The sequence below is a fragment of the Acipenser ruthenus genome, chromosome 1, assembly GCF_902713425.1.
Source record: "Acipenser ruthenus chromosome 1, fAciRut3.2 maternal haplotype, whole genome shotgun sequence".
Classification (NCBI taxonomy): domain Eukaryota; kingdom Metazoa; phylum Chordata; class Actinopteri; order Acipenseriformes; family Acipenseridae; genus Acipenser; species Acipenser ruthenus.
Genome location: NC_081189.1, coordinates 23,402,506 through 23,546,684, shown reverse-complemented (window position 1 = coordinate 23,546,684; position 144,179 = coordinate 23,402,506). Strand labels below are relative to the sequence as shown.

Sequence of the window (144,179 nt, the reverse complement as noted above, 5' to 3'; positions counted from 1 at the left end):
GGGGGGGGGGGATTTGCATGAGACCTCTACAAGCCAGTCACTGATGTCCGCGTAGGAGATCGTCTCATCCACCCTTCAACGGGAGAGTATAATGGGTTGTGGAGGACAAGAAGTGCTTCTTCTATCTGCCGGTAATTAGTTTCCCCTCATTTATAATTAATGTTATTTAAACTGCCCTGTTTTTCCAACCAGTGAAAAAAGGAAGACCAACACCTCTGTCACACCGACAGCATAGAAGAGAAGAACAAAGGCAGAATGAGGCGACAGGTCAACAACAGGACAATGATGTCAGGCCAGCACAGTTATCCTGTCCATCAGTGCCACCAAGTACTACAAATTGCTGGTGACAGCTCCTCGACGCCGCATCATTCTGCAAAAGTTTCACCATTAATTTTGAGGGGAAATATGGCTCTTCTGAATAGAAAAAACTAAGAAGTAGTTGTTCTGTGCATTGAATGATTCAGGCAATTGCTTGCATCCTCGATGACGAAGGTTCAGATATCGAACACGTAGAGTTCGGCAGTTTCGGATCAGATGATACAGACTCAGCAGTCTGACTGATTACGCTTTCCTGTTACGCTACAATCCATACTTTGGATATTTAAAATAGACACTGCAAGCTTGTAACTCAGGCACCATGTTTTTGTATTAAACATTTTATGTTCAATGCAAAACATTTTATGTTCAACAGCAGTGACCTTTAATGCAACAGACAATGCGTTATATCTTCCCGTATCTATTTCCTGATCTGCCTGCAGTAACTGGCAGATATCCGCTATAATTTGCTTGTTAGTCAGAGACGATGTCTGCATTCGCTGTCTGATAGGCGTAAAAAAAGACACAGGTGGGAAAACTCTATTTTGCTATCTCCTCTCCCTTCGATGCAGGAATGCTGATGCATATCCCATTCTCTCTAAAAGCAAACAAACACAAAATTAACAAATATTCGATTTATAAAATATAAATATAGATATGTATATGTATATATACACTTACGTTTTGTTGTTACGTTCCTCTTCTCTTGTTTCTCCATGTTTCACTTTCTTCTACTGCCTGCATCGATGATTGCGCTCTGAATAAGTCTGCCTGAGATGTCTCTTTCAAAATGCAAACGCAGCACCCAGCACCGGCTTTGCACCACATGAAAATCACTTCATAAAGAAATGAAATGACAGCCTCAAAAGTTATGCCGACCACTGGCGCTAGCCCTAAAACAGTGCAAAGCATGGCTCAAAAATCGCATTCCAGCACAAAAAAGGTTTGCGCTGACTTTGAGCCCAAACGGCCTTTGCGCTAGAGCCACTGCTTTGTGCCATCATGAAAGATGTATATGAATGCAGTATGTTGTATGACCAGTGTGTGTAATATAAGCACGCAAGGAGATTTTGGTTACCTATCCTTTATTCTGAGTAAGTTATAAATCAAAATTAAATTGTACCAGCATGATACTATAATTCTGCCCTTTTAATTCTATCATGCCAAAAATAGCCTTTGAATATGGGTTTGATGTGGGTTTTCAATGTGTTTAGAATTTGCAGTGAGCATTTTTATGGGATGTGGAGCAGACCATACTCTATGCATGTGAGAGAGATTTTGACAGAAGATGACTGTAATGAAAAACAATAATTTACCCTCATTTTAGAATAATACTGGATGCATTTTTGCAAATTAAATATTAACATTTAGATTTCCCATTTGGCTTTTTCACTTGGTTTCAGTATATTATTCTCTTTATCATGATTCAGATTAGGCACTATAGTTATGTTTGAAGTTGATATACTGGTTGCTCATTCCAAAAATTGCTTTTGTAGGTGCTTGGGTTATGATCTTAAGCTTGGTTGGGCCTGACTATTTATTTATTTATGTATTTATTTATTTAATAATGTATTGCTTCATCTGTATTTAATTAAAACTTTTCAGTGGTAATACAGAAACTGCAGCTACCATTGGGTTCTGTTCAGTACAGTTAGATGTTCTACAGCAGCAGATAGTGAGCTATTTAACTAGATATACATTGAAGAATGCTTTGTTAAAGTCTGCATCAGACTATAGACATCTGTTATGGTAAACCTTCTGTTTAATTTGTAAGCAGATAAGGTGGTGTGCTGAAAACTACACTGTATTTATTAGAAGGAGCAGCCCTTTGATGATTAGTGTTAGGAAGGTATTCAATTATTTCCTGATTTACACTTTCCTCTTCTAATTACCAGCTGAGTACATAAACATGCAGGGCCCGGAGTTTGCCTCAACTCTGGAGACAAAACCACGCGCACACACACGTACACCCCATACGCACTTTGCAGCTACAACACACTTGATGTTTTCCCACCCATATGAGGAAGCTGGGTAGGCAGTAAGACAGCTGCAATTGCAAGCCCAAACCTGCCAGGAGTCTGTTAAAACAGACTTGAAATCATTGAAGTTCGACATGAGCCAGAAACAAATGCATTTTGCATTCAAGATACTCTTGGCCACCTCAGTTTCATTTGGTGACCTGCGCTTTATGTAAACATTTCCTTTGAAAACCTGTTCATAAATACTGTTTCCGTCTCAATGAACTGATGGTTTCCTTCTCCTCAGTACAATATAAAGATATTTAGTAATAATTTATGTTAAGTATTTATATCTAACAGCGGCCAAAACCATAAAGATAATTGCTACTGTGACTTTTCCTAAGCTGAAGGCAAGGACACTTATGAAAGATGATATTCAAAGCTGAAGTTTTAGTCACCAAAAAAACAACCTAAAGAAGAGTCTTTTTGTATCTGCTATTTGTTAGTTTGATTAAATGTTCTTTCTAAACCAATGTCCCTAGCCTAGGAAGTGAAATATCTGAAGAACACTGTTTACACAACCTCTATAATTCAATTACATGATTTCAGCACCTGTTGCTTGTGGGTTATTTCAGTAATGTGGATAAGCATTAAAGTGATTGCGATTTAATGGAAGATGCTAGGTAGTTCTTTGTTGGATTGTGTTCAGACTATTCCCAGGTGAATCTGAACTTGTGAACTTCTCCAAAGACAAGACTACGTAGATCAGTGGTGGCCAATACACCAAACACTGCGATCCATTATGGCGATCCACCAGTAAGCTATGACCAACAACTATTAGTGGGATTTAATATAATAGTGTCCAATATGTAAGAGAGCAATAATAAAACAAATCAACCACAACAGCAAAAACGTAACAAATGCGCAATCAAAGCATTTTTAATATTAAGCATAGGTAGTTATAAAACAGAAACTTTTTTTCATTTGAGTCTTGAAACATGGTGTAAAAGTAAGTAAAAAAAATGTAGGCGCACACTAAAAAATTTAGGGGCACACCCGCACACACACACACGCACACGCACGCACACACAAACACACACACACACACACACAATTTTGCTCAAATTTATTGTTGAATATCTACAATTTTTTTTTTTTCCTTCCATTCTTACATAACACTTGTGCATCAACAAAATTACAATGGACACATTTTTTTTTCAACTTAAATGATTTTTAAGTGCCTGGTAGCATCTTCCTTAGAATGTGCTACTTGCCTGTTTATGGTTGGTAGCGGGATGGTCTGGCTAACGTTTCTGGATGTATGCCTCTCCGCACATTATGTGCTGTTTTGAAGCACTGTGTTTTTATATATTCATGTTTGAACTTCTGGTTCCCAGTTAAGACGCAGACATATCTGAATATTGTTCATTGCGGTTTTCTTTTGAAACCTCTCCAATCACATGAAAATAATTTGTTATTTTCCTCATCTTGGTTTTAAAACTATCTGGAAACGAGTAGCCATCGCACTGATAAATCAGTGTAATTGGCAGGGTATGGGATTTGTAGTTTTTAATGTCCGATTAACAGTGGGCAGTGGACACCAATAAACTACATTCTCAGAGTACATTACTATTGAGCTATGAGAGTTCAGATCTGACTGTGAGGTTTATTTATATATTTATTTTTTGTTACTTTCAGCTGGAAAAAAAAAAATCACATTTATTTTTTTATAGTCAACCTTTACGAATTTCTAGTCGCACACATGCGCCTAAATTAAAATGTACGTTCGCATAAGCATTTTTTAAATCTCATATGCAGAACTAACTGTCGGGATATTTTCGTCTGTGCTACTGGATGACACAGAAGGCTCTCCCCATCAAATCAGTTATAACAAAAACAGTTGTACAGTATGCTTATATGTTAGTGCTTGTTCTGATTTGTCTCGAGATCCACCAAAAAACTTTTGCGATCCACTTATTGGCCAGCACTGACTTAGATCAATCCTCCTACAGAGAGATGTTGTCTCTGACTTTTGACATACTGTAGGTCCTCCAGTCTACCTAATACTAATACAGTGTTTGATGACCAAGATGTTAACCAAAAGTTTATGCTTTTCCTCATATTTTCCTCATTATTTTTAGTCTTAAACATTACAAAACAAGATTAATCAATAAATAGATTATTTGAATAAACAAATCCATACATCTGTAACCTAAATATCTCCTTAACAAGTCACATCAATGAAAGTGAACCACAAGCCCCTGTTTTGTTCTAAGCACAAAGTATTTTTCTTCTGTTTTATTATTGTTGTTTGTGGCTTGAAGCTACAGTGGGCTATTAAACTGTAACAGGCAGGACATGTAATGGGTTTTTACAAGGCCCAGCCCAGGGGTTTTTTAAACAGTCTGAGTTGACAGCTGTGTTATTCACAGCAACGTCATCAAAGGAATGAACACATCAAACATTTTCCATCTATTACCATTTTGACATTTGGCAATTTTCGTTCATAAAAGTCTTTAAACAAGAATAGCCAGCAGTGTTCACAGGCAGATGCATGACAAGGCAGATGCATGAAAGGCCACATTTAATAGCAATAGTTTGATGTAAAGATTTTATATATATATATATATATATATATATATCTCTGGAAAAAATTAAGAGACCACTGCAAAATTATCAGTTTCTCTGGTTCTACTATTTATAGGTATGTGTTTGGGTAAAATGAACATTTTTGTTTTATTCTATAAACTACTGACAACATTTCTCCCAAATTCCAAATAAAAATATTGTCATTTAGAGCATTTATTTGCAGAAAATGACAACTGGTCAAAATAACAAAAAAGATGCAGTGTTGTCAGACCTCGAATAATGCAAAGAAAATAAGTTCATATTCATTCAGAACATATATATGTATTATTGTTATTTTTAAAAAATGTTTTAAAAGAAAATAATTTGGGAGGCTAGAGATCAGCAGCCAGTATTGGAGACAGGAGGGGTGTTTTTTTTAAATGGTGTCTCATCAGTGTTTAAGAAGTTATGGTTTGGTTTAGAAGGATATATTTGATTGAAGTATTTTATTTACAATGAGATATTCCAAGAGCACTTTAATGTGCACAAGGCTGAAGCCCAAGCCCCAAACATAATGAATTTGTAAGTATTAGACATTTGGTTTTTAGGCATGTGATGTGGTTCACGTGAATGACCCTCTTAGTATCATTTGCTTTCAATTTTTTTTATGTTTATAGATGAAACAATGACACATAACAATTCAATGATTCAAATAGAATGATTCAGAACCCACATAAAGATAAATATTCTGAAAATGTACCCTGTATAAACAACCCCCTTTAAGCAATGGGTTGGATTTTCATAGCACTTAATGATGCTTAAATTTAGCTCAGAATATTCTGGGTCAGGTTTAAAGACTCTACTCCAGTGAAAAGTTGCATTATTTCTTTTAAAATAAACCTGTACAATGTTACATACTGTGTTTTTATTTTAAAAAAAATGCACTGCTGAAAAAGGCTTAGCAATTCTGTAAAAGCAAAATGAAGGTAGAAGCTGAGGGGCAAAATACTAAAAAAAAGCATCCATGCTGGAGTAGGTATGACGATGAATAAAAAAATACATTAAAACAGCAATCCAATTGAGCATTGTACAACACTGGTTCTCATGCTAAGTTAGGGTTGTTTTTTTTTGTTTTGTTTTCATAAAATTAATACTCTACTGTACATGTTCCAATTATACTGTGATAAAAAAAAAACACTCCAAGAAATATGTTATTAGGAGGTGCATATTGTTACTTTGCTTAAACGCATTAAGAATCCTAACTAATAAGCTACCAGTTAGTCCAATGTCAACTTTGCATTCAATCTGTATACTGTTTATTGACTGGGATTATTAAAGAAAAACGTACAAAGAAAAGTACAAAGACTCGAATGGAGAGAAATAGAAGCCAGCTGTCTGTCTTAATTAATTTAATGATAACCAGGGATTCTCCTGCTGCACGTTAATGGAAAACTTAAGTGGTTAAGTCTGAATTGCAACTGGAATAGCTTGGGTGTCCTAATTACCATACCATACTGAATACAAAAAATAATAGAAAATAAAATATATAAGAAGCATTCTGGAGAGGAATTTATCTGAGTCTGTTTATAACAATCATGTATTTAGTTCTAGTTAATAATACTTCAATGTCATGCTTAGATGTTTACTTCTGTGTAAATTATTAATTTTTTTTGGTTATTGTGATAATTTCTATCATTTAATTCAATTAAAGTGTGCAGCTCAACACACATTTAGCTGTCCACATTTTAACTGTATTTTCGTTTAAATGTATTTTCACGATCAAGCTCGAGTCTTAACATTGAAGACTTGATACCATTCGCTAAAAGGCTCCTTTTGAGCTCAATTATAGTCTGGGTTTTCAAGCTTGAATTAAAAAACAGACTGACCTTACACTCCTCTTTCCACTGAAGCGTTTTAAACTATGTGGATCAGAACATCTGAAGAATTGATTCTAGCACGTCTGACTCCATTCTGATTACTTTTCTTACTGTAGCCCATAAATTTGACCGATATCACAAACTGTTTCTTCCTCATTACATTTCACAGACAAGCAGAGGTGAATTAAATGTATGCTATTAAATAAAAATCTATTGATTTGTCCACCAAATATGTGATTTATTATTTAAACTTCATAGAGAATTTATTTTAGACACCTTGCTTATGTCTAATCTACAGTGCCCTGCCATATTAAAATGAGCACCCCCAAAAATATTGTGAGCTCAAAAGTGCGATATTTCACTTTTACACAAGGTTGAGTAACTGCATTCTGACTGTTGGCGACGTGCAAGGCACATTGCCAGAGATCTTGGACTTTTGAATGGCTGTGCATAATATTACTGTGACATACCATTGACAGTCACAAACCATGCGCAACAAGCACTTGCTCACTAGGTCCATTCCCACTCACAACATTTCCTCGTGGACATCGCCAGCTCCACAAACATGAGGCTTATAGGAGGCTGTGTGGTCCAGTGGTTAAAGCAAAGGGCTTGTAACCAGGAGGTCCCTGGTTCATATCCCACCTCAGCCACTGACTCATTGTGTGACACTGAGCAAGTCCCTTAACCTCCTTGTGCTCCGTCTTTCAGGTGAGATGTAATTGTAAGTGACTTTGCAGCTGATGCATAGTTCACACACCCTAGTCTCAGTAAGTCGCCTTGGATAAAGGCGTCTGCTAAATAATAAACAAATAAACAAATGAGCCAATGTACAGGCTCAATGGGTTCTGCATCAGCTAGGCTACAATGTGCGAGTGGACTGACAGAAACCCCTGCTCACCCATGCAAATGGGCAGCGAAGAAAGCACTGGGCCCAGTAGATGTTAAACAGAACTCTACAGTTTTGAAGGACCGTTCTGATCTCAGATGAGTGTCACTTTAGCCGAGCTGCACAGTTTATAGAGCTTCAGGTTCGAATTTAGGATGCAAGCTCCATAGAAGTCTTATTTACAGACAGTGCAAAAGCTCAAAAAATTTGTATGAGCTCCAAAGGGCTTGTCTGAGGCTGTTCGAATTCCAGACGGTCGTGTTTCCTGCAGCTCTACACACAACAGGTGACTTTCCCAATAAAAACACAGAAATATGAAGTAACTTTTATAAAAACAGACCTATACCTATTTTGTTCTAACTCTGATTTAACACAGGTGTAGTCTACTACATACCTCTGTACTGGAAACTAGTACATTTGCCAATTTTTTATGAGGCAAAAACTGGGACAGATGTTGGTTCAAAACCAATTGTAGTGGCTATATTTTTAGTGGAATTTGTGCAACTTTCATGGAAGTCTGCGTGAGAATTTGTGAGTAACTTCTACATAGTTGTAAGCCCGTATGGAAGCCTGTATGCTAATATTGCAACCATGCTGGAATAAATACATGTTAATAACTATAAACAAGAAATGAATCACATTTCTGAGGCACATACTGTGCATGAGTCATTGTTGTTTCAATGCTCAGTCAGTAGATCATATTTTTGTATTTGCCAGATACACCCCCAGATATATTGGATGGTATGATACATTTCTGACTATACTTCACATAGCTTTGATGGGTTTATGCACAGCTTCATAATACTATTATCTTTGAAAGCAAGAGCTGGGAGGCTGGTATTGCTTTAAGAGGTTATTATTTTGCTATGTTACATACATGCCATTGTGTTAAGTGATTTTCCACTCCCTCGTTCAAATAATTAATTGACTTGGGAATTCCATTATTACCTCGTAACATGCCACAACAATGCTATTGTTGCTTAAATATATGCTACAAATATTTATTCAGCATTCTACATGTGGTCTTCAAAATGTGTAAAATGATGAAAACCAGAAACACCAGCTCTCATGGTTACCAAGGACACAAACACACACACACACACACACTTGCGTTTCTATATTTGTGGGGACTTCTCATTGACTCGTACTATATTTTTATTTACTATTTCGGAACTCCACACAGGGTGAAAATCGACAACAAACTATATTTTGTCACTTTCTTTTTTTTTTTTTGAAGGCATATTTAGTTCTTAAAAAGGTGTTTTAAAAAATGGGGACATCCCCACAGCATCGTTTTTTCAGGAGTTACTGTTTTTGTGGGGACATTTTGTGAAATTCTGACTGCACATTAATAGTAATACCTGCCCCCACCCCCCCCGCACACACACAAATAATTTGTAAACCAAGATAAGTGACAAACTGGTAATATGGTGTAGCTTTTTATAACAACCAGGGTTGTTAAAAGTATGTGCATGTGCGCACTGAGGGGCAAGACAAATAACAAAGGCAGACACACAGAAGGATTATAAGAATATCGAACTTTGTGAGATACACAGTAAACAAATGCAGATGTTGGGACCTTGATGCGAGGCAGATGGGGAAATGCTTTGCATAGCTTGACGCTTCTTATGAAGAATGCCAGGCTCAAGTGACAGATGGCAGGGATCATTTTAGAAAGCATACCCTTGTTTTAAGTTTATCTAAAACCAACTTTAAAGATCACATTAACTTTTTATCTAGCAACCTGGAAAAGCAAACGCAGAGCAAGACCGGTATTTATTTTTGATAAAAAAAGAATTAAAAAAATGTTGTTGAGAATGGGTAGTTCAGTTTATATAACTCAGTCCCTTTATTTGTGTGGTTTATGATATGGTCATTTAGTTTATGCAACTCAGTCACTTTATTATTATTATGTGAAATGGAATCAGATTTGTGTTTGTATTGCTATGAACATTATTTGTTAAAGAAAAGCTCTTCATGTCTCGCTGGTTATGTGGACATTGTGAGTTAGCTATTTTTGTTTATCAAGATGTTTATCCATAGCTCAGTGAAAATCATATCTAGTTTTAACAACAGGAAGACTGGTACAGACTGTAACAGTAGTCTAGAAACACAGAACATTTTAAGATCTGATTATCCATTGTCAATGTTGCAAAATCAAGCAGGATAGTTAGATATGATCTCCCTTTCCTAAAACCATGCTGACTGTCTCCCAGGATAGTGTTACCATATAGGTAATATTCCATTTTGGACCTTATTATAGTTTACATAAGTTTACATATAATAGAAGTCAGGCTTATTGGTCTGTAGTTACCTGGTTCGGTTTTGTCTCCCTTTTTGTGGATCGGTATTACATTTGTAATTCTCCAGTCTGTCGGTACAACCCCTGTGTCAAGAGACTTGCATGATCTTGGTTAGCGGTTTGTAAATAACTTCTTTCATTTCTTTGAGTACAATTGGAAGGATCTCATCCGGCCCATTGGGGATTTGTTTATTTTAAGACTCCTAGTCCCTTTAACACTTCTGCCTCTGAAAAGTAATCATTTAATATATTTGCTATTTTTTTTTCTTCATCTATGATTTTGCCATTTGTATCTCTTAGACATTTTACCTTGAATGTTCTCCTGCTGTTATAATATTGGAAAAACATTTTGGAATTGGTTTTAGCCTCCTTAGCAATGTTCAATTCTATCTCTCTCTTGGCCTTTCTAACTTCCTTTTTGACTTGCGTTTGCAGTTCCATGTACTCTTTCTGTGTACTTTGTTTTTGGTCCCTTTTAAACGCTCTGTAAAGTGCCTTTTTTCACTGAATATTTTTTTTTAATTGATCTATTAAACCATTTTGGCCATTTTGTTTTAGATTTAGATTTGTCTACTTTTGGGATGTAATTGTTTTGCGCCTCTAGTACTACATTTTTAAAAAAACAGCCATCCTTTTTCTGTGGATGTTTTCTCTATTTTACTCCAATCTACTTCTGTTAGTCTCCGTTTCATACCTTCATAGTTTGCTTTTCTAAAATTGTAAACCTTAGCTTTAGTCATTACTTTTTGGGTTTTAAAAATCACTTCAAATGAGACCAAGTTGAGGTCTGAGTTTGCCAATGGTCCTCTGACCTCTATTTTAGTTATTCTGTCTTTGTTATTTGAAAAGACTAAACCAAGGCATGCCTCCCCTCTTGCCAGGGAATTAAGAGGTTGTAAATCTTTCAAATATGCCTGTTTGATTGGAACTATTGACTACCCGTTTATTCCCTGAAGGCATGCAGTATACTGTTTCAGCCCAAACATTGATTTATGTTCTCTTCTTTTCCTTTTTGAGTTTGTAGTTTGACTCTTGTTTTTGAATAAAACAATGAAGCCGCTGCAACAATGACTTTTTAAAAAGTGAATAGTCCCTTTAAAACAAAAAAAAACTGTCACATGAAATAAAAATAAAATAAAAAGTAATATGCTAAAACAATATGCTAAGACATGTAAAAGCAATGCAGCAATTTAAATATGATTAGATTTCAGGAAGTGCGCCATTGTTGTTTAGTAGATTACTAGACTAATATGTGACATTTGATGACATTTATTACTCTCCCAGAGTTTTTATTTTATTTTATTGACAAAAAATTATTTTTCATTAAACTTGGGATATGTGCCGCACTTTCCAAATAATCTAAAGTTTTTTCCAGAGGGACCAATGCATTGAGACATCTAAGTAAACTGCCTGTCGTGCCAATAGTCTATAACTTGCAGTACTCCTGGATTCTTCCTATGATTCCATTTATCTTGCAGTGGGTAATGCTTATTCTGGCTCCACATAAGAAAATTCCTGCGTCTTTCTGGGGGCCGGCAAAGCCCTCATAATGATGCACAGCAGTAGGCCTCAATTAGCAGACAGGCCACAAAGCAACATAATAAACAAGTAGGAAACATAAATCAATGATGGCCTTGAGGCACAAACCGACAGTTAATGAAAAGGGGGTTGCTAACAATACAGTGGTTTCTATTCACAATGCCCCAGTTTCTTCTAACCCAGTAAAAGTGCAGTAAAGGTGCATTGGAGGAAACAACAGCTTAAGGTGCCATTTAAATCCAAATTAAGAGCAGCACTTTCCATTATAACCATGTTCTAAGTGCAATTATAGTATCTGCTGTTGGTTTTGCCACTTGACTGCAACTTCATTTATAGTAGATACCCTTGAAGCTTAAGAATATTTAGAAAACTCTCCATTCCTCTAATTGGAAGCAACCTAATATGAATGAGTACAAAAAGACATGGAAACAGATCAAAATGTCTTCATGCACAAATACAAGTTTTCTGTTGCTTAATTACTGATTGCTAAACGTTATGAATCCCTTTCAATAAAAAAATTGTGTAATACCAAACATGGGACCAAACTGCCTGTAACACCCAGTACAATTAGTATGTCCCATATGCCACAAAGCAGGAGCTTATGGAAAACATTACTTGTGGAACACTGATTGATCACATATGTGGAATCACTAGAAAGATTTTAAGTTATTGGCAAACCCCTTAGTTTCCCACAGTAAAAGCATAGCAAAGTGTAAAGCCCAGAGCAGTACTGTAAAGAATATTAAAAATCATGGCAAAACATGGTGGACTATGGTAAATTCATAATAATAATAACTTTAATTTAAATATAGCACCATTCACACCGGTGTCCCAACGTGCTACTCACAATCAAAATGTCCAAGATACAAATTCATTCATCAGCAGCAGTGTGTGGAGTAGTGGTTAGGGCTCTGGACTCTTGACCGGAGGGTCGTGGGTTCAATCCTCGGTGGGGACACTGCTGCTGTACCCTTGAGCAAGGTACTTTACCTAGATTGCTCCAGTAAAAACCCAACTGTATAAATGGGTAATTGTATGTAAAAATAATGTGATCTCTTGTAACAATTGTAAGTCGCCCTGGATAAGGGCGTCTGCTAAGAAATAAATAATAATAATAATAATAATTCATAAACATTGTAAACGTAAATACAAACAAGATAAAAGCAGAATTTTCCAAATACATTGATAAACAGTATAAGCATTAAAAGAAGATAACAAAAGTTCCTAGTTCAAAACCTAGGAAGTCTATGAAGAGAAGACAGTCGAAAAGAGGTGCGTTTTGAGAGAAGTTTCAAACTGAGAAACTGAAATAACATTTCAAATGCAACAGGGCAGAGTTCCATAAGGAAGGGGCAATGCAACTAAAGCTACGCCCACCAAGAGTAATAAGCTTTGGTGAAATGCATTTCAGAAGTCCAGAATTGGAAGACCTAAGCTATCTCCCAGGGATGTATGGGCTAAGAAGGTCCATGATGTAAGAAGAACCCTGACCATGTACAGACTTGTATGTCAACAGCAGAATCTTGAAAGTGACACAGGAACAGACAGGTACCCAATGCAAATGCGCAAGAACAGGAGTCGTGTTCAGTCCGTCTGGTGCCCGTCAAGATTCTAGCTGCTGCATTTTGTACCAACTATTGATTGAGAGAGCAGGAAGACCAGCAAATGCAATAATCTAAGGAAAAAGTGACAAAGGCATGAACAAGGATCTCAGCATCCTTGGAAGACAGGAAAGGACCATGGGGAACAGCAAAGGAAAACTGCAAAATTACCATGCAACACTACTGTGGTCAACTTTTATTAGGGACACTTGTTACCATTTGTCATCTTTAGACTAATTTAATAGTAATATCAGTGTGGAAGCCTTTTCAATTTACAAATGGAAGGTAGTAGACAGCGTTGTGAGAAGACATCATATGACTCGTTTATTATAACGCTAATTTCAAACCTTATCTACAGTATGTTGTATGTTTTTCCCTTGTAACTTCAATGGATTGAAATCATGATTGATGTACTGTAGGACAAATGAAAAATAAAAAATATATATATTATCAATGATAAGGATAGTAATTCAGTCAGGAAAACTCATGCGATAGAGAACAATATTTATTAAAGCTTAGACAACAAATACAATGTTATACATATTTTCATTACATCTGTGACCTTTGGCCTCAGCCTTTGAGGTACCCCTACCCATAATTTAGTTTGCTGATAGTAGAGAGGCTGACTGTAAGGAAGCCATGGGCAGGGGGGCAGGATAGCTGCCCTCTCTCTTAGACAAAAACTGGAGGCGGAGGAGGAGGAGGAGGTGGTGAAATATTACATAGAGTGGGGACGAATGGATTTAGGTAATATATAAAGCCCTTTATAGCTGATCATTGGACGTGTTGTTTATCAAATGACGAATTAAACACTAGCTATTTGACTGGCAAATGTTCTAGTAATGAGGGTGCCTAATATGCTTGATGTTTACGATTTTGCTAAATTGATATTAGCAAGATAGTAATACAATATGTGTATGAAGTCTTCTAATAATGTTATATGATATCTACATTAAATGGTTTATTATACCTAAAATTAAACTCAGCTACTTTCAATTGAGGGATCATATCTCAAAATCAGGGTCAAGGATAAATTGGCAAAGAAAATGTGAGTAGCCAACAGCTTTGGTAGGATGGGTCAAATGGGTTAGGAGCATGGGGACTGCATGAAAAGTTTTTGCAAATGTCAGCTTCAGTACAGTATTAAGTTAAGCAAGTTTAGCCTGCTAAAACTACCGTTGGAGAAAGTAAACAAATTGTACCAATGGGATTTGCTTTATGGTGAAGTACAGAAATACAAACTACAGAAGAAAGTACATTTTAGGTTAACATGGGAATTGATTGCTGGAGATCGCAGAAAATGTATAAAATGACTTAGTTGGCCCCTGGGATTCCTAACACTTTTACAAACTCACAAACCGGAAAGCAGATCAGCACAAAATAAAATTGAAGTGAGTTACCCTAACTAATAAAGAGCAAGATTGGAATGCTGTCCTCTATTTACTGGAGCCCTCTAGACCTCGGGAATCACTGGCTAAACCAGCTACACTGCAGGGAAGTGCAATGTGTAGGTTCTTTAATAGCAAAGATATTATGTGTATGTCAAATACAAAATGTTTGTCCCTCCTTCAGTTATGACTACATAGTTTAGAAAGGATCAGCTTTGCAGCCACCCTTACAGTTCCTCTAATCAAAAAATCAGTAGAAGTTATAGGGAGAGTTGAAATATTGATTTGCAGTTACACACCTGCAGTAAAACATATGAATTTAATTTATATACTCTGAACGACAGGCTGTTTACCTACAAGTCTCAATGCATTGGTCCCTCTGAAAAAAAAGGCTTGACTAAGTTTCATGCAATGGTCATGTCCACATCTGCTTGGTAACTGTAGACTAGACAGTGACAAACTATGACTGAATATGCGAGTGGTAAAAAAAAAATACAACCTTCCAAAATGAATACAAGTTGAACTACCAAATGGAATTGTTTGTTGAGGCGGCTAATGAAAAACAGCAGGCAAAGACAGTCCAGTGATTTGACAAGGACAGAATCAAATCTGTTAAAGTGTAGGACCATTGAAAATGTGATCTTGGCAAAATGGCCTAACGACCAAAAACACCCTGTTTGTCGCCTATAAGCCCTAAGTGAAAGCCATAACTAAGCGAAATAAAAAAATAACACACACTGAAACAGAGCTAACACTAATGGAACAGATCAGTTATGAAGATAGTCAGCTGTAGTCAGCTACAGCCTGTCAAAGGAAATGGTTCCCCATGTTGAAAATACCTCCAGGATTTGCTTGACCACTCATTCCTCCCCCTCTTATTACATGCCAAAACCACAATGATTATCACCTAAACCATATGTACATACATACATACATACATCTGCAGTGACCCCCAACTGTTCGAGATGAACACCATGAAAGTAATACAGTTAAAATTTCCCCAAGAACTATGAAAGCATACAACTGAGCACTTTCATTTAACATCAGTTGTATCACCCTCCATTGCAGTGGGTTAAAGCAAAAATAATACTTGGTAGGATCGAACATGCACTAAACAATCCCAATATAAAATCTTGGGTTTTAGTTGTATTTTTTATTTTACAAAACATAAATAAATTTTTAAAAGGCTGCACATTGTCAATAAAGAAAAATGTGGTCTTCCATGTTTTTCTTTAAGACACAAAGGTGTACGGTCATCACATTTTTCAGAGGCAGCAAGGGCGCATACACTTGCAAGGTGAGCCATACCCTAACCCTAATCCTAACCTCTGGATTCAGGGTCTCCGGGTCTCCAGGCTCTGTCAACAATCTCTGGGAGGGTTCCAATTTAACCACAGTCCCTCCCTACTAGCTCTTTCATTGGCTGCTTAAAAAAATGGAGATTGATAGGTGGAACCATTCCAGTTCATAAGAGCAATAATTTTCTTTTAATGGCCACTTGAAACATCCAATGATAGCAGGAATCTCTATTAAACCGTCCATTCAGAGAAGAGGGATGCAGCTGTGGGACTGAGCGGAGGTGTCAATGTTTGAAAGCTGTTACATTTAAATGTGAGTTTTAAAAAAAATACATTTACTTAACCATTTTACTTAAAATAATATATTTTTTGCTCTCAGTTATATCCTTATATAATTACCATTGTGCCGTCAAGCTAATGCCTGTCAAACAGTAATAAAGTGACAAAGTGTTTCGGTTTTTGCTTTTGACTCTCCAGGGCAGCAATATGGCAGGATATTGAAATACACAGAGAATGTGCGATTATTTGTTAAAAATCTAAATTACTAGCAACCCGGACTCCTATTTAAACATTCAGAAACTATTGTTGTGGTCTCTGACACTGTCAAAGGAGGAGGGCGGGGGATAGACAGCGACTTAGATGATGACCCCTAATTTTGGTGCGTACCAAGCCATTTCTGCTGGTATTTACGTGAGAACCTAATGTTAAAAGTTATGTGAACCCCTGATTATATATAAATATGTGCCCTATTGGATCTGTGTTCCTCCGACTAAACATACAAATTCATGAATTTATAGAAAGTCATTTATTAACAGGGTACTGAAAAAAGGATGAACTGTTTCCAACATTCTATAGGCTGCAATGATGACATGAAGGATTGGAAAATGTCAGCAAAAGTGAAATGATACATGTGACCTGATCTTGAGGAAATGGATTTCAGTGAAAAGGGCTACTATCTGCACTTCCCTGAGAGGAAATTACATTTCCTACCTGTCACAGCAGAGCACCCACTTATTTCACTCATGTGTTTAAATTTGTAATCATTCAGAAGCAGCCGCTTGATAAGAGGTCAATTACCCGATGCTGAGGTCATCATGAAGACCTACATTTTACAGTGTGAAGCCGCCTATCCAGGGATACAAACTCATATTCAACACTGGAGACATAAGGACCTGTCCACACTACATAACCAATCTCGAGATCTGTACTCAAAAACGTTTGAATTAATCCAGCTCAAAGCGTCCACACTAAAGTAGCGTTTCATGCTTACAAACACTACTATTAAAATAGTTTGGTTACAGATCCTAGCAGCGCAATGGACTGTGGGACTTAATATATAGTGCTAAATGTCTAAACTTAAAGATCCAGGATCATAATTTAAACTTCATAGTGTAATTTTACCTTGTCTGAAAACGTTTCTGTTCTGCATTTTGCCGTCTCGTTTTTCAGAGAGACCCGTTGCCTAGTTGGGTTACCTGAGCAAATACTTTGTGCATTTTCGATTTACATCCCCGAAATGAAATTTCAGCCATTAAAGTGCAACTTGAAATAGCACTGAATTGTTTTCAAAAGACTTATTACAGTACGTTTACTGTAAATAAAAAATGAATGAATAAATTGCCTAAGCAAAATGCCAGAATGGCAGTTTGGAATGAAAAGGCTTCTGGTAAGGAAAAGGGCACGAAATGACAACCGAACACTGGATCTGACCCCCGCTCACGATCAGAGCAGTCTTTAATTTACTATATAAAATTATCGTTGCAGTGTTTTTTTTAATTAAAATTATATTTTAATGGTGTCTATAATACAAACATGAAACCTGTCTAAACTTTTATCGTGGTGCACAGACAGAAAACAATGAAGACGCTAATTCCGGGACTGCAGCCCAAAATGTAAACATACCACCAAGCAGTTAATAATGCCAAAAAAGTACTGAAAGTTATTTCAAGTGATCCAGGAAGACTGAAAACAGCGATGTAAGGTCCAATATGTCTTGGGTATTGCTATAACTTATATGGACATGATACTGGCTCTTTAATAAGTAATGACAAACCTTTCGACTAAAGAGCTTTCTCAAGAAATGCTATATACTGATGTGGCAAGAGCGAAAATGTGTTAGCTTGTCCTTCCTCCCACAGAGAAGTGACATAATTTCCATTCTTGCATGTTATGATTGTACAAGTAATCTACAGTTGGAATACAGAAACATAGAGGTCCAGTATTCTAAGTGCTGTTTTGGATGAAAATAAATATCTGCATTGTTTTATCAGCAGTAATAAAAGGCAGTTGCTTTTCTTTTTGTGATACTGATAGCGCTTCATGGAGACTTGCTATACTGTAGAAGTAGATCTGTCTGAATCTCCAAAATATGAATTGATTGTTTAAAGCGTTGGTTGAGTTCAATTTAAAGCTCCTTCTTAACGATGTTCAATGTAAAGCTCCTTCTTAACGATGTTCAATGTAAAGCTCCTTCTTAACGATGTTCAATGTAAAGCTCCTTCTAAACGATGTTCAATGTAAAGCTCCTTCTTAACGATGTTCAATGTAAAGCTCCTTCTTAACGATGTTCAATGTAAAGCTCCTTCTTAACGATGGTCAATGTAAAGCTCCTTCTTAACGATGTTCAATGTAAAGCTCCTTCTTAATGGTGTATTATTGGAAACAACAGCAAAAGGGGCTCCTGTTTAGAGATTTTAGACATCTGTATAAAGTTGCAGATCAGCAAGAAACCATTCACTGGAAAATATATGATGGAACTTTTGTAAGACTGTCAAATCCATCATAACAATGTATTCTGTAATGTGTTCTCAATAGTATGGGGGACACTGTTAAAGCTTAACCTTAATGTATCTGTGAAACCAAAATAGCTAGATCTTTAAAAAAACAAAAACAAAGAGTATTTCCCTGGTCAGCAGACTATAATTAAAGGGCCCTGCAGCTATACGGTCTCAACATGCCTATCATTTAGAAAAGCCACAGTTTGAACCACTGTATGACCATGAAAAGAAAGCACCTCACTGTTCACTACAAACTTAATTGCTTAAAATGAAGGCATTAAGTCATGCTAAGTAAGATAAGAATAAGTAAGAGTACAACATCTACGGTATACATTTACATTCCTTATCTCATGAATTCATTTCTTGCCTTGATTATTTTTCTAATCCCTTATGAAAAAATCTACCAAATATATAACAGTCTTATAATTATTTTATCTTTATAAGACTGTTATATATTAAAGTTAATTGTGGTAGATAAAATGAATGGACAATATGGATCAGACAATAATTAATATTAAGTACTGTGCTCAGCTAGATGTACCAATTATTGTATTTTTCTGTAAAGTAACTGCACTATATCATGACTTGGTCTTCACTATTAAACCTTGCAACACATCAATTTCAGTCAAAAAAACCATTTTTCTTACCTATTGGCTCCACCCGGTGGTCATTATATAAATTGTAATTGCACAAGATTATTTAAAGAGTTGCATTTGTCCATATAATCCGCACTTGTGTATCAATTCAACTGAAACTCAGATAAAAGTAGAAGATTGTTCTCAATTCATAGACCTTGTATGCAGTTGTACGCAGGCATGTATATCCAGTCCCTTTGGTTCCAGTTAATTCAGGTTTCACTTTATATTTATTTCAGTCAGGACAATCTTGCGTTAAATAACCACCTTTATATAGAATACAAAGGGGTAGATGTACTAAGATGGGCCAGTCACAGCGCAAACAATCTGCAATTTGCAATTTGCAATTTTCGTTGCGACAGTTTGCAAAGTCTACATTTTGTTGTATGAACTAAGAGAACATATGTTAATGAAAAGAGCTGCAATATACTAATTTAAATATTTTGTTTCATCTTCTTAGTGAGATTTCTAGCATTATACACTGCAAGAGTCCTGCAGCATTGTTCACATAAGTAGTGGGAGTTGAGTTGTGGTTTGCTGTAGCAGAAGGTGCCCTACATTATGTAAAAATACAAATTTGTACAGTACGATTGTAACGGGGTCAAAGTGACCCGTTATTTCACATTTTTATTTTGCACTTTTTATTTATTATTTGTATATTTTGATTTGTGCATGTTTTCTTTGATCGTGCACTTTCATTGATTTTGTAGCACTTTATTGTTCCTTCCCCACTCAGCTAATAAATTAATTACCCGGCAATTGAAACTAACTATATTATTTTTTATGTATTGATTGATACAGAACACCTCAAGAAGGCAATATTTTCACTTGTCAGGTGCTAATGTTTGAATTCAGTCCAAATGTAAGATCTATTTGGCAACAGGTATTTAAACTCAGCAAGCTAGTTCCTGCCTGCTGGGATGTTTTAGTAGAAACGCTTCATTGTAATACCCAAAACTATTCTGAGCCTTTGGGTTAGGTTAGGATTTACCTATCTTGGCTTATATTTGAGCTCATTTATGTAGTGTATTATATTTAGAGCTTCCTGAAAAAATAAAATATAATTTTGCGGTGTTGATATTCTGTAGAAGCTTCAGGAAATAATTCAAACATAATACACTCAAAAATGATGAATACATCATAAATAAAACATTGGAAATCACACAAAACACTAAACGAATGCATACATTATTGAGAACATATATGGTCATCAAAAATGAAATCAAATAATCAAAGAACCTTTAGTGCTTATCTGGAATGCAAATGAATTAAAAACAACTATTAATAATAATAATAATAATAATAATAATAATAATAATAATAATAATACACTGATATTCGCTATCAGCCCCTGCATTCTATTATGTGATCATTTTGACTATTAAAGATTGTCATGTGGCTATCATACTCCTTTCCCACACACTGCAGATACATTCTTCTGTTATTTATTCCTAAATATTCACCAAGACCCTGCTTGGCAGGTTTATTATATCCACAGTAATGCTTATAATTTGCTATAATACACAGTTCCCACTTTGCTGAACAGTAAAGCAGCTGGGATGCATTTTCCTCAGGAATTCAGGCCTCTATTTAAAGAAACTTTTCCAGATGAGAGTCACTGTCTGTGCAGCCAGCGACCTGTATTTACAAGGCCCACTTTCCAGGCCGACAGTAAATCACCTGTTTCACGGCTGTGCTCGCTGGTTTTGTTCCTTTTTGGTTCTGCACAGATACAGACATGTCTGCATACAAAAAATAGAGACATTTATTTGATTGTATTTTGTGACGCAATACACTGCTAGGCAACATAAGCATAAATTGTTGCAAACATTTTTGAAAAGGACCTTTAGCGGAGACATTCAGTGTCTGTGTCAGCCTGCTGCTACTTATTGTGACCCCTGTCGAGGGGGACGAAGTCTATAACCGCTTGTGCAAATGAAATTGGCTCTTCTGTACAGTGGTTTATTTTGAGCATTGTTTTATTTGCTATGTGCACTTTATCTCTTTCATTCTGTTCAATAATATATTTGAATATTAACTCAACTCCTACTAGAACTACTTCTGGGGAATTAGTAGATCGAGCCCAGGGAATAAGTTGATCGGATATATTAACTAAAAATAAATCATTTAAAATGAACTCTGTAAGTGTCATTTATATGTCTGTTTGTTTAACAAACGTTATAGCAACTCGAAATGTTTGTGTTACATATTTAACGTGTAAGCAGTACTGTAAGGACAGGTATGCGAGAGATTATCAAAGTTAAAAGCACGATTTTCAGTCATGGACAAAATTGAGCTCCATGCTGCGGTTACTAACTTAGGCCATGATGCACAGCAATTATTTATTATGTGCTTTCATTTATTTTTACAGACAGTACTCATTTTATTTTCCAACCTAGGTACATAGGCTACATGCTCCTATTCAAACAAAAGAAAACTAAACGTGTTTACTAATTTAGCTATCATGATGTGTAAAACCTTTTAATATACAGTAAATAAATCTTTGCGATCACACATCAACTACATCTGATTAACAACAACATTTTTACAGGCAGAAAAAAGCTGACAAACGTTTAACACTAGGCCTAGTATAAAGAGAGACGTAAGTTACAGTATAACTGAATACTTTGCATGGCACATATCTTTTACAGACCGAAAATAAATAAACAAACAAGAAAGTGATGTGTGAACACATTACCATACGATCTGGCATATCAAATGACCAGATAGAAAATGTTGATTCATGTAGTTAACCTCCCTTTTAATCAAAGTGCTACTGTGCCGTCCTTTTGCTTTACTGCGCTTGTGCAATCCACTTTTTCCCCATCTACTAATTCCCTACGACACCGGGTATCTGAGGTGATCCTCAAGTGCACCTATTCAGCCAGTGCATTTTTTGTAGCATCCTGGTAACCTACCAGTGTCATTTGCTGAGGTCCCTTTCTAAGAGCCACAGGCCCTCACCACAACAGTTGGATGAGCTGTGCCTAGTCAACATGAAACTGCTCCGCAAAATGGGCAGGCTGTGGGTAGGAACCTGGCTGCGGTAGCAGCTGCACGTAGGCAGCTTTGGCCATCCCAGGCACGCGTGCCTGACGGGGACAAGGCACCGCTGTTTGAGACCACCAGGGCATTTGGGTACTTACTACCGTTCAAACTGGCTACTCACAGCATTCAAGCACAGTCCCCCTCCCTTTCAGGGCGTGACTACAACACATTGAATATCAAAGGCCTCCTATCTAGTGTGCTTGGACTCCAGGGCCATGCTGCCGGCCGGCAGAGTGCAGAGAATAGCCGCCTGTTTGGAGCTCTTTCAACTCAAGAGTGCTCACGGTAGTGACGTACCAGAAACTTCTGGGCTTGATGGCAGCTACTTCAAGACCTCTCCATTGGGTCTCCTGCACATGCGCCCTCTACAGTCCTGGTTTAATCGAGCTCTGGGTCTGGCCCCTGAACGGCTGGATTTGAGCCGTCTGGAGCTTTCTAATAGGGTAATTGAAACCCTAAGTAACTGCTATGTAAATACACAGTAATTAAGAGACACTTAATGTAAAGGAGGTGGAGGTTGGGACAATTTCAATAGTCTAGTGTATATAAAATAAGATTATGTAAGGAATTATTTTGTTAGCTCTTTGTCCTTTAAACAGGCTTGTTTGTTGTCTTGCTGCAATAAAGCATGGCGTGCTAATCAGTTATGTTTATCAGCAAACAACATTTGGTCTTTGTCCACTGTAAGGAGTACAATTTTAGAACTAAAACAGTCTTTAGTTATTTTAGTTTAAATGGGGCTTCTTTTTAGCATATACATGGACACAAATTACCAATTTTCAGGTCCTGGGAAGATTTTATCAACTCAAAACTTTTAAATTGTAGCTCATTTCTGAATTACACACCACATGAATTACAAACATAATGAAAAGCAAATGTTCAACTGTCTCAAAACTACAAAAAAATAAAAAGTCAGTTTTACATGAATAAATGATCTATGATAAACATTTAGTTACTTTGCAAGTCTGAACCCAACCATACACATTTTTTATAAATTACATATTGTGCTTGATTTCCTCGATATTCATATCTAAACACATTAATCACCCCCCCCCCCCCCCCCAAAAAAAAAAAATAAAAACCACTATTGCTCTCTGATTGCAATTGGTTACTGTCAGAGGGTGGAGGGGTTGCATCTGGAAGTTGTAGTTATAGAATTATAAACTGCCACAGAAACCTGAGATGGAATTGTTTTCCAGTAACTCACTGAAGAGCCCCATCTATTATTTTTTATAATACATGGATACCCTTGTGATGCTAATATTAAAAAAAGACGAGGTTCAGCAGTACAGTTCATTTATTTTTTTTAAATCATAGTGTTTCAGTGCTGTACAGGTGTTCTATGTAGTTATCCATTTCTCCAGTTTCTGCGAGATATGAATGTACTAGCTTTACTTTTGGTTTTTATGTATTGTCATTTTGTTGATCATTAATGAACATTTTTGTACTGTGGCTTCATAGCACAGGGATTTGTTTCTATTACATGCTAGGGTCCTGAGGTTACTGTAGCATGTGATGACGTGAGTTCAATCAGAAGGCAGGGAAAGAAAAGGAATAAGTTCCTTTTGAATATAAATACAGTTATAGTCCGACTCCGTCAGTCCCAGTCAAGCTGGAACAACTAAGTGAGAAATAAGTTTAACTTGAGCCACACACAGGTTCTTTGTATTTGGAAGGATTGGTGAGGAGGTTGCACACACAGACTAAAAAGAATACAAAACACACTGTGATCAATTAAATGACAATATTTATTGATACAGAATAAAAGCAATAAAACGAATCAATAAATTATAGCACGTAGTTTGTCGTGCACGAGCACACTCTGTAGTTAGACAGCCCCTCTCCCCCTACGAGGAGCTGTACGAAACACGCACCCCAAGACACCAAGCAAACAATTTTGTTTATAATTAGCAGCACCTACCAATGTTAAGCCCAGTTAAAATACTAAAGGAGTTAAACAATAAAATACTAAAATTCACACAATAGGAGGCCCCTCTAAAAACCCAGTCCTTTAAAATGATAAAATCTTTAACTACAAGCAGGAAAAGTATCAAAATCTAAAATTATGAAACCTTTTGTTCAACAAAACGAAACAGCAGCGATTAGCTCTATATACTTAGCCAGGTAGATATGTAACTGGAACTTCCCCCGTCTCTCAGTCTGTTCAAACTCGGCAACCACTTCAGTGAGTCCCATATTCAGCCAGTCCCATATTCAGCCAGAGTAGGGTGTCCAAGGAAAACCACACAAGCACGGTCCTGCTAATGTAATCCTTTGCCAATGCAACAAGTCGGCACGTCCATCAAACCCAGCCGGAGTATGCAGTTTAACCTGGAGATAATCCGCTTCAGCAAGCGTCCTTCGTAAACTCGGCAAAGACCGGGTAAAGTGTCCAAAGAAGGTGCGGCAATGTCCTTGTCAAATCAAATACTCAATATCAGTGAAATATGCTTAAGAAATGCTTGTCTGATGCAAAGTTTCATAAAAACAATGCTCTAAAACCTGCACTCGGTTTCATTTTAAAACAACACCTTCCCTCCCTTTATGTGCTTGTACTGGAGCCCCACCACGTCTCTCTATGTTTGCCTCTATTGAATCATTAAATGCAGGTGTTGTTGATTTCTCTGCCTAGTTAATGTGGCACCCTGTTAGTAAAGTAAGTGTTTGGCAACATTCCACCTGTGAATATAAATCAAATTCTGAATAAACAATTATGTGAAAAATAATGCAAAATAAACCACAAAACACATCTATAAAATGTGAAATAAAAGTGCATTGAACAAGTTAGTAATATATCATAAGAAGCTGCTAGCCTATGAGGCGTTGAGCCTCTTTTTTCCACTTCACTTTTGTTTGACACTTTGAATTACAGTATTGCCCTGGTTGTTTGTCTGTGTGTGAGCATTTAATTGTAGAAATGGCTTTTGGCTAAGACAAGACTGCCAGGGACAGACAACAGAAAAGGGAAGATTGACCCAGGCCTTTTAAGGAGCAGGGCTCAGGACAAAGAGATTAAATAAAATAAAATTGGTGTGCAATATCAGGATGGTTAAAGAAAATCTTGAATCAAAGAGTTATACAGAACAGCTGCCAGATTAAAAAATCTGAATGTCATTTTGGTTCTTCATTAACTGAGTTAAAATATTGTGGCATGGTCAGCACTACAAACCATTTCTTCAGGTAGTTTGCGCATTGTGTTTGGTCTTTTTACGTTTATTAAAATTGGTCCATATTTTTTTTCCGCCTTTCTTTGTAAAACATCTGCATTTGCCTTGTGTCATATAACAGTACAAAAACAAAGGCAGTATTATTTTATGAAAGGAATCCCTCTGTCGTTTTTTTAATGATTTGGAAGGACTGTCACACTAAAATAAAGAAAACTTCTTCAAGACATCAGACTGTGTGTATTTACTTAATCTGTTTAAGATCAACTGCCCTTCACTGTTACAGACTTTGGCAAATGTTACAGAGGCTAATAAATCATGGCTACCTCCTTTTTTATTCACCCCCAGCACCAAGGGACTATTCTCGTATGGCAAACCTTCTAAAACAGGGCACCTTTACTTGAATGTGGATGCAAATTAAGTAATGATTGTGATTTACAGGACTTCTTTGCCAAACAGTATATAATTATGTTCAATTGCAAGGGTGACTTGCCTAAAACAGAGCACCCTCATAACAAGGTAAATAATTATCTTAAGTGTAATAACACTTAAAATTGTGAGCCAGACATTGCCACAAGCAATATGTAACTGTTTAAAACAGCTGGCACTTGTAGCAGAAACTTGACAACCCTTGAGTTATTGTTACAAGGATTCTATTATACAGTACCGAGGGCTACTTGGAGATACCAAATTCTGAAATCCACTTTTGTCCAGTAGTTAATTTGTTCAGTCAGTTGTATATACTATATGTTAATATAGATATATTGTAGATATATAAATAAGAGCTCTAACCATTGCTTGGGAAACAGGAAATGCAAGCCTTATGGGAGGAGTTGCAGATCATATTTTTCCTGGGGCATATTGACATTGAGATTTAGTATGGAGTGGGTAGCTTTTATCGGAAAATTTAGGCATTTTGTTCAAAAGAGTTTCTCTTTGACTAATCTTTGTCTGGCAAAAAAGGTGTTTTTTTTCTGGAAAGACACTGTGAGAGAGAACGAGTGAATCCAAGTCATAAATCTCCTTCCCGATCTGTGAGGGCGTTGTATAACAGGAACAGTGTGTCCCGGAATGGGTGGGTTGGCAATTCATTCCAGGGAAAGTCAGAAGTTGGCCATCCAAAAGGGGAGCGGAGTCACAATGCCAGAAGTCATCGCCTTAATGCGGTTTGTGATGTGTCAATCGCGGATTGGAGGAGGAGCCATTGCACTTGCTACCGAAGGGGGGCGTGACGAAGGGTGTATCAGGGGATGCGGTGAAGCAATCTTTTCCTTTTCTAACCATAAGTGTTTTCTGGTTGTTTTTGTCTGTCTATTAATAATTGTATTTGTCATTGTTAGACAGCTAAACTATCCGAGAGCTGTCGCTAAAAGCCAGCTCCAACCCCGGACCACACTGCACTGCTGTTTCACCATTAGAAGCATAAATCACCACTTGCACTAGGAGCACTCACTTTGGGAATTGTGATTGTGTTTGTGTTTAAAGTGCGTGTTATCATTATAAGTATTATTTCATGACTGAACCCCGTGGATTTTAACTGTGCAATACCATTGTGGGTATTGCCAGTTATTATTATTTATTGTTGCAAACAAGCAACTCAGCCAAAATAAAGAGCTGTTGGACCGTGAACTGTGTTGTGTCAATCATTGCTGTGCACTGCATCACCTCTACACCTGCGCACTGCAAACCACAAACCACTTAGAGAAATGAAAATAGGAGGGTTTAACAGAAGCAAATTGTTAAAAACTGTGGTTCATGTAAGGAGAAGCAGGAATATTATCAAGCACCTATCTTTTCCTTGGGCCTGTCACGCAATTATGTGTGAACAAGCGTTGACTGTACAGTTCCATAGAATATCTGCATGTTTTACTGAAGACACCCCCTGGCTCCCCTATATTATTATTATTATTATTATTATTATTATTATTATTATTATTATTATTATTATTATACGATATTAGTACGATTTGAGTGGAAGGATAAGAGGGAGACAGGATGGTAGTTCTGGAGGGAGGTGGGGTTGATGGTGGGTTTTCTGAGGAGGGGGGATAGAGGCTTGTTTGAAGGCAGAGGGAAAGGAGCCAGAGAGGAGAGAAGGGAGGAGATGAAGGGGGGTAGAGCAGGAGCAGCAGCTTGAAAGAGGTGAGTGGAGAGGGGGTCTAGGGCACAAGTGGTGGGTTTGTGGCCCTGGAGGAGGGAGGAGAGGTCAGAGTCTGGGAGGGGAGAGACGAGGAGAAGGAGGGTGAGTTAGTAGGGGAGATAGAGGGTGTTGGGGTTGGAGCAGGAGGGGGTGGGGGGAGGGAGAAGAGTTAAAGAGTTTGCGGAGATCAGAGATTTTAGAGGAGAAGAAAGAGGCAAAGTCATCAGAGGAGATAGAGGAGGGAGGAGGAGGGGGCAAGGGTTGAGGAGGGAGGAGAAGGTAGAAAATAATTTCCGGGGGTTGTTAGTGGAGGATTGGATAATAGATTGGAAATAGGAGCGTTTAGCAGAGGAGAGAGTAGAGGAGAAGGAGGAGAGGAGGGAGCGGTAGAGGTCTAGGGCAGCAGGGAGTTTGGTTCTCTTCCATTTCTTTTCAGCAGAACACAGTTTGGTTCTTGCTGAGCAGAGTGCAGAGGAGAGCCAGGGTTGGGGATGGGAGAGGCGGGCAGGTCGGGAGGTGAGGGGACAGAGGGAGTCGAGGGAGGAGGTGAGGGAGGAGAAGAGGGTAGAGGTAGCATAGTCTACATAGAGTTGGGGGAAGGAGTCGATAGGGAGGTGAGAGAAAGCGGTGGAGGCAAGGACAGAAGGGAAGAGAAAGCAGAGGTTACGGCGGACAGTGGGAGTAGGTGGAGTAGGGAGAGAGGGAAGAGACAGAGAAAAAGAAATGAAATAGTGATCAGAGAGGTCCAGAGGGGTGACAGGGTGGAGGGGCAGCAGGCCCTGGAGAAGGTGAGGTCCAGTTGATGGCCAGCTTTGTAGGTAGGAAGGGATGGAGAGAGAGAGAAGTTGAAGGAGTGAAGGAGAGGAAGGAATCCGGCAGAGTGTGTGGGGTTGGAGAGAAGGATATTGAAATCACCCAACAGGACAGTTGGGGAAGACAGAGAGGGGAGGGAGGAGAGGAGATAGTCGAGTTCATCGAGAAAGTGAGTGAGAGGTTCAGGGGGACGGTACAGTACAATTAGCAGGAGATGACAGGGAGAGGTTAGATGGACAGCGTGAAATTCAAAGGTGTTAACAGAGAGTGAGGAGAGGTCAGAGGGGAGAAGAGAAGACCAGTCCCACCTCCCCATCCAGTGAGACACGGAGTAAGGGACAGGACGTAGAGAGAGGACAGGGCAGCAGGAGTTACAGTGTTATCAGGAGAGAGCCAGGTTTCAGTGAGAGCAAGTAAATCGAGAGAGAGGTGGGAGGCAAAGGCAGAGATGAAATCAGCTTTGGAATGTATAGGAATAGTACTTTGTTTCTACCTGACTAGAAGAAAAGGTGATGATAAATACAGGATGGAAGGCAGGATTGTAAACATTGCTACCAAGCTTTGGCAGAGAAAATAGTTACACAAAGTTGTTTATAATTTTGAAAAAGTACTAGTTATTTCAAGTGAACTGGGATAGGACATTAACAGCAAGATTGAATTAATGTCCTATATATTGTTTTAACTCACATAACTATTACTGGCTCTATAAGTGGAATTTCTAACTGTGGATTCCTTGGTTAAAAGTAAAAAATGTTCTACATCCTTTCAAGATCTGTTGACCACAAATCCATAAGGATAATTAAAGCCCTTGATATTATAATAAACTAAAAGTGTTAATCATGAAAGACACTCGTTCTTAGTAATGAAGAGAATTCCAGCAGACACTATGTCATGGCTAGGATCAAGGTGCATTGCCATCATATAACTTTACAAGACACTGTGTATTGTCCTTCTATTTTTCCTGCTGACATGTGGCTTTCAAAAGAATTCAAGCTATGTTCTGTTTCTCTACACTGACTGACTGACCTGGTTCTGTACACTGGAGAAGTCTGAATTTCAAGTGTTTGCACAAGCAGTTCAGGCAAAGCTCACATTAGCCTTATAATAGTTTCACCCAGGACCACTGACCTTCTGAACAGCTGAGTTCAAGTGATGTATGGTATAGTTTGCTTAGCCTCTGTCTGTGTACGTTTCTGGGTATGGTCCGACCGTTCCCGACAGGAACACAATATAACACTACAATAAACTGTCCTCAAAATAGCATGGAGACAAAAAATAATGAGAATGGATAGCAAATGCAAACACTATTTGTAATACTTCTCTGGGTAGTAAAATGACATCACTAATGCCAATGGTTTGAACTAGATAGAGTTAAAATTACAAATATTTTTTATTTTTATTTTTTATTTTTTATTTAATACCCACTAATATGTATACGCATTAATTTGTTGTTTGTGGAAATGTGCTTTAAGCGATGGAAATAATTTGGGAAGACTGACATTCTTCAACTTTAACATAGAGGGTGCTTGGGAATCCACAGACCGGAGGTAATAGATCACAGGTGTTATCCTTTTTAAAACATCATTCTTTTGAGTAGCTCCAAATAATTTGGGAAGACTGACATTCTTCAACTTTAACACAGAGGGTGCTTGGGAATCCACAGACCGGAGGTAATAGATCACAGGTGTTATCCTTTTTAAAACATCATTATTTTGAGTAGCTCCAAATGGTATACAAACTGAATATTTAATTAAAAAATGTTGTTTAATAAATTGCTTGGTTCCAGGGATCGACAGGACAATGACAAACTTTGTAAGCCTTTAGAAAATGCAGTAAGCTTAATGAAAGCATGATAAAGCACAGGTAAGCATTGTAAAGTCCAGAGAGGTATAATATGGTGCTGAAAGGCGCTATATAAAATAAAGATTGATTGATTGAATCACCTGTGGCTGAATAACAGAAAATAAGACTGATACAATTGTATTGACATACAGATACAGATTTATTAGTGTTGCCATATATATGCATTTACCTCTGTTGATTAGTAGTGGTTAATAGAATAGCAAAAAATGATTACATGTATTGAGGGAGAAGACAGGAAGCCGTATACAGAACCAATATATATATATATAGTTATATAGTGCACTCTAGTGGAACAAAAGGCACATTAATTTATTCTCATGCCGTGTTTAAGAATTGACCTGAATAATCCCCTTCCCTCCAATGAAAACATTGGGGGGGATATGCTTTGATTTGGAACAGAGATTAAACATAGTTTGAACGACAACATTCAAGGTTATTTACCATAGATTGATCAATATGAGGCCACTAATCAGGTTAAAGGAAATCTCTGATCCATTCTCCAATTACAGTTATCATTGGTTGAACTAGCTGCCAGTGTCATGTCTACCAAATTTGAAAGATTGATTGAAAGATGACTGTACCAATCAAAGTGGTAAACCTTTGTGTAGCAAATGTAAGATGAATCACGAATGTATCTACTCTCTTAGAAAAGAAAAAAAGTACAGTATAGATCATATACATGTGCTTTTATTAAATACATTTGATGGTGGCATTTTGAAGTGATTTCTATATTATAATAAACTAAAAGTGTTAACCATGAAAGTCTTTGTTAGTAATGAATGTAATTCCTGCACACACTATGTACTAGCTAGGATCAAGGTGCATTGCCATCGTATAACATACAAGACACTATATATGCCCTTCTATTCTTCCTCCTGACATTTGGCTTTCAAAAGAATTCAAGCTATGTTCTGTTTCTCCACAATGACTGACTGACCTGGTTCTGTACACTGGAGCAGTCTGACATTCAAGTGTTTGCACAAGCAGTTCAGGAAAAGCTCACGCCCAGGACCGCTGACCTTCTGAAAGCTGTTCAGTGATGTATGGCATAGATTGTTTAGTCTGTCTGTGTACGTTTCTGGTTATGGCCCCTCCCGACAACAAACTCCTCAAAATAGCGTGGAGACAAAAATAATGATAACAGATAGCAAATGCAAACATTATTTGTGTCCGTAGCCACTGGTACATATGACCTTACTGTGTTTACATTGGAAATTCCCACCCCATACGGAAGCAAGCAGCTTGAACTGACTAGAGACAATGTTGACGGTTATCAACTTGATGAAATGGTGTACACTACACACGTGAATCACTTTAACAATTATCATCAGGCGACAAGACACTTTCGCAGCATCAGTAATGTTAATAAGTGGTTCAATAAATCATCTTTGTGGGATTTCCACTTGTACGATCAGCAACTCTGGAAGAACAGAGCCCAGTAGAATATGTTTTCTCCAGGATCTGTACTGGCACAAAACCCAATCAGCATCTCTACTGATTGGAAAAGATTGTTCATTGGGTAGAATGCTTGAAAAAACAATAATATAAAAAGTGTTTCTCACGGTTTGTTTTTGAAATCAGAGGCAACATGTGTATTCCAGAGGAAGTTCATTCATATTGTTTTTTTATAGTTTTTATAACACAAAGCTACTCCGTTATTTAACACGTTTTTTTGTATCTCTGATTTAGCGAGAAAGAGAAAATGTTCACATAGTCTCAAATCTTGACTTTACCAACTGCACTAGCAGAATAGGAGCTACTGGATGTGTAGGTTTCTTAAAACAGGTTTGCGATTGTATTTATAGTACAGAAGGCTGCTACACATTGGAATGGTTGTTACTACTACAACTGTAACAGCTGTCAGAGATCACACCTCATCAGCTGTCAGAGATCACACCTCATCAGCTGTCAGAGATCACACCTCATCAGCTGTCAGAGATCACACCTCATCAGCTGTCAGAGATCACACCTCAGAATAGGATGGCCCCTTTCAACCCAAAAATCATGCTGTCATCTCACTGTGGAGGCTCATTAATGATAAAATATTGTTACATTTTTGTATAAACCTACTTTTGATTTAGGAATATCCTTATACCTAATGTATAAATATTGAGTTGAGATCAACTGTAGTTTAATGATAATCCACCTCTAAATCTGTTTTAAATTTCTGGAGCAATACATAGGCTTTACCTTTAGGTGGCGCTGTATGTACATAAGATATTGATCTGCAAACAAAGATTGTGTTTTTTTTTATATATATATATATTTTGTATAACTGCTGATGTAATTTGAGTTTTTAAAATATGATGTGCTAAACGTTGAAGTTGTTAGAGATGACAGAGGAAGGTGCATAAAGGCCAGAAAAGATAAGTGATCAAATGTGTACAAAGTATTGTGAATGTGGAATCGATAAATTTATCCACAATAAATAAAAGATGAATTACGTTCTTAATGTAAATGTCTGCTATTCATAAGTCAGAATATGTGTCTCAAACACAACCTTATACAATATCTGGAATGCTACTATAATATAACATTGGCCTCTCTTATTGTTTTCAAATCCAAGCTAGGAGAGACTGGCCGTCTCGTGTCCCAGGTCACTTAATTGAACGTATTCTTTGGTTATGCTGGTGATTAGGAGCAGACTGAAAAGAAACTGCCAAGAAATGTTTTCCGAGAAGGAGACGTGTTACAACACAGAGGATTTAATGATGGTTGATTTTGGCTATTTCTGTGACAGAATGGGTTACACTTTGAGGTAAAGTACATAAGGGTAGATTCAGTCTAAAAAAGTATTCATGTTACGTGCTGTTTCCCTGTTTTAGGACACTTCCCAAACACATCATTGTGTAGGCAAAATATTCAAAAACTTGTAAAATTCTATAAAACAAATATAAAGTGTGACTAATGTCATAACAGAAAAGGTAGGCCTACACAACAGGCTCGACAGACTGGGTATAAATCTGGTCTTCACAGTTCTTTTTATGTGGTCTGAATGCATATTAATTCAACTTCTCACTGTGGTTCCAGATGGAATGGGGAAAACATGTTTCAGCAACTGAAGTGGCTGATACAATTGGAAGTCTGGAATTTATACAAGAAGCTCCTCGCTCCTCGCTCCTCGCTCCTCGCTCCTCAAACAAATCTCTTTTGTTCCCTTTTATACCTTGTGGCTAAGGGCTTGATTGATTCAATCAATCATCCAATCACCACCTGGCCACATTCCACACTTTTCCATTCACTCTCAATCAAACAATTAATCATTCAATCTAATAATTCAAACCATGTGGCTGTGCAAACGGTGGCCATCTTGGTTACAGGCCGCCAGCCACCAAACTCTCACTCACAGACACACAGACACACACACACAGACACACACACACACACGTGCACCCCCCCCCTGTGCAGAGCCTATGCTCTGTCACATAGGTCAACTGCAATATTACTTTTTTCCAATACGCCATATACAGCATTAAAACCATTTGAAATAAAAAATAACTGGAACATTTAGTTATAGTCTCGGAATTATATTAGTGATATAAAAGTTATACGTTGAAGTTAAAATGTAGAATTGTCGCTTCAAAATAAACATTGATTAATCCCCTTTGTTTCTGTACTAAACTTTTTTTTTACTTTTACAGTGAGTGAAACTTTTAAGTACAAGAAAGTGCCCTGGTGAATGAAGGTTTTAATCCTACTGCTATTTCTGATTCAAATGTGCTATGTGGATTCCTCTGATAAAGCATACAAGCCATTGCCAAACACAATCTTTACAAACATTATTCATGGAAAGTTAGTTCTGAGTGTTTTTGAACATTGTTATATATTGAAATTTGAATTGATGAAAAAAAATTAATGGGTGAAATGGTGATGCCAAACAGGTATTTCCTTTTTATATATATTTGTATCACATACAAGTACAGCATGTTGCTAATCACTGAAATATCTGGGCACTTGTAGCAGTATTTTGGGAACATGTTATTCTCATGAAAAAGTAAATGATGTTCTACTAAAGCTAATATATATATATATATATATATATATATATATATATATATATATATATATATATATATATATATATATATATATAAACTGTAAGCAATCAGTTCAGCTGCACAATCAGTTTGCCTGTGATAGCACACTGGATAATAGTTTGTATCTTTGTATGGAAAGAAAGGCAGTTGGTTACATGGGGCTGTAGCAATACTCAAGTTAATGTGGGACATTTGGATAACAATACAAAGTTGCAATACACAGGAACATAATGGTAAGCTGAGGCCGATTTTCTGTTGCTTTGGTGGATCAGCCTCCTCTTCATCCTCCAAAACCTGGCAGCAAGCCTCGTTCCCATGTCCTACCACTGCTAAAAACTTAGCTAAATCACTCTACATCTTCAGCACTGGCAACCCATGTGCTGTCAATCCCAATTAGAGTGTAACTTAAAGTCACTGTCTTTTAATTTATCATTACCAAATAGAGCACTGGACTCTATTATGTGGTCAGTCTTTCTTTTTGAATAGACTATCCAATGTTCAGTTTCATCAAAGTCAAAGTAGAGGTTTCTGAAGATACGCCCTTCATTATCGAAATCAGTCGTTGACCATATTTGATACAAAAGCAGTTCATCATGATATAGAGATATATGAGCCTCATGTCCATACCAATTTATTATACATTATCTCTGTCATAGGGGAATATAAATAATATATTCATGGGGTATTATAGTCTGTTGAGAAAATTGGAAGAAATATTCACTCAGCAGCATCAAATACAAAAAAAAGTGATTCAACTATAGACCTCTCAAGACTTGTTGTATAAACAGTATTCCCCCACAGAAGATAATAACAAACTGAGGCCTTGCAGTCAGGTACAATGTCCTTGGGGGTCATTTATGCTTGCAAAATAAATCCATCAGGCTACAAAATACATTTGAAAATAAACTTTATTTAGTACGTAATAATTATAATAATAAAAAAAATAGTAACACATTACAGTACTTAGAATCTACATTTTATAAAATATTCTACATATTTTATAACATTAAAAAAATCATGCATTTTTTGAAATCTAAAAAACCTGAAATATAAAATAAGACAATAAAAACATTAATTCAATGCAATGTTGCGATATACAAAATATTGTTTTGTTAAAAAAAAAAGAAAATGTAGGTAATAAGACCCAACCCATACCAAGTACAATATAAAAACTCCAGACAACAATGGTACAAAATAATTTTTGTGTTCAATTGTGAGAGTTTAATATAATCTTTGCGGTATTCATCAAACAATTAAAAGCTGTTAATAACTAATATGGACATTACGGTCGTACTTATCAGACCTCATGAAATAAAATAATGTCTTTGCACAGCCTTTGCCTTTAATCTGCAGGTTCCCTGGTTCTAGTAGAACCCCCCATTAGAGAAATATCTCCTGTGTTATTTTTGAAGAACACTGTAGCTATAGTACCATCTAGTGGTTGTTTTATTATACAGTCAACAATTAAACAGCCTTTGAATTGATTTTATTTTTTTCAGAATACATATAACAATTTTCATAAGAAACATTTACTAAACCCAAATCTTTCATTTTTACAGAAATTTCAGTTTATAGAAATCAAAACCGTTTTTAAAATACCATAAAAAGTGTTTATTGTTAACCATGTTTTCAAATATGAACCCATATACCAAGTTGAAAGCCTGGAGTGCAATGCTATCATCACAAAATATATAAAGCGGGGGTTACTTCATTCCCCAAACGCGGTTTCCTTTGAGCTTAAACCCTTGAGCACCCATTGTTTTCACCATAAAAAGGAAAAGCTGAAACATGGACCTTCCATACCGTAGAAGTCAAGGTTGAAACATGGACCTTCCATACCGTAGAAGTCAAGGTTGAAACATGGACCTTCCATACCGTAGAAGTCAAGGTTGCTTGCGGGCTTGATTTGCCATGGCAAAATACTTTTTAAAATGTTATTTTATTACAAATCAACACTAAACAAAATATATGGCAATACTACTTTATTCATTCAATTGTGTAAGTAGCATAATATTTTAAGACATTGGAAAAATCAGTGGTGGGAGGGGGGCCCTTTGGAGAGCATGGTCGCTTATTAACCCTTGGCCAGTAACTGCACACTAATATGGATATGGGCGGACAGTCGAGTCTGGGTGCAATATCAAGCATATATGGTATTATTAGTTCTTAAAATAGAATGCAGTTTGTAACATCTAGTACTTTTAACAATTTTAGTATTTTAATATACTTATAACAATCATGTTAACTGCCTAACACTTTCTTGCTGAGAACTGCACTTTTTTTTACATGTAATGTCGTAAAACTTTCATCTGTTCTTTGTTAAGTAGTTACTGACTGCCGGCCAAGTCAAGATAGGCCAAAACATATTACATGTTTGTATTGGAGACGGGAGAGATCAGGAATATTTGTGGGAATGTGAATCAGGAGAAATAGTTGAAAGGACAGCGCAACCCGCTGCCACTGGTTCCTTCGCCAGAATAAATGCCTAAGACAAAAAGTAAGGCAGAGACACAGACCTGGAGGACAAAACACAGAGCTGGCCAATCTTTTCCAAAACAACCTACTGTTGAAGGACAGCTGCCTGTGCTCCCACTAGAATCTGGGGTAAAATCCACTTTCAGTGTTACACCTGCTGCTTAGGTATTTGAATGCATTTATATAGAGACTCAGATGAACTTTCATTGCTTCTTTCTACACCTTTGGTACCTATTCTAATATTAAAAGGTAGAGGCATCCCATTCCTGGAATCATAATCGTACAAGTTTATTGGTATTCTTAAAAAAGAAAAAGACTATTCGATTGATATAAACGGTGGCGGATTTAACTACCGCCATCTTTTAAATCATTAAAATAGGATCCTCCCAGATCTTTTACATATTTTTACTGACATAAAAACACTAAGGAAACTCAATAGCAGTATTAAGAGCCACCATTGTTTAGATCAATTGCATAGACTCAATTGTCTGATTGGCCATTGTAGCTATGTAAAAGTACATGCATGTGGGAGTTTGCCTTGAAAAGATACAGGACCATACCAGCGACCTGTTGTGAGACATAGTAGATTGGCAGAATGTGGATTCTAGTAATATTTGAGTGTGCTACACAAATCATCAGGCAACTCATTAAGGGAAGTCTGTGAACACAGACAATCCTGGGTTTAAGGCTATATAGATTAAATACATGACACTTTTATATATATATATATACAGTGCCTTGCGAAAGTATTCGGCCCCCTTGAACTTTGCGACCTTTTGCCACATTTCAGGCTTCAAACATAAAGATATGAAACTGTAATTTTTTGTGAAGAATCAACAACAAGTGGGACACAATCATGAAGTGGAACGAAATTTATTGGATATTTCAAACTTTTTTAACAAATAAAAAACTGAAAAATTGGGCGTGCAAAATTATTCAGCCCCCTTAAGTTAATACTTTGTAGCGCCACCTTTTGCTGCGATTACAGCTGTAAGTCGCTTGGGGTATGTCTCTATCAGTTTTGCACATCGAGAGACTGAAATTTTTGCCCATTCCTCCTTGCAAAACAGCTCGAGCTCAGTGAGGTTGGATGGAGAGCATTTGTGAACAGCAGTTTTCAGTTCTTTCTACAGATTCTCGATTGGATTCAGGTCTGGACTTTGACTTGGCCATTCTAACACCTGGATATGTTTATTTGTGAACCATTCCATTGTAGATTTTGCTTTATGTTTTGGATCATTGTCTTGTTGGAAGACAAATCTCCGTCCCAGTCTCAGGTCTTTTGCAGACTCCATCAGGTTTTCTTCCAGAATGGTCCTGTATTTGGCTCCATCCATCTTCCCATCAATTTTAACCATCTTCCCTGTCCCTGCTGAAGAAAAGCAGGCCCAAACCATGATGCTGCCACCACCATGTTTGACAGTGGGGATGGTGTGTTCAGGGTGATGAGCTGTGTTGCTTTTACGCCAAACATAACGTTTTGCATTGTTGCCAAAAAGTTCGATTTTGGTTTCATCTGACCAGAGCACCTTCTTCCACATGTTTGGTGTGTCTCCCAGGTGGCTTGTGGCAAACTGTAAACGACACTTTTTATGGATATCTTTAAGAAATGGCTTTCTTCTTGCCACTCTTCCATAAAGGCCAGATTTGTGCAGTATACGACTGATTGTTGTCCTATGGACAGAGTCTCCCACCTCAGCTATAGATCTCTGCAGTTCATCCAGAGTGATCATGGGCCTCTTGGCTGCATCTCTGATCAGTCTTCTCCTTGTATGAGCTGAAAGTTTAGAGGGACGGCCAGGTCTTGGTAGATTTGCAGTGGTCTGATACTCCTTCCATTTCAATATTATCGCTTGCACAGTGCTCCTTGGGATGTTTAAAGCTTGGGAAATCTTTTTGTATCCAAATCCGGCTTTAAACTTCTCCACAACAGTATCTCGGACCTGCCTGGTGTGTTCCTTGTTCTTCATGATGCTCTCTGCGCTTTAAACGGACCTCTGAGACTATCACAGTGCAGGTGCATTTATACGGAGACTTGATTACACACAGGTGGATTCTATTTATCATCATTAGTCATTTAGGTCAACATTGGATCATTCAGAGATCCTCACTGAACTTCTGGAGAGAGTTTGCTGCACTGAAAGTAAAGGGGCTGAATAATTTTGCACGCCCAATTTTTCAGTTTTTTATTTGTTAAAAAAGTTTGAAATATCCAATAAATTTCGTTCCACTTCATGATTGTGTCCCACTTGTTGTTGATTCTTCACAAACAATTACAGTTTCATATCTTTATGTTTGAAGCCTGAAATGTGGCAAAAGGTCGCAAAGTTCAAGGGGGCCGAATACTTTCGCAAGGCACTGTATATATATATATATATATATATATATATATATATATATATATATATATATATATATAAGTCAACTTGTAAGAATGCCTCACAGTCTTATTTGGCCAGACACAATGTCATCAAAGAGATTTTTGGTGAGGGGGACGTAGGTTTTTTCAGACTCATCCAAGAAGTACAGAGCCTCGCTGACAGCTGAAGGACTGAAGCCCTCCTCCACCAATCTCCCTTTTTGCTGCTTAAAGGTTTCAGTCACATCCAGGGAGGCCTGAAACAGAAACATATTTGATGAAAATAACAGTCTGATTGCTATTCAGTCAACTTACAGGCAGACAACCCCTTCCTTTTTTTTGTTAGCTTGTTTTTGATCAATTATATCCCATTTTTTTTCTAGACAATTTGAAATACCTGGCTTCAAATGTCGCCTCACCACTGCCATCCACTTACCAAATGTTACTGCACTCTCTGTAGGTTCCCAGCCAATAACAGAAACAGTGCGATTCAAACCATTCAAACCATGCTGGTGTAACTCACCCGGAACTCCAAAACAGAAGTGCTTTTACTAGGAGAGCCACTGGGGATCCCCTGACAAATCATTATAATATGGATGTCAAAATGGAATATGGATGTCAAAATGGAAAATGGAACAATATTGGGTCAATGTACAGTATAAAAACAAAGTCTATTAGTATACTGAATTAAAATATGTATCAGCTTTGAACAAAATGGGGTCTATTCAATTTATCTTAAAAGGGGCAATTTTAAAAACTCTTTAATCGAATAATGAATTTAAAACTTTTTGCTTTTTGCTAACTCTATATTTACACTTCCCTAACCCTAATTAAAATCCAAGTTTGTTGTGTTGCACTAGCAGTACTTTGTTTCCTTACCTGGACTCTTACAAATCGAGGCCAGGAATATGCAGGCAAATGTTCTGCTAGATGACTGTAAAGCCGCCTTCCATCCAGTTTGTGTTCTGGTTTGAGAACAACAGCTACCATCCCCGCCTTTCCTTCATGTCCTGAAAAAAACAATTAGTCGATTAATAATATTAGGGTACCACTGAACTCGTGAGACGGATTACTCATTAGAATCCTTAGCAATTATCTAGTCAGGGATACCAAGATATTTAGTGAGCAAGTAGTCTGAGTGAAGTTTTCTGGCAATAACTCCCCATCCCCAGCTGCACTGCTTTCCTAGTAAAAGGAGAACATTCTACTTGTCAGATGTCTTGCTCATTAAAATATTTAGCATATTTTTAAAGGAGATGATCTACTCAGGGATACCAAGATATTTAGTAAGTAAAGGGTCTAGTCTTGCTGTAAATCATTTGTATATATATATATATATATATATATATATATATATATATATATATATATATATATATATATATATATATATATAAAATCAAGCTCTTAGTTATTTGGTGAGTCTATTCAAACATAACATCCAAAATAAACGTAATGCATATCATTACCCGGTACAGAAACTCCATATACATTCACTTCCTGAAGAAATTCCAGGTCACCAAGAATATCAGCCACTTCTGTTGTTGCAACATTTTCCCCTTTCCATCTGGAAACAAGATGTTCAGTTACTAAGAATGCTATTTTCTTTTATCAGTTATTAATTGTAGACAAAAGCTAATGCTTTGTACTGAAAAATGAACATACTGTTCTGTACATCAATAACATTTTTTCACAAAACTTCTTACACAACATTATCCTGGCCACCCTCTTGTCCACCTTACAAATATAGTATAAGCAATTCAGCTGTGACAAACAATGTTAAAATACAGACTATTTAATACACTGATATTGTGAAACACTATCCTCACACTATGTCACACCTAGCACCGTATCAAAATGTGATTTAACTCTTCTTTTTACAGTGTTAATATAGTTTAAACAACAAAACAGAAAGTCCAACACACATCTGTATGTAATTATTTAAATGTGTCTCCCTCCCTAGTGTTAAATGTCTACTCTAGGCATGTTTGGGTATTGACAAAATAAACTGCTCTGCCCACAGTTCATCTCAAGGGTGTACAGTTGCCAGCAACTTATGGTCAAAAAAACCTGAACTTCCAAATTGTAGTGACAGCATGCTCTACCTAACAGCATGGGAACATAAAGAAAGACTCACACCAGGACCCCGGACACTAATGGACAAGTCTTTGACAATGAGTTCTGACCGGGTCCCAGACCTTGAAAGATATCTCTTGTAATTTGATCTTCTTGATATGCAAACTGCATCCCAGCAAACCCTGTTCGGAATGCTCTCTATTATCAGATTTGAAGTAGCTCAGTGTTCATCCAAGTTCTTTGCAGAAAGCAGCTACTCTCATTCGACTCTGCTGATTTCAGATGACAGGCAGCTCCTAAACCCAAAACGGTTTTTGTTTTTTTATGAATGGAAGCAGCTTTACATTTGACTGGATCTCGTCAGAGCGCCAGAAAACCCACCACCCTCTTCTGCAGCAATCGGCAAGTATAAATGAAAGGACAAGGGAACGATTGATTCTTTCAAGCCCTATAACTGATGGGAATTTTCACGATGTCAAGCAGCGTACACTGTGATGAGCAATGGGTTTAGCAGTCGCATTAGTCCCCTTGTCATTGAGATTCAATTGTCATGGCTGCATGGTGGTGTGTTACTACAAGCTGAACTGAGCTAAGTACTCATTCTCAGTGCCTGCTTGACTTGACTTCAGGATGACAAGTCCAGTACAGCTGACATGTATTTTTGGTGGTAAAAGCTTCTTGGGGTTTGGCATCTGCCACCAAAATCCACATATTCCAACAAGCTCATTTGTATTTATTTTTTCAATTAAAATAGTACATTACCTAAACGTATCCCCTGTTCTGTCCCGGAAGTACACAAAGTCGTCATGATCTTGCATCATGAAGTCACCAGTGTTAAAAAACACATCTCCCTTCTCAAAGACATTCCTCATTAGCTTCTTCTCAGACAGCTCCTTATTTCCAGCATATCCTAGGAACGGGTTCATCGAAGTTACAGGGACTATCAATAGACCAGTTTCACCTGCAAATAAAGAAGAAGGAACATTTTCATAATGCTGTACTTTGGGGCCCATTTATTTGTTAAAAGAAGGGTATGGTTTTCTATTTGACATGTTGCTATGCTTTGTCTGTGTATTTTCTTTAACTTAAGGTGGGACTAGGATAGGGTTAAAACAAGAGTTTCTATGACCTTCCACAAGACAAAGGAAAGTTTGTGAAAAGTTACTGAGAAGGAGATAGCCAGCAGCTGCAGACACAGAAATATGTAACCATTTACAATCAATCTTGTGTAAGATTTAAATTCACAAAGCTGTTTTGTACTTTTAATTAACATACATGCATGTGAGAATTGGACAGTTTTCTAATGATGAACTGTAAAAAAATGACCATAATAATAATAATAATAATAATAATAATAATAATAATAATAATAATTTGTTGCAAAAAATAAGTCTATATACATAACATGTAAACAAAGAAAAATGCTTTCCAGTTCCATGAATTGACTGACATGAAGTGTACCATAACAATGTATTTTAGGATGCAACATTACTAGTATTTGTTGAACCCAAATGACACACCAAAAAACTTGCACTCTAAACAACATCAGTTTCTTCGCTCCTGTTCATTAGAACTGGTAGTGCTCAATCCTGAAGATTAAAACATAGCGAGGCAAAGATCGGCATGCAGCTGTCGACACCACCAACAAGGCACGAAACCCCGGATGAGAACTCGAAGCATATACGGGAGCTACTGTAAATCAAAGTCAGTATTAGGTCTATGTAATGGGCAGTGTTGCGTGATTCACTGCCGTTGTGGATTGTCCTGTCCTGTGCCTTCGGCGAGATGAGATGAGATGAGGTTAAAAGCTTTAAAACCACAAATACATTTTGCATTGCAGCCTCTGCTGCCCTGTTACATCGAGAAATTAAAAAAACGCTATCCCTCTTCTTTAATTATATGATCCGGTACCTTTTCGTTTACAACTTAACCTCTGTGTGTGTGAGTGTGTATATATATATATATTGTAGCGATCTCGGTTCCCGCAGGCAGGTGCATCACACAGGGCGAGGAAATCCACACACACAGGCAGAGGGCGGGCGTGAACCCGGGTCCTCTCGCACTGAAGCATAGCGCCGATACCGCTGTACAAAAGAGCCGGCTCCTTTGCAAGGAGCGTATATCGGGCTTATGTCTCTGTGTGTGATTACGTCACCTACCAGCCCTACTGCTGCCTTCCTCTGTGCACGCTACAATATATATATATATAAACAAAAAGTGCACCACAATGCTTGTTATTAGAGGTGCAAACCAATATAAGGCAATTTATATATTTTAGAAAGTCTCAATAAAGATCCAAATGCTTTTATCACTGTTGGCAAAGGCTTGTAGCTTGACAGTAGACCTTGTAGAGACGTCTTGGTTGCACACTCATCATATAACTTATTTATAAGAACATGACCACTACAAATTTATTATTAAAACTTATTTCATTTTATTGTTAAAAACAAAAGCAGCACGCAAACAGATAGCTGTACATCACAACGCGTTTGGACACACTCGTGTCTTCATCAGGTGGATAGTGTTTGCTATTTAGAAACAACCCCCCATTTATATGCATGATCTTTCTTAATTAAATGATTATTCAATTAGTAGATTAAATTAAACAATCATTAAAAAGTTGTATACATAAATAACAATGCATTGTTCAGCTTTCATATCAAAACGTGAGTAATTACTAATAATTTAAACTCACATTCGTTTAATAATAAACATTTATGTTATGTCCCTGAATGACTAAAAAAAATTGAGATAAATGCTAATTTATTCTTGAAATGTATTTTTGTTTACGACTGTAAGTCGCCCTGGATAAGGGCGTCTGCTAAGAAATAATAATAATAATAATAATAATAATAATAATAATAATAATAATAATAATTGATAAAAGGACGACTCATTATTTACCAATGTAGCTTATGATATACTGAAATCTGTTAAGATGTCAGTATATCATCAACTCCATTGGTCTGTGTGAGGGCTGGCATTTAGTGTTTCAACCAATTAGCACTAAGCACTGCAATGTGAGGGCGGGTGCTTATTGTTTCAACCTATCAGCACCAAGCATTGCCCTGCTGTAGTGAGTGTTTACTTTTCAAAAGTCTTGTAGCAGTTGGTTTCACTGAGATGATAACTGAGCTCAGCAATGTCTGATGACGAAACGTGAAAAACATTATCTAGCATCCAGCACTACATTTAAAACAAAGTCGAGCAAGGAATATTTTAACTGTTGACATATATATGTCAATATATCTATCAACAAACAAGCCATATTCTAACAATTTGTACATATTACTGTTTGTGCTTGTTTAGCACTTCCCTTTAATAAGCTGCATGTTGGAATTATAGGTACTGTACAGCACTGTGCAGATATGCCACTGGAACCGGTTCTGCCATTTGGTGCTACTTGTGTTAATACATAACAAATGCTCAGTTAGTGAATATTCAATATTTTATGCTGAAACACCTGTCCAATTTTGTGGGTTTACTATTACAAAAACAGTAACTTGAAAAAGATTGAACGGTAAAAATGAGGTTTACCTGAGCTTCTTAGCAACAACAACAACAAAAAAGTCCTTATTAAACAAAGTTAGGTGCCCCTGGTCTGGAGGCAAAGTTGAAATAATGTTTTTTTTGTTTGTTTTTTTTTAACATTAGTAAAATGGCATGACCACAGTGCATTCCATAGCATAAAGGGCCATGGAACGAGACAGCGCAGTATTTTCAGGTTTCTCTCTTTATTTAACTCCTATTTTTTGAAAATATGTTGATGTTAAAAAATGAGCAACACAAAAATAACCCTACTTGATGGTGTTCTTGTTTTGGTAAATGATGAGGCGATAATAAAACACAAGAAAATACTCCATTCAAAGTTTGTTACTGTTGATAATAGATGCTTTCTTTCTTACCTTTTTTGATTTTCACACAGTATCCCTGATCAGATCTGACTGGTTCTGCCTTTTGAAGATCATACTTCACAAAATCAAAGGGGGAAATGCACTGAAACAGAAAATACACAGCCTTTTAATTAGAAATCTAAGATGCCAGCCAAAATAGCATTACATTCTCATTGACAGCCAGCAGGAATTATGTTTACTGTAGGCTATTTAAATATTTTAACATAGGTAGGTATACTCTAGTCTATGGTCTGATAGGAGCTCTTATAAAAGATTGTAGCCTCCCTCTTCCTCGAGTCATGATAAAAGATTCAGTGTCATTTACCAACATGCTTGCCTAATGAAGTACTGAATTAATTATACACAGTATAAGCCACATCATTGTGCAGATGTGGATACATATTTATTTATTTTTTCTATTTATTTGACAGGGACATTGTACCATTTTTAACAAAAATATATGATGCACTGTACCCAAATATAGCTAAAAGCTCATTTTCATTAGTAGTCCCTGGGCAGGTGAGAACAAAGATAAGCAAATCAACAATCAGTTGCAGAATATACAACAATGCAACCCTCCCAATCAATGAATACATGTTTGTTTTGATTTTAACCATACTTTAAGTTTATATGAATGGCTGAACATTTGGAAACTACAACACAGGCAGATCAGCAACCATATTTTCATGTAGTGTTTGTATACTGCCATTCGTTAGGCCTCCTACATATATAGTTCTACCACAGCCAGTGACCAGCACAAAACTGAAGACCTCCACTTTACCTTGTTGAAGAAACCTGCACGCCCAATTGGACCAGTTTTGTCAGTGTAGTTCATGAAACCGATGCTTGCTTCTGTTAAACCATAAGACTCAACAACTTTAATTTTTCCAAAGCGATCATGAAAATCCTTCCAAACATCCGGCCTTAAGCCACTTCCTGCAGCAATGCGCACCTTGTGATCCATTTCCCCTGCAACCTTTGAGAAAAGACAAGCCCTTACTCAGAGGTTCAGTGGTTTTGTTCTTTCACCAACCTAATTCATCATAGAACAGGCACATTTTCTAAGAAATTAATCATACAGTTAAAGAAATACATATTTAACAAGATCATACCTTTGGCTGATTCACCAGATACCGGCAAAGTTCCCCAATATACTGGAAAACTGTGACGTTATGCTTGCGACAGTCATTCCAGAATTGACTTGCTGAGAATTTCTTCTTTAAGACACATGCGGCGCCTTAAAACAATTACATAAAATATAAGACAATTACAGGCACTGTCACTTTTATGTAGTTAATTAACCAGCTCCACTTTGATGCTCACCATATACAGTACAAATGTTTTCATCTTAATATAACATACTGTAATGTAATGGACATTTTCTACGTCCAAATCTACGTTAATTATAATTGTAATTTAAAGATGTTCTTATTTTTAAGATGCTTATAAATAAATACATTTAAAAAAATAAAGAAATAATAAAAAACAAATACTAAGAAATGTTTCTTTTCCATGGAAGTTTAACGTGGATGCTGTATCAGGGAAATATCCACAACATACCAGTGTGTTCCTGTGCACATAATAGTATATTTTCCCCAGTCAACTCATAAAGCATTAACATAGTGGAAAATTCACAAGCCTGCAACATAGTTACTGGCACACAAATTCTTTATGATAGAGACTTAATAATGATCTACTCTTTATCAGGGATACACCAACCCCATTTAATTACAATTGTCTTTTTGAATACGGAAGCATAAAACAGCCTAACTTGTTTGAAACAAATAAATACAGAAATAACCTTGTACCTAGTTCAATGCACCCCCCAATTCCTAACAGGGAAGCCGACATATGATAAAGAGGAAGAGTGACATAGATAATGTCATCAGAAGTAGCTCCACACATCTGGAAGAAACATAAGCACATCACAGCTTTGAGATGGCTTATACGAGCTGCTTTCGGAAGACCTATAAAACAATAAGAAAATATTTAACAACAAAAAAGCATTCCATTTACATTAAGAATACATTCTGAAAACAATGACACATTTAACAGCATGATAACAAATGGTATTTCATTTCATTCTAACCAAATAATTCCATACATTTTCAGTGTTCTTTTTTTTTTTTGAAGGCAGCAGGCCTCACAGATACACATCTCCCACAGTGAGCGATCAGAACACAAAGTGAAGTACTTCACTTTACCTTGTTGAAGAAATCTGCACAGCTACTGGACCTATCTTGCCCATTTATCAGTACATACATAGTAGTAATACTATAGGAATACGACTACATCCCTATAGGATTTTTACTGTAAGATTCCTATAGTATGTCCCAATTAACTATAAGATTCCTATAGGATCTTTACTATAAGATTCCTATAGGATTTTTACTATAAGATTCCAATAGGATTTTTTACTATAAGATTCCTATAGTATGTCCCAATTAACTATACGATTCCTATAGGATTTTTACTATAAGATTCCTATAATAATCCTATAGGAATTCTATAATATTCCTATAAGAATTCTATAGTATTTTTCTATAGTATGTCCCAATTAACTATAGAATTTTACAATAAGATTCCTATAGTAATACTATAGAATTATTTTCATAAGGGATTAGCTACATATGTCTTAAATGTGCAGTTTTTAAAGCATGACTTCTGGTACTACACTAGGGAAAAGAAAATGATCAGTTTGACTGCCTTCCAGTATGCCTGTCACTGCTTTACTTCCTTGGTGACTTCATGCCAGCATTGTCTTCTGGGTCAAAGTTTGTTACTGACTGAAAGCATGCAATCAATAGAGGAAGCAAACAGAGATTCATTTAACCGAGTAGTAGTGCCAGATATTTAAAGTGAAGATAAAGTTGTTGTTTTTTTTAAACATGTGTTTCTTTCAAAACTGCGCATTTGAAACCTACAGTATATAATGAATGGATGTGCATGGTGGATAACATTTATGGAAATACTTTGTTACTTTATAGAGCAGTGGATTTCAACCTCTACCAATGTGAGGACCACCTTGTTATTCCAGCATGGAACCATAAACAAACTATACTGGTACTGATAAATATAAGATAACTATGGCTATATTCACAAATCATTTACCACTGTGCTGCATTCATATATTTTTATTTTCTAAAATGAAAGGCTTAAAATAAATAACTAGGGAGCTTAATTAAAGAGTTCTAACACTGACCTTTGTTGTTTCTGACTTGTTCTGTAAGTGTTTTATATATAAAAAAATGTTTTAAATAATGCTTCAAAAGCATGGTGTTGTGAATATAGCCATTAGGCTCATAATAAGTTAGGAGCAACAACACATTGTAATTTCACATAATGGCAGCATGTGCTTACAGAACTTCTTTCTTTAAGTGCAGTGCAATAAACCTGGTTACACTAAATGACTGGTTACACTAATGCCCTGATACTACAGACCTACAAAAAAGAGGCCATGATATGGTTAAAATCAAAACCAGATGTGTCTTTAAGGGTCTTCTGAACAATCACTCAGTAATTGTTTAACATTGAATGAACAGTCACCAGTGCTACGCAGCTACACATGTTCAGTGCAGTTTGGTGACCCAGTTAATTTTGTTTTCACTGTATAGACATATTCACTAGCAAAAAAGACCCCTGTATATCAGTACTAAATCTTTCATCCAAAATGTAGAGCTTAAACAGCAGACCCATGCAGTGAATCCTGTTAGTGCACTGGGAATTAAGTGAGCTGCAACTTCTGACCTGAACAGGAGTTGAGTTGTACAGCAAGGCTCCAAAGTATGCAAAGATTGTTTTGCTTTTCTCTCTGGTGGTAAGACTATAAAATTGAGCAATAGCTGTTCTAGTGAAAGAGGTCTTGTGTATGGAAATAGTTCTGAAGTACTCTACAGAGGCTGCATAAGCAAGCATAGTATATACAACAGGATATCTAAACACCGGAATTGATCATTCATTGCTTCTACCCAACACAGCTTTAATAAATTAACCTTGTCTGAAAAATTCAGCTGCCATAGCAAGTGGAAAAGTAGGTCATACATTTTTCCCCCCATTTTCTTTTTCCACAACTTAAATACACTTGTGAGCATGTCATACTAAACTTCAAGCGGTTCATAAGGAATTTATTTTGTGGCGCTCTCCCTAACCACATCCATTTGCTGAATGCAGAGTGTATCCCTACATCTTGTTTCAGAAATGACACATTGCCAGTATACTGGCATAAGATTTATCCTCTGTTACTGTCTGTCTGCCACTAACATTCAATGCAATGAGGCCCATTACCTTCTTTAGAGCATGAGCTGCAGTTTCGCCTCTTAAACTAGCCAAATAATTAGAAGAAGAAGAAGAAGAAGAATGAAAGCCAAAATCACACATATCAGCAGGCAGCACAGGTGGGCCAAACCCCAGATGAAAGCAGAGGAGTGCTTTACTGATCTGGGGTGTGTTCGCAAACTTGCTCTCAGACCATCAGATGGCACTCTAATCATTCTGCTCCACCACTTTCTGGTCTTTCGTAAACTTCTCCCAGCTCAGCCTTTGAGTCTTGAGAGCACACTGACTGCTCCAGCTCCTAACGTAGATTTTCAGAGCAGTTAAATATGGAAACAGTGACTGGGTGAGGTGGGTGCAGTGTGGGGTTACCTTGGGAAATGTAATGTTTAGATCTGACTCTAAATGCCCGCCACCCCTAGTTCATATACTTGAACAGAAATCCACACTCTGGAACGTTCTGACAGAGCATGCCCAGACAGAGTCAGCGGGAGTTTACGAATACAACCTTGAGAACACAAACACAATACCTTGAAAGCAAATTAAGGGTGTATTCCTATGATTTATGACATTACAATAAAAAGGTGGACTCTCAAACACATCTAACTGATAACATTTCTGCTCTGAAGTGCAAAATCAATACATACACAACAACAGTATACAAGTTTATAGAGTCCTTCATTTACAGGCATCAAGAGACAGAATTTGGAGTTTCAAAACTGCATGGAGACCCGGAAAATGTTTCTTATATAGGTCAAATGCAATTTTTCTACCCAGCTCTACTCATAAAACAGCAATTAAGCACTCTTTTTTATAAAAGATTTCTAAGATAAACTGAATTTCAATAACTGTGGTGCTTTTAAAAGCCATTTTACAACTGGGCAGGGTAAAACCTCAAGTCTAGCCTGAGGGTATCCTACTTATTTTTTAATTTTTTTTTTTTTTTTTTTTTTAAAGGAACCAAAGGCTTTGCATTAAACTCCCCATAATTCTCACCACTACATTTTTTAAACCCAAATTAATGTTGGGATTTGTTTTTTTTCTTAAATATTCTTCTGAGTGACTTCAAGAACTGTAATCTGATGTTTACCCCCCCCCCCCCCCCCCCAAGGGAATACGGTTCTATTTCTGAAATGGTATGTGGCAGAGTAACAATTTCTCAAAGTACATTTTCTGATCACTTGACACAGAAAAGATAAGTTCTAAACACAACAAACTGAATTAGACACAATTAGAGCTTCTGGTAAGCCAAATGAAGCTTTACCCATTTAGCTTATCAGAGGTCTGAGCAGCAAAGTGGTGAGCAATGAAAATACGGTTTACAGCTATGCGGCCCCTACAGCCAATCATATTAGCTCTACAAGTCACAAAGCATCCTCAATCAAGGGTGAGTTTCAAAACCTGAAAAAGCCAAAGCGCCTACTCATAACACAGCAACCAATTTCAGTAACACAGTCAATTATTGGGGTCTATTGTCATTGGTTTAGAGATATTGTGTGAGGTGCCCTTTGAACAAAAACTAGAGATACATTGAATTATTTCATATTTCCAATACCCGGAAATTGAAATGGTCTTCAACATGCAATTAAGATTATCTATTAACACACAAATAATACCAACTTATATAACTATAGCTTCTGAATAAATTCTTTATTCATCAGTAATTTGTGCCAGAACAAGTATTATATTGAGCTGAAATTGTATAAAATTGTAACACTGATCTGTATTGTTTTTTGTAGATCTTTGGCCAGAGAGGAAATAACACATTTGGAAATGCAACAAAATCATATAAAGTTTTTTTTTTTAATCTATCTTTAACTGTTTAGCATTACATGTATAGATTGATGGGGTGTCTATTGTAAAATGAACTTTCACTATAATCTTCTAAGCTTTTCAGGATGGAGTATTAGTTTTTAGTATTTTGACTGGCCAACATATTTTTTAATCATGCAGAATTTGGAGGGGAAAAAAGTGGAGTTAAACGTATTTCCATTTACGAACCGAATAATTATAAAACCTGTTAGAAATGTCATAAATTTGGAAACATCGGGCAAGGTAAAACAGACAGTAAAAGATACAAAATGAAATACCTGTAGTTCCAGAAGTAAAGATATAAAGGAAGGTTGACATAATGTTGGTTTGAGAGCTAACATCCAATGGTACTGGATCATCTGATGCATGTTCTAGCTTGTCAAGAATTGTATTAACTCCTTGGAAAGTAGAGCTTTTTTCCATCAACCAAATGTTGATCCCATTATTCTGCAGTGTTAGCAGTACATCTTCTAGTGAACTGATCAAATCTGTAAAGAAAAGGAGCATTGTATTTTATTTATTTATTTATTTTGCATGCATATCCTGGCATTCTCAATATGTTAGAAAATAATTGCTTCTACTTTCACAAATATTTTGCCATGGTTCAATAAGAACTGTGAGAATGAACTATTGACATTTCCCAATCTAATAAGTACCTATCACACTGTAACCACTTACCAAATCCATCCGTTTTGAGTTTCTGAATGTGAAAGGCTCCACATAGATGTAAATTGAAGCCATTAGTGACATGCCAAGCAAGTGGTGGCTTAAATGACAAAAGTGAGTCAAGGTATCAAAACCCTCAACAATATTTCTATCTTTTGATTTCAAATACTTTTTTTGAAAAGTTGAAAATGAGGCATAGGGACTAAAAAACCTACTAGTACTGAATTTTAGGATTTAGGATCCATTTGGAAAAGCATATGCCAGAAGAAAGTGTTTCATTTAACACCATTTGTAGCTTAGCAGCTTGGCTATTGCTAAAAAAAAAAAATCTCAATGGTTCTAGCAGCTCAGAATAGACCCAATCCACAGTATGACTAAGAACCAACAAGATTGATTTAAAACTGCTGAATTAAGGCCCGCGACGGGAGCAACACCACTCCCCAGGGAAGCTTGGCCTTAAATTAAAACTCTATTGTACCACCCTAACCAGTCCTTTAGCCTATTGTTTTGCAATGAACTAATTAATGACTTATTTTGCAAAGTGATTCATTGTCAATTAACACAAACCACAGGAGCATCTTGAAAGCTTCTACTTCCATGCACTTGTGCATTCTGTTAACCTGACCCGAAACTGTCCCCTGTGTAAGCGACGGTAATTTATCATTTTGAACTAGGAGGGCACTGGACTAAAACCATCAGATATACAGCTATGGCCAAGTTTTGCATAACCCTATATAATTAACTAATGTTGCTTCATAAAGTCGAATTAAACCTGCTAAATAGTGTTACGTTAACGTATTGGATTACATACCGCTTTGTAGTTTTCCCTATACGACTACTTATTCGAAATCTAAAATTAAATACTGTACTACTACTAGTATGGCTTCCGGTAGACTTTTGCGATATCATTTTGTAGGTTTTATTATTATTATTATTATTATTATTATTATTATTATTATTATTATTATTATATGGTGTTAAATACATTCCTAAAGTATGTTCATATATATATATATATATATATATATATATATATATATATATATATATATATATATATATATATATATATATATATATATATATATATTTATATAATGATGTCTCAGTTCTAAAATGATAGGTGATGCAAAATGTTTGGCCATAGCTGAAGAGTGAAAAGCCTGTCAATGGTTAATTATCTTTTATTTACTGCATCCTGTTCCCAAGTGCCACAGTAAATTCGTGGGGTCTACGTGGGATGATCGTCAAAGACAGAAAAACACCATTCAATTAAAAACCGTCTTTCAATTATAATTATAATATTGTAATGCACATGAACATATGGAAACACGGTTTATAGGACACCACTCCCGTATGAGAGTATGCACTTTCTTTTTTTAAATGCTATTCTTCCAATGAAATGGTACAACAAGCTTCGACGAGTCAGTCGGAATTATCAAATAAGTGTGCATACTGCCTCTGTCAGAAACGCTGTAAACGTAACACACTTTTGTAAAGATGCTTTGAGTGTAACACAATGGAATGGTGCCAAACATTCCTTGTTCATTTGTTTCTGAAAACCTGACTGTTCATGTTAAGCTACGAGTCCCGACAGAACAGTGTCACTAAATGATCGGTTTGGCAAAATGTGTTCATCCCTATTGCGTAAACGAATCACAACGTTTGATAAACTAAAAATGAATCGGTATACAATACCTGCACCCACGACGAGGGCTGTAGCCCCGCAGCTGTTGAAACAATGTAGCAGAGACTTGGATTTGATGTTAAAGTTGAGAAGCGCCACTTCACAGCCTAGTTTACTGAGTCCGAACCAGACAGAAATAAAATCTGGTTCATTGCTCATCAGCAGAGCCACGATGTCCCCTTTCTTCAAAGAACCCTGCTGAAGAAATACCTGAGCCACCTTATTGCTCCTTTTGTCCATATCTTGGTAGGTGTAAACATCGCTTTCATGGATTATGAAGGGCTTGTTAGGAATCTTCTTTGCCTGTTGTACAAAGCAGTCCAGTAAAGTTATGACTCCGTGTCTCATCCTTAACTTCATCATTCGTTTGACTCTTTGAAGCTTCATGTAATAAATCAAATCATCCCAAAAGTATGGATAAAAAAGCTTCTGTACGGTCAAAACGGCAGCAAGTCCAGCGGCTGCGGCAGTAATGAAAGAGAACAGCATAATTGCATGGAGGAAACAGTATTCAATTGCCACGAATGAAAAGAAAGTTTTGACAAAGTTGAAAGACTCTCGGTCTTACTTTTAAATGCCTGTCGGGAACTGCGCATGCTCGGAATGAACTTCGCTCAAAGCGCATACCGCACATTTGTATTCATTCAAAGGATGCAACCACATTACCACAATAACTGGGATACACAGCTGAAAATAAAACATTTATCAAACTTTAAACCATGTAGACATTGTCAGATTATCATTCCAATTATTTAAATACAATTTACATTAAGGAATACAAAATGTACTGTTTAAAATAAAAATTAACACTTAGGCACTTTCACTTTGTATCCGCACGGCCAGCCCAGATACCTCAATAGTGCGAGCCCTAACAGTACAACGAGATACCTATATATGTACTCAAGAAAATATAATGACAATACAACAATAAAACAAATCCAAACCGTTACTCTATCTATCTATCTATCTATCTATCTATCTATCTATCTATCTATCTATATCTATCTATCTATCTATCTATCTATCTATCTATCTATCTATCTATCTATCTATCTATCTATCTATCTTGTGGTCCAGTGGTTAAAGAAAAGGGCTTGTAACCAGAAAAATTGCCCTCTACCGGACTGTTTAATAGATTTTCCTATGAAATATACCCCCCTCTCCCCACTATGAAAATGATTCCCTCTGTTATAATGCGGATTAATTATGTATTAAACTGTATTGGGTCTTAACAAGCACTGTAGATAACTAAGACAGCGAACGTTTCTACATTCTTCATCTTGTAACACTACAGAAGACGGTTGAAACATGTTGAAACATTTGTTACCAGACTGCTTTGCTTCCATTAATTCCAGACGTCCCATTTTGGACGGGACAGTGCCACTTTTGCTACACTGGTTTCAGTGTCCCTATAACCTTTCTTGGGACGCTCATTTTGTCCCGTCTTTTTCCCAGAGCATTCTCGCTCTTAACAGAAATTACAGAATATTGTATTTTCATACAGGCTGCTGTTTCTACCATATCTAACTTATTACAGTATAACACTTGATGCATTAAAAACGGCTGTACAGCGCGTGCAAATCTGGAGAATTACTGAACAGTCAACGTTCATATGTTCATATTTGTAAAAAAGAATTGCGGGCGGGTTTATCCACTGACTGCTGCTAAAACGAACTGGTGGCTATCCTCTCGTCTGAATCATCACTCTGGCTGTGTGAAGAGGTTAGACTACTGTTTAACAATAACGGCGCATATAGGTACTATTGTATTGTGTTGTAATTATTCTCTTCATCCATGATATTTATATATCTGCGTGCAAACGACTTTGGTTCGTGTGTAGCTATAGGCGACAATTGCGGAAATCAACGCTGTCATGTCATATTACCTTGACATAGCTTGTCGGGGTTTGAAACATTTTTACGGTTGAAACATTTTTACGGTTGAAACATTTGTTACCAGACTACTTAGTTTCCATTATACATGCTTTTATGAAGTGCTTATGTCCTGGAAAGAAAGTAATGCAGCAGTGTCTGTCAATACTTTAAGCATTTTGCCCTTGCCTTAGGCTCATAACAAGTATCTGGGGTAGAAATTAGTTATTGCTAGACAGGTATTTCCATTAAGATGTTTGATTGACTTCGCAAGATAAACTAGTTGCCAGGATAGATAAAATGATTATAATCCGTGGTTTAGAAAATACATGTGAGCAGATTTCTCAAGTACAGTACAAAATCATAAAAGCAAGGTTAACCAGATTAACAGACTCCTATAAAATTCACACACCTTGTCAGGATAGTATGGCTTTATCTGTGCTTTACCATGCTTTGCTTTGCTATATCATGCCACAGTGAACTTTTTAAGGATAAGATCTTACAGCACACTGTAAAATCAAACTTTTTGCTGCATTACTTTCTTTGCTGCATTTGAGTAACATGAGGTGTTTAAATAAACTGTGACTTACTCGTTATTATATATCTTCCGGGTTAACTGTTAGATTTTATTTAGCTTAACAAGACTAAGACTAAAGTAATAGTCTGGTTTCACAGACCCTCATTAGCACTGTGACCTGGTAGTCTAGGAGTTGTGCTATTCAGGATATGTAGATTCACTTTTAAAGGAGGGCTAAACAATGCTTTAAAGTCAATTTCTTACTTCTTATTAGTTTCATTAACATTACTTTGACATTGTTATATATATATATATATATATATATATATATATATATATATATATATATATATATATATATATATATATATATTTGCACTTATATATAAGAGCCAACTATAGAACTGGATACTCTATTGTATTCACTACAATTGTATGGGTTTCCCAGGAGGAAATGGTCCAGCTACATTGTCCCCGGACAGAGCTAGGGCTTAACCACAGGCTGACCCTGATCAGATTTCTTTCAGATAGTGTATTTCCTGTTGAAAGAAAGGAGAATGCTTTTACCTTCCTATTTCTCTTCAATACCCAATTGGAGGGCATCTGAGAGAGGACTGGAGTTCCTGTGTGATGTAACGGTTTACCTCTAGGCTCCCACCCAGCTCCTCTCCCTGCTGTCCCTCATTATCCTGACCTCTAACCGTTAAATGGGGAGGCGGGGGTCATATTTTCCCATGCTGGTATCACTCTTAACATCAACAGCAATGCAAACTGAAAGAATATTCACAGCATCGACTGATCAAGTATAATAAAATCTATTGAAATTAAGGAAATATATTAGATTTGGGGCTTAATGGACAAATCACTAGGTTATATATAGTGTTAAGGAAGGCTAAACAATGCTTTAAAGTCAATTTCTTTCTTCTTATTAGATTCATTAGAATTACTTTGGCATTGTTTTTTAAAATATGTATTTGCACTTCTATTAGCTACATAGTTCTCAAATATGCATTTTTTTTTAAAGAAGCACATGTTGTAGCAAACACGTATGTTCATTCTTTCAAAGCTGCACAGTTGAGATCGGTATAATGAATGGGTGTGCATGGTGGAGAACATTCATGGAGTTGTTGTGTTACTTTAAATCAGGATGTGCAAATAAAAATAAAACTACACTGTGGATAAATTGCAGCATAATGATATCTTTGCTGTAGGTTATATGGTTTGACTCAATCATTCAAGTGTGTTTGTACAGCAACACATTAAGTGATTAGGTACAACCACTTTTATTAGAATTTGTATTGTGGTGTTCTGCATTGTGTGACTTGTAGCCCATTGTCCACCTACAGCGGTCAACATACTATTATTCTTAACAGTCGTTCCTTGAGATGTTTTGTAAAAAGCAGACCTCTGTTTAGTGTCAAATCCAAAAGACAGATCATTTATCTCCCCTTACCTCCAAATGTCATGAAGGGACATTGTTCAAGTCTTTTCTTCTACCAAGAGTTTAGCTGGGATTTCAAATGCTGTGCTGTGCTGTTTTTTTAAAGGACATGCTGAGAATTTAGGGAAGTGGAGAACCGCTTGTGTAACCAAGTAAAGTTAATCAATTTGGTTAACCTCCCAGCCCCTGTCTTTCATGTGGTGAAAACTGTACCCATTTACACTCAATAGATGTACTATATAGGCTGACACTTCCTGTCATTTGTTACTTTTGATAATTAACTATTTAACTCTTAAAGAATACCTTTTGATAGGTGTTGTTTGTTCCCGTTCATGCATTCTGCTGTCTTTGATGGCCATATTAAACAGTAATACAATACCCCTTGTACTGTAGGTGTCAGTTATAAGGTCCTTTATAATCCAGTGGCAGTGCTAAAACCTTGCTGCCCATCATTTGGTGCACTACAGTTGGTCCACTATTTTTTCAAACAAGCGCTGGCAATTGACTATAAATACCTAGTATTATTCATTCATTCATTCAGTTATCAGTTATATATTAAATGTCCCGTCATGTATATATACTTATTGTTTGGATTGTAAACTTTGCTCTTTAAAAACTAAAATACTAAATTAAGCTTTCTATAGTTATTTTATTTTCTAAATCACATATTTACTGTATAATATTACATTGCTAAATTACAATTATATGATTTATAGAATTGAAATTCAGAATTTTTTTGCAGAGATTTTTGCAACTACTGTAGTATATTTAAGGTAAAATTAGTCCTCTGAACAATAAATGGTTGGTATTTATTTTGTAAATATACAGGTTAGAAAATCTGTGATCATGTTCATTGTAATCAATCAACTGTTTTAGGGTTTTCATATGAAAAAAGTGATTGAGAAACAATGAACAAAGTTGAAAAGTAGTGAGGAGTACTGAGAGTGATCATGTAACACCTGTCTACTTGCATGCATCATAGTAACCCTAGACCCCAAGCTTATTTTATTGATTATTATTATTATTTATTTCTTATCCAGGGCGACTTACAATTGTTACAAGATATCACATTATACATTACTTCACATTATACAGATATCACATTATTTTACATACAATTACCCATTTTTACAGTTCTGTTTTTACTGGAGCAATCTAGGTAAAGTACCTTGCTCAAGGGTACAACAGCAGTGTCCCCCACTAGGGATTGAACCCACAACCCTCCAGTCAAGAGTCCAGAGCCCTAACCACTACTCCACACTGCTTCACAAGCCACTTAAAATGTGTAATACCGGTTAAAAAGGGATGCAGAGCAATAATAATCATTTGGAAAGTTCGAATATTTAGGGTTCATTGCTGAAAATAGATATGTTTGATGTTCTAAATATACTGCTTAGGCATTTGCAGTATAAGGTACAATATGGTAACTTTGTTGTATTATTTTCATTTTTTCTTAGAGAAGGTATTATTTAGAGTTCCCTAAGCTTACAATTGATTGTAGGTAGTATTGTGTGAGAATCTTGGATGCACTCTATTGACTTATTTGTTAGTTGAGAATAAAAAAGCCTGTCATTCGAACATGGTGAATGGGCCTCTTCTTTCACGCAGGGCAGTTTGTAAAAGACATCACTGTTTTCATTTGCGTGTTTATCCGCTGCACGACACTTGTAATCATCACCATTTTAACTTGGGAATGTACGTCGTATTCCACAAACTAAATTAAGACACGCAATTGAAGTCTTATGAATGATCGACAAAATGCATGGAACAAATACTTTGAATAGCATTGCATCTCTGACCCTTTGAGGTGACATAATACAACATATAACCTGGCAAGATGGATGTGTACATTGCTTTACAGCTACACCTAAACATGATCAAAGTTTAACCTATGATTCTAAAGCGTGAGGTTTAGCAATTATTATAAAATGGGTTGGGAGGTATATGCGTCCTGATTGGCTGATAGGCATTACAAGCCATTGAATTATTACAGTACAACCAACGTGTAAAAACAGGTCCCAGCAACTAAAATACTTTTTACAGATATTATTGCGCCGAGCATTTAAGAACGTTTATTTATTTATTTATTTTTAATTGGCCGCCATTCCCCCCCCCCCCCCCCCCAGACTTCCATGTAAATTTTAACTTGTTTGGTGACATCAATGTCCACACATTATTATAAGATTCAGACTGCAACAGTTCGGTAACGGGACCGAACGTAATAATTGAAAAAAATAATAATAAAGGTCAGGAAAGAAATTAAACCGTGAGTACTACAAGACACCTATCTCTCAGTGCTGCTGAAATTAATACAATTGAAGCCAATAAAGAAGAGGGGAATACTAAAAAAGTAACCGCTTGGGCTGTGTCACAGTTTTTAATGATTGTTCAGCACAAACAAAAAATGGACTGGAAAACTGCACCTAAGACTGAAAAACACAATTTAAAGAAGTTTCTTTGCTTAAGTGATAACATCAGCTGGCACACAGTATTCTGTTAGCAGCTACACACGCTCGCGAGCTGGCCTGAACCGTTTTTTAAATTCTCCCACAGTGGGACGATCTATAAACCTCATTTCAGATACCCACTTTAACAGCAAACAGCGTCTTCATTTCTATCCTGAAAACTTACACGCGAAAAAGACAAGTCACAACATCACCCTGCTGTATCTCAAACAGACTTAAACAAACTTAAATCAGCGGTACTCAGCACACAGATATCTCCCAACCCATTTTATAAGGTAGTTTAAGAAGCTATTGGGCACCACCAGCTGAAAAAGAAAGAAAGTCTTGGAGTTACATCCTCTCTGGAGTACCGTCGTCAACCTACTCAACAAACAGTGCCACCTACTGCACAATGAGTGCGCAACTTCATAATACGTCATCGCTGAATACATCACACCCTTATCACATGACAAGTGAAAAATAAGGCTGGAATCAATTTCGCTTTGCTCTGCTTGTGTTGTCAAACAAAAATGTGTAATGCTTCAAGAATGTAAAGTACATTTTAAAAATACCATTACTATTATATGTATGGTTATTATTATTATTTAGCCGACGCCTTATCCAAGGCGACTTACAAGTGTAAAGGGTAATACAAGTTTTGAAAAGATTTGAAAAGTAGAATCCAGATTCATACTCTATGAATGCAGAATACGTTGGTTGGTTGAATAAAAGATCTCCCAATTAATTTCAAGACTTTCACCACAGCAATTTGTTTGACTTAACACTATTAATCAGTTTGTTGATATGGATTGGGGGGTCCACCTGTTTGAACACAAATATAGCCATTCAGATAGTCTATAAACACCAAATGAAACAATGTAACTTATTAAAGGAAACACTTTATTACACACATTAACTCAAAGAAATAAGTGACTGAACAAAGACAACAGGAATAAAAAATGTTAACAGAGGAAAACCAAAATAACAACAAACAAGAAATATAACAGGACAGTAATAAAGATTTAATTAGGGGGGCCAAGCAACAACAACAATATATATATTTTAACATGGGCAACATCCAGTCAGCAATCACATTTGACAAAAAATAATGTTGATAGTCACCCATCATAATAACCCAACCATCCCCCGAGCCACCCACACACCAGAATGCTACTAAATCAGACAAAAATAAATAATAATGAAAACAGAGAGATATGTTATTATATAATATTAATAAAACAAAATTAACTAATTGAAAAAATTGAAATATAGAAAAACAGAGAAAAAAATAAAAATAAAAGATATTACAACAATTCTAAGGCAGAGGTTGCAATTGCATATCATTGAAGTAGGAAAGAAAGGGTCCCAGAGAGATCTGAATCTTGGGGCGCAGACTACCCTTATGGCTTATAACTAGGGCCCTGCGTTTTACGTGACCTGCTTTCTTAGACTGCACTTTTCTTTTATTGCCAATTGTTTTCTCTCAATTTGAAATGGCCAATTATTATTTGAAGCTCAGCTCACCGCTACCACCCCTGCGCTAACTCGGGAGGGCGAAGACGAACACACGCTGTCGTCTGAAGCGTGTGCCGTCAACCGACCACTTTTTTTCACACTGCGCACTTACCATGCAGCCACCCAAGAGCTACAGGGTCGGAGGCCAACGCAGGGGCAGCTTACAGGCAAGCCCGCAGGCGCCCGGCCAGACTACAGGGGTCGCTGGTGCGCGGTGAGCCGAGGACACCCTGGCCGACCTGACTGTCCCTCCACCCGGTGCAAAGCTGGGCCAATTGTGCGCCGCCCCCTGGGAGCTCCCGTCCACGGTCGGCTGTGGAATAGCCTGGACTCGAACTCGGGACGTCCAGCCTATAGAGTGCATCCTGCACTCCACGCGGCGCACCTTTACTGGATGCGCCACTCGGGAACCCGAGGCTGCATTTTATTCCTCCCACTGCAAGGTGGTCAAGTAGTCTGCTTAATTAATATTTATTAATAATCTTATTGATTAATAATCTCCCGATTCCTTTAATCATCTCAATTAGTCATTCTATTAATGCGCATTGGCGCGTTGATTAGGCAGCAGCAGCAGCTACGGACATTTATTTAGTCATGCATCCCTTTATTACTAATACATCTTATTCTATATTATTTCTTAGAATGTGTAAATAAATAATTGGAATGTTTCAGTTTACTAGTAGGAACACATCATTTGTCAACAAAATATTAAAAAAATTAAACAGCACTGATTCCTGGAACAATTTATATAAAATACTGAAATCATAACATCAATGCTGTAACATATATATTACAAATATAACATAATAATAATAATAATAATAATAATAATAATAATAATAATAATAATAATAATAATAATAATAATAATAATTGCATTCTTAAATTACTATGTGTGCAACTGTTGTGATATGCGGGGAGGGGATTCACATTACAAGATATTTAAAGTATTCTCATTATTATAAGTGGCTAAAATAATGACTGATACAAGTTTTTTGCACACAAGCAAACCACTAAATATATAAGGGCATATACACACAGAAATATACATGCATACACATGTAAACACATTATATGGTGCAGGTACTATTGTACATAGACCTATAATTACAAACATCCAATGTATAATACTTTTCATGACTAGGGATGGTAAGCTAGAGATTCTCCAACACCCAGCTCTTCAGAGCTGAGCTAGACTTCCAGTTTTGTAGGATTACCTTCTTTAGAATGAGTAATGCAATCCAACCCAGGGGTGTGGAAAGGCTGGGGCCCTGCATGTGGAAAGAGTGTGTTTTTTGTATTTTGTTTCTTTTTTAAAAGTATGTATTACCTATTGCAGTGGTGGGGTTAGAAACCTCTCCCTGGGAGATGTGGTATGTGGCCAGGTGATAACTGATTTCTTGATTATCTGGTCACATGTTATAAAAATGACCTAGAAAGCTAACTCCTTTTTACAAGCCAGGCAGTACATATATGTGTGAGACACATTTGCTGTGAATCTGTACGGCTGTGTATGTTATTATTATTATTATTATTATTATTATTATTATTATTATTATTATTATTATTATTATTATTATTAATTTCTTAGCAGACACCCTTATCCTGGGTGACTTACAATTGCTACAAGATATCACATTATTTTTACATATAATTACATTATTTTTTATCTACAATTACCCATTTATACAGTTGGATTTTTACTAGAGCAGTCTAGGTAAAGTACCTTATTCAAAGGTACAGCAGTGTCCCCCACCTGGGATTGAACCCACGGCCCTCCGGTCAAGAGTCCAGAGCCCAAACCACTACTCCACACTGCAAAGCATGGAAAAGTATACTGGGATCGTTAGCACTGGAAAGAATAGGGAAGTAACTTCGCGGGTTTCGATGCCACAATCAGAAAGTTATGATTTGTTCCTGATTGGTCAACTTGTATTTTCACGTTGCTTTTGAACAGTGCTTTGTTTTGAATTGTTTGTGTTGAACCCCGCACTAGAAAATAATGTATGGTGTCATGAAAATATGCAGTGTGTGGTATACATTATAGGTACCCGTAGCTGTTATTCTATGTGTAACAGTAAAATATGTAGAAAATCCGTATTCTTGCATAAGAATATTTGCACGAATTGCAGCAAGCACGCGCAAGACACTCCTACTTTCTGTGTGGATATATAGCCTATTCGTTCCCCATGACGCCACATGACACAATACTTGCTGCCTTTTCAAGCTTCGTCTAGCAGATATATTGAGCGGTCGTTTAACTTTATTAAATTTTATAAACTGCTATTGTTTTGTCTTTTCTGATTCAATGTTAATTGAAACGTTTCTGTGAGAGTCTACCGCCCTGTGCTAGCCTATGTGGACAGTGTTGTTTTGTAAGTTGTGCGGCAGCAGCAATGTTTTCGGCTTGGATAACGGCGCTGATAGCTGGGGTCTCAACCCTTGTTATACAGAAGCTCTTCTTTCCTTACTTTTGGATAGACCTGAAATACCTTACCAAGGTCATCAGCTACGGGATAAAGATCGAAATATACAAGAAGACTGCGAAAGTTGTGACCGTGCTGGACAGGTTTATGCAACAAGCCCAGAAAATCCCCAATAAGCCCTTTATCATCTACGAGGACAACGCATTCACGTACCAAGATGTGGATAAAAGAAGCAATCAAGTGGCTCAAGTATTCTTTAAGCAGGGCGTCTTGAAAAAGGGGGACACGGTTGCCCTGCTGATGAGCAATGAACCCGATTTTATTAACGTTTGGTTCGGACTCTGCAAGCTGGGCTGTGCTGTAGCTTTTCTCAACTTCAATATCAAATCCAGGTCCTTGCTGCATTGTTTCAACAGTTGCGGAGCCAAAACCCTTGTTGTGGGTTCAGGTAAACTTTAACTTAATGTTTATAAATGCGATAATACTAGCGTTTAAAGTATTTATTTGTTTAACTATTATATTCATATGCAAAAAAAAAATGTAATAGGAAACGACCCAGAGCAGCGCTTTCTGACAGTCATTTAATCAGCCTTTATCATGGCAGCGCATGCGCTTCTTTGAATGACTCGTAACTTAGAGTTTGTAAAGAAAGGACACGACTTATTGATCGCGCTCCACCCTCCTTGTGCAACCGCTGAGGCACAATAAGTGTCTGAAGTCTGTAGTAAACGGTGTGTCTCATTAAAAAATTAAAAAAACGGATTTATTTGTGGAAACCAACATTTTTTTAACTAAACACTCCCCCCCCCCCTTTTTTTTTTTTTGGGGGGGGGGGGGGGGGGTTACTTTACACCTCAAATGTTCTCACCGACATTGGTCTCTTGGTCTACAAACATTTCAAAGTGTCATTTTATATACTTTAACCTTTTTTTTTTTTCCTGATGACAAAACCATTCTTCAGAGAACAAAACAATCCAAGTATGAAATTATTTTATTAATCTTTTCTTTATTTATAGTAGCCTTCTTAATGTTGTCCCTTGACTTTAGGACTAAAATGTCCTCACTGACATTTGCCATAATTTTGCCATGTTGTTTATATAATAATAATAATAATAAGAAGAAGAATAGTAATAATAAATCGACATACACTGTTTTATAAGAAATCTGCTTTTTAATATGCATAATGTCCAACTAACATGTTTCTAGTTGCATATTATTTGCTTAATTCTATCTCTTAATTTGATACTCTATAAAAAATAAAAACTCTATTTAAGTAGCTGCAAAATAGCTAAACAAGCAGCTGGTTTCACAGACACTGATTAGCACTAATCTTGGATTACCTAATGTTATTTAAGGTAAGGTAATCCAAGATTTACCACCTATACTGTAAGTGAAACCAGCTATACTGTAAGTGTTTGGTTTGTATTTTTACACTGTAATTTGTTGTTGTAGCACATTGTGGCAATTGATTAATGAATTAATACATTACTAATACAGCAGTGATTTGATTCTTCAAAACCTGTTTATCTGACACTCGTATAGTAGAATATCAAATGCAATCAGATAATATGAAACACCTGAACTAAGCTTGAGTTGTTTGGTCAAGTTGCAAGGACCTTTGGTGTGTGGCCCTGCTGAAAACCCATTGCAGAGAACAAAATGTAATGAGGAAGACCAAGCTGAAAGCATTATTTTTGTCTGACAGATATGACAGACACATTGGAGGACATTCTTCCGAATCTGCATGAAGATAACATTAGTGTTTGGATAATGGCTAGTGAGTCCCATCAGCCTGGAATAAACACAATTCTCGACAAGCTGGAAGATGCCCCAGATGAACCTGTACCTGCACATCTTCGGGCTACTGATTCTGTGAAGACACCAACTCTCTATATCTTTACCTCAGGAACCACAGGTAAGTAACAGTACCTTCCTCAATATCTTGAAGTATTGTTTTTGCTGAATTGTGCAGCCAAGGCAGGAACTGTCTGGTCTGTCCAAACCATCTATCCTGTTTTTTTCACTACGCTTTTCCTGGTTAAATCTTATAACTATTGTCTACCTGTTTCAAACACTAAAGTCATTGCACTGAATTGTTTCTTCAAGTCAAAGCTCAGCCAAGTACTCACTGTGATGGTGGGCTTGGAATTAGTGGATGAAAACGAGAGTCCCATTGCATGGCAGTTTCTATTATATTTCCTACATTCATTTCTTCATCATTCAATATTAATGCCAACTACCGATGAAACAAGAGATAGGGGAAGTTTGGAAATGTGCTGATAGCAATTTCTTCACCAGGTCTTCCGAAAGCAGCTGTTATTTCCCAACTTCAGTCCTTGAAAGGTGCTGCTGGGCTTTGGGCATACGGTGCCACTGCAGATGACATTGTGTATGTCACATTGCCTCTATATCACAGTGCTGCCTCACTACTTGGAGTTGGTGGATGCATTGAACTGGGTATGGTTAAATCATTGTAAATACAAATCCTCAACGTGAAGTTCAATATAGTAACACTATTACTGTTTTTTTTGTTATTATTATTATTATTATTATTATTTAACCAAAGTTAAGCAGTTTATATGATTTACAACCCATATTGGCAAGAATACATGGATTGTGAAGCCTAGTAGTCCACATGTTAAAGCTGAATGTAACACAAAGCAGGCAATATTATCACTGGCCCCTCTTCTGTTGAAGATATTGGAATATTCAATGACAATGCTGTAGATGAAAAGTTGCTCCTGCCCAATCAGATGTTGTAATTCAGATTCACTCCATTGACTTGTTGCAAGCAGACCGTGGGACATACAGCAGAGGTAGCAGGAAGCTGCCCTTCATCTATGTTGTATTTGAAATATTTGCATAGCTACATTAAGAAGTGAAGAACCAAAAAGCAGTGTTTTTTTAGTTAACGAAAATGGTCAAAAACAAAAAAATAAACATTTCCGTTAATGAAATAGTAATAGAAACTGTAAAATGTTATAAAACAAATAAAACTGAAAGAAAAAATAAACATGAAAAAACAGATATTCTGAGCTGTATTAACATCGTGACATGAAAATGCTATAGTATAGCACAGCCAAGCTGCAATGACCTCCTGCTCTGTACTTTATTTTACACACTTCCATATCACATGCATGAGTCAGAAAGAGTCTTTTATTTCTAATATTATTATGTAGATTATGTAGGTAATGTAGGTTACTGTTTGCTTCAGACCCCCCGTGCAAATGCACTGAGAACATACAGCAAACACTTATGTTCTTGTTGAGATTCTTGGTAAAATAATTTTGATCACCCTACAATCATATTGGATTCCAATGTGATGCATTGTTAAAGATGAAGATACTGGAGATTGTGTTCCATATCTATCAGAAACCTGTCCTTTTTGGCTTACTTGTGTAGTTTTAAGTGCAGACACACGTTTCCTTTGAAATTTGTTCATGTTATGTAGCCCCTTTAACACACATTTCAAAGTCAATCACTTTCCAAAAGGTTGCAATTCTTTGTTCAGCTGAACTCAAGTCACTCTCACTGTAGAAGCTGCACGTTGCACTTAACCTTTACCTTGTGTTTTTTGTAAACAGGTGCTACCTTCGTCTTGAAGAAGAAGTTTTCAGCCAGTCAGTTCTGGAGTGATTGTAGAAAGTACAATGTAACCGTGTTCCAGTATATTGGAGAAATCTGTCGCTACCTCTGTAATATGCCCAAGGTGAAACTCATACTCCTGCTCTTTATTCAGGAAAAGCCGAAGGCGTTTAAACAATTTTGTGTCGGTTATATATACTATTCCTCTTATAATAACTGCTGTATTCATGATTAAGTGAGTGAAATATTTGTTATGGTTACTGAATTATATATCATCCCCCCCCCCCCCCCCCCCCCGATCTCAAAATAAACAAAAACTTGTTTTCTGGGCCTTTTAGATTTTAAACAAATGCTCAATATATACATAAAATGTGTATGATGGATTATTAACAGAACATGGAGGGGGGAAAACATGATTCAAACTACAGTATTTATTTACCATAAATATTTCCTAAAATTATTTGATAAGTATACAGCGTAATATGTGTTTTTATACTAGTGAGGCAGCTGGGAGCAAGTTAATTTGATGGCATTTTTAGTGGTAAAAATAGTTGGCCATTAGCTTCCAAGGGATCTGTACTTGGGTTGAGTAATTTACAGAGTATAAAGCACAGATAATTGCATCACAAGTGCAATGTTTCATGCAGTATGCAGTATATTAAGCAACACTAACTCTTGTTTGCCCACATCTCATAAAAGCCAGGATTAAAACAGCCATCATATCAAACATGATACAAATAGCCAACAGTAAGCTAAATTGTTTCTGAATAACAAAGCAAGCGTTTGTTACAGATGCAAGCTGTGTATCCTTGCTATACGATTACAGAGTACAACATTTTTGTTACTGTTTCTGTTCTTTTGGCTTTGCTAAACAAGTGCCTCGACATAAAGCATGCTTTGTTTCCTCTCCTTTTGACCCATGCTTGGAGATACGTGGGACTCCCACCTCCTGCTGATTTAATGAGATGCAGTGAAATCACTGAAGGGCACTATCAGTCAGGGCCTTGGACGCTACACACCCAGAAATGCAAAGGAAATTATATTGTGTAATTCTCAGAATCTGGCTTTACAATAAACCTTTTTATTTTTATTTTTTACAGAAAAAAACTGTTTGCTTGAAGGGTATATTAATCTGGTTTTAATTAGTTTAAATGCAGGAATTACATTCAACAAGGAGACAGAAAATGTGCTGTACTGGTTGTTGACAAACAGTATTGGAAATACTGCTGCCACTTCAAAGAAATAGCATTATCTCCAGGCAAGGATGAAAATTCAGTAACATGAAAAAGTAGTTCACCATAACCTATATCCTCTGAATGCACATGTAAAAAATATAAGTTTGGCATACAGAGATGGACGGTTGCTTTCAAATACCATACATTTAAATACTCTCAATATCTTGTATCATAATCTTAGGGTATCTGGAGCCTTTTCATGAAAGACAATAACTGGTATTTTCTGACCTATTCATGGATCCTAATAAACTATGATTTTCCATTTGGGGAGGATATCTGTACATATGATTTTCTTAGCATAATATATTAAAGATAATATAACTTGGTGGAGAATTTAGAAAAAGGAATAGCACACAGTCACAGTGATGCTAAAGAAGATTGTTTTAGTTTATCAGTACCTTTTTATATGTCCTGTGCTCTGACGAAGGTCTTACGACCAAAACATTAGCTTCTATTTTCTTTTAAAGAATACAAAATGTGAGATTTGGCAAAATCCAGTGTGCGGGAGTGTTCTATTTTTCATTCTGACATGCGGTCTCCTACGCACCTGTGATGAGACTATTCTGGAGTGCAGATGTTTTCATTTATTTTTTCTATATTTTCAAAATTAATTTCCACTTAGAAAGAATCGACTACAGCATTCATTATGGTTGGTGGCTTATGAAGCAAACCGCTACATTATAATTCTAAAGAAGATAACCCCTTTTTCTGTTGAGTAGACCAAAGATGAATACTCACAGTAAGCACATTCCACAGTTAGCACATGCAAATTATACTCGGTTTCTTTCATTAATGCTAAACAGTGTGTGAAATAACGTAGGGTGTTACTGTATATGCAAGTTTTTATAGGGATGCTTAGATAGTCACAAGTACAGTTAAAATAATTGACATGCTTTTTTCTAGTAACACGCTTTGATGTGGAAACACAGCTACAGGTACTGTACTGAGCATCACCAATCAATCCCGGATGCAGATCTGACCACATGCATCTTCATCATTGTAAATCCTTTGGAATCTGGCATTCAGTCTTTTGCTTGACCCCTTATGTGTCATTCAGCCATCCACACTTGTGTTTCATAGAAACTAATTTCTGAAATGTATTTATACTAACGGTTGACCTAGTGTTGTGTGTGAGAGATTGCCAGTGAGATGTGCTACACACATCTTAACACAACATGAAAATATGGGTTTTGTATTATTCATCTACTGCGAACCCTGAGTAGAAAGCTTCCTGCAATGCGACCTGTAAAAAAAAAAAAAAAGAATGGCAACCAGTAGCATGTATCACTTTAACGGTATGATGCTTTTGCAAGGATAACATGGTTTACCTGTAAATACATACAGGCACCTTAAAATCTACCAAGATAAATTCTTAAAAAAAAAAAGTTAATTGTTTTATGCTTGGATTTTACAGAAAGAAGGAGAAAAGGATCACAAAGTGCGAATGGGTGTTGGGAATGGTGTGCAGCAAAATATTTGGAAGGAGTTTCTTGATCGTTTTGGCGACATTAAATTGTGTGAGCTTTATGGCTCCACGGAAGGAAACGTTTGCTTCATGAACCACGTCGGCAAAATAGGAGCTGTAGGCCGTTCCAATTTCTTTTACAAGGTGAGTCCTGTTATACAGTATTTCACAAAAATGTGTCTTTCAGTACATAGTAGAAGTAATGTTAGTCTTTTATCCATCAAAACAAAATCATATTTTACAAAGCAGTAGTACAGTTTGAACTTGACTTGTTTTGCAACTAAAGGTCTCCACACACCGGACGCGATGTGATTTGTCCGGCGATAAAATGGTACTTGCGCTGCGACATTACTTTTCACACCAGTGGCGACAGGCGCACGCGATGTGATAGACAACTCTCCTCTGATTGTATCATCAGCTGGAAAATATCACTGTTATACAGCTAATAAAAATGTAGAATACATAATAGCTTTTCAGAATACTTATTTCAGTAAATGTAAAAGAATCATACACACCAGCTATATCCAGTTCCCTGGAAATGGACTGCCAAATGTTCTCCCTCATTGCCGTGTCTTTATAATTTTAAACAAGCGCTTTGTGAAGGTGGTCCACTATGAAAGGCGCCATATAAAATACAAATTGATTGATAATTTTTGTGTCCTTTATCGTACAGCTCCGGGTATTTTGATACTACAAAAATGATTTTTTCTTCCGCCATTGTTTACTGAAGGTGCGCAAGGGAAACTTTTCCTCATTGTTCAGTTCCGTACCTGCCAGACACCAATCCTATTTTTTCGCAAGCAGTGTGAATGACTCGTTTCAAAAGTATGTGTTTTATTTTTTTTGTCCTGGTGTGGTGTGTTGTACGACACATTCGCTTGTCGCATCATGTCTGGTGTGTAAAGGCCTTAAGAATTATTTTACCACTTTGAGTTGCTAATATATTTTCTTAGTAAAAGGCCTGTGCTGATGCCAGCAGCAATAGCCTTGTTAAAAGATAGTCATAACCCTTCCATGGAACAAGGACATTTGTAGTATAGTTTAACATGTACAAACCACAGGTTACTGACTCATCCAGATACACCTTAGCAGAGCAGTCAAAATCCAGCGTACAGTATGGTGCAAGTTTCAGTAACATAAAATAAACAACATAATGGAATGTTCCTCTGATCATTTTACAGCTAGGACGCAATTAGTCACATTAACCACAAGGAGATTGGTCTTACTAAATCCTTTGAATGTACAGTGCCTTGCGAAAGTATTCGGCCCCCTTGAACTTTGCGACCTTTTGCCACATTTCAGGCTTCAAACATAAAGATATGAAACTGTAATTTTTTGTGAAGAATCAACAACAAGTGGGACACAATCATGAAGTGGAACGAAATTTATTGGATATTTCAAACTTTTTTAACAAATAAAAAACTGAAAAATTGGGCGTGCAAAATTATTCAGCCCCTTACTTTCAGTGCAGCAAACTCTCTCCAGAAGTTCAGTGAGGATCTCTGAATGATCCAATGTTGACCTAAATGACTAATGATGATAAACAGAATCCACCTGTGTGTAATCAAGTCTCTGTATAAATGCACCTGCACTGTGATAGTCTCAGAGGTCCGTTTAAAGCGCAGAGAGCATCATGAAGAACAAGGAACACACCAGGCAGGTCCGAGATACTGTTGTGGAGAAGTTTAAAGCCGGATTTGGATACAAAAAGATTTCCCAAGCTTTAAACATCCCAAGGAGCACTGTGCAAGCGATAATATTGAAATGGAAGGAGTATCAGACCACTGCAAATCTACCAAGACCTGGCCGTCCCTCTAAACTTTCAGCTCATACAAGGAGAAGACTGATCAGAGATGCAGCCAAGAGGCCCATGATCACTCTGGATGAACTGCAGAGATCTACAGCTGAGGTGGGAGACTCTGTCCATAGGACAACAATCCGTCGTATACTGCACAAATCTGGCCTTTATGGAAGAGTGGCAAGAAGAAAGCCATTTCTTAAAGATATCCATAAAAAGTGTCGTTTACAGTTTGCCACAAGCCACCTGGGAGACACACCAAACATGTGGAAGAAGGTGCTCTGGTCAGATGAAACCAAAATCGAACTTTTTGGCAACAATGCAAAACGTTATGTTTGGCGTAAAAGCAACACAGCTCATCACCCTGAACACACCATCCCCACTGTCAAACATGGTGGTGGCAGCATCATGGTTTGGGCCTGCTTTTCTTCAGCAGGGACAGGGAAGATGGTTAAAATTGATGGGAAGATGGATGGAGCCAAATACAGGACCATTCTGGAAGAAAACCTGATGGAGTCTGCAAAAGACCTGAGACTGGAACGGAGATTTGTCTTCCAACAAGACAATGATCCAAAACATAAAGCAAAATCTACAATGGAATGGTTCACAAATAAACATATCCAGGTGTTAGAATGGCCAAGTCAAAGTCCAGACCTGAATCCAATCGAGAATCTGTGGAAAGAACTGAAAACTGCTGTTCACAAATGCTCTCCATCCAACCTCACTGAGCTCGAGCTGTTTTGCAAGGAGGAATGGGCAAAAATTTCAGTCTCTCGATGTGCAAAACTGATAGAGACATACCCCAAGCGACTTACAGCTGTAATCGCAGCAAAAGGTGGCGCTACAAAGTATTAACTTAAGGGGGCTGAATAATTTTGCACGCCCAATTTTTCAGTTTTTTATTTGTTAAAAAAGTTTGAAATATCCAATAAATTTCGTTCCACTTCATGATTGTGTCCCACTTGTTGTTGATTCTTCACAAAAAATTACAGTTTCATATCTTTATGTTTGAAGCCTGAAATGTGGCAAAAGGTCGCAAAGTTCAAGGGGGCCGAATACTTTCGCAAGGCACTGTACTAATTCATTGAACTATAAATAAAGATGATCCAGTGGGACAGGTCTGATATGATTCACTCTCCTTTCCTTGTACTTTTCAGTTCATATACAAACACTTGGAAAAAATAAGATTTTAAATGATCACGTTTTCATGCTTTAGTGTATGACGTGAAAGAATTGCATTGATGTCTTTGCACTCCTTTTTTGACTGAATGTGTTAAGGAGATGTTAAGGATATACTGTAGCCTCAGTCTATGTGCCTGATAGAAGTGATTAACAAGATAACTCAATGAATTCTCAATAGCCACTTGCACAGTAGGTAAAAAGGCTTCTGCTGCTGTCTTTTTCCTCTCGGAAGCTATTATTAACTAAAACATCTGAAAACCTGATAAGATTACTGGTGATTCCAGGCCATTTTAATTAAAAAGAAATCAGGTACATGCTTTTCATATATAGAGATTTTTATTAAAGTTTCAGTTTTTGGAGTTGTGGAGTGGGACTAAAAAAAAATGGTGTAAACAAAAATGCACATTGTCAATGTTCATGTGCCTAATGCTACAATAATGATTTAAAACGAGATGCCAACCTTTCAGCATTTTAAAAGATTTGTTTTCAGACTGGAAATTATTGGCAAAGTTCAGTGCTCTAGTTAAATGTCAAACTAACAAAGTTTATGTCATGAATAGATTAATGGCTAAACTAAGTATACTCTTTTTCATAGGGGTAAACACAGATATCTTAAATACACATCTGTGAAAAATACACCACAATCTAAATCGCCCAAATCTGCAACAGTTTTTCAATTAAAGAAAAACTCTGGGTGCCTATATTTTGCCACAAATCACACACGAATGACCTGTAACCAAATACAGATGCCATACTATGATCATGTGACTGTTTGCTTCTGGATAATAAAGACCAAACACTGGATTCTTTCAATTAACTTCCATTACAGGTGGTGTCCATTAAAATCAAACTTTTCACTGTCATATGTTGTAGTTTGTGCACCACTATTACTGTACTGTTTTTTTTTTTTTGTAATATTCAAGTGTGCATTGCATATATAGTTGTATAGGGTACCAATATGTATGACTCCAACTGGAGTTGATTCATAAATATTGGTACCCTGTGCCTTAACTCAGTTTTTAACTACCACTTGGAAAGACAAATGAGTGTTCAACACACTTACAAGAGGTATCATTGATGTGTAGGTATACTGTATCAATCAATATTTATAACAATACATTGGTAAATAACATTGTTGCAAATAGAGGGTAGGTAAACTTTTGACGACAACTCTGTGTGTGTGTGTGTGTGTGTGTGTGTGTGTGTGTTTTATATATATAGACCGCCAAATTCAGACGCTGAGCAAAATAATCTGTTATACAATGACATTTGAAATGCGTGTAGAAAAGGAGAAGCTATACTAATGGGGGATTTCAACTTCCCCTGGATAAAATGGGAGAACCCGGTGGGGAGCACGACGGACGAAATTGAAATGGTGGAAATGACAAATGACTGCTTCCTAACGCAATTTGTCAAGGCACCGACTAGAGGGGAGGCATGCCTTGATTTAGTCTTTTCAAATAATGAAAACAGAATAACTAAAACAGAGGTCAGAGAGCCATTGGCAAACTCAGACCACAACATGGTCTCATTTGAAGTATTTTTTAAAACCCCAAAAGTAATGACTAAAGCTAAGGTTTACAATTTTAGAAAAGCAAACCATGAAGGTATGAAACAGACTAACAGAAGTAGATTGGAGTAAAATAGAGAGAACATCCACAAAATGTAGTACTAGATGCGCAAAACAATTACATTCCAAAAGTAGACAAATCTAAATCTAAAACAAAATGGCCAAAATGGTTTAATACATCAATTAAAAAAAAATATTCAGCGAAAAAAGGCACTTTACAGAGCGTTTAAAAGGGACCAAAAACAAAGTACACAGAAAGTACTTGGAACTGCAAACACAAGTCAAAAAGGAAGTTAGAAAGGCCAAGAGAGAGATAGAAATCAATATTGCTAAAGGGGCTAAAACCAGTTCCAAAATGTTTTTCCAATATTATAACAGCAAGAGAACATTCAAAGAGGAGGTTAAATGTCTAAGAGACACAAATGGCAAAATCATAGATGAAGAAAAAAAAAATAGCAAATATATTAAATGATTACTTTTCACAGGTTTTTACAAAGGATGACACGGACAAAATGCCCCACATGTCGACCTGTTCCTATCCAATTTTAAATAACTTTAGCATAACAGAGGCAGAAGTGTTCAAGGGACTAGGAGCTCTTAAAATAAACAAATCCCCTGGGCCGGATGAGATCCTCCCAATAGTACTCAAAGAAATGAAAGAAGTTATTTACAAACCGCTAACCAAGATCATGCAACAGTCTCTTGACACAGGGGTTGTACCGACAGACTGGAAAATAGCAAACGTAATACCGATCCACAAAAAGGGAGACAAAACCAAACCTGGTAGCTACAGACCAATAAGCCTGACTTCTATTATATGTAAACTTATGGAAACTATAATAAGATCCAAAATGGAAAAAACCTATACGGTAACAATATCCTGGGAGACAGTCAGCATGGTTTTAGGAAAGGGAGATCGTGTCTAACTAACCTACTTGACTTTTTTGAGGATGCAACATTGACAATGGATAATTGCAAAGCATACGACATGGTTTATTTAGATTTCCAGAAAGCTTTTGACAAAGTCCCGCATAAAAGATTAATTCTCAAATTGAACGCAGTAGGGATTCAAGGAAATGCATGCACATGGATTATGGAGTGGTTAACATCTAGAAAACAGAAAGTACTGATTAGAGGACAAACCTCAAAATGGAGCGAGGTAACCAGTGGAGTACCACAGGGATCAGTATTAGGTCCTCTGCTATTCCTAATCTACATTAATGATTTAGATTCTGGTAAAGTAAGCAAACTCGTTACATTTGCAGACGACACAAAAATAGGAGGAGTGGCAAACACTGTTGCAGCAGCAAAGGTCATTCAAAATGATCTAGACAGCATTCAGAACTAGGCAGACACATGGCAAATGAAATTTAAAGTGTAAAGTATTGCATGCAGGCAATAAAAATGTGCATTATAAATCTCATATGGGAGATAATGAAATTGAAGAAGGGAACTATGAAAAAGACCTAGGAGCTTATGTTGACTCAGAAGTGTCTTCATCTAGACAATGTGGGGAAGCTATAAAAAAGGCCAACAAGATGCTCGGATATATTGTGAGAAGTGTTGAATTTAAATCAAGGGGAGTAATGTTAAAACTTTACAATGCATTAGTAAGACCTCATCTAGAATATTGTATTCAGTTCTGGTCACCTCGTTACAAAAAGGATATTACTGCTCTAGAAAGAGTGCAAAGAAGAGCAACCAGAATTATCCCGGGTTTAAAAGGCATGTCTTATGCAGACAGGCTAAAATAATTGAATCTATTCAGTCTTGAACAAAGAAGACTACGCGGCGATCTGATTCAAACATTCAAAATCCTAAAAGGTATAGACAATGTCTACCCAGGGGACTTCTTTGACCTGAAAAAAGAAACAAGGACCAGGGGTCACAAATGGAGATTAGATAAAGGGGCATTCAGAACAGAAAATAGGAGGCACTTTTTTACACAGAGAATTGTGAGGGTCTGGAACCAACTCCCCAGTAATGTTGTTGAAGCTGAAACCCTGGGATCCTTCAAGAAGCTGCTTGATGAGATTCTGGGATCAATAAGCTACAAACAACCAAACGAGCAAGATGGGCTGAATGGCCTCCTCTCGTTTGTAAACTTTCTTATGTTCTTATAAGAACATAAGAACTTACTATATATATATATATATATATATATATATATATATATATATATATATATATATATATATATATATATATATATATATATATATATATAATATATATATATATATATATAGTAAGACCCAAACATCATGTGCCTGTGTGTTTGATATGTAGGGCTAAAAGAAAATGATTAGTTTGCAAAAAAAACAACAACAAAAAAAACCAGGAAAAACTGGTAGTACTTAAAAACTACAAATAATGATTAGGCAGAGTACTGGTGTTCCTGTTCTGTGCATGGTAATAGTATGCCCTCTAGGGGTGGTAAAAGGCATCTGCTTCCACGTTCTGTGCATATTTTTATAGCAGTATGTGTTACTGGTTTGATTTACAGTATTTTTACTCATACTTTTCTCAATTTCAGCGAATCTCTAAGTATTGTTTGGTCAAATATGATTTGGAAAATGGCGAGATAATCCTAAATGAACAGGGGTTTTGTGAAGAAGTTAAGAAAGGTAAGAAAATGCATCTTTATAAAATAAGGATGCTGAAAAAAAGTACTGCTGTAATATATGTACTATTGTTGACACCTACATTATCTATATCTATCTCTATGTACAGTGTGTGTATGTACTTATATATATATATATTTAATTAAAAGTTTTTTTAAGGTGCACAAAAGGTTTAAATTATTTAAAAAAAGAAGTCAAGACGTTTCAGACCATTTTTGTTTATGTGGGTGACTGTTGCAGTTTCTAAACTTTAATCTTTGTCTAATTTAACATAGACTCCTTTTTTCTTGTAGGTGAAGCTGGGCTTCTGCTTTCACAAATAAATTCGATAAGCCCATTCTTTGGTTATGCAGGAAGCAAAAGTCTTACAGAGAAGAAGCTGCTAAGAGATGTTTTCAAGAAAGGAGATGTGTATCTTAACACAGGGGATTTAATGGTCGAAGATCATGAAGACTTCATATACTTCAATGACAGGATTGGAGATACATTCAGGTACAGAAACAAGTCCATTAAACTGCATTAAAACTTATATTATTTCTCTGATTTAGCTGGTTATAACACACAAAACCCACTATTATGGAATTGAACTATTGTAAGTGTGGATATAAAATGGACAAGACACTGTAAATGACTTAAATATTACATTTAACAAAAAAAAAAAAACTATTACACTGGTTACTGACTTATCCAGATACACAAGAGTCAGTAAATATACATATTTTTTTTAAAGATTTAAACTGCTTAAAATCTGTAAAGCTTTGTAATAATATTGTTTTTCAGATGGAAAGGAGAAAATGTTTCAACGACAGAAGTAGCAGATGTTGTTGGAATAATAGACTTTTTACAAGAGGCCAACATATACGGGGTTTCTGTTCCAGGTAAGGACACCTTCTATACCATTGTTCTCAAATGAATGTCTTCAGTTAATATATAAAATAAAACGTTATGTATGGCTGGCTATATTGGTGTGCTAGGCTAAGTAAATCGTTTTTCAAAGAACTGGCTGTGTTGATGTTTTACAGGTTATGAAGGTAAAGCCGGAATGGCTGCAGTTGTTTTAAATCCTGGGTGTGGTTTTGATGGGAAGAGTCTGTATGAACATGTTGAGAACTACCTGCCTGGTTATGCAAGGCCACGTTTTGTGAGAATTCAGGTAATCTATTATTTATTTATTTTTTTAAAGAAAGATAAAAAATCAATAAATGAACAATGAAACCATATGGTTTTACTTGTTTTAAACTACAAATATCCAAACAGTGAGATTGGGTTTAAACGTGTGCGTGTGTTTTTTTTCTTCGGTTTAATGCCCAGGGTTTGTAACAAATTGTCCCTGGTCCGCATGTGATAAGGAATGAAGACAATCCCTTTACCCTTACAAAAGTTTCCCATAGTAAAAGCATAGCAAAGTGTAATAAAGCACAGTGAACCAAAAGACCAGAAAGGCATGGTAAAGCATTAAAAACATACAAACCAAGGTAAGCTATGGTAAATGCATAGTATAACCATGGGAAAAGTATGCTAACACTGCAAAGATACTGTGCAAAACTACTGTGGTAAACTTATATACGGGTAAATGAAATCTAAAACCATGCCAGGCGTAGGTTCAACACGACTCCTGTAAACAATTGGTGGCACTGACAAATTTTACACATCCTGCAGATTCTAATTTAGATTGAGATCTGGGGACTGTGCAGGCCATGGAAAGTGTGGGAGTTCTCGTCATGTTTCCTGAACAGTAAAAAAAGACCCGTCCTCTTGTAACACACCTCCTGAAAGACTTGAAGATTGAGTTAAATATTCCCATAAACGTATAATGGAAAAAAGAACGTTCAAAAGCACAAACATATTTAATGTATTCTGTGATAGAACACCTTAAATATGATTGGTGGAATAAGCACTAGGTCATTTCTTCCTCTGTGAAACAGGGAGTTTGTTAAAAGATTTGCAATGGAAAATATAAGTACTGGGTAAAGTTTAAATAATACCATATAAGATATCTGAAAGATTGTAATACTTGTATTGGTGCAATGCATTTTGTCTTCCCACAGATATATACTGATATAGAGATATGTTTGCATTTTAGCCATAATATTTGCATTTGTTTTAAGCATTTCACTGAAATAATGCATTTTGTAAACAACTTGAAATACTTACAGTTTTCCGTTCCTTGCAGAAGTCAATGGAAATAACTGGAACCTTCAAGCAGCAGAAATTCAGATTAGTGGAAAGTGGATTCAATCCTTCAACTATAACTGACTCACTGTATTTCTTAGACGAGTCACAGAAATGCTATGTTCCGCTGACTACAGAAATCTTTGACATTATTGCTTCTGGTCAGATAAAGTTATAGAAGACCTGTTTCTTAAAGTTAAATGTAACAGTTTACTGGCAGGTGAAAGTAAACATGCCAAAAAACTATTTAATTGGCATTATTAATGCGTTGTGTAATGTTGTATGTTCAGGAAAAATGAAGACCAGATCTCAATCGAATGTTCTTTGAATAATTTATAGGGGCCTTCTTTGTAAACGTTTTACATATACAGTGCAGGTTAATTATGAATGACCTACGTTGTAAATTAATCTTAACCTGGCAAAAAATACTGTTGATGATTAGATTTCCACTTCAGACTTGGTCAAGGTTGGACTGGCTGCAAGCTCCCAATCTGGGTTAAAGATCTTAATCTTATTTCACTGTGGTTAGTAGGTACAGTATAAATAATGAATTTAAATATATTAATGACATCAGGGAAGCCAATTTGAGCCCATACAAGTTTGACTTGATTTTTTTTAGATAAAGAAGCTAATGTAATATAATGCCACAAGAAATTGGTAAAGAGCACAAAGCAACTATCTTTCTATACTGGTGTAAAAAAGAAATATGTGTGAGAATGACAGAATTCAAATTCATTCCATTCCTAATAGAGAAACCTTAATGGCAGTTTCTTTGAGCAACATGTTTCCGATGTGTCACTTTTATTTGACATAATTGTGTGTGCAGTGCTTGTTTGGAATTGCTGCCAGGATATATCTTAGCCTACCATACCAACTTAGCTAGGTTTGGGACTGAACCCTGAAATGATTTACAGTAAAGCCTGTACAATCCGGGACCGGAAAATTGGGCTGGATTATTTACTAGTGTGCTGGATTACAGAGTTACTGTCAATAATTCGTTAAGGAAAGCAGTTGTGGATTTTTCGTGGGCGTGCATACATGCGGGAACTCTGCAGGGAACAAGCTCTTATCATTCTCATACTAAGTTTGATTCTGCACCACAGTAATCATATCGGTCCGCTTTTAAGAATCAACCGCTTATAAGAATCAAAACACCCAGGACGGATGTGATTCTTATAAACGGACTGCACTGTATTTAGTGGTTGCTTGTGTTGATTATATATGATAAGTGTATTGATTTGGTTCTCAAACAAACAAAAAAAGCCTTGTATGTTTTTTGCCTCGCCCCAAGTGTAAAACAAAAATCCACATTTTTCCGCATTAGCCTATTCCACAGCAAACGGATTCCTATGATCCCTGTTCATGACGTAGAAAGAGTTTAACTGAGTGCATCCTTTTGATATGTTTGATTGGTCTCGCAGAGGTATGGGTAAAAATAGCCTGAATGGCCTTGCCCTGCTATATGTCCACAGAGACATGTCCCAGGAGGAAGTGTTACAGCATTTTGATAGATCAGGCCATAAGAGGATTGGCAAACTATTTAAAGTAAAGCCTTCTAAATCAGTGATTTAATCGTGGCATCATACAGTCTCAGCACCAGTGTCAGCAGTGTCAGCACCAGTCCCAGCAGTAGCTGCACTAGTCCCAGCAGTGTCAGCACCAGTTTTACCAATCCCAGCAGTGTCAGCACCAGTTTTACCAATCCCAGCAGTGTCAGCACCAGTCCCAGCAGTAGCTGCACTAGTCCCAGCAGTGTCAGCACCAGTCTTACCAATCCCAGCAGTGTCAGCACCAGTCTTACCAATCCCAGCAGTGTTAGCACCAGTGTCAGCAGTGTCAGCACAAGTCCTAGCAGTAGCTGCACTAGTCCCAGCAGTGTCAGCACCAGTCTTACCAATCCCAGCAGTGTCAGCACCAGTTTTACCAATCCCAGCAGTGTCAGCACCAGTTTTACCAATCCCAGCAGTGTTAGCACCAGTGTCAGCAGTGTCAGCACAAGTCCTAGCAGTAGCTGCACTAGTCCCAGCAGTGTCAGCACCAGTTTTACCAATCCCAGCAGTGTTAGCACCAGTGTCAGCAGTGTCAGCACAAGTCCTAACAGTAGCTGCACTAGTCCCAGCAGTGTCAGCACCAGTCTTACCAATCCCAGCAGTGTCAACACCAGTCTTACCAATCCCAGCAGTGTCAGCACCAGTCCCAGCAGTAGCTGCACTAGTCCCAGCAGTGTCAGCACCAGTCTTACCAATCTCCGCAGTGTTAGCACCAGTGTTATATATAAATATAATGATCTGCAATAACTACACCCAATGTTTAATGTTACAAAACAAAAACATAATCTACAAGAGGTGGCATTCTTACCTCATTTTGATAAATAAACTTTAAGTCAAGTATTTTCCAAATAAAGTTTCCATCGTTGATATTATACAATATTAATCATAATATAATACCTACGAAGACTAATTTGAGAAGTTTAGCTGGAGAAGATTCCACCCTTTTATAAAAGATAAGCTCAATTATTCTAACAACGTGACAGTAACAACAGCGTCCTACTATGTAAAACCTAGACAATCCATTCAACGATGCGTGGAAATAACAGTGTTCCTGTAACTGTTACCTTTGTAAGATTTCATATCAGTTTGTCTCAGTGATGTTAATTCACTTGAAAGTTGTATGGATCTCCACCCTCAACAGCTTTTTTTAAAATTCCTCCCCCTTGTGTTTTTTGGTCTTTTTCATTGTACATTGTACAATACAAGCAAGAAAATGTTTCTTATTTTGTGTTTTTTTCAGTAAACCCGCTTTAAAGTATGTAATATTTGGGACACCCTGTCTCGTTAAGTTAAAGCACAGACACGATATGCTCTCTAACATAGCATTCAAGTTTCACAGTTTACAATTAAAAATATTCCCTGAAGTCCCGCTCTGCATGAACAGAGAATACAAATGTGAAATTAAATAATAGAAGAAGAGGTTAAGGTCCAATCAGCAATCAGTGCTGTATCATTTTGGCCAACATTTTTTTACTTCATATCTTGAATTCATTTTTTCTATCTGTATCTCCATATGTCCAAGACAGTGACTCCATAGTGTTATGATTTAATATGGAATGACTTATTTATTTAATAAGCATATTAATAACATATAGTGTATCTCCTGCTACGACTGTGAATACTTTCCAAGATTCTGATACTCAATAACATGTGGTAAAGAACATTCTTATTACTGTGGGTTTTATAACAATTTGATTTTTAAATAAACAAAGAGACAGACATGTTATATCCCCACATTCTAATCCCCTCAATAACTTGTTCAAGAATGTACTGACAAAGTTACCTCAGTTATATTATTATCCCCGTGTGTCTGCCTTTACATCCATATCTCACTTACAGTTTTACATACTGTATATATAGAGGACCACTTACCCACCTGTGATTATTTTTTATGCTGTAAATAATCTGGTGTGGACTGACTCAGGGTAGTTACTGTGCTAAAGACTGTTCTATGGGTTAAACAATCTTAATTTATATGCTGTAAACATTTTCTTATAGTATTTCCAGCAAGCAAGAATTTGTTTTATAAATTAGATCCCAAAAAGTGAGTTTTTGTAATGTTTAGCTGTTTTTTTTTTTTTTTAAAGCCTTATAGAAAAGGGGTGTAGTTTACAGTGTTTTGTAACTTTAATTTCATCATCCAGTGCTGTTATATTGTGGACAGATTTTAATCTGTAAATTCCTCAATATATGTAATTTTGTAAACTGATTCTAGATTAATTAACAGATCAGCATGTTGCAAATAAAATTAATGTAATTGTTATTGTCATGACGATAATGAAAGTGTGTTTATAATATATAATAAAGAAAGAATTGATTACATTATGTATATGACTGTAAGTTCTTAACACTGTATTCCCAACTGTCCATTTTTACCTAAAAGTCTTTCATTAGCATTCAGGGTTCTAGCTAATAACTACATAATGTGTTAATTATTATTATTATTATTATTATTATTATTATTATTGGCAAATGTACACTACATACACTAATTGATCAAACTATATGAGACTGTAATAAAATGATCAAATCCTCTTGTCTGCAATTCCTGTGAATGTACAGTGTCATGTGATCCATGCGACCCACTGTAGAAGCTGTTCAACAGGTGGATGCAACTCACGGATCTCAGTGACTGTCCCTCAACTGAGTGGCTTGAACAACGTCCTCTTCAAGACAGTCTCTCGAGTGTTCCTGGAATGGCAACGTTTGCAGAAAACCACCGCTGAAAAACACAAGGGGGGCAGTACTGTAGAACAAAATGGCTTGGAATCTTTAATACTTTGCAGACTTGTTGCTGCTGTTGATTAAGGTTTGTTGCAAGTACCCAGGACAAGGACGATCTCAGTGATAGGGCTTTTGCTGTACGTGCTACTGTATGCCCCCCTTGTTTGGAATTCACTGGTTTACTGATTCATACTATGACGATTATTATATCTTGTGCAAGACATGTTTATGTGATCCTGCCTTTTCTATAAATTTTATGTTGTTGGTTCTTTGCTTGTTTTCTTGTTTTTTTCAACTTAAATGTGGGATATAATTCTAATTCCCAAGATCTGACAGACTTATCTTAGTAGGTGCTTTTAAAGTGGTTGTAGCTAACTAAATACTTTAAATCTTACCCATTGTGCACATCCATTCACTATAAAGATCTCAAATGTGAATCTTGAAAAGAAAATATAATATTGCAACCATAAAATCATTTTAAAATAACTCACTAGGTAAAATAAAGTTTTCAATTTGTTTGCTTTGTCTTCGAGGAACTATGTTACACTTGTACTTCCTTAGATCTGTGGTCACTTGTAACTCAAACTGTGTTTGAGCTATGAGGCTTCCCTTACAGAAATGTACCATGGTACTGGCATGGTACATTATACCAAGGCTTGAAGTTAATGTATATTAGGTAGCATTTTCTACTGGTACCCAAAACTCTTAATTTGCTACTATTTTTTTTTTTATGCAGTAGCATTTTTCTGATACCTTACGCTGCAGTTTATATGACAGTGACCGACCCTGAGTGAACACGTACATAATTACTGGTATTAGTTTTTTAAATCTGTCAGTTATTAGTATTTTTCAATAAGTGGGAAACAATTGCTAAAATAGGTTCTCGATGAATTCTAGATGAATGAGGTTTGTACCGTCCCATGGAGATATGCGCGAGGCCCACGATGCAAATTATATTGGACAGTGTAGTACAAATACTGTACCTACAGGCAGCGGAAAGGAATATCCACTAGAAAGTGTCCTGAGGCCATTAGATGATTCTAGGGCCTTTGCCAAGCACTCCCACCTTCCACTTCCAGAGCTCGGCAACTCTACGAAATCAAACCACCCTTACCTTAACCCAACCCCAACCCTAACCTTAAGCAGCCCAAGCCCTAAAACCTAACCCTAACCCAATACCTAACTCTAAACCTAACCTTTAAAAATCATCTGATGCCCTCAGGACACTTTCTAGTGGATATTCCCTTGTGCTGCGTACCTGCAGTAGCAGAACAACATGGATACAATTTAAAAGTATGACGTTTATTTTTTAGACCAAAAGTAAAATTAAACAACTGTTAAAAACATTACGATTTTATAAGATAACAAGTGTCTATAAAATGCTAATTTAATCTGTCTTGGAGAATGGCAGCTAATAGCAAGCTATAACGTTACCATGATCCAAGTAACGTCATCCTTGTTTTATCAGTACGTAGACGAAATACTATCTTGAGGTATCTGTCTGTTTTCTTTTTGTAATAGATTATCACGACTTTGCTTATGTCGCCTGTTTAACTAGTGAAACGTGTGCGTGAACACAAAATGTTATACATTATATAAAAAAAAACACATGGGGCCACAGGGACCACTCAGCGCTGTGATGTCACAGTGGTGCGGACCCCTGCAGGTGCAGGTGCGTGGCTAAGTATATGAACTTGCCTCGTGCACTGAATGCATGCCTGCCACATATGGCAAGCCAAATTATCATTTAGAGATATCTCTAATTCATTTATAGATATCTCTAAATATTTGAAGATATCTCTAAATCATTTCCAGATATCTCTAAATATTTGAAGATATCTTCAAATATTTAGAGATATCTCTAAATCATTTTAAGATATCTAAAATGCATTTTTAGATATCTTTAAATCATTTGAAGATATCTTTAAATGGAGCTTTAAATGAGATATCTAAAATGCATTTTTAGATATCTTTAAATCATTTTAAGATATCTCTAAATGTTTTTGAGATATCTTTAAATACTTTTCAGATATCTTTAAATCATTTAGAGATATCTCTAAATAACGTCCTATTCATTTAAAGATATCTGCAAATCATTTGAAGATATCTTCAAATAGCTTCCTGTTCATTTCGAGATATCTCTAAATCATTTAGAGATATCTTGAAATAACTTCCTGTTCGTTTAGAGATATCTCTAAATCATTTGAAGATATCTTCAAATGAACAGGAAGCCATTTCAAGATATCTCAAAATGACTTCCTGTGAAAATGCTCTATGTTTTCAATGGACTTCCTGTCCATTTAAAGATATCTTCAAATGAACAGGAAGTTATTTAGAGATATCTCTAAATGTTTTAGAGATATCTCTAAATGAACAGGATGTTATTTGAAGATATCTTCAAATGATTTAGAGATATCTTTAAATGAACAGGAAGTTATTTGAAGATATCTTCAAATGATTTACAGATATCTTTAAATAATATGTGGATTTGGCTAGCATGGTGCGCCAAACTGTCATTTAGAGATATCTTAAAATGAGGGTTTTAAAGATATCTCTAAATCATTTAAAGATATCTTCAAATAACTTCCTGTTCATTTAAAGATATCTGCAAATCATTTGAAGATATCTTCAAATAGCTTCCTGTTCATTTCGAGATATCTCTAAATCATTTAGAGATATCTTGAAATAACTTCCTGTTCATTTAGAGATATCTCTAAATCATTTGAAGATATCTTCAAATGAACAGGAAGCTATTTCAAGATATCTCAAAATGACTTCCTGTGAAAATGCTGTATGTTTTCAATGGACTTCCTGTCCATTTAAAGATATCTTCAAATGAACAGGAAGTTATTTAGAGATATCTCAAAATGATTTAGAGATATCTCGAAATGAACAGGAAGCTATTTGAAGATATCTTCAAATGATTTGCAGATATCTTTAAATGAACAGGACGTTATTTAAAGATATCTTCAAATGATTTAGAGATATCTTTAAATGAACAGGACGTTATTTGAAGATATCTTTAAATAATATGTGGATTTGGCTAGCATGGTGCGCCAAACTGTCATTTAGAGATATCTCTAAACCATTTCAAGATATCTCGAAATAACTTCCTGTTTAAAAGTAAACCAGGAGAAATATTTTATTCACTCAGTTAAGGAGTACAGTGGGGGCAAAGGCGCTATGGCTCATCCTGAAGCTGTACTAACAACTCTTGGAGCAATTAAAAATACACTCAGCACACTTGAAAGACATTTTCAAGACGGTTCTATTGAAATTGATAACAGTTATAGACTGTTTCAAAATGCAAAAACAAACTTTGATAGAATCAGTATGGAAATTCCAGAAAACGTTAGAGTGGAAATATCAAACTGTTTTCATGAATTAATGCCGGTGTTCGAAAACGAAGGAATTTCTGACACCCAGTCAAGCATAAATACCGGTGGTGATTTCGTGGTTCAGCGGAGGAGAGAAGGTAAGTTAATGTCTCTATTCTCTTTGGGAACTACAGTCATTTTAATACACACGTGGATTGGTTATTGTCGCATTTAAATTTTTATTTATTTATTTATTTTTAATACAGGTCAGTTTGGTTTGCCAAGGATTTCTGTTTCGAGACACCAGCTCCAGATTTTCGTTTCTCGAGGATACACAGGAAAGAGGATTGCTGAACATTTAGGATGCTCGGTGTCATACATTTATAAGCGCTTAAAAGCGGAGGGTCTGTCACCAAGAGACAAATACAGCAACATCACAGACAGCGAACTCGATACTGAAGTAAAGTCACTTCATTCCCAGTATCCAAATGCAGGGGCCGAGGTTAGTTATTGTATTTACAGCTTTGAAATTGGTTTTTATTCTTTAATGGTTGAGGGTCTGTGCCCGCTTTCACTACGAACGTTTACGTTAAAAAAAAAAAAAAAGATTTGAAAATGTGGGTTTGTATCTGATTTGTTCAAAATATAATTATAATTTGGAACGGATACCTGTTTATGGATACCTGCGCATACAAACAATGCTAATATTATAATGTGCTGGATGTATTACAGCAGTTTATTCCAATAATATAATAGTAACATTTTTGAGTCATAACAACTGTGTCATAAAAGTAAGCATAATAAAACAAATTGATGTTTGCTTTCCTCTATAGATGATGAATGGATATCTTAGAGCTAAGGGGATATTTGTTCAGCGACAGAGAATACGCAAGTCTCTAAACAGCATCGATCCAGTAAGCAGTGCTGGACGATGGGCCCAAGTCATTAACAGAAGATCTTACCACGTCCCATCACCAAACAGCATGTGGCATATGGACGGTCATATGAAGCTGATAAGGTGAGTCTACTTTTGTGTGTGTTAAATATATATTAGCGTGCACAGGGGTAGGGGTCAGGGTTCGTAGGTGACGCAATCAAAGACATAAGCCCGATATCAACTTGACATCAACTCGAGTTCTGGGAGAAATCAGTATACTCGAGTTGTCTGTCCATGGTAACGAGGTTAATATTTTATTTTACCCAATTATCTGATCTGAAATCACATATGTTAAAGATATTTGTTTGGCTGCTCATGTCTATTGACCACGAAAAAAATTTTATATCACTTTATTACATTTTATTCTTTATGTATTTAATATACATGCATTCATTTTGAGTACATGTTTGTCCCAATTTGGCACAATGGCTTGTATGCATTTAGTCTGAAGCAAAACTATCCAATTTTCTCAAATTAAACTGCCATATTTGTTCCTGGAAGGAAAGTAATAGATTTGTATTTGTTTGTAATAGATTAGGCTCTCATGATGAATCTTACCCTCATTCTTCAGGTGATCGTACTGAAAGGTCAGAATCTTCATAATTAACTGGGTCATTGTTTTGAGAAGAGGTCATATAATTAAATTGTGACAAAGTGAGGATCGTAATTTTCACTTGTACCAACTGGAGGGCAGATTCTTCATGAAATCCTTCATGAAATCCATAGATTGTCATTCCAAAGGGCAAATAAGTAACTGAAATCAGGTGTAACAAAATGTGGCTACTGCACAGTTTTTATATGTAAACAATGTGACTATTTTTAGTTATAACCCTTTAAAAATTAACACAAACGATATTGTTGTTCTGTCAGCATTGTAGTAGGTGCCAGATATCCATTTTCCTGGATATTCTTGAAAATGAAACAGAACCTATATGTGCCAGTCCTGGTAGATAGGTGAATACTGCCTAATTAAAATAAACTTGAGAACTCTGCATTTCACCCCATATAGAGGCACAATATAATCTGAATATTTAACCTTTATTGGTGTTAAAATGCTCTGACTGCTATTGGTGAAAAAAATATGTATTGTTCACAATACGCATATCTTATTACTGTAAAAATCACTTTTTTAAAATGTTTACTTTTGATTGTAGGTGGGGATTTGTTATCCATGGTGCCATAGATGGTTTTTCTTGCCTTGTTCCATATTTGCATTGTGCCACAGACAATAGCTCAAGCACAGTTCTACAGGCTTTCTCCAAAGCAGTGGCAGAATATGGGTTACCGTCTCGCATGAGGTCAGACCATGGTGGAGAAAACATACAGGTAGCCTTGCTTATGAACATCTTGAGAGGGCTCCAGCGTGGCAGCCACATAACTGGAGTATCTGTTCATAACCAGAGAATAGAAAGACTTTGGAAAGATGTGTTCCTACAAGTTGTAGAGCCCTTGTACAAGGAATTCTATGATTTAGAAGATCTTAGTATATTAGAGGCAGATAATGATGTTCACAAAGCATGCTTGCAGTTGGTGTACCTTCCAGAAATTAATAAAAGATTACAATTATTCAGACAAGGATGGAATAAACATAAAATCCGAACAGAAAGGAACAGAACACCTGAACAAATTTGGTCAGATGGATTGGCTGCAACACTTGCAAGCTCTGCTGAATCAGGGGCAAACATTTTGGATGGTAAACAATTTGAAGAACATTTAATATTACATTTACAAAGAGCTGGAGTCCAAACAACAGATATTTTTAGTATGACAGAAACTGAAGAGCATTCCAATCCACTTAATTTAACTACTCAGCAGCTTAATACACTTAAAGAGGAAATCCAACTTGAAGGAGACTTTAGAGATAAATATGCACGTTGCATTCACAAAACACTAGAGTTTATGTTTTCTAACGATACCTCCAATGCATCCCCAAATTATTAAATTAAATTATTAATTGAAACAAATAATAAAACCATCCTATTTGTTTTAATATGATCATTCTGGAACTTAAGTTTTCAATACAAAGCACAGCAAAATGTTGTACTTTTTAACCAATTCAGGAAGCTTGTTTTCCATGATTGCCTAGGTGCGGTCGGAGCAAATGAAGTTGTTTTTTGATTTGGTCATGAATTACATCTAGCATAAGGGTGTCTAGAAACTGCAAGTGGACATAGACCTGTGTGGTTTTGTAAGCTGGAGGGTACACTAGCTGTGGGAAATTACGGCTTAAAGTCTTTATAACTACCAAGCAACATCCAAAGACTGCAAAGTCACCATCTTGCATTCTACTTTTACCTACATATCTTAACAATTCCACTTAATCACTATTGTTCTAGAAAAAAAGTAATACTTTTGAGGAACTGATCCTGCATTTATTTATTTATTGTACACATTGTATTTATAACATCAAACTGTATTTAAATGCTTCTGTTCTGATTGTAATATTTTACCATTAAAGATATGACTGAAGACTATAACAATGTTATCATTCAAAAACATGTTTATTTATTTCTGTGTCTTTTTTAACATGAACACCCTTAATGTCTGTTTGAAAGTTAAGACAGCTTTATTTTCATAAATATGAAATGTTTACAACATCATTTTGGTACAAAAGTTAAACAGCAAGTATCTGAATTTGGCAATTAACTTCTTATCCAAAGTCAGGAAAAAAATAAAACTCACACATTTTCTTTCTTCACTTGGGGAAATAAAGGTTACATACAATGTTGAATCCCCAAAAAGGTCATTTTATACAAACAATTTGACCTCATATTTTCAAAATAAACTTTTTTGTAAGAAAACACACTTGAGATGTAGAAAGAAAATGCCTTACACAACAAAGGGCTCAAACAATTTGACACCATCAGTATGATAAACCATGAGCGGCAAGGTTCCATTCCATTGTTCCAAATTCCATTGAAAATGTATGGTTTTAATTGGCACATCGTAAGCTCAGACAGTAAAATGCAACAGAATAAAAACAGTGTTATTTCAATGAAATGGCTAGGTGATAAGACAATGCAATCAAACATTTGGAAGGCAGATTTATCATATTTTCCACCATCACAGGACTTGGTGAGTTAAGTTTTACACCTTAAACTTAACGTGATTATTTCTTAGACTCAGATGAGAGGAACATTACAAGTCCCGTTTAGTAGTAGATTTTTTCTTTATTGAACATTGTGTATTGTAATTGTGTATTCGCATGACAAGTTATATATATATTAGCTCAAAGAGCCAGCTGCCAGGTACACACATACATACATTATATATATATATATATATATATACACACACATATATATATATATATATATATATATATATATATATATATATATATATATATATACATATATATATATATATATAAACCAGAGTAAGGGTGGTTATGTAAAAAGTCGGTTAAATGAATCCTGTTTTAAATATCATTATACACAGTTGTAACAATTACTATATTCACATAATTATTGTTTTGAGATTGGGCTTTTATTAGGGAGCTCCCCTAAATCACTTGAGAAGATAGATACAGGGTATTAATGCTTGTGACAGGGTAGACGTCTGTCATGTGGATGCGTGCATCTGCTGCTGAGTGACAGGCAGGAGATCGAGATGGAGTTGATATGCCCCGCAGGCGAACAGGTTTTATTTGCACATCAACACACTGAACTGCTCACGTGACACTACCAGCAATGGTAGCGCACGGAGCACATACCACGAAAGTGTACAAAAACTTTGGTAGGATCTACAATCTCTGAACTAATCCTCTCTGTTCAATAACAAACGAATGTTACTGAAGAGCTTGATCATAGCGGATAAACGACAGATTACTGTGTGTGTATATATATATATGTGCTCAATAAAAAGCCTATGTCATAAAAGTAATTGGAATGGATTAAAAGCGAATTGGAACAGAAAACTATAAATTTTTATCTCAACTGATTGCTGACCCTCCATTTTTTACAGGCTTTACGCTGTGGTGTTCCTGGGAAGTCATGCTATCAAGGCTTTACAAATCATTATGAAAGAAGCAGGCTTAAGTAGTTGGGCATTTACAAGTAAAATATATTTTTTTTATATAAAAACATCCCTTGTCAAATGATTCTTCACGTCACTTGACTTCAGATAAAGCTGCTGTGATTCTAACCACTACCTTAAATCTTTGTCATTATAAATGCATTCTCTGAATTTAGAATGGATTTCATTTCTCGTTTGAAGTCCTGTACTGAAGCATAGCTTACTGGTATCTCTAGTGTATTGCTACAAGTGTGTGCAATAGGTCTCCTCAGGCTACCACAAAGTCTATTAAATACTATTGTAATGCCATCGTTTGGCAGTAATGGGGATCCTGTAACAAAATGCAGAAATTTGGACATTTCATCCTGATCCACTGACTTGATGAAGTCACGTAAATAGTAATAAGCAACTTCTTCTTCAGGTTTCAGGTCTTTTTCAGAAGTTGTTATACACTGCAACACACGGTCTGCAGTAGGCATCTCCTGCCAGTACAGGTACGAAATTAAGTCTGTATCTAACTGTGACCAAAATGCTCTCATATGAGACTCTAGAATAGCCTGCCTTATAAAGCAATTCAAGAACATTGGTTTTATTACCAGTTCATTTTGTGCTACAAGAACCAGTTGCTCTCTAAAATCTTTAGCTGAAGGAACTGTGTGCATGCCATTCACAGAATAAAAGGTCAGCAAGTCAGATTTTTCAGAAATGCTTAGTTTTTCAAAACTATTCAAAGCCTTTTGCAGCAAGGTTCGTTCAGGTACTGTTACATGGAGCATAAAGTCATCCAACAGTGTTCTACTATCAATCATAGAGGTATTAAACACAACAGATAGCAGTGTTGATCTACAAAATCTGGGTGGCACGCAATGATTAAGCTGACACATATGTGACAAAACGTTACCAACAACAGAAAAAATGTCCGGCGCTTTGGCATATTGATTTACTGGTATACATGGGACAAGAGCATCCTCACCTTTAAACCACTGAATGAAAGCACTGTTCCAAAAAGAAGAAAAAAGATCTTTTGTTAACCCACCAAAGTCATCTCCCTCTTCCCCAATAAAGTTAACATGTAAACGTTTATTGATGATACTTTGATTACTGTAAATTCTTTGTACATCTTCTAGAACAGTGTGTCTTTTAACTTCAACTGTAACTTCTTCTTCCAATAACACATCTAGATCAGAGAAAGCTGTGTAAGGTAGAAACACAAATGTTACATTACAGTAAGTTGTACCTTTCATTCCTCAACTTTCATATTTTGCAGAAATATGCTGAATGTTATTAAAATATCCACTATCATGGCATCTCAATTGTGAGAGACACCGTGTTTCTTGAAGAGATCACTATAGTGAACATGAAATACACACCCAAGAGCCTCTTACGATGTATGGATTATCACCCAGTGCAGTCTCTACCTCACCGAGGGTTTCGTTCTTTCATTTTTTTTTTAAATTACGTGCAGTTTCATAAACTAAAGTTTAATACGGTAATATAACATAATTTTTAGTCAAAAAAGGTCAGTTTGGCAGTGTTCCTAAACTGCAATTTTAGAGTTGCCGAATAATGAGTTCTAACTGAGTTAAAAAAAATAAAATAAATACATACCTCTTTCAAGCTCCTGCTCCTTTTCTCCCAAAAGAGACTGGTGGAGCTGAACCTTATGGGAGAGAAATATTAGAGAAAATATCTAATATGTAACATTGCAGAAAATACTGAAATTAAAACCTCTCATTAAAATACCTTAACCATTCTTTTCATCCAATCAATTTCTTTGAATTCAATATACTGCATGTATTAGCATGGAAGACAATCCAGCAATAATGGAGAGGTTTAAAGTTCTGGCAACACAATTATTAACCTGGGAAACAACAAAAGCTTATACCATAACAGTAACAACATAAAAAACTTCAAATGTAATATACTTGAGCAAAGCCATTTCAAAATGAATGATCTTATGAGTGTGCTGAAAATTATTACATAGTTTAAACAAAGACTAAGCTAAATATAATATTTTGCATGAAAACATTAATCAATAACTTATGAACACTGAATTATAAAATACATTTTTCAAAAACTAAAAACACTCAGGCTGTAACAAACATTTTGTTTCTTGCCTTCCAAGCAATAGCAGAAAGGTTTGTAACTTTTCTGTAGATTTTCAAAACATTAAAACAGCACTTTTTAATTAAAAACATGTTGGCACCACAAACCTTTACTGGCAGGACAGGAAGATGCTCTCCAATGACACTGGTAACATGACCTGTGATTGGCCACCTCAGGTTGAAGTCCTATTGCTCCGCTGAAACTACAGATGCAGAGGAGTTGCTGTTAATGTGCTATTAGTCTGTCCTCCATTTTCAAACTACAGATGCAAGAGAGCTGTTGTGGATCTGTTTTTAGGTAAGTAAAATTATTGCTATCACACTCTTCATTCAGTATTTTACTGAAATATTATTTTCCAAACAGAATAATCTTGAAAGACTCTGAAATGCATTTTTTATTAAGCTTTCTTTTCGAAATTGCAGACAAACTAATGTAGTTAGATGTGTAGTTCTAAGAATACATCCTTTGAACTTCAAGTAAAAATACTACTACTATAATAATAATAATAATAATAATAATAATAATAATAATAATAATATTAGTATTAAGCATTCCAAAATGTAGATAAAATGATTCCTGTTAAACAAAGACCACCACATCTAGCTACAACACATTAGCTGTCTGCAATTTTTTTTTTAAAAAGAGGCTTAATAAAAAAAATATATATGCTTTTCAGTCTTTAAAGATTTTCATGCTTGGAAAAGAATATTTTAGTAAAATACTGAATGAAGCGTATGATAGCAATTATTTTCCTTACCTAAAAAACAGTACATCCACAGCAGCTCTCTTGTATCTTAGGTTGTTCAATCAGAGGTCAGGTTACAAGTCATTGGAGTGCTTCTTCCTGTTCTCCCAGGGAGGCGTCCAGCCAGGAAAGGGTCTTCGTATCTTTGTTCCAGCAGTACACTTACTGTTGGTGTGTCAGCATTTACATATGAGAAAGGTAGTGGTGGAGGCGTTGATGGATGAGTAGTCCATTCTGATAATTGAAACTAGTTATAAAAATATATATAAAAGAGTATAATTAGAATAAAAGACTGAGTGCTTGAAGTATGCCAAATTTTTTTATTTATTTATATATATATATATATATATATATATATATATATATATATATATATATATATATATATATATATATATATATATATAAACAATTACAGGATTTTGCAGCTACATAAAAAACAGCTTGTCTACAGTATTGCAATTTTCTAAGAATTCTGGAGGATGACATCATGATGACTGCAGAGTACAATGTTCATTCCAAGAAGTTCTAAGGTGTTATTAAAAATTTCTTCAATTTCTTCAAATTTTTTCTGGCCATCTGCAATCAGTTCATTTTCGAAGCTATCAGCCTGAAATAGTTGCTCAATGTCCAGAATCTCAGTCTATATAAACAGAAATGCATTCTTTGTGTAAAAATAGTATTTGAACTACCTCTCCTTAAAATGAAAATGTCTACAGGTATCTGTTTGCCCCTAAGACAAATGTTTTTTGGCAGCTCATTTCAGATGGAACATCCAGCACCAAAGTAACTGGTTTTGCAAAGACCTGGTGAACATATAAAAATCAGATCATGTTTTGGGGCAATACATCACTGCTGATCTGGGTTAAAACAATAACTGCATTTAAAGCCCACCAAACTGACCAGACAAGGGCTTTGCAAACACTAATATATTACATAAATAAGCACAATAGACCAATTAAGCAATATAAGCAATATAGTTATCCTACCTCAGCTGCCCTTTGTGGGATGTTTTCTGATGTTTCATTTTCTAGAAGATCAGCCATTGCATTGGTAGCATGTTGTTGCATAACCTAAAAAATGGAATCATTACTTTTTCCAGTAAATGAACACAAATTAGAAACACAATATGTAACAAGGCTCCTTTAATGTGTATGGACTCCTAAGTGAAGGAACAAAAACTATGACTGTACCTCATTTTCTCTTTGGTGGTAGTCTTCTACAATGGGATTTTCTGAAGTCCTTGTACCAATATTTCCATTTGACAATTCTTGTATATGCACCTGGAAAAAATAGCAATGAACACTACTAAATATTCACCAATTTAAGTACATGACAACCTTTTGGCAGAGCTAAAAGCCAATTCTGCTCAATGAATGTAAAGTTAACATAAGAGTGTACTGATCATTAATGTCATACTGCACCCACAAGATTAACTGGTTCCTACACCTTAGCATTGGGCATACAATAGTAGCACATTCTTTATTGAGCAGTTGTATGATACAATGGCCTGTGGTTTCATAGTACAAATATAAATAAGATAATTATTTATGAAGCTATCCTGTCATTTGTTCTTCTGTAGAGGTCATATCTACCTGCTCCTGAACTTGCAATTGGGTCACTGATGCATTGCTTCCTGCTGTTACTTGACGGCTTTCATTTAACATCCTTCCTTCTGTTCTCTGAATAATACAAACAAAAATCCATAGCTAATGAGGAAAACTCATGCAATTTCCTATTTGTACTCTTGTATGTTTGTACTGATTGACATAGATTTGTTTTAAACCTTAGGATAAATGTTGTGTGTGTCTGTGGTGCAAATATAGGGTTGGCAGGGAGGGGGTTAAAATCCATAATACATGTGAGAATGTGGCTGGAGCCTAATTGAATGATTAATGGTTAATTAGGCTCCAGCCACATGTTATATAAGGAAGTGAGATCCTTTGTTTGGGGAAAGGTGTTTAGGTGTGTTTGAGGTGGTATTGTGTGGTACTTGGTCAGGGATGGGAATGCCAAGTCTGACTTCAGAATAGCTTTGTTTAACCTTTTATTTTGGCACTTCTTTGTGTTAATAAATGTGTGCACCGGTGCTTTAAACTGCAGCTTCCTGGGCTCCGAGTCTCCTTATTGATGCTATCCTGCTACAGTGAGCAATAAGAACTCTTACTTGAGAGGTTTAATGGGGATTTACAGCAGGTTACAATTCACATTTATTGAGACATAAAACAAACACATAACTGAACACACATCATGAGAAAGAACAAAGTTAAATACAATTTGCAAGTGTGTTTCTTAAATAATGCAATAATACATTATTTTAAAAAGCATGTGTTTTAATGCCCTGATTTAAACTTTGTGTTTATGGCAACCAGCCGAGAAGTGACATATATTAGACTTAAGAAAATATATTGCAATTAAAACTAGTTCTATCAAAGTATAACTATTTACTAACAGACCACTGTAATAGACTGATCAAATACACTGGCATTTAGTTTTATTTACATTTGCAAAATTGGTAGGAATCACATATGTAGTGAATTTAAACTAGGCGAATCTCTGTATGATGAATTGCACTGCAGTATAAATCTTTATAGCTTCTTAGGAAAACATCCTCAGTTTTTGTAAAGTAGTTTAATTGATAAATATAATCTCAATCAATCCTGAAATTCTATGTGATGCAGAAACTTTTGGCTATAGCTGTACATTTAAATTAAGCAGAGATTTCGGATATGTATGTATGTAGGCATATGTATGTCTGTCTCTTTGTCTATATATATGCACACTATTTAAGCTTCTATTATTGTATTTTGATTTAATCTAAAAAAAAAACTCGCTCCATCTTTACAAAACAATAATTAGGTAGTAAAGATCCATCTGTCATAAAGAATAAACTGACCTACCTCAATTGGCAATGGTATATCACGATTAGGAACTATAAAAATCTTTCCTTTTCCTATCTTGGTTTGTAGGTCAGCTGCAGACGTTATGTTTAGCTTACTAAGACGCCGACCCTTCTCTGCCTTTGCAAAGGTAAAGCCAGTTAGATGCAAAGGAACGTCAGGAAAACTATCTTGCACAAAATTCTCTAACTGTCTTAAACTCCAGCTTCGCTGAACAGTAGATTTTGAACCATATCTTTCATTGGTAGCAGGTTGTTCACATTTAGGAACTCCTACAGCAACATAAACAATGGAGAAACAATCAGTGGTTTGATTAAAATATATAAATTTTACTGTGTAACATAACATTTGCAAATAAAATGCATGGTTTTAATCTGTACGCTTTCTTTTTTTTTTTTAAATAGTAAAAAATAAAATGCACATTAAACACTGGAAGGGTTATCATTAGGAGAATATGTAACCTACCTAATCCATTTCTTGTCAGTCTTGATAGTTCAGACGGTGGTGGTACAAATTCTTCATTGTTCTTTTGCAGTAAGAAAAAATTAGTCTTCCATAAATGTCCCCTTTGCCGTCCTTTTTTTCTGCCTCTCTTTCCTACATTAGTTTCCAATTTCCAAGAAAGAAAGAAAGAAAGAAAAAAAGAATGAAAGAAACAACTAAAAGTACAGAAGGCATAAAAATCAGGGATAAGAATTCTAACTTCAGATAGTCAACATTGAATATTATTCTAGAAGTAATGGAGAGCAGTAAAAAGGTTCACACAAAATCAAAGTTGATACGAAATAAAAGAAAATTACCTTATTAACATTAAAAATACTTTTGAAAAACTAACACAAATTACTTAGCACCATTCTAAATATGAGGACATCTGTGTTGCTTTATAGTAACAAGGTAGCAGCAGAAAAGGAATAAAAGCAGTGTCATTAGATATGCTATCCCTTTTTTCTGTAAAATATTAAATGATGTATGACACTGTAAAAAAGAAAATGAAAACGTACTTAAATGATCATTAAGATTAATAATAAAAAAAGGCTATTATGGCCTACATTTAGAAAAATAACTGGCTGGCGTAAAGCAGGTTGGTAATATAACATATTTTCTTTATGTTTTATGTTACCTGTCCTTTGTGATGAGTCCACAGATCTACTTCTAAACAAGGCCCTTGTTTCACTGACAAAAGAGGCTGCATCAAAATCATCTATATCGTCAGTTGTATGAGACCTCAATTCAGATTCCGCTTGGCGAACTGATGACAGGGCGCGGGTTAAAACCCCGTGTACCTGCTCTCTTTCACCTGTCATGAGGCAGACCTCTGTAATCAAATAATGCTGTGAATATTTACAAAGGGTTATATAAAGTTACATAATAAACACCCACAAAAGAACGTAGTGCTCTGCATAACCACACACATTACTGTATCATTCACAGTACAGATTTTTTAATTATATACCTGTTAATGATTAGTAGCCTATAAGTGAAATGTTGATTGTTTGAAAACAGTCACAGTATCGGAAAAGAAGCACGGAGCCGTGGAGGGACATGAAAAGAAAATATGTCTTGCGGCGTTGCGCACGACCTGTTGCCCGAATATCAAGTGTCTGTGCGAAACTCCCTGCCTGTTTTAACCTGTTTTTGTTTCCATAAGAAAATCAAAAACTTTTTTGATGTTTTCCGACAGCTGGACACGAGTGCAATTTACATAAAGGTCGCATAATTACTATTCATTGTGTAAATGTGAAACCTATATGTTGTCTTATATGTTGTTAATGACCCCTCACCCCCAACAACAGTCGGAAAAGCTTCCAGATCGCAACGAAGAACATATTAAGTGGTGCGCGACCAGTCTGAATTAACATGTCATATCTGCAACGCAATTATGTTCTAATATTCTCCATTAGCTCGCAGTCACATAATAGCGACTCAATGTCAAGCTGCCACAACGTACACACATAATAATATATTGAACCCAACAATAATTGTACCTGTTTTGTATGAAGTTTGCACGCTTAACTTCTAATCAAGTATACAGATGGTCTCACGTTATATTTTCATTAGGTTTTTTTTCTTTTTCTTTTACACAAAAACCTTAACTAATTCTTTGTTCTAAAATCATTTATCTCGTTGAACGTTTTTGTACCTTACACATAAGCACATCCCGACGCTTAAGTTATACTGTACTACACGATTATTTTTTCTGTCAAAAATCATAAATAAACATAAATAGTGGTACTATTCATGTACTTACCTTTTTTTCCAGTACAAAAAAAATAATGAGGTTAAATAAAAAAAAAATACAATCTTCACTTCATTGTTAGAATTATAACAGTGATGCCCCCAAATGCAAATGGCGTACGTTTATTAACAAAAACAAACGTAAGGTACACACTTCCTGTTTATTTCGAGATATCTGTAAATCATTTAGAGATATCTCTAAATAACTTCCTGTTCATTTGGAGATATCTCTAAATCATTTGAAGATATCTTCAAATAACTTCCTGTTCATTTGGAGATATCTCTAAATAGACCGGAAGTCCATTCAAAACATAGAGCATTTTCTCAGGAAGTTATTTCGAGATCTTGAAATGGCTTCCTGTTCATTTGAAGATATCTTCAAATGATTTAGAGATATCTTTAAATGAACAGGACGTTATTTGAAGATATCTTCAAATGATTTAGAGATATCTTTAAATAATATGTGGATTTGGCTAACATGGCGCGCCAAACTGTCATTTAGAGATATCTTAAAATGAGGGTTTTAAAGATATCTGTAAATCATTTGAAGATATCTTCAAATAACTTCCTGTTCATTTAAAGATATCTGTAAATCATTTGAAGATATCTTCAAATAACTTCCCATTTATTTAGAGATATCTCTAAATCATTTAGAGATATCTCGAAATAACTTCCTGTTCATTTAGAGATATCTCTAAATCATTTGAAGATATCTTCAAATGAACAGGAAGCCATTTCAAGATATCTCAAAATGACTTCCTGTGAAAATGCTGTATGTTTTCAATGGACTTCCTGTCCATTTAAAGATATCTTCAAATGAACAGGAAGATATTTAGAGATATCTCTAAATGATTTAGAGATATCTCTAAATGAACAGGAAGTTATTTGAAGATATCTTCAAATGATTTAGAGATATCTTAAAAACCCTCATTTTAAGATATCTCTAAATGACAGTTTGGCACACCATGCTAGCCAAATCCACATATTATTTAAAGATATCTCTAAATCATTTGAAGATATCTTCAAATAACATCCTGTTCATTTAAAGATATCTCTAAATCATTTGAAGATATCTTCAAATGAACAGGAAGCCATTTCAAGATATCTCGAAATAACTTCCTGTGAAAATGCTCTATGTTTTGAATGGACTTCCGGTCTATTTAGAGATATCTCCAAATGAACAGGAAGTTATTTGAAGATATCTTCAAATGATTTAGAGATATCTCTAAATGAACAGGAAGTTATTTCGAGATATCTCTAAATGATTTACAGATATCTCGAAATAAACAGGACGTGTGTACCTTACGTTTGTTTTTGTTAATAAACGTACGCCATTTGCATTTGGAGGCATCACTGTTATAATTCTAACAACGAAGTGAAGATTGTATTTTTTTTTATTTAAACCTCATTACTTTTTTGTACTGGAAAAAAGGTAAGTACATGAATAGTACCGCTATTTATGTTTATTTATGATTTATGACAGAAAAAATAATCGTGTAGTACAGTATAACTTAGGCGCGTGGGGATGTGCTTATGTGTAGGTACAAAAAAACGTTCAACGAGATAAATGATTTTAGAACAAAGAATTAGTTTTTGTGTAAAAGAAAAAGAAAAAAAAGCCTAATGAAAATATAACGTGAGACCATCTGTATACTTGATTAGAAGTTAAGCGTGCAAACTTCATACAAAACAGGTACAATTATCGTTGGGTTCAATATATTATTATGTGTGTACGCTGTGGCAGCTTGACATTGAGTCTCTATTTATGTGACTGCGAGCTAATGGAGAATATTAGAACATAATTGCGTTGCAGATATGACATGTTAATTCAGACTGGTCGCGCACCACTTGCAATATGTTCTTCGTTGCGATCTGGAAGCTTTTCCGACTGTTGTTGGGGGTGAGGGGTCATTAACAACATATAGGACAACATATAGGTTTCACATTTACACAATGAATAGTAATTATGCGACCTTTATGTAAATTGCACTCGTGTCCAGCTGTCGGAAAACATCAAAAAAGTTTTTGATTTTCTTATGGAAACAAAAACAGGTTAAAACAGGCAGCGAGTTTCGCACAGTGGGAAGACACTTGATATTCGGGCAACAGGTCGTGCGTAACGCCGCAAGACATATTTTCTTTTCATGTCCCTCCACGGCTCTGTGCTTCTTTTCCGATACTGTGACTGTTTTCAAACAATCAACATTTCACTTATAGGCTACTAATCATTAACAGGTATATAATTAAAATATCTGTACTGTGAATGATACAGTAATGTGTGTGGTTATGCAGAGCACTACGTTCTTTTGTGGGTGTTTATTATGTAACTTTATATAACCCTTTGTAAATATTCACAGCATTATTTGATTACAGAGGTCTGCCTCATGACAGGTGAAAGAGAGCAGGTACACGGGGTTTTAACCCGCGCCCTGTCATCAGTTCGCCAAGCGGAATCTGAATTGAGGTCTCATACAACTGACGATATAGATGATTTTGATGCAGCCTCTTTTGTCAGTGAAACAAGGGCCTTGTTTAGAAGTAGATCTGTGGACTCATCACAAAGGACAGGTAACATAAAACATAAAGAAAATATGTTATATTACCAACCTGCTTTACGCCAGCCAGTTATTTTTCTAAATGTAGGCCATAATAGCCTTTTTTTATTATTAATCTTAATGATCATTTAAGTACGTTTTCATTTTCTTTTTTACAGTGTCATACATCATTTAATATTTGACAGCATAGATAGCATATCTAATGACACTGCTTTTATTCCTTTTCTGCTGCTACCTTGTTACTATAAAGCAACACAGATGTCCTCATATTTAGAATGGTGCTAAGTAATTTGTGTTAGTTTTTCAAAAGTATTTTTAATGTTAATAAGGTAATTTTCTTTTATTTCGTATCAACTTTGATTTTGTGTGAACCTTTTTACTGCTCTCCATTACTTCTAGAATAATATTCAATGTTGACTATCTGAAGTTAGAATTCTTATCCCTGATTTTTATGCCTTCTGTACTTTTAGTTGTTTCTTTCATTCTTTCTTTCTTTCTTTCTTTCTTTCTTTCTTGGAAATTGGAAACTAATGTAGGAAAGAGAGGCAGAAAAAAAGGACGGCAAAGGGGACATTTATGGAAGACTCATTTTTTCTTACTGCAAAAGAACAATGAAGAATTTGTACCACCACCGTCTGAATTATCAAGACTGACAAGAAATGGATTAGGTAGGTTACATATTCTCCTAATGATAACCCTTCCAGTGTTTAATGTGCATTTTATTTTTTACTATTTAAAAAAAAAAAAAGAAAAAGCGTACAGATTAAAACCATGCATTTTATTTGCAAATGTTATGTTACACAGTAAAATGTATATATTTTAATCAAACCACTGATTGTTTCTCCATTGTTTATGTTGCTGTAGGAGTTCCTAAATGTGAACAACCTGCTACCAATGAAAGATATGGTTCAAAATCTACTGTTCAGCGAAGCTGGAGTTTAAGACAGTTAGAGAATTTTGTGCAAGATAGTTTTCCTGACGTTCCTTTGCATCTAACTGGCTTTACCTTTGCAAAGGCAGAGAAGGGTCGGCGTCTTAGTAAGCTAAACATAACGTCTGCAGCTGACCTACAAACCAAGATAGGAAAAGGAAAGATTTTTATAGTTCCTAATCGTGATATACCATTGCCAATTGAGGTAGGTCGGTTTATTCTTTATGACAGATGGATCTTTACTACCTAATTATTGTTTTGTAAAGATGGATCGAGTTTTTTTTTTTAGATTAAATCAAAATACAATAATAGAAGCTTAAATAGTGTGCATATATATAGACAAAGAGACAGACATACATATGCCTACATACATACATATCCGAAATCTCTGCTTAATTTAAATGTACAGCTATAGCCAAAAGTTTCTGCATCACATAGAATTTCAGGATTGATTGAGATTATATTTATCTATTAAACTACTTTACAAAAACTGAGGATGTTTTCCTAAGAAGCTATAAAGATTTATACTGCAGTGCAATTCATCATACAGAGATTCGCCTAGTTTAAATTCACTACATATGTGATTCCTACCAATTTTGCAAATGTAAATAAAACTAAATGCCAGTGTATTTGATCAGTCTATTACAGTGGTCTGTTAGTAAATAGTTATACTTTGATAGAACTAGTTTTAATTGCAATATATTTTTTTAAGTCTAATATATGTCACTTCTCGGCTGGTTGCCATAAACACAAAGTTTAAATCAGGGCATTAAAACACATGCTTTTTAAAATAATGTATTATTGCATTATTTAAGAAACACACTTGCAAATTGTATTTAACTTTGTTCTTTATCTCATGATGTGTGTTCAGTTATGTGTTTGTTTTATGTCTCAATAAATGTGAATTGTAACCTGCTGTAAATCCCCATTAAACCTCTCAAGTAAGAGTTCTTATTGCTCACTGTAGCAGGATAGCATCAATAAGGAGACTCGGAGCCCAGGAAGCTGCAGTTTAAAGCACCGGTGCACACATTTATTAACACAAAGAAGTGCCAAAATAAAAGGTTAAACAAAGCTATTCTGAAGTCAGACTTGGCATTCCCATCCCTGACCAAGTACCACACAATACCACCTCAAACTCACCTAAACACCTTTCCCCAAACAAAGGATCTCACTTCCTTATATAACATGTGGCTGGAGCCTAATTAACCATTAATCATTCAATTAAGGCTCCAGCCACATTCTCACATGTATTATGGATTTTAACCCCCTCCCTGCCAAACCTATATTTGCACCACAGACACACACAACATTTATCCTAAGGTTTAAAACAAATCTATGTCAATCAGTACAAACATACAAGAGTACAAATAGGAAATTGCATGAGTTTTCCTCATTAGCTATGGATTTTTGTTTGTATTATTCAGAGAACAGAAGGAAGGATGTTAAATGAAAGCCGTCAAGTAACAGCAGGAAGCAATGCATCAGTGACCCAATTGCAATTTCAGGAGCAGGTAGATATGACCTCTACAGAAGAACAAATGACAGGATAGCTTAAATAAGATAATAATTATCTTATTTATATTTGTACTATGAAACCACAGGCCATTGTATCATACAACTGCTCAATAAAGAATGTGCTACTATTGTATGCCCAATGCTAAGGTGTAGGAACCAGTTAATCTTGTGGGTGCAGTATGACATTAATGATCAGTACACTCTTATGTTAACTTTACATTCATTGAGCAGAATTGGCTTTTAGCTCTGCCAAAAGGTTGTCATGTACTTAAATTGGTGAATATTTAGTAGTGTTCATTGCTATTTTTTCCAGGTGCATATACAAGAATTGTCAAATGGAAATATTGGTACAAGGACTTCAGAAAATCCCATTGTAGAAGACTACCACCAAAGAGAAAATGAGGTACAGTCATAGTTTTTGTTCCTTCACTTAGGAGTCCATACACATTAAAGGAGCCTTGTTACACATTGTGTTTCTAATTTGTGTTCATTTACTGGAAAAAGTAATGATTCAATTTTTTAGGTTATGCAACAACATGCTACCAATGCAATGGCTGATCTTCTAGAAAATGAAACATCAGAAAACATCCCACAAAGGGCAGCTGAGGTAGGATAACTATATTGCTTATATTGCTTAATTGGTCTATTGTGCTTATTTATGTAATATATTAGTGTTTGCAAAGCCCTTGTCTGGTCAGTTTGGTGGGCTTTAAATGCAGTTATTGTTTTAACCCAGATCAGCAGTGATGTATTGCCCCAAAACATGATCTGATTTTTATATGTTCACCAGGTCTTTGCAAAACCAGTTACTTTGGTGCTGGATGTTCCATCTGAAATGAGCTGCCAAAAAACATTTCTCTTAGGGACAAACAGATACCTGTAGACATTTTCATTTTAAGGAGAGGTAGTTCAAATACTATTTTTACACAAAGAATGCATTTCTGTTTATATAGACTGAGATTCTGGACATTGAGCAACTATTTCAGGCTGATAGCTTCGAAAATGAACTGATTGCAGCTGGCCAATCACAGGTATCAGGTTATTCACTTACTATTGATGAATAGATTCACTATGCGATGACTATGGAACCAGTGCAAACAATAAAGTGAAGTCATTTTTAATAACACCTTAGAACTTCTTGGAATGAACATTGTACTCTGCAGTCATCATGATGTCATCCTCCAGAATTCTTAGAAAATTGCAATACTGTAGACAAGCTGTTTTTTATGTAGCTGCAAAATCCTGTAATTGTTTATATATATAATTTGGCATATATATATATAATTTGGCATACTTCAAGCACTCAGTCTTTTATTCTAATTATACTCTTTTATATATATTTTTATAACTAGTTTCAATTATCAGAATGGACTACTCATCCATCAACGCCTCCACCACTACCTTTCTCATATGTAAATGCTGACACACCAACAGTAAGTGTACTGCTGGAACAAAGATACAAAGACCCTTTCCTGGCTGGACTCCTCCCTGGGAGAACAGGAAGAAGCACTCCAATGACTTGTAACCTGACCTCTGATTGAACAACCTAAGATACAAGAGAGCTGCTGTGGATGTACTGTTTTTTAGGTAAGGAAAATAATTGCTATCATACGCTTCATTCAGTATTTTACTAAAATATTCTTTTCCAAGCATGGAAATCTTTAAAGACTGAAAAGCATATATATTTTTTTTATTAAGCCTCTTTTTAAAAAAAAATTGCAGACAGCTAATGTGTTGTAGCTAGATGTGGTGGTCTTTGTTTAACAGGAATCATTTTATCTACATTTTGGAATGCTTAATACTATTATTATTATTATTATTATTATTATTATTATTATTATTATTATTATTATTATTATTATTACAGTAGTAGTATTTTTACTTGAAGTTCAAAGGATGTATTCTTAGAACTACACATCTAACTACATTAGTTTGTCTGCAATTTCAAAAAGAAAGCTTAATAAAAAATGCATTTCAAAGTCTTTCAAGATTATTCTGTTTGGAAAATAATATTTCAGTAAAATACTGAATGAAGAGTGTGATAGCAATAATTTTCCTTACCTAAAAACAGATCCACAACAGCTCTCTTGCATCTGTAGTTTGAAAATGGAGGACAGACTAATAGCACATTAACAGCAACTCCTCTGCATCTGTAGTTTCAGCGGAGCAATAGGACTTCAACCTGAGGTGGCCAATCACAGGTCATGTTACCAGTGTCATTGGAGAGCATCTTCCTGTCCTGCCAGTAAAGGTTTGTGGTGCCAACATGTTTTTAATTAAAAAGTGCTGTTTTAATGTTTTGAAAATCTACAGAAAAGTTACAAACCTTTCTGCTATTGCTTGGAAGGCAAGAAACAAAATGTTTGTTACGGCCTGAGTGTTTTTAGTTTTTGAAAAATGTATTTTATAATTCGGTGTTCATAAGTTGTTGATTAATGTTTTCATGCAAAATATTATATTTAGCTTAGTCTTTGTTTAAACTATGTAATAATTTTCAGCACACTCATAAGATCATTCATTTTGAAATGGCTTTGCTCAAGTATATTACATTTGAAGTTTTTTATGTTGTTACTGTTATGGTATAAGCTTTTGTTGTTTCCCAGGTTAATAATTGTGTTGCCAGAACTTTAAACCTCTCCATTATTGCTGGATTGTCTTCCATGCTAATACATACAGTATATTGAATTCAAAGAAATTGATTGGATGAAAAGAATGGTTAAGGTATTTTAATCAGAGGTTTTAATTTCAGTATTTTCTGTAATGTTACATATTAGATATTTTCTCTAATATTTCTCTCCCATAAGGTTCAGCTCCACCAGTCTCTTCTGGGAGAAAAGGAGCAGGAGCTTGAAAGAGGTATGTATTTATTTATTTTTTTTAACTCAGAACTCATTATTCGGCAACTCTAAAATTGCAGTTTAGGAACACTGCCAAACTGACCTTTTTTGACTAAAAATTATGTTATATTACCGTATTAAACTTTAGTTTTTGAAACCGCACGTAATTAAAAAAAAAATGAAAGAACGAAACCCTCGGTGAGGTAGAGACTGCACTGGGTGATAATCCATACATCATAAGAGGCTCTTGGGTGTGTATTTCATGTTCACTATAGTGATCTCTTCAAGAAACACGGTGTCTCTCACAATTGAGATGCCATGATAGTGGATATTTTAATAACATTCAGCATATTTCTGCAAAATATGAAAGTTGAGGAATGAAAGGTACAACTTAAAGATACAACTTACTGTAATGTAATATTTGTGTTTCTACCTTACACAGCTTTCTCTGAACTGGATGTGTTATTGGAAGAAGTAGTTACAGTTGAAGTTAAAAGACACACTGTTCTAGAAGATGTACAAAGAATTTACAGTAATCAAAGTATCATCAATAAACGTTTACATGTAAACTTTATTGGGGAAGAGGGAGATGACTTTGGTGGGTTAACAAAAGATCTTTTTTCTTCTTTTTGGAACAGTGCTTTCATTCAGTGGTTTAAAGGTGAGGATGCTCTTGTCCCATGTATACCAGTAAATCAATATGCCAAAGCGCCGGACATTTTTTCTGTTGTTGGTAACGTTTTGTCACATATGTGTCAGCTTAATCATTGCGTGCCACCCAGATTTTGTAGATCAACACTGCTATCTGTTGTGTTTAATACCTCTATGATTGATAGTAGAACACTGTTGGATGACTTTATGCTCCATGTAACAGTACCTGAACGAACCTTGCTGCAAAAGGCTTTGAATAGTTTTGAAAAACTAAGCATTTCTGAAAAATCTGACTTGCTGACCTTTTATTCTGTGAATGGCATGCACACAGTTCCTTCAGCTAAAGATTTTAGAGAGCAACTGGTTCTTGTAGCACAAAATGAACTGGTAATAAAACCAATGTTCTTGAATTGCTTCATAAGGCAGGCTATTCCAGAGTCTCATATGAGAGCATTTTGGTCACAGTTAGATACAGACTTAATTTCGTACCTGTACTGGCAGGAGATGCCTACTGCAGACCGTGTGTTGCAGTGTATAACAACTTCTGAAAAAGACCTGAAACCTGAAGAAGAAGTTGCTTATTACTATTTACGTGACTTCATCAAGTCAGTGGATCAGGATGAAATGTCCAAATTTCTGCATTTTGTTACAGGATCCCCATTACTGCCAAACGATGGCATTACAATAGTATTTAATAGACTTTGTGGTAGCCTGAGGAGACCTATTGCACACACTTGTAGCAATACACTAGAGATACCAGTAAGCTATGCTTCAGTACAGGACTTCAAACGAGAAATGAAATCCATTCTAAATTCAGAGAATGCATTTATAATGACAATGATTTAAGGTAGTGGTTAGAATCACAGCAGCTATATCTGAAGTCAAGTGACGTGAAGAATCATTTGACAAGGGATGTTTTTATATAAAAAATATATATTTTACTTGTAAATGCCCAACTACTTAAGCCTGCTTCTTTCATAATGATTTGTAAAGCCTTGATAGCATGACTTCCCAGGAACACCACAGCGTAAAGCTTGTAAAAAATGGAGGGTCAGCAATCAGTTGAGATAAAATTTAAAGTTTTCTGTTCCAATTCCCTTTTAATCCATTCCAGTTACTTTTATGACATAGGCTTTTTATTGAGCACATATATATATATATATATATATACACACACACACACACACACACACACAGTAATCTGTCGTTTATCCGCTATGATTAAGCTCTTCAGTAACTTTAGTTTGTTATTGAACAGAGAGGATTAGTTCAGAGATTGTAGATCCTACCAAAGTTTTTCTACACTTTCGTGGTATGTGCTCCGTGCGCTACCATTGCTGGTAGTGTCACGTGAGCTGTTCAGTGTGTTGATGTGCAAATAAAACCTGTTCGCCTGCGGGGCATATCAACTCCGTCTCGATCTCCTGCCTGTCACTCAGCAGCAGATGCACGCATCCACATGACAGACGTCTACCCTGTCACAAGCATTAATACCCTGTATCTATCTTCTCAAGTGATTTAGGGGAGCTCCCTAATAAAAGCCCAATCTCAAAACAATAATTATGTGAATATAGTAATTGTTACAACTGTGTATAATGATATTTAAAACAGGATTCATTTAACCGACTTTTTACATAACCACCCTTACTCTGGTTTCACCGCAGTTGTGTGTGTGTGTATATATATATATATATGTATGTATGTATGTATGTATGTGTATATATATATATATATATATATATATATATATATATATATATATATATATATATGTATGTATATATATATATATATATATATATATATATATATATATATATATATATATAATGTATGTATGTGTGTACCTGGCAGCTGGCTCTTTGAGCTAATATATATATATATATATATATATATATATATATATATATATATATACACACACAAAACAGTTGTCAAACACGTGTAACTTGTCATGCGATTACACAATTACAATACACAATGTTCAATAAAGAAAAAATCTACTACTAAACGGGACTTGTGATGTTCCTCTCATCTGAGTCTAAGAAATAATCACGTTAAGTTTAAGGTGTAAAACTTAACTCACCAAGTCCTGTGATGGTGGAAAATATGATAAATCTGCCTTCCAAATGTTTGATTGCATTGTCTTATCACCTACTTTAAAGTTACAGGGCTGTTCAGCCATTTCATTGAAATAACACTGTTTTTATTCTGTTGCATTTTACTGTCTGAGCTTACGATGTGCCAATTAAAACCATACATTTTCAATGGAATGGAACCTTGCCGCTCATGGTTTATCATACTGATGGTGTCAAATTGTTTGAGCAAATGCCCTTTGTTGTGTAAGGCATTTTCTTTCTACATCTCAAGTGTGTTTTCTTACAAAAAAGTTTATTTTGAAAATATGAGGTCAAATTGTTTGTATAAAATGACCTCTTTGGGGATTCAACATTGTATGTAACCTTTATTTCCCCAAGTGAAGAAAGAAAATGTGTGAGTTTTATTTTTTTCCTGACTTTGGATAAGAAGTTAATTGCCAAATTCACATACTTGCTGTTTAACTTTTGTACCAAAATGATGTTGTAAACATTTCATATTTATGAAAATAATGCTGTCTTAACTTTCAAACATACATTAAGGGTGTTCATGTTAAAAAAGACACACAAATAAATAAACATGTTTTTGAATGATAACATTGTTATAGTCTTCAGTCATATCTTTAATGGTAAAATATTACAATCAGAACAGAAGCATTTAAATACAGTTTGATGTTATAAATACAATGTGTACAATAAATAAATAAATGCAGGATCAGTTCCTCAAAAGTATTACTTTTTTTCTAGAACAATAGTGATTAAGTGGAATTGTTAAGATATGTAGGTAAAAGTAGAATGCAAGATGGTGACTTTGCAGTCTTTGGATGTTGCTTGGTAGTTATAAAGACTTTAAGCCGTAATTTCCCACAGCTAGTGTACCCTCCAGCTTACAAAACCACACAGGTCTATGTCCACTTGCAGTTTCTAGACACCCTTATGCTAGGTGTAATTCATGACCAAATCATAAAACAACTTCATTTGCTCCGACCGCACCTAGACAATCATGGAAAACAAGCTTCCTGAATTGGTTAAAAAGTACAACATTTTGCTGTGCTGTGTCTTGAAAACTTAAGTTCCAGAATGATCATATTAAAACAAATAGGATAGTTTTATTATTTGTTTCAATTAATAATTTAATTTAATAATTTGGGGATGCATTGGAGGTATCGTTAGAAAACATAAACTCTAGTGTTTTGTGAATGCAACGTGCATATTTATCTCTAAAGTCTCCTTCAAGTTGGATTTCCTCTTTAAGGGTATTAAGCTGCTGAGTAGTTAAATTAAGTGGATTGGAATGCTCTTCAGTTTCTGTCATACTAAAAATATCTGTTGTTTGGACTCCAGCTCTTTGTAAATGTAATATTAAATGTTCTTCAAATTGTTTACCATCCAAAATGTTTGCCCCTGATTCAGCAGAGCTTGCAAGTGTTGCAGCCAATCCATCTGACCAAATTTGTTCAGGTGTTCTGTTCCTTTCTGTTCGGATTTTATGTTTATTCCATCCTTGTCTGAATAATTGTAATCTTTTATTAATTTCTGGAAGGTACACCAACTGCAAGCATGCTTTGTGAACATCATTATCTGCCTCTAATATACTAAGATCTTCTAAATCATAGAATTCCTTGTACAAGGGCTCTACAACTTGTAGGAACACATCTTTCCAAAGTCTTTCTATTCTCTGGTTATGAACAGATACTCCAGTTATGTGGCTGCCACGCTGGAGCCCTCTCAAGATGTTCATAAGCAAGGCTACCTGTATGTTTTCTCCACCATGGTCTGATCTCATGCGAGACGGTAACCCATATTCTGCCACTGCTTTTGAGAAAGCCTGTAGAACTGTGCTTGAGCTATTGTCTGTGGCACAATGCAAATATGGAACAAGGCGAGAAAAACCATCTATGGCACCATGGATAACAAATCCCCACCTACAATCAAAAGTAAACATTTTAAAAAAGTTATTTTTACAGTAATAAGATATGCGTATTGTGAACAATACATATTTTTTTCACCAATAGCAGTCAGAGCATTTTAACACCAATAAAGGTTAAATATTCAGATTATATTGTGCCTCTATATGGGGTGAAATGCAGAGTTCTCAAGTTTATTTTAATTAGGCAGTATTCACCTATCTACCAGGACTGGCACATATAGGTTCTGTTTCATTTTCAAGAATATCCAGGAAAATGGATATCTGGCACCTACTACAATGCTGACAGAACAACAATATCGTTTGTGTTAATTTTTAAAGGGTTATAACTAAAAATAGTCACATTGTTTACATATAAAAACTGTGCAGTAGCCACATTTTGTTACACCTGATTTCAGTTACTTATTTGCCCTTTGGAATGACAATCTATGGATTTCATGAAGGATTTCATGAAGAATCTGCCCTCCAGTTGGTACAAGTGAAAATTACGATCCTCACTTTGTCACAATTTAATTATATGACCTCTTCTCAAAACAATGACCCAGTTAATTATGAAGATTCTGACCTTTCAGTACGATCACCTGAAGAATGAGGGTAAGATTCATCATGAGAGCCTAATCTATTACAAACCTATTACTTTCCTTCCAGGAACAAATATGGCAGTTTAATTTGAGAAAATTGGATAGTTTTGCTTCAGACTTTAAATAAATGCATACAAGCCATTGTGCCAAATTGGGACAAACGTACTCAAAATGAATGCATGTATATTAAATACATAAAGAATAAAATGTAATAAAGTGATATAATTTTTTTGTTCGTGGTCAATAGACATGAGCAGCCAAACAAATATCTTTAACATATGTGATTTCAGATCAGATAATTGGGTAAAATAAAATATTAACCTCGTTACAATGGACAGACAACTCGAGTATACTGATTTCTCCCAGAACTCGAGTTGATGTCAAGTTGATATCGGGCTTATGTCTTTGATTGCGTCACCTACGAACCCTGACCCCCACCCCTGTGCACGCTAATATATATTTAACACACACACAAAGTAGACTCACCTTATCAGCTTCATATGACCGTCCATATGCCACATGCTGTTTGGTGATGGTACGTAGTAAGATCTTCTGTTAATGACCTGGGCCCATCGTCCAGCACTGCTTACTGGATCGATGCTGTTTAGAGACTTGCGTATTCTCTGTCGCTGAACAAATATCCCCTTAGCTCTAAGATATCCATTCATCATCTATAGAGGAAAGCAAACATCAATTTGTTTTATTATGCTTACTTTTATGACACAGTTGTTATGACTCAAAAATGTTACTATTATATTATTGGAATAAACTGCTGTAATACATCCAGGACATTATAATATTAGCATTGTTTGTATGCGCAGGTATCCATAAACAGGTATCCGTTCCAAATTATAATTATATTTTGAACAAATCAGATACAAACCCACATTTTCAAATCTTTTTTTTTTTTTTTTTTAACGTAAACGTTCGTAGTGAAAGCGGGCACAGACCCTCAACCATTAAAGAATAAACACCAATTTCAAAGCTGTAAATACAATAACTAACCTCGGCCCCTGCATTTGGATACTGGGAATGAAGTGACTTTACTTCAGTATCGAGTTCACTGTCTGTGATGTTGCTGTATTTGTCTCTTGGTGACAGACCCTCCGCTTTTAAGCGCTTATAAATGTATGACACTGAGCAACCTAAATGTTCAGCAATCCTCTTTCCTGTGTATCCTCGAGAAACGAAAATCTGGAGCTGGTGTCTCGAAACAGAAATCCTTGGCAAACCAAACTGACCTGTATTAAAAAAAAAAAAAAAAAAAAAAAAAATTAAATGCGACAATAACCAATCCACGTGTGTATTAACATGACTGTAGTTCCCAAAGAGAATAGAGACATTAACTTACCTTCTCTCCTCCGCTGAACCACGAAATCACCACCGGTATTTATGCTTGACTGGGTGTCAGAAATTCCTTCGTTTTCGAACACCGGCATTAATTCATGAAAACAGTTTGATATTTCCACTCTAACGTTTTCTGGAATTTCCATACTGATTCTATCAAAATTTGTTTTTGCATTTTGAAACAGTCTATAACTGTTATCAATTTCAATAGCACCGTCTTGAAAATGTCTTTCAAGTGTGCTGAGTGTATTTTTAATTGCTCCAAGAGTTGTTAGTACAGCTTCAGGATGAGCCATAGCGCCTTTGCCCCCACTGTACTCCTTAACTGAGTGAATAAAATATTTCTCCTGGTTTACTTTTAAACAGGAAGTTATTTCGAGATATCTTGAAATGGTTTAGAGATATCTCTAAATGACAGTTTGGCGCACCATGCTAGCCAAATCCACATATTATTTAAAGATATCTCTAAATCATTTGAAGATATCTTCAAATAACGTCCTGTTCATTTAAAGATATCTCTAAATCATTTGAAGATATCTTTAAATAACGTCCTGTTCATTTAAAGATATCTGCAAATCATTTGAAGATATCTTCAAATAGCTTCCTGTTCATTTCGAGATATCTCTAAATCATTTTGAGATATCTATAAATAACTTCCTGTTCATTTGAAGATATCTTTAAATGGACAGGAAGTCCATTGAAAACATAGAGCATTTTCACAGGAAGTCATTTTGAGATATCTTGAAATAGCTTCCTGTTCATTTGAAGATATCTTCAAATGATTTAGAGATATCTCTAAATGAACAGGAAGTTATTTCGAGATATCTCTAAATGATTTAGAGATATCTCTAAATGAACAGGAAGTTATTTATAGATATCTCGAAATGATTTAGAGATATCTCGAAATGAACAGGAAGCTATTTGAAGATATCTTCAAATGATTTGCAGATATCTTTAAATGAACAGGAAGTTATTTGAAGATATCTTTAAATGATTTGGAGATATCTTTAAAACCCTCATTTTAAGATATCTCTAAATGACAGTTTGGCGCACCATGCTAGCCAAATCCACATATTATTTAAAGATATCTGTAAATCATTTGAAGATATCTTCAAATAACTTCCTGTTCATTTAAAGATATCTCTAAATCATTTGAAGATATCTTCAAATAACATCCTGTTCAATTAGAGATATCTCTAAAACATTTAGAGATATCTCTAAATAACTTCCTGTTCATTTGAAGATATCTTTAAATGGACAGGAAGTCCATTGAAAACATAGAGCATTTTCACAGGAAGTCATTTTGAGATATCTTGAAATGGCTTCCTGTTCATTTGAAGATATCTTCAAATGATTTAGAGATATCTCTAAACGAACAGGAAGTTATTTCAAGATATCTCTAAATGATTTAGAGATATCTCGAAATGAACAGGAAGCTATTTGAAGATATCTTCAAATGATTTGCAGATATCTTTAAATGAATAGGACATTATTTAGAGATATCTCTAAATGATTTAAAGATATCTGAAAAGTATTTAAAGATATCTCAAAAACATTTAGAGATATCTTAAAATGATTTAAAGATATCTAAAAATGCATTTTAGATATCTCATTTAAAGCTCCATTTAAAGATATCTTCAAATGATTTAAAGATATCTAAAAATGCATTTTAGATATCTTAAAATGATTTAGAGATATCTCTAAATATTTGAAGATATCTTCAAATATTTAGAGATATCTGGAAATGATTTAGAGATATCTTCAAATATTTAGAGATATCTATAAATGAATTAGAGATATCTCTAAATGATAATTTGGCTTGCCATATATGGCAAGCCAAATTATCATTTAGAGATATCTCTAATTCATTTATAGATATCTCTAAATATTTGAAGATATCTCTAAATCATTTCCAGATATCTCTAAATATTTGAAGATATCTTCAAATATTTAGAGATATCTCTAAATCATTTTAAGATATCTAAAATGCATTTTTAGATATCTTTAAATCATTTGAAGATATCTTTAAATGGAGCTTTAAATGAGATATCTAAAATGCATTTTTAGATATCTTTAAATCATTTTAAGATATCTCTAAATGTTTTTGAGATATCTTTAAATACTTTTCAGATATCTTTAAATCATTTAGAGATATCTCTAAATAACGTCCTATTCATTTAAAGATATCTGCAAATCATTTGAAGATATCTTCAAATAGCTTCCTGTTCATTTCGAGATATCTCTAAATCATTTAGAGATATCTTGAAATAACTTCCTGTTCGTTTAGAGATATCTCTAAATCATTTGAAGATATCTTCAAATGATTTAAAGATATCTAAAAATGCATTTTAGATATCTTAAAATGATTTAGAGATATCTCTAAATATTTGAAGATATCTTCAAATATTTAGAGATATCTGGAAATGATTTAGAGATATCTTCAAATATTTAGAGATATCTATAAATGAATTAGAGATATCTCTAAATGATAATTTGGCTTGCCATAGGGTCACGGGGATTGCAGAAACCACAAATCGATCCTGACTTGTGCAGACATTAAAGGTTTGCTGACATAAGGGGGTTTAACAGTAGAGTTTTTGAGCAAAATACAGGAGAAAATCTGTCCCGGGAGATGTCCGGGAGAAGGGTCCAAAATACCAGTGATCACACTGCTTACTTGGGAGTCAATTTCCTGTTTCTCAGCTCTGTGTGTTTGTATTTTGTAGCATACAATCAGTTTTTAGCAAGGGAGGATTTGGTGCTTTAATTGAGGAGAAGGAAATTAAGGCAAGTATAACATTTAAAAATGGAATGTAGTTTTATTAGACACGATTCGATAGCTTTTTTAGATCACAATAATTTTACCTCATAAAACTGGAACTCATAATTTCATTGAGTAAATGTCCTTAATAAAAGTGTTAATACATACATACTTTTTTTTAAAAAGTACAATATATCATAACATGTAAACAATAACATATTAACTTTGTTTATTGGAGCTATGCACTGCTGGAAAAAAAAAAAAAAAAAAAAAAAAAAAAAGATTTTGATCTCCTCGACCAAGCAGGAATTGGAACATGACATAATCGGTGGAAAAATAAAACCAAACAGGATGCTTCTGTTATTGAATCCTGGCTATATGCCAAAATTGAAAGAGGCACTGAAAGCGAGGATGTCAGTTTCTGATTAAAAAGAGGCATGCACATTTTATTATGTTCTTGATGTTGATGGTAGATAATGTTGGCGGTGCTAACATTGAATGTTTTTTTTTTTTTTTTTGTGCTACAGACAATTGCTCTTTATGATAATATCAAGAGTGCCTTGAAGATGGAGATGAATCCTCAGAATACTAAGTTACTCCTAGATCTGTTAGATCCTGAGGTAAACATCTAAATATGTCCCAATGTTTATTATGAGCTCATGTTATTTATAATAGATTAAGGGAACATATATTAGAATAAAGCTATAGAAATATCACAAATAGTATATGACTATGCATTGTACATTGGCTTTTGCTAAATGTGGCATTTTGAATACTACTAGGATTATAAATCTCTATAATGTAATTTAAGGATCCTTGTTTTTATTAAAATAAATTGAAAAACTAACAATTTAATTTCTTCAATAAAAAAAAAACCATGTTATTGTTAATGATCTGTGAAAACTATTTGCATGATAAACTGGAATTATTTACATATAATATACTTAATTTACTAAATAGTGATTTTTTGTTGTTTTTTTTAGATCATAATTATAATTTTAGAAACCCATGAAGGATTTTGCAGATTTCAGTCAGCATTAGCATCGGCAGGTCCAATATGAAAGATCTTAAATATACTGTGATTGAAATAAAAACATTGCAAAACATTAGATTGATTTAATATCATTAATTGGTGCGGTACCATTCTATCCCCTAGCCTGCAATTTCATGGACCTTATTTACGATTGAAGGTAAGTATGTGGTTAATAAATGAAAATGACATCACCGTCTCATCCATTACAGTAATATCAGTGCCATGCACAATAATTTATCTCAGACAATACTGCACTCCAAAGGTGGTGAAATTAGGCAGCTGAACTACAAGGCTGAAGCTGCTTCACTGGTATATGGTAAACCGATATATAATTGTATTTCTGTGTATAGTTGAGTTTTAGGGTTTATGTTAATTTAATTGTATTTAATTTAATACAAATTTGGCCTTAAATTGTGTTGAGCTGTGTTGTCTTTATTGGGAGGTGACAGGGCTCTCACAGTACATTATAAGTGACATGCTACAATTAACATATACTGTCACATAACTGAACAATGCATAAGCAAGTTATAAAAGACAGAATAGCAAGCATTAAAGCAAATGAAATAAATGTGGTTTGTTTTATATGGCTGGGACTCTGGTTAATCCTGCAGGACAGCACCACTGTGCAACCACAATATTTATTTTTTATTTTATTTCTTAGCAGACCCCCTTATCCAGGGCGACTTACAAATGTTACAAGATATCACATTATTTTTACATACAATTACCCATTTATACAGTTGGGTTTTTACTGGAGCAATCTAGGTAAAGTACCTTGCTCAAGGGTACAGCAGCAGTGTCCTCCACCTGGGATTGATCCCACAACCCTCCAGTCAAGAGTCCAAAGCCCTAACCACTACACCACACTGCTGCCCACACTGATGAGTATTGACCATTCATTTTACATTTTCCAGTAATTCGTAACATGTTTGTGTTTTTTTTTTAAATCACAGATTTGATGTAAATTACTTGAGTGAGAGGTTTGTGTATTGATTTAAAAACAATCTCACTGAAGAGCAGACTAATGACAACATCATCATCTCGTGTTTCATCAACGTCACTTGGAAACGTTTCTGAATGAGGTGCTGCTTGCAGCTTGCAAGACTATACCCCCGATACTGGCCAGATGACCTTGACGTTCTGTACGGTGAAAGTGAGGTGATCTCACTATGCAGGAAATTTGCCAGAAAAACAGATTGTTGGAAGATTCAGAGAGTACAAGGTACAATAGAGGAAAGAAAGTCCCAGCAGACATGGTAGGGCTCATCAAAACACTAGAGACTAGCAGTTTCCACAGCTGAGTGTGAGAGAGGCTTCAGCTCAATGAATAACATTCTCACACCAATTAGGAACTCTCTTGGTATCCCAAGAGCCAGCCATTGAGTTCTGTCAGAGCTTGGTTGTTACAGTGAAAAAGGAGTTCAGAACACAAAGCTTACGAGGAGAGGGAGCATGAGGAACTTGACACCAAGGGTCTATGGTCTCTCCTTTAATGCGACAGACAGGACAATTTGAACTGACTGGCAAGTGTACAGTTCTATAACACACACTGCCTGGCACTTTGTTACATTTGTTTTAATTATTAATTTGTATGTTTTAAATGTTAAAAAGAGCAACTTGGGATTCAGTTCACGCCTTCAAACGAGACTGCAAACTGAAAATTGTATTTTAGACTGCCTCGTTTAACTAGTGAACAATGTTAAGCATTTTGATCAGTATTTGTATAAAGAAAACTATGTTTCTTTCTATATTTTTTCTATATTAACGTAGAAATTTAAAACAAAATTATTTTATTTTTTTCTTGACATATTTACTGCGTTGCCTTTAAACTTGTCATTGCTTTGTATCAGAGTAACGTTATAAAGAAGTGCCTTTGAATCTTCTCTATAAGCACTTCACAAATCTTAAATCGGGGTGTCTCCACCCCTAGCATTTTCACGTCACACGGCAATAAACATCCACCCTAGGGTTACCCCAGTGATTTTTTTTGCAATTCCACAACTGACTATTTGTTTTGTTTTATACATCACAACTGTCAAATATGTTTAAATGGCAGTAAGGTGTTTTTTTTTAAAGCTTTGGATTGTGCGTTTCTAGAAATGGATAATCGATTCCCTAATGTAACAATACCGCAATGTTTATCTAAACTGTGAATTACAAAATTAATTAAACGTTGTGTTCAAAAAGTTAGAAAATATTTCCCCCCGCGTTTCTCCACATGCACCCCCGCCAGCACCGCCCCCTAATCTTGCAACGCTGCTGCTAGGAACGACCTGTCTTCAGCTCACTCCACCTTTTTTTCTTTTTGTAACACTAGACAGAACATCATGGCGGAACTACAACAGCACAGCAACAACAATCACTTCCCGATCTTATTTTCCTTTTCCGTCTTCTCTCGGCCCTCATCATTGCCTGTCGGTTCGGGTTACGAGGTTCTGATCCAGAAGTTTTTGTCCCTGTATGGTGATCAAATCGACATTCACCGGAAGTTTGTTATTCAGCTTTTTTCAGAAGAATGGGGGCAGTACATTGATTTACCCAAAAGCTTTGCAGTGGCTGAAAAATGCAAACTACGACTGGTCCCTCTGCAAATGACAGTAAGTTTTACTTAACAATGTAAATTAACAATGAAACAGATATCATATTTGCTAGGATAACTAAGAACATTGGTTTACACGTACTGTAGCACATCTACAGGCTTTTAATATTACACTTAATGGCAATTGTTTTACCCGATGTAACAGGTGTTACATATATTTTGTTATTTATGAAAGAATAGGTAACAGTAAAATGTTTTATTATATAGCTCTACGTAAAGTACAGCCTGTGTCGCTGTACATTCTGACGGTGCCAGTTGACTCGAGACCTTCCCTGTGCAGTGTTGAATGGGATTAATGATGGGTACCTGTTGAAATCAGTACGAAAATGATACAAGAATACAATAGGTGGATCTTTTTTCACAACTTGCCGTATATTTTCAGGGGATGTGTAATCTTGGCAGGCTACATTCATTCTATACTTAATTTATTGTAAGACATCTATTGAGAATTGTTTTTCTTTTCATAGAGACAGTACCGACTGCTATAGAATGGCATGGAGACATCCTACTGTACCTCTTTTAATTATAGTGTATTCATATTTGATTGAGGATGCTGGCCCTTGATTTGGCTATGATTGTGCCTTTTGATTTTTCTTTATAAGTATTATATGTGCAAATGTATTTGATTATTGATTGAGTCGGATATGATCATGTTTAATTAGTTACATTTGACAGTTGGTTCAGGATGAACTGCTTTAAAGGATTATGTGATTGTGCTGTTCATGCATTTCCCACAACCCCTGTAATCCACACAACATTATTTCATTACCCACTTTCTGTGGTCATGCAGGCTATAGTCATACAAACCAAATGAGAAAACCTTGTTTCATGCTCTATTGAAAAAAAGCATACTGGCTGCAATTTAATAATTGAGCATATTGCAGTATATTGGTCCATCTACAGCAGATTTATTCCAGGTTTAGCAAGATACCTGGAATGATTTTATCTGGCTCAATTTAGTTTAATTCTATTTCTAAAATGCATTTTATTTAACGTACATATAATCAAAGGAAAAGCAAGATAATCATTTTCATAAAAGGGTCACATTTACAATGTGAATGTGTTCCTGAGTGACACATTGTGAGCAAAGTGAATACCTGCCTACTATCTGCAAACAAAGCCCATATATTGCTAAACTGGGTTTAAAAACAGGTGTGTTTAATGATTTGGGTGTATGTGACATTTTAAATTGGTTTGTATTTATTTAATAATTGTTATAACACTGCTATCTAAATTCAGGATGTATGTTTGCATTGTATGTTAGGATCAATCAAATGCTACCCTAAAGAATAATGCAATGCTTTGTTTTCTTTAACTGTCTGCAGATGACTACACTTGGGAATCTCACGCCAGCAACCACTGTATTTTTTTGCTGTGATATGCAGGAAAGATTCAGACCAGCTATCAAATACTTTGGGGATATTATAAGTGTCGGGCAACGACTGGTAAGCGTTTTGCTTGTTCTGAACATCAAAGGCCAGACAATCCTTTTCACTTATTGTGTTGATCCCTGCCAAGCAGCTTTGCTGTCATTGTTTGCAGCATAAACAGGGTTAGAAACTCCCGCTTGCCCAAGGCGAATTCAATCTGATGAGGACTAGTGGATGTCTGTGTCTCGGTAGTCCTCTGGGCGAGTACTTAAAACAAATGTACACATATACTCTCACGTTCAGTCTTGCTTTAAAAAAATGCATGAAAGTCAATTTTCTAACGGGGTGTAGCAGTGCTGAATAAGCATGCAGAAATAATGCTCTCTGAATGTATAACTGTGTTTATTTTTTAGCAAAATATAATCTAAGCTTATTTTTAGGGACCCCCAACTGTTGTTGTTGATTCCAACTTAATCACTTCACATAAGGACTAGTAAGTTTACATCAGAACTAGCAAGTTTCAAAAGGTACTAGTCCTATGGACTAGTAGCACAATATTGATAGTTTCTAACCCTGCATAAACCAGAAGCCCCACAGTTCTACAGCTTGCCTGATTAACATATACCTTTATTTTCTGTGAACTCTGTTTTTCCTCTTATTACTACTGTTTTCACACTTGAGCACAGTGAATCCAGCGGTTGAATCTGGTAGTAATATCTGGGAGAAGTTAATGTGGCTGTTATGTTCACACGAGACACTAGTCCCAGGTTTGATGCAGTTTAGTTTTTCTTCAGTGTAGACACACTAAATCTGGAGTTGAGTGCAGTGCTTTGATCTGCACGTGAAAGCACATCTTTACATGCATGACATATGTGCAATAAAAAAAAAAGGATGTGCCATTATTTTTTAATGTGGCGTAGTTTGTTTACTCACGCTAATGTAGGGTGAAATTCTGCTGGTAGTAATGAATGCAGACTGGAAACTGCCCTGGAGGTGAAGTAGTTAGTCCAGTCCAGTCGTCAGTCGCACTCAAAGACGCATTAAGGTGAGTGTGAAAAAAAAAAAAAAAAAGTTTGCAAGTTTTGCTTCCATGCGCCCTCAACAGCGCTGTGAAGTGCCAGTGTGAAAACGGTATTATTCAGGTCATCAACTCATTACCAATTTGCTTGCTTGTGCAGCAGTTGCTACACAGTTATATGTTTTATAATTCCTGGCCCCACTGTGCTGAAAACTACTGTACATGATAGCATTAAACATGCAGCAGATGAAAAACCTGTTTGTTTGATTGTTTATGCTGGAAAAGACATTTTCCTCCAGCCTGCGTTCCTGCCAGACCTGAATAAAAGTAAACAGATTGACTTGGTCCTTTGACTCCAACATCTGCTGTGCCATATGAAAATATGAAACATATACAATTATGAAAACTGAATACTGTTTTGCCATTCTGAATACTGTTTCTAGGTTTTTTTTTTGTTTGTTTTTTACAGCTTCAAGGGGCTCGCATATTGGGAATTCCAGTTATTGTTTCTGAACAGTATCCTAAAGGATTGGGGAGCACAGTTCAAGAACTAGACCTAACAGGGGTGAAGCTTGTGATCCCCAAGACCAAATTTTCTATGGTTTTGCCTGAAGTTGAAGCAGCACTTGCAGAAATTCCAGGAGTCCGCAGTGTTGTCTTGTTTGGGGTTGAAGTATGTTGCTTTCTGTGCAATTTTATTCATATATATATATATATATATGCAACAGTAAGTGGAATAAAAAAAGCATAACAAAAAAGAAACTTAGTACTTGCTTAAATAAAAGCAACAGAAAAAAGTAATTGTATTTTTAATTACAGTATATACACGAGTGTTTAGCTGGGCAAACTACACTAACTGTTATTTCAACAGGATTAAAATGACGTCATTTTAACTTTTAAAGTGAACAGTATAAAATGCTCATTAATGCCAATGGAGTGTACAAATATACATATGCAAATAAAACAAAATACACATTTTCAGTTTAAAATGATAACAATTTAAATATTATTTAGGTGTTTAATGTTGGAAAATAAAAAAATAGATAGATTTTTCTTTTTCCCAGACCCATGTATGTATCCAGCAAACAGCACTGGATTTGATTGGAAGGGGGTTGGAAGTTCACATAGTAGCCGATTCAACCTCTTCCAGAAGCATGATGGACAGAGTGTTTGCATTGGAGGTAATTTCAACAGTTTAATATGCCATATCATGACGTCAGATACACTGTTCAATGTGCCTTTATGTGCCCTTACCTAACTGCTATTTTAAACCCTAGACCATGGACCAGGTGCTGCGAGAGTTGTCTTTCTTGGCAAAATGTCTGATTTGATAGCATACGAGCCCACCTCAAAGAGGCACTAAATATTCAGTGCCATGGTGTATAAGCAGGGATTCTGATTTTCGGTTTTAACTGATAAAAAAATGATTAAACACCCCCGATACAAAAAAAATGAAATCGGTGGATATCCAATATACACTGGAAAAACACTGGAAATGTTTACTTAATTCTGGTTGACTTGACATCGTTCCCTGTGAAAAGAATAATTAAAATAACCTACAAAACAAAATTAAAAAATCTTTCCCAGTGCAGTTGTGCAATGTCCCTCCTTCCTGACTTGAATCTCGCATTGATTCGTTCTGAATACTTTAAACCCACCCCAACTACTGAGTGGCAGCAAATGCCTACATATCTATTGGAGGATTGTAACAAGCTTGCACAATTTAAAACAAGATGACAATTAGAAACAGAGAATTGTTCCTGCTCGCAAGATTTAAAGCTATATCAAAGTTTGAGAGGGAGTATTTACACGCTCATGGAATTTAAAACAGAAATGAAAAAAAAAGCCTAAACACACAAAAAAAAAACTGAAAAATATGCCAGTGACCATAAGGATTTCATTGTGTAAGACAGCAAAGGAAAGAAGGTACTATTGAAGTGTGTAAGTACTGTCGAGTTACTATACATATTGTGACAGAAAAAAACGTCCAAGAATTTTGGAAAGCAACCGAAAACAATATTTTCATACAGTATATAAAAAGTGAAAGCCGGAAAAAAAAATTCATAAAACTCGAAAAGAAAAAAAAAAAAAAAAGCAGTTCAAAATAAAATGAATAAAAACAGAAAAACAAAAGTCCTATAAGGTTCCTCCTCTGGTCTACTACCAAGGAGGATATAATGTAGGTTTCTTAAGCGGTGAAGTTCACTGAGATGTCAGCGTCATAGAATACTTTATAGAGCAGATAGAAGTTCAAAATGATTAGTTATGGTTATGGGTAGACCTCAGAAAAATAGAGGCAATTGAAAATAGAGGCATTTTGGTTGTTGGGGGTGTAAATGATAGATAAACTGTAGTTTAAAATAGACATATTTAAAATTATGCTTCTGGGAAGAATGAACCAAAATAGGTTGAGTTTGTGAAAGACCTTGAAATGCTTTTGTTCACAAAGGAAATGACGTCAAAGCCAAGCTCTGTGTCTTATACTACAGGGTGTGGTAGCCAGCATAAATCCAGCCCTTTGATAAGCTCCAACAGGACCATAGGCCTAGGATGATTACATGATTTTTACTTGATGGAGGATCAATGTCAAAGCCTAGCTTCCTGTTAATTACAGTTATGGGGGTACCACTTTAACATACATCAATCAATCACGTTTTGATGAAATGATTTTGATTATACGAACGGATAATGCGTGCCGTACAAGGCATCCCTTTATTGAACCTTTGTCTTTCTCTTCTTTTCTATAGCGTCTAGCTCGCATTGGGATAATAGTGACCACGAGTGAATCTATACTTCTGCAGCTTGTGTCTGACAAAGACCACCCCAAATTCAAAGAGATTCAGAATATTATCAAGGCGAGTGCTCCTGAGTCAGGGCTGCTTTCCAAGGTCTAACAAGATCATCATGGGTGAGAAAAGGAAGCGGCTCCAGGTTCAGGGTATAGAGCATGTACATCTTTCTTGTGAAAGGTGTGCCAGTGTGTTTTGTGTAATCGCATCAGTGTTGTTAAATGGTAATACGCTTCAGAACTGTAGAGTTTCTCTGTGGTAAAAATGTAATGTTGTAGGAAAAGAGGTGCCTACAGTAACTGTTCACAGTCTACATTTATAGAGGTGCCACTGCCTACAGTAACTATTCACAGTCTACATTGATAGAGGTGCCTACAGTAACTATTCACAGTCTGCATTGATAGAGGTGCCTACTGTAACTGTTCACAGTCTACATTTATAGAGGTGCCACTGCCTACAGTAACTATTCAGTCTACATTGATAGAGGTACCTACAGTAACTATTCACAGTCTACATTGATAGAGGTGCCTACAGTAACTATTCACAGTCTGCATTGATAGAGGTGCCTACAGTAACTATTCACAGTCTACATTGATAGAGGTACCTACAGTAACTATTCACAGTCTACATTGATAGAGGTACCTACAGTAACTATTCACAGTCTACATTGATAGAGGTGCCTACAGTAATTATTCACAGTCTACATTGATAGAGGTACCTACAGTAACTATTCACAGTCTGCATTGATAGAGGTACCTACAGTAACTATTCACAGTCTGCAGGTGCCTACAGTAACTATTCACAGTCCACATTTATAGAGGTGCCACTGCCTACAGTAACTATTCAGTCTACATTGATAGAGGTACCTACAGTAACTATTCACAGTCTACATTGATAGAGGTGCCTACAGTAACTATTCACAGTCTGCATTGATAGAGGTGCCTACAGTAACTATTCACAGTCTACATTGATAGAGGTACCTACAGTAACTATTCACAGTCTACATTGATAGAGGTGCCTACAGTAACTATTCACAGTCTGCATTGATAGAGGTACCTACAGTAACTATTCACAGTCTGCAGGTGCCTACAGTAACTATTCACAGTCCACATTTATAGAGGTGCCACTGCCTACAGTAACTATTCAGTCTACATTGATAGAGGTACCTACAGTAACTATTCACAGTCTACATTGATAGAGGTGCCTACAGTAACTATTCACAGTCTACATTGATAGAGGTACCTACAGTAACTATTCACAGTCTACATTGATAGAGGTACCTACAGTAACTATTCACAGTCTACATTGGTAGAGGTACCTACAGTAACTATTCACAGTCTACATTGATAGAGGTGCCTACAGTAACTATTCACAGTCTACATTGATAGAGGTACCTACAGTAACTATTCACAGTCTACATTGGTAGAGGTACCTACAGTAACTATTCACAGTCTACATTGATAGAGGTGCCTACAGTAACTATTCACAGTCTACATTGATAGAGGTGCCTACAGTAACTATTCACAGTCTACATTGATAGAGGTACCTACAGTAACTATTCACAGTCTACATTGATAGAGGTGCCTACAGTAACTATTCACAGTCTACATTGATAGAGGTGCCTACAGTAACTATTCACAGTCTACATTGATAGAGGTGCCTACAGTAACTATTCACCATTGATTGTAAAACAACTCATTAAGGTACTTTTTGTGGAGCCTCTTGTGTTAATCTTGATATCTTTATTTCAACAGATGTACTCTAAATATGTTATAAATTCATGCCTATTTTATTTAAAATAATGAGTATTTTGTCTATCAAAATTAAGTTATGCCTATCTGTCAATCAAATGATCAGTGTATCTGTCCCTCTCTAACAGGACATAAATTGAGTTATCTCTAACATTTTCTCCTGTTTTTATTTATTTTAATGTAATATGTATTTAAAATAATGTAACAATGGCTTGGTTTCCATGCAGTTTTGAAACTCCAAATTCTCTCTCCATTGTCATGAGAATGTGACATAACAGCACAAATCATGCACATTATTATTATTATTATTATTATTATTATTATTATTATTATTATTATTATTATTATTATTATTATTATTATTTATTTCTTAGCAGACGCCCTTCTCCAGGGCGACTTACAATTGTAAGTCGCTATAGGAAGTGCACGGCTAAAAAGGGTGGGCAAATTGGCTAAAGACTTAAGGCAAAAAGTTTGAAAGCTGTGCATCATGTTCACGAGGCTTCATCAATGAAAATCCTGTTTGGGACATAACCTCACGTAACATTCTACTGTAACCAAGGAATTCTTTATTAACAACTGAGATCTGCTGAAAGTAGATGGCAAGTTGCTTTGACCAAGTTGAAAAAATAATGATATTAAATAATAATAATATTAAAATAATATTAATAATAAAAAAGCATACAGATGGTTTAGAGACCTCCTTCATTTTTTTAACATCACACCATTTATTCAATATTTTAAATTATTGCCAATTGCAGATGACTCCTAAAATAATGTTGTTCTTTTATAAGCAATGTTAAAAATGGTCTACTGGTATACTGGATCCCCAAAAACAAAAAATACCATATAACAACATCCTAGTGGTGAAAGCCTTTCACTCAACCTGTGAAATTCTGATTCAGATTATTATTATTATTATTATTATTATTATTATTATTATTGGAACACTGACATAACATTTAAACATACCCTCCCATTTTTTTATATGAGGTAATTTGAATACTACCAACATTTGCATGTAAACCAAGCCAATGTCAGAATATTGATGGAAAAATAAAATTTTTCATTTGTATAACACAGCTATGCTGTAACGTCTGTGTAGCTCATACGCTCCACATAGGGATGGATTTAATCGAACATCGACTGCAGTATTTTCTGACATATTCTCCAGAGCTGTGTAAATAATGAAATCTTATTTTCCATTTAGTTTCCCGCCTTGGTTAGCTTTGTGGCTGTTCTTTTTTATTTCTATAGAACAGATGTCTTTTCCGTGTTGGCCCTCAGATTTTAGTGCCCAGTGCCCCATTTAACAAGGGTAGCTCTGAAAATAGTTGATAAGGCAGTGAACACTACTGTAATAGTTTGTTCCAATGGAATATGTGACCCCTTTTCAGTTTGTAAAATCAAAGACTTGTCATTTATCAGGTGAACACATGTTATTGTGGCAATACATCCCTATCAGATTCCAAGCAGACATGGTTCACTATTTCAAGCATTTAGCTTATCTAAAGTAAATTCCTATAGTGTTCAATGAATATTTATCATGAAAGAGTGAGATGTGTTTGTTTGTTAGCCCAGCCTATTCAAATCGGGATGATTAATTAAAATCATTATTTCTATTATCCCCTTACAAATTGGTTACTTTTCTGCACTTAAACTATTTCTTTATCATGTATAAAAATACATGCTACCACCCCTATGCCTTTGTGTAGCCACAGCAGCTATGTGTTAGTGGATCTGTGTGCACTGGACCATCAGGCTGGGTTATGTGGACTCTCTTGTCTTCAGTACCTGGTTTTGTTTGGGAACAAAGTAACACAAGGTCTGCTGAGCTGTGGGCTCAGTTTACAAAGAGTGTCAGTCATCAGTTCATTTAGTAATTAACACAGAAATATTTGAACATGTTCTCTCGTTAACAAACACATTGAGTTGGCTTGCTGTACAGTATTTATTATTAGAACTTGTGCTGATGTGCAAACGGTGCAACACATTCCATTACTGGCAGCTTCAACATTTTAAGAGTACATTATAAGATGGAAAAAGATTACAAGGTTTTGGATAGTGAGGGAGAATCAGTGACCTTCCCCATCCAAAACGATACAATGCTGTACAATTACGAAGGGTGACTGGTACTGTCCCTCACAACAACGTGTTTGTTTCTTTAAAGGTTTTGTTGCCTTTCCAATTGCCAAGTATTTCAAAATAATGGAAAGTAAAGACACAAGCAACACCTACTGCTTAGCATGAATCTTCATATACTATACAAAGCAAACATCAGGTAACTGCAGACAGTGAGAGAGTGCACTCTACAGAGCTGTTTGCATAAGAGACCTGTAGTAATTGTGTACCCAATCGACATATAATATAAAGGGTTTATGGACGCTGTGAACAAGACAAAATACATATGCTATTTTTTCAAAAGTAAAAAGTAGAATATGTTTTTCTGTCCTCTATTTGTCTTCAGCATGCTTTCTCTATCATATTATGGGTGATAGCCTTTTGCTTTTATTTACCTTTGTTTTTCAACTCAATTTGAAATGTACAATTTGAATATCGCCTAACCACAGCAACTCACTAACCGATCAGGAGAACTGAAGATCAAAAGGCATTCCCCTGGAGCGACCCAGCCTGGAAAGTCTCTGGGCTCCTTGGGTTGTTGGGAGTAAAGGCCAATGCGGCATCCCCAGCCAAGATCAATATTTTGGCATGAAGAGGATTTCAACCATGCTTGCAGGACTCATCCTGCACTTCAAGTGGCATTGCTTTTACAAGCTGAGCCAATGGAGACTCCAATCCTTGTCTGATAGCCCTGTAAGAGAAAACTCCCAGTAAAGAACTGGTAGCATTCTATTAACATCTCAGAACATTATAAGGGTGACGTATTGTCAGTTTCATGTCTAGGAAGAGGTTAAAACAGCATAAGAATCCCCAGCAGGGGGCAGTAGTGTCTAGCAAGAAACTACTTTGACTGCTGCCTCTTCAAACCAAAACGACTGTTATGTTAGAATCAGATTGGCATTAGGTGCAGCTGCAGCATGACTGAGGTTAACTTGTTTTACAACTTTGCTGTTTTTAAGTACAAGTAAATTAAATGTGTCCTCTGTTTCAGTGTAGACGTGTAGCGATATTACATCATGTCTACTTATTATTTTTTTTTATATATATATAGTCATTCAATTGTAAGCATATAATAAGACTAATGTGTTACCTGGAGGTTTTTGAAAACCCTGAGTGTGCTGATGGAGTGGTTACAGGCACGGAATTCACTAGAAAAGACCCTCCTGGCAATCGGCTCACCCCCAACGGAGTCCTGGAGCTGTAGCTGTGAAGCGAGGTTCTGAATTACACTGTATTGGATCAAACACGAGAGGTACTATGATAATGCGATTGTAGTAACAAAATAATGTCATGAGCCTTGTTGTGTTTTGTACTTCCATTACTACATAGGTCTTAAATATGCGGTTTTGAAAGAAGTTATACCAAACATGTTTCAATTTAAAATATGATACTTGGTACTACACTGAATTCAAGAAATTTCTCAGTTTCCATGTCTATCTCTCAGGAAATTACCAAGTGTAAAACTATCTGAAACCATGGTTTCAAAACTAAACATCTGAAAACCAATGGAAGTGCACAACAGGTAAGATTTAAGGAATTATTTGGGAAATTTCAACGACTTCAACCACTTTTTCACAATGAAAGGTTACATTTTCCATTCCTGTCCTTTTTCCTGGTTTAGAGTACACTCCTATAGTCTTTACTAGTGGTCTCTGCACTCATTTTGAAGGACGTACTCATAATGGTTTGTCGTTCACTTGGAGCTTTTAGATTGGAAAATGTTATTTAGTTCATGTGTATTTTACATATGTACTATGTGACGAATTTTGTTATTTTGTATTTCCACATATTGAATTACATACCGCTTTCTGGCTTTCCATATACTTAACGAAAAACTGACAAAAATGGACAAATGTGACATTTCGAAATATAACATGAAATACCGTACTACTATTACTTTTGCGGTATCATTTTGTAGTTTCTTTGATTACATGATATTAAACCAAAAAATATCTAAATTATGTTCATATATATATATAGTTTTTAAATTATGTCTCAATCCTAAAATTCTAAGTGATGCAAAACTTTTGGCAATAGCTGTAGTGTTTTGCCATGCTTTCACTATATTTGACTACTGTGTTTTTACTGTAATAAACTTAAAGAGTGTTCATGTATACATATAGCACTAGCCTTTTTATTTCACAAGGATTCCAAAAATAGATTTAAAAGGGGGTCTGCTTTTTTTAAAAATGCACAGACTTTCCAACTGTACTGTATGTCCCAGTGCTCAGGCAGACGGTAGCAGATTCTGGGAGATACTGCCAGTTACTTGAGTCTCTGCGAGAAAAAACAGAGGTTGACCAGCAATAGATTTAAGCCTTGGCGCATAGAATTTCGAGGATTGCAATGATCTCAATCGGCAGGAACTTTTGGATTGAGTGGAATAGAGTTACTCAGGTTACTTACTCAGGTTACTTACTCTTGTCTGCATAGCCTTTCAAACAACGTTTAACCATGAGGCTATTCACAAGGCCTTTTACTTGTCATGCCCCCACAGTGATCTGGGTATTAAAGTAAATAATTACACTGCTACTGTCGAGCTTTACATTAGTAACCTTGGTAGCTTTTTGGATTACAGGGCATGAATAGTCACATAATTACATTGCGATAACTGGGTAATTACTGTAAAAAACGTATAGTCGATTTTCTAGGCGTTTTTGCAGGGCCCTTAAAAGGGGGGAGCGACTAATACACTGGTGAGACGTATGCGCCGGTGTGTGTGTAATATTAAACTACTGTATCAGTGCCACAATGGGATTACTACAGCCACGGTTATGTCAAACATAAATTTAACTGTCAATAATCAGATTATTTTTTCAGGATCTACAGCATTCAGGTCACGTTGCTAGGTAGAAACACAAAACCACTGTTCTAATTAAAAGTTTTAATTTGTTACTCTCAATATCCTTAGTCATTTTGCATGTTAAACGCAAGATTTCAGACTCTTGACTGACCTCCTCTCGACCCAGACGTATGCGTATGTGGAGAAAAAAGAATTTTGGTTAAAGTTATGAAAAGGTCACAGCTATACTGCTTCACTGTTAACACAATAGCTGTCAGTCTCTATGAATTTCTTCCGGTCGGTGTAACTGCAATGCTATAATAATGCAGGTGACTTTGAGACTGGATAAAGTATTCACAAAGGGGACATCCACAAGATTTGAAATTAACAATTCTTTATTGCATTTGACAAATGACCATGCCCATAATGAAACATACTATAATTTGGCCCACGGCCTTGTCCACTGGAGTTCAATAGCCGCTCCTATAGGCTGGCCGAACTATGATGTAATGTATATAGATTGAATGATAACTAATGCCAGTGGGTAGGACACCTGGCACTCTGGGTCACCTTCCCCCTGGACAAGGCGCGCTGCAAGGTGGAGGCAGGAGAGGAGGAAGACCAAACAAACATACAAAAAAACTGACAAGGAGGCGTAGACGAGAGGGCTATTTAAAGGAACAATTTGATTATGTATGTGATTAGTGGGTGGATTCCCCTTTCGAATTTGCCGAAATGCATGGCAATCGCAATGCTGCAAAAACAGTGCATGACCGGAGACGAAACAAAGACAAACTTAAAATGGCAAAAGAAAAATGAGCTGATAGAGGAGGAATGTGTTTATGGCCCGATGTAGAAAACATTATGTTTGAATGGAACACTTTATATGACTGTAATACATACTGTAACTTGTTCTACATGTCAGTGCAACGCAGTGGTACACTTGTACAGGATGTGTATGGTTATGGTTCTGATTAACAAAACAAAATGAATGTATTTGTACAGCTGGGAATTGAATGCAATTGTACTGCACCGTAAGCAACACTGAGATGTTTTGTTTACTGGTTATTAGATGGTGCACTGTTTAGTTTATTGTTTTATTTTGCTTTTTTTAAATTGATGAAGCAGCACTGTTTAATATTTTTCTTTTAAATTTGAATTAATACAGCAAATTTGTAAAAGCCCATGCAGCTGGAACCATTGTCTAAGTATGGTTTTGGAAAGAAATGTTCAGTAAAGCAAAGAGGATATGTTCTTGAACTTGTTTGAGTACTTGATAAGCTAAAATAAAGGTTAATATACAGATGTGATGTGGGATGTATAACTTGATTTTATGCTCTGTTAATTATTACTTTTTAAATTTTAGAAATTTCTAGTAGTTTCTAGTAGTTTAAAAACGAAAAAAAACAACACTGTAAAATGATTAATGGAATGCAAACATGGGTTATTTCGAAACTAAACCTGTGTATCTTTCTTTATCAGTGTTGACCATGTAGGGTGAAAAATCAATTTAAAAAATAAAAAAAGTATTTTAAATACAAAAAAGTTTTTTTTCCTAAAATTGAAGTCTCAAAAAGGGGGGAGTGACTTTTACGCCAGTGCGACCTGTACGACGATTTTTACAGTACCTATTTTACTTGTTCTTACTTGGTAACTACTGTGCAATTAAATGGAATATGTACTAGTAAACAACATTTTGTTACTTGATGTAATTACATAGTAACACTATGGCCCAATGTGCTTATAATATGAGCATTGCAATTGTATTTTTTCATGTTAGGTCAACCATTGAGTATTTCATACAATTAACTTTTTTTCCTTTATATGGGGAACTTAGATATGTATTTTTGTGATTTGCACACGTCTAACTAATGCCAAGTACGTCTGTCATTACCCTCAGTGTATTGGCCTTATTGACACCATGAAATATGAACAAAATAGTTAGTGTAACATCAAAAACAAGAAGAAAAAAATACCTTCAGCAATGCAGAAAGCAAACAGTTAATCTGCATGTAAAATAGCTTGTTTTGGCACCACCGTGTCCATCACTGGCAATGTCATTTAATTCCCACACATAACTGATTGTTAACGGTAAACTTAATACAACGTTTTTAAAAGGTAATGTCGCTGACCTTCAAACCTTTCCATTTTCCTTGTTCTAATCAGATGAGTCCATGGCTACCTCTAGTTACACAAACGATGAGTAAGAAGTTTTGTTACATCTTTATTAGAATACACATCTTGGTTACAGGAGAGAATAAATCTCTTCTTTCTCTTTACCAGTCATCCATTATATATTGAGTATCAAGTGCTGTGTTTCACAGTGATTATTGTCTGGTAGCTATGGCAATGGTTTACACCACAATAGCATTATCTTACCACCGGGTGTCTGAGGGATACTGTTTGGTGCCCAGGATACACCACAAACAAGTGGATTGAATGTAGCATTAAACAAGGCACAGATGTCAGTACTGGTCACAGTTTCTTTCTCAAAGTTTTTCTTTGTTCATCTTTAATTTTTCTCTTCTCGTCACAAACAAAGAGTACAAACTTTAATGGTCACTTTCAAGTTCCCAGTCAAGCTAATGCTTAAATATAATGGGAGTTGTGAGTACTTTTGGTATAATGAAAAAAAGAAAAACTGAAAATGCTTCAGGTTCGTTCAGAATTCTATCTTCTTGACAGTTAGACTCTTTACATGTGGCATGTTTGAACACCATTGCTAAACCATTTGTTTAGGGACAGACTACAGTTGCCATGAATTAAGGTGGGTTTGGAGAAAATAACATGAGCACACTGCATTTATATATTTTTTAATGAAAATGAAATTTCATACCAAAATGAGGTAATGTATTTTTTAAAGGAACAGGTTCTGATCTGGTTAGCTCCGTGGATGAAGCAACAGACTGTTAAGCCATAACCACAAAGGTAACCCTTAACCCCAAATGTATTAAAAGCTAAACCACATCTGTAGTAATAATCTTATTCTATTACATTTGTGTTATTACAGTTGGGATTTGAGGTTTTTACTACTATACGTGTGTGTGGTAATTTGTTTACAATTTGTTACAAATGTGGGGAATTTATTACATTCAAGAGTATTACATTTGTGGTAAACTTTTAATACACTTTGGATTTGTATTGCAGTTGTGAGCAGCATTTTATTAAATGCGGTTAGTAGTACATTTGCAGGACTTATTGCAACTGGGGGATTTTAGAAACATTTTGCCTATGGGTGGCCAGTTAGTGTCCAGTAGTGTGTAGAAGCTCCAGCTAGGACTGGTGTGCTCCAAACTCTGACATTTCCTGCCGCTTATCCCTTTGTCTCTATACAAGTAGTACAGGCTGTGGCTGTCTTTCTAGAGCTTTCATCTCTTTGCAGCTGAATTATCCAGAGTTTTATTGAGATTACTGTACTGTTGCTGCTTTGTTTCTTTGTGCTTTTTTTATTATTTTAGTTTGAATCCAACTTCATCTTATGTTGTCAGGTGTTACTGTCTTCAGATTTATTTATTTATTAAAAAATACTGTATATACACTGAGTATAACGTCTGGCATTATCATTGGATAAATACCAAATTAGGACGTTAGTTCATCATGAGACACTTCACATTTCACTCCCAGGGCTCTCATTGCCTAATGATAATGTTTGTGTTACTGCTTAATTAAAAAAGCTGAAAACTGTTTGGTTTTAACACAGTCATGTCTCCAGGTTGAACAAGGATGGAATTTTTGACAGACTCCTGTAGGAAGAAATTGTAACTAACCTGTAGAAGATAGAAAAGAGCCAAATACAATATTTGTTTTGGACATAAGGGTACAGCATAAATTGTAATGGCTGGCCTGGTATTGCCCAAAGTTTTCAGTGATTTCTACCTTTAGTGTAAACCCAACAAACAGTCACTTATATTTTTTATTTTTCCAATGAAAGAACAAGCAGGATAATTACTTCTAATAATACCGGTTTTCAATATAGGCCTACAAATAAATGCAATATTAATAATATATGTGTTGCTGTAAATCTGTAAATAATATTATACATTAAATAAAAAATAAAAAATTCTACGATGACGATATTTGGAACATTTTTGGTTCCCAGCAGCATAAATCCAATGCATATTGTAAAAATCACAATGTCAATGTCCATTACTTATTTACCTAGACATTCTTTCAAGCACAAATCACAATAAAGAATAGACACAAAACATGTAATGCATTGCAATTTAACTTTTCATATAAAGATCAATTTATTTATTTTTCTGGTGGAATATATTCCCAGGTTATTCAACAGTCAAGTTTGTGATATGGGACCAGTGATGCTTTATAAATGGATACACTGCTGTAAGCTTTGTCAAGACCCACAATGAATCCCTACATGTTTGTTTCCATCACAATTGCCATCCATTCACAGAAATGGTTACATGCCTCAACTATCCTGTCTTTAAATATGATCTTTAAAACGCCATAGATGTGTAGTTGTGGGTCACTGGGGGACCTGAATTCACGGTGAAAGCTCAGAGGCTTTTACAGCACAGAAACAATCATGCTGATATTTATTATTATGTTTAACCAGGAAAACACTACTGAATGAAAGGACACAACTCTTTTTCATGAGTTTCACAAGTAAAGGTAAAGTCTGATTAATCCACACACTGACTAATCAGATTGAATCAAAACAATTAAAAGGTGTTGTGACAGGGATCGAATGATTATTGGTGTTAGATCTCCCTCCTGACCTGTGAGAGCGCTGTACAGAGTACCCTGGACTGGATGGCCCGACAATTCATTCCCAGGGTTAGGCGGAAGTCGGCCATCTAGAAGGAGGGCGTAGCTACAGTACACTAAATCATCAACCTGGAAGGGAAACAATGTGGCAGCCATGGATTGGAGGAGCGATTGCACACGTTAACCAAGGGGTCATTGTTGACGGTACATAAGGGAACGTAGCAAGGTGATCTGTTCCTTATTATGGTTACGCTAAACCGAAAGGACCCGAGTACTTGAAAGTACCGTGAGCGTTTTGTTTGTTTTGTCTGTCTCGTCTTTAATATAACTGTTTGTAATATAATATTATTTGTTTAATAGACAACACGATCTGGAGCTGTCGCTTTGGAATACAAAATAAAACAGAAATGGGCTATCTACAGTAGTTTGCGTCACTTGCGTTGTGCAGTAGTTCATTTAAACAAGTTTTTTTTTTCCTCTCCGTACTTGTTTGTATGCATTGGCCCCTAAGAGGTGAATTTCGCGGTGACCCCTCAATTTCACGATTTCCGCGAAATCGCGAATTAGGTAGGTCCCTACTTATGGGGAGACATATCCTATGTACATGAGATCTATATCCACTCATTGAGTTGTGATGGAGCTTTGTAAAGAATTGACACAAGTATCACAAGTGGAATCCCTCTAATCCGACCACCAAATAGGCCTTCACATTTTGCACAGTATAATGGTGGACTAAGCCACTTGCAAAAGAAGCACAAGAGAAACTTTTTTAAACCTAGAAACTCAGATGTAAAGAGCTTGTTTTATTTGCTTAATATACAGTACTATTGGTGAAAATAGTAAAGCCTGATTCGCACAGAACTAAAAATGACCACGTAAACAGATGGCCTTTTTAACGACATCTGAAATTGTGTCCTGTCTGAATCATCCATTTCTTTTTATACCAGGTAATTTTCTCAGAGGTCCTCCGATTTTTTTTACAGAACGTCACGATGAGAGACGCAACGTCCTGTATAATTTCAAACATGAGCGTCCTGTGTATTTTTAGTCCCGTGTAACCATGTCACAGTTATGTTATAAGTGATATAAGCATTTCCGGGGTATTTGCCGAGGACACCCTGGCCAACTTAACCCTCCCTCCCCCATGCAGCGCTCGGCCAATTGCGTGCCGCCCCCTGGGAGCTCCCATCCTCGGTCGGCAAAGGAATAGCCTGGACTAGAAACGGCAATGTTCAGACTATAGGGCGCATCATGCACTCTACGCGAGTGCTTTTACTGGATGCGCCACTCGGAAGACCCTCAAAATTCTTATTTGACATGGTCAAGGTGCCGGTAGCCTTTGGAAAAGAAGGTACAATGAAATGAAAAGGCGCTAACTTGATACTCTTTGTTCATTTTCCATCTTGCACAAGTTATTTACATCTGGTTCATTGTTTATAAATCATGCAAAAAAATAACTTTCTCTGGCTACAATATTTCATATCATTTTGAATTTACTGACTTTCATTGATGAAAACTAGTCCATTCCTGGGAGGTTACTAGACGTCCTCTGCTTTTTGACCAGCTCTGAGGACACCTGATTTTCAGTCCAGTGCGAATCATGTTTCAGACAGAAAAATCATATATGAAATCACCCTTTTAAATAATGTTTACCAGCATGCTGTAATGCAGTGTAAATGTTTATGGCTCCTTTACTGCTGGTGGCTTTCTTGCAGTGTGGATAGCATCAAAGAATAAGGAAAAGTCTTCAATCATGTTGCATTGGGTTATTATTATGCATATTTTCAATAAAACCATCAAGTCACTTTTCCATGGTTATATTTTGAGTACCAAACAAACTTATCTTCTGTCAGTGCCAATTTAAAGAACTAAGTAATTTTACACCAAGTTGGTCAATTTAAATAAGCATACCCAACTTGTTTAACCATGAATTTGGATTCAATCACACCCTCCTCTGTGTCTAATAGTATTTGCAGACTTGCTTCTTACAGAATTGAGCATCCCTGCTTAAGTGCTCGTTAATGTGCACAACAAGCTTGTCACGTTTCTTAATTATATACCCAAGAAAGCACTGTAAAGTTGATTTATATTGCTATAAAGGCGTTTTGTTTTTTTTTGTTCACATTTAGCATTTTTCTTCTACAGCTGCACATGTTTAAACTTCAAAAGCTTCCCATTACACTTGGCCCAGCATGTGTTTTTACTGTGAGATTAGTTGATAGTGTTTTACATCAAAGAGTCTGGAAGTGCAACAGTACTGTCTTTGTGGGTCCACACTTATCACCAGATCCCCAGTAAGACCTATTTGATAAATGACCTAGTTTAACAGTCCTGTAGGGGTCAGTCATAATGGCGATTCTGTTTACTGTAGTTTGACGTTGGTACCATGTGCAAACTTTATAAACGTCAGAGCAGACTGGCAGAAACTTTCTCTTGAAGCTAGCTCTTTAACAGGGACCCTGTCCCTGCTTTTTCTATCCCTAGATCAAGTTGGATTACAAGTAGTGTTTCGTCCTGTCATTTTCTATTATTTTTTTTAAAAAGTATACTTTTTTGATATTTATATCAATCTTACCATCCAGTAAAACCCGGACAGATTTGTTTGGCATGCATGCAGCCACCTGTCTTAAGCAGTTCCTTTTGTTTAGGTTTTTCATCAGTACTTTAGATTTTTTTTTGGAACCGATAGCAGTACAACTATTGTTTTCAATATTTTTTTTATGAATGTTTATTGTTATATTACACAGTTTCCAGCTGTCTGCTGTCATAGGTACTATGTGTGCTATATGGAATTCATTTTAAGTAATGTAACTGAAAAGGCATCTCGCTTTCTAATGAAATTAACAAATGTGGATTTTCTTTGTTTAAGTTTGGAATTCAATTTTACAGAACAGGCCTTTCCAGGGAACATTAAAGCATTTAGGAAGGAGGTGCTCATTGTTATACATTTTTATTAAGTGAATTGATTTCCTTTCAGTGACAGGTTTAGGACAAAATAGATGACTTCAAGATCTGGCACCAAGGATTGTTTCTGCAGAAAGCCTTATTATTATGATTATTATTATTAGATCATGCTATGATTTTCAATGACACATGACGTGCTCTGATGTCTCTTGAATAGCTGGTCCTAAAGAGGGCAGCAGTGTACCATTCTCTGTTTGTCCTATGACAGGAGAAAATCATCCGGAGTGGTGTGTTCACAAGTAGAGGTGCTTCATGGGCACCACCTGAACAGACCCCAGAACAGACCACACAATTAAACAAGAAAAAACACATCAAGGCTGGTATTTTTACTAATGAGCTGGTCGTAGAGCACTGACTTTGTAGTAAAATAGTGAACACAGTGTGACTTGCACCCCTTTCATGTCACAATGTATAGTATATTGCATACCTTGGTACCTCCCTGTAGCTTTGGCTTTATATATCAGTACATGAACAGATCCTGTGATTTTTAAACAGACACCTTAAAAAAAAAAAAAATATATATACAGTATATATGTATATATATTTTGTAGAATGTGTGACATATAAGCTCATTCTTTCCTTTACATTACTACGTATTTAAATGATCACTTCAATGTATTATTATATTAAAAAAAAAAACTACATGATCTTTTTTGAAATGTAATATTATTATTATTATTATTATTATTATTATTTATTTCTTAGCAGACGCCCTTATCCAGGGCAACTTACAATCGTAAGCAAAAACATTTCAAGCGTTACAATACAAGTCAATGAGGTGCAAATGTACCCATCTCAAGGCATTTTGAAGTCCCTGGGATAACTTCATTGTATTTGATAACTACATTCTTTACAGTATCCTGCTTAGTATAATAGAATATATAATACATATATAATACAATATAATATTTATTTTTGTAGTTTATGTTTGTGAATTTTTTAAACCATCAAGCCATTTACAATTGATAGTTTTTTTTTTTTTTTATGGGTATTTTTCCGCTGGCGAATAGTTAAGTTAAAAAAAAAACCAAAAAGGGTCAGAAACATGACCCGAAATGTAAAATGTGTTGATCGGAACCGTATAGCTTATAAATTCCCACTCAACATTGCAGTGTCAATCAAACTGCACTGGGCAGGTGGTACCCTTTACACCATTGGCTAATCCACCATGTGCAGTTCCAATTGATTAGACTTGACTGCAAGCATAGCCACTTGTAGCTGTAAGAACACAGGTAAAGAAAGCCTTTCTCGCTTTTAGACACGTTCAGCTGAAAGGGTGTTTAAAGGTTGTTTTTTTTTTTTTGTAATACTGGTTGCATGAAGTTTCATTGAAAGCCCTTTAGTCAGATACACTTAACTCCAGTTTGCACCGCGTTGAACTCTAGTCTTAGCCACGGTTGAAGTTAAACACCTGGTAAACACCCTTTATGAATACGGCTTATTGATAAAATAGTCATTGTCTAAGAAAAAAAAAAAATACTTTGCTGTTGATTAGGTGCAGTGTCTGTTTCGTTTGCATTTACAACTCATTAGGTATTTGATGTGCTGAAATTAGATATAGCTGGTGGAAAAACACAAATGAAGGAAACTGGAATGAATGAACATTTCCTTCATTAAGCTGGTATTATAAAACAGAAGCCTGTTTTTTTTTATTTCCAGAAGAAAAGGTAGTGCTGCTAAGTACAATTTGGTCTGCAGTTAGGATTCCTGTGCAACATTTAAACCATATGGTAGAAAGCCCATTCCAGCACAAGGCCAATATTGTATGGTCTTGAAAAGCAACACGTGAATGCCATATGAATTAGTTTGACTTTCATACACTGGGATAGCTATATCAAAATGAAATATGGACTTTATAGTTTTATGGTATGAATGTGGTTGACTTCAGTGTTTTCCAGTGAACGTCTGCAGAATTTCATTTTCGGTTACAGATTTGTGTAAAATAGGTACCGTATTAAATATTGAATTCACTAACCTCTAACATTGTACATCTGTAGGTGATCATGATTCTTGTCTTTGTTTTCATCATATTCAGCTGGAGATTTGACTCATATATATCTTGCCGTCTTTGCCTGGCTGCTGGCTCTGATTGAAGTACATTTTAGGAATTACTAGAAAAAATATGTGTTAGGCGTTAGGGTGACCAGACTTCCAAAGAGCAGAACCGGAACACATTGAATATAGTCCTTATATCACTATTACTGTTTTCATATTAAACAAAAAACCAAAAAACATTAAACTGCTGCACAATCACTGCACCTTCGCTTTTAACTTTTAATAAAGTTTAATATTCATGAAATGTTTTCTAGGCTGTTGTTGAGGAACCCAAAGAAAAGTTCATGATTTATTAGACACATTAAATAACTCCTGAGTTCAGAAAAATTACCCCATTTCTCAAAAAGGGGGACTACAGCGTGTGGCTTCTTCTATTTAAACTCACCTCATTGATAGAGTTTGCGCTTATATATATATATATATATATATATATATATATATATATATATATATATATATATATATATATATATATATATTCTAGATAACACCTTTTAGACAAATGCTAGTAAATGCAGATTAATTTAATGTTTAAAAAGAGCACTGCAAAAAATCTATATAATTACAGTTATACAAACCAATAAACCACATGCTTTATCATTTCAGTTGAATCTGAAACTTTTTTTTTGTGTAAACTTTCAGACTGTGTAAAGTATTTCTTTTTAAATTTCAGTAAAATTCCTATTTGTGTGTTTCATTTTTCCTGTACAGAATGTATACATGCCGTTGTACAGTAGAACTTCATGATCCCAGTCATTGTCAGTCTACTATGACATGCCTACAGAAGCAGGGCTAATGACAGAACTGACACTGGGCTCTGATACTTGTGGACCAAAATCTGAATAATGTTTTTTTTAGCTCACAGCTAGGGGGGTTATCCAAAACTTTTATTTATAAAACATCACCTTAAAAAACAAGTCCATTAAAACTGACATTAGAAGGATAGAAGGAATGTGATACATCTCTCTCTCTCTCTCTCTCTCTCTCTCTCTCTCTCTCTCTCTCTCTCTCTCTCTCTCTCTCTCTCTCTCTCTCTCTCTCTCTCTATATATATATATATATATATATATATATAGCTGTATTACATTCTCCCCACACTTAATCTTGTCCTTGAGCGTAAACATGAGTGTGCGTCCACTCACCTAGGCTCAGAGAGTTTCAACACTGGGCTCCTCCTCACAACCACTTGTCTTCCCCAAGGATCCAGAGCGACTTTAATAATAGCCACTGTAATAGCTTGCCATTTCAGCACATTTAATTAAATAGATATGCAAGGACTGGATGCATATACAGAATCAAGGTAAAATAATAAAATAATCCAGCCATATGTTTCTGAAAAAAAATCCAGGGTTCAATGTCTTAAGCAATGGGAAGATATGCTGAGAATTATGGATTTAAAATGGGTTAATGTTCTTATACGACACATTTAGCTGTTATATTCCAAACATATGGCACATATCTTAATACCAGAACTGTATTTTTCAAAACTGTGGAGCCTTTCAATCCCGAGATAAAAATGGAAAAATTGTAAAATTTATGATGTTTTTGAAAGGAAATACAGTTGGGTGTTGTAAGTGCTAACAAATCCAGCTCCTCCAGTAATTGCCTGCTTTATGGGACCTGAAGAGAATTTCTACCAATATGTCACTGGGCCATTTTGGCTAGTCTCTGATTTTTTATTTATTTTGGTGTACAAAGACCCTTTGCTAATAAGCTATTTAAATAACTGAAACCCTCAGTTTACCAACAGTGTGGTGACCTCACTTCCAATGGGGTAACAGGCTTGCAAATCATATTTTCCAGTTTCCTTGTATACTTCTTTGGGCTCAGAATGCAAGGGTTCTTACTAGTCATATATGAATTCACAGCAATCTCTTAATAAATTAATAAAACAATCAGTGCTGGTCATCGTCATCATCTTTGCATTAGGACCTGATTGG

At 35.8% G+C, this 144,179-nt stretch overlaps 6 protein-coding genes and 1 long non-coding RNA gene across 10 annotated transcripts; 5 read left to right on the top strand and 2 right to left on the bottom strand.

Annotated features, from left to right (window-relative positions):
- Positions 1–39,090: 39,090 nt before the first annotated feature.
- LOC117963824 (long-chain fatty acid transport protein 6-like) lies at positions 39,091–54,152 on the bottom strand. The gene is made up of 10 exons (XM_034905164.2): positions 53,464–54,152; positions 51,378–51,587; positions 46,824–46,982; positions 46,128–46,252; positions 45,797–45,991; positions 45,028–45,118; positions 41,885–42,083; positions 40,516–40,613; positions 39,926–40,056; positions 39,091–39,303 (listed from the first exon to the last, which is right to left on the bottom strand). Exons 1-10 carry the CDS (start codon positions 53,939–53,941, stop codon positions 39,127–39,129), a joined length of 1,863 nt encoding a protein of 620 aa, XP_034761055.2. The 5' UTR covers positions 53,942–54,152; the 3' UTR covers positions 39,091–39,126.
- Positions 54,153–63,429: 9,277 nt separating this feature from the next.
- Positions 63,430–83,839, top strand: LOC117962516 (long-chain fatty acid transport protein 6-like). 2 transcript variants are annotated; one of them, XM_059022298.1, is made up of 10 exons: positions 63,430–64,114; positions 65,372–65,581; positions 65,965–66,123; positions 67,251–67,375; positions 69,901–70,095; positions 77,038–77,128; positions 77,419–77,617; positions 77,906–78,003; positions 78,148–78,278; positions 79,299–83,839. In XM_059022298.1, exons 1-10 carry the CDS (start codon positions 63,637–63,639, stop codon positions 79,473–79,475), a joined length of 1,863 nt encoding a protein of 620 aa, XP_058878281.1. In that variant the 5' UTR covers positions 63,430–63,636; the 3' UTR covers positions 79,476–83,839. The 2 variants fall into 2 exon arrangements, with proteins under 2 accessions (XP_058878281.1, XP_058878284.1); XM_059022301.1 differs by lacking the exon at positions 65,965–66,123.
- Positions 83,840–86,344: 2,505 nt separating this feature from the next.
- Positions 86,345–90,299, top strand: LOC117399326 (uncharacterized). The gene is made up of 3 exons (XM_059022296.1): positions 86,345–87,390; positions 87,722–87,906; positions 88,980–90,299. Exons 2-3 carry the CDS (start codon positions 87,722–87,724, stop codon positions 89,764–89,766), a joined length of 972 nt encoding a protein of 323 aa, XP_058878279.1. The 5' UTR covers positions 86,345–87,390; the 3' UTR covers positions 89,767–90,299.
- Positions 90,300–91,207: 908 nt separating this feature from the next.
- LOC117418856 (uncharacterized) lies at positions 91,208–100,120 on the bottom strand. Its single transcript, XM_059022290.1, has 9 exons — positions 98,714–100,120; positions 98,059–98,190; positions 97,594–97,865; positions 96,289–96,375; positions 95,887–95,976; positions 95,683–95,766; positions 94,860–94,940; positions 93,451–93,502; positions 91,208–93,034 (listed from the first exon to the last, which is right to left on the bottom strand). Exons 1-9 carry the CDS (start codon positions 98,895–98,897, stop codon positions 91,980–91,982), a joined length of 2,037 nt encoding a protein of 678 aa, XP_058878273.1. The 5' UTR covers positions 98,898–100,120; the 3' UTR covers positions 91,208–91,979.
- Positions 100,121–107,544: 7,424 nt separating this feature from the next.
- Positions 107,545–109,977, top strand: LOC131700984 (E3 ubiquitin-protein ligase Itchy homolog). The gene is made up of 3 exons (XM_058999298.1): positions 107,545–107,553; positions 107,637–107,688; positions 108,112–109,977. Exons 1-3 carry the CDS (start codon positions 107,545–107,547, stop codon positions 109,164–109,166), a joined length of 1,116 nt encoding a protein of 371 aa, XP_058855281.1. The 3' UTR covers positions 109,167–109,977.
- A 7,328-nt stretch (positions 109,978–117,305) lies between these two features.
- On the top strand, positions 117,306–118,138 carry LOC131740216 (uncharacterized). Its single transcript, XR_009330850.1, has 2 exons — positions 117,306–117,652; positions 118,016–118,138. It is a non-coding gene; the product is annotated as an uncharacterized LOC131740216 (long non-coding RNA).
- Positions 118,139–120,320: 2,182 nt separating this feature from the next.
- Positions 120,321–127,743, top strand: LOC117408716 (isochorismatase domain-containing protein 1). 3 transcript variants are annotated; one of them, XR_009328446.1, is made up of 6 exons: positions 120,321–120,662; positions 121,990–122,109; positions 123,522–123,725; positions 124,117–124,233; positions 125,800–126,247; positions 126,328–127,743. XR_009328446.1 is itself a non-coding variant. In XM_034013965.3 (5 exons), the coding sequence occupies exons 1-5, from the start codon at positions 120,393–120,395 to the stop codon at positions 125,944–125,946; spliced, it is 858 nt and encodes a 285-aa protein (XP_033869856.3). In that variant the 5' UTR covers positions 120,321–120,392; the 3' UTR covers positions 125,947–127,743. The 3 variants fall into 3 exon arrangements, 1 of the variants encoding a protein (XP_033869856.3); XR_009328447.1 differs by having other exon boundaries at positions 125,800–127,041; positions 127,498–127,743; XM_034013965.3 differs by having other exon boundaries at positions 125,800–127,743.
- Positions 127,744–144,179: the final 16,436 nt, after the last annotated feature.

What these genes read in the sequence shown, in the direction of transcription:
- LOC117399326 (XM_059022296.1), top strand. Translation starts at nt 87,722, where the DNA reads ATGATGAATGGATATCTTAGAGCTAAGGGGATATTTGTTCAGCGACAG. An exon ending in GGTCATATGAAGCTGATAAG is followed by an intron (nt 87,907 to 88,979) that starts GTGAGTCTACTT and finishes TTTTGATTGTAG; the next exon opens with GTGGGGATTTGTTATCCATG.
- LOC117962516 (XM_059022298.1), top strand. Translation starts at nt 63,637, where the DNA reads ATGTTTTCGGCTTGGATAACGGCGCTGATAGCTGGGGTCTCAACCCTT. An exon ending in CTTTACCTCAGGAACCACAG is followed by an intron (nt 65,582 to 65,964) that starts GTAAGTAACAGT and finishes TTTCTTCACCAG; the next exon opens with GTCTTCCGAAAGCAGCTGTT. An exon ending in GTTCCAATTTCTTTTACAAG is followed by an intron (nt 70,096 to 77,037) that starts GTGAGTCCTGTT and finishes TCTCAATTTCAG; the next exon opens with CGAATCTCTAAGTATTGTTT.
- LOC117963824 (XM_034905164.2), bottom strand. Translation starts at nt 53,941, where the DNA reads ATGCTGTTCTCTTTCATTACTGCCGCAGCCGCTGGACTTGCTGCCGTT. An exon ending in AGAACAGGGGATACGTTTAG is followed by an intron (nt 40,614 to 41,884) that starts GTAATGTACTAT and finishes TCTTGTTTCCAG; the next exon opens with ATGGAAAGGGGAAAATGTTG. An exon ending in CTCGATTTGTAAGAGTCCAG is followed by an intron (nt 39,304 to 39,925) that starts GTAAGGAAACAA and finishes TTTCTGTTTCAG; the next exon opens with GCCTCCCTGGATGTGACTGA.
- LOC131700984 (XM_058999298.1), top strand. An exon ending in GGAGCAGGAGCTTGAAAGAG is followed by an intron (nt 107,689 to 108,111) that starts GTATGTATTTAT and finishes TACCTTACACAG; the next exon opens with CTTTCTCTGAACTGGATGTG.
- LOC117418856 (XM_059022290.1), bottom strand. Translation starts at nt 98,897, where the DNA reads ATGACAGGTGAAAGAGAGCAGGTACACGGGGTTTTAACCCGCGCCCTG. An exon ending in ACTGACAAGAAATGGATTAG is followed by an intron (nt 97,866 to 98,058) that starts GTAGGTTACATA and finishes ATGTTGCTGTAG; the next exon opens with GAGTTCCTAAATGTGAACAA. An exon ending in TCCCACAAAGGGCAGCTGAG is followed by an intron (nt 94,941 to 95,682) that starts GTAGGATAACTA and finishes TTTTATAACTAG; the next exon opens with TTTCAATTATCAGAATGGAC.
- LOC117408716 (XM_034013965.3), top strand. Translation starts at nt 120,393, where the DNA reads ATGGCGGAACTACAACAGCACAGCAACAACAATCACTTCCCGATCTTA. An exon ending in TAAGTGTCGGGCAACGACTG is followed by an intron (nt 122,110 to 123,521) that starts GTAAGCGTTTTG and finishes TGTTTTTTACAG; the next exon opens with CTTCAAGGGGCTCGCATATT. An exon ending in ACAGAGTGTTTGCATTGGAG is followed by an intron (nt 124,234 to 125,799) that starts GTAATTTCAACA and finishes TCTTTTCTATAG; the next exon opens with CGTCTAGCTCGCATTGGGAT.